At 36.3% G+C, this 144179-nt stretch overlaps 1 protein-coding gene and 1 non-coding gene across 2 annotated transcripts; both read right to left on the bottom strand.

Annotated features, from left to right (window-relative positions):
• Nucleotides 1-38243: 38243 nt before the first annotated feature.
• LOC131523985 (uncharacterized) lies at nt 38244-109428 on the bottom strand. Its single transcript, XM_058750673.1, has 4 exons — nt 109344-109428; nt 85618-85711; nt 73445-73546; nt 38244-41021 (listed from the first exon to the last, which is right to left on the bottom strand). Exons 1-4 carry the CDS (start codon nt 109391-109393, stop codon nt 40785-40787), a joined length of 483 nt encoding a protein of 160 aa, XP_058606656.1. The 5' UTR covers nt 109394-109428; the 3' UTR covers nt 38244-40784.
• On the bottom strand, nt 51603-51677 carry trnaa-agc (transfer RNA alanine (anticodon AGC)). The gene has a single exon. It is a non-coding gene; the product is annotated as a tRNA-Ala (tRNA).
• Nucleotides 109429-144179: the final 34751 nt, after the last annotated feature.

The raw sequence follows: 144179 nt of genomic DNA, 5'->3' as shown, positions 1-144179 counted from the left end.
GTTTTGAAACTTGCAATGTTTTTTTTTTTTTTTTTTGCAGAGTACCTCTTATATGAGTAAATATCAAGAACTTTTTGATTCTCCATTATTACCCTTTTGAAATATTCTCAAAATACTGCAGTCTCATCTTGAGTTAGAGGATTTTTCTCTTTTTTTTTCATATCAGGGATTTTCAGTCATCTACCACTAATGTTCAAAGTAGTTGCTTGAGCATTCAAATAATATGCAGATAGATTAATAAATGTTTGGCGCATGATTAATTATTGCATCTTTCAGCAGCTTTCATATTCAAGCTGTCGATGAATGCTAAGGAAGCACATGTACAATGATTTTACAAGCTCAGAATTTAGAAATCACACTTCACCTGCCGATGGCTTTGGAAACTCATATGACATCTGTTTCATTCAAAACTTTTGAAATATGCTAAATTCAATTTCAGTCAAACATTTTATCTGTTGCTATTCCTCCAAGAAAACATGGCAAAAGTCTGAGCATGAACCATGAATGCTTTCCACTGAGTGTACTGTATATGAAAATAGCTACGAGGTCAGGATTCTCAGAAAATACATACAATAAACCACTTAGACAATGCTAAATGAAAGCAGTCCAAGAGAGAGCGAGGAAAAAAAAAAAAAAAAAAAACTATAAAAGAAAAATGTTTGCAATTTACCAGCTCTGTTCCAAAACCAAGTTGGGCTGCTTACATCTGAAGGCATTACACCAAGGCTGTTGCAAAAGATAGACAGAATAATTATTCTGCTTTCTTAGATACTTTCTTGGCCAACATGTCAGCATGTATTTTTCATAAAGAAGGCAATCCCATAATGCACTGTTACAAGGTCAGCCAAAAAAAAAAAAAAAAGACCCTCCGTTGAGTTTATACTTGCTCTCAGTGATATGCTTCCATTTCATTGGGAGCATAGGATGCAACCTATGGCTGTAAGTTTCGGGATAGTCATATTTTGTACAAAAATGAATTAGTCCAATTAAATTTATTTGTAAAAATGAGTTGCTCTGCAGGGAACAGAAATGCTTAGGCACATTTATAAGTAGCCCACTTTTTGGCATTTCACTGAATGACGTGTTTTTGTAACCTGTTACCACAGCATGAAAAGGTGAAATTATTAAGTATTTAAGAGCAATAAACTCACTTTTCTGCAGCACCACACGGTCTTCCAGGTGCCATTTAATGATGTCACAGACTGCCGAATGACTATCAGTTTTTTATATGATTTCAGAATAACTTCTTATTCCTGTTGCACTGAATGATCTCAGATAAACTGCATTTTCAGGACAAAAGTCCCCTGTCCATTTAAATACTTAAAAAAAAAAAAATTATATAACACAGCCAATACTTGAAAATGCCAAGACAACAAATATATATTTTTTAACTTGGTATTTTATGTTTATTTAAATATGTATTGGTAAAATCAAAGTCCAGACCATTGTGCTGAATGACAATTTTACACTTTGGAACATTATTTCCCCCATATTTTGACATTTTATTGTCACAAAAGTTATTTGAAATATGAAAGTAGACAATTTAGTTGCATTTAAGATGTTTTTGTTGTTGTTGTTGTTTTTTTCTGCATTTAAAATGACTTTTGTAACTGCAATTTGATACGGACACCAAAATGGTGACATCTCGTCTTTGACCCATCCCACAATTCTGACATCTTTTCTTACAATTGTAAGAAAAAAAAGAATGAATGAATAAATAAATAAATAAAAAGTGAGATGTAAACTCACAATTGTGATAAAAAATAAATTAAAAAATCAGAACTGTGAGATAAAAAGTTGCAATTGTCTATATTATCATTATATTGTTCAGTGCCGGAAATGGGCTTTCATATGTAGCAATTACCAATTAAGATAAAGTTTGAAGTTATTTTCATTCATTCATTCTTGAGCTAACAACTAAATGTATATTACAACATCATTCACAAAAGTAGGTCTGTTGCATTTACAGAGCAAGACCTAATATCCAAATCCAATATTTATATTCCATTTTTGTCACAAAATTGCCAATTTGACCAAGTCTTTTCAAGCATACAGTATAGACTTAATTGGTATCAAAGTACTGATGCTATTGACATCCTGACTAACTGGCTTAAAGCAGTCTGCACTAGCATAGAATATGACACATACTCATCTAAGCTAGTCTTTTCAGGGTAAAAATGGTCTTTTGAAAGTCATTAGAGCTACTTTTCCAGAGGTTTCATACATCAGAAACTCTCTTTGAAGTTATGTTGAAATCCTCTCCATAGTCTCGATGCTATGCTATCTCAACGCAATTGCACCGCTTTCCCATTCTGTGTTGCACGTAGCATCTGTTCTCTTATTTTTCTCTCCAACGTTGCAGGGTATTTATCTGTCCTTTCTTCCTGTCGGCCCATTCATCAGGGGAAACTGGGCTCTCTCCACAGGAGCATCACCCTGGCTCGTCTCGGACGATGATGGACACAGGTGGCCGACAACAGCCAGCGAGGGAGTCGGTGGCTCTCGAATCACTCCGTTCATCCAGGGTTCTGGCAGGGATGAGGTAGGCTTATCATCAGTCCGCAGAAGTGCTCTGTCATGCCTCTGATTGGGTTTAATTTGCCTTCTTTCTCCTTTGCTTTGAGACTGCACCTCCCGTTTGCTTCACTGTCAAGAAAACTGCTTTGGAGGAAAAACACCAGTGATGCATCACATAATATAATTTGGTAATGAAACCCCCAAAAAAAAAACAAACAAACAAAAAAACAAATGTAGGAATCACTGTCCGGTCATGTTCAACCAACACACCTGCACAGGGTTGTGGCTGAAGATAAACAGTGGCTTTTACTGAATTGTGAGTAAGGAGTCATGGGTACAAACTGGTCTTGTATAGGTTTCACCAAATAGGATATGTTCCGGGATCAACATCCTTTGATTTTCAGAAATTGACAGTTACACTCTTTAAAAAAAAAAAAAAATGGTTCCAAAAAGGGGTTTTCGCACCAATGCTATAACCATTTTTGGTTCCTAATCTTTCAGTGAGCAGCTCTAAAATATTTTTTCTTACTTTAAAGAATAATCTTAAGAACATTTTTCACTATAAATAACTTTTTATTTAATTAAAAGGTTTTATGGATATTAAAGGTTCTTCACGTACCATACAGTACATTATATGTCAATGAAGAACCCAGACTGCAGGAATAAAACATTGCTAGGTTTTTGGCTGGGGAACCAGCAATTTCATTCTAAACCAGTCTACCTTTCAACTAAATTGAAAATTGAATGATGACGTCCAAAGTCAGTTGGGTCCTATGTCCTTTTGGAATTTAACTGTTATTGTGTGAAGAAAAACATTTCTTCTCTGTATTGTGTAGGAAATGTTTGGAACAGCATAAATTATAATTTCCATTTTTTGGGTGAACTATCCCTTTAAATATAAAATAAATCTAATTTAATGTAATTAAATAATGTATGGCACATTTGGTGGAAATGTACGAAGTGGTTCAATAAACTGTCTCCGGCACCAGCACCTCTTCTGGTGGAAAAGGAGTACTACAAAATCACTTTTACACCTGGAGGTACCAACCTATTGTCTCTCTTTATTTTAGGACTTAGAATCCTGAATCACCCTCATAAAATTCTCCTCTCTCATAGCAGTTTTATTAGAGCATAACATGGGTTATTTAAATTGACTGTCTTAAGAATTAATAAGGGCTTAACTCAGATCTCTCCAAATGTGAGAACTGCAGTCCTTTTGATCATTCTGGATAATCTAGGCAACATTGCAGGAGCCACATGAGGGCAGTGAAAGCTGGTGCAGTGGTTTAACAGAATGAGAATCATACTTAAACATCGATTGAATCTGCTCTGGGTTTGTTTTTGAGACAGAGGGAGAGAGAGCGAGAGAATAAGAGAAAACAGCTGCCATCATGAGTTGTTTCAAACAACATGAGAAATGTCTGTGCCAATAAAAAATTCATGAGCAAAGGTAAAATCACTGTGGCTCTGTTCCAGAACCCGGAGAGAGCTGCCTATTTAGGCTGTTTTTAGGGCAGAATAGGCACAATCCTTAAGTAAACACTGTTTCTGAGGCAGTGGTGTAATTTTACTGCCTTCTAAAATAACTTATTTAGACCAGATTTTAAAGACAGTAGGTCTACTGCGTGTACTCCTTTAATAATGTAAATATAGAAAGATTAGATGGGTGTACTCCTCCTGAAATTACATTAATAACTTCACTTCACGAGTTCGTGTGCCCATATAATCTTAGCATTAGTGGTAAACGGATTTCGCTTGATGTCTGCAATGGAGGGCTCAGAGAGACTGTTCTACTTGAGCTCCGATAGTCCCCCAAAACATGCATGCCAAACAGACAGCAAGTGAGTTACTGAAATAAAAGGAAATGTCATCTGAGGAATCTAAAGATTATTCGAACATTTAGAAGCCTCCCAAAAAGATGGCACTGTAGAGACAGTATCAGATTGAGTAGGGCACTGCGGCGGCAGCATCTAGTTAAGCAGGGAACTGCAGCGGCAGTATCAGATTGAGCAAGGCGCTGCGGCAGCAGCATCTAGTTAAGCAGGGAACTGCAGCAGCAGTATCAAATTAAGTGAGGCACTGCAGCGGCAGCATCTAGTTAAGCAGGGCACTGCAGTGGCAGTATCAAATTAAGCGAGGCACTGCAGCGGCAGCATCTAGTTAAGCAGGGCACTGCAGTGGCAGTATCAAATTAAGCGAGGCACTGCAGCGGCAGCATCTAGTTAAGCAGGGCACTGCAGCGGCTGTATCGAGTAAGCAGGGCACTGCATCGCCACGTACGAAGATGTAAACAGTATGCTTTGTGCAATGTTTTAGATTGAACATTGAAACATAAGTAAAGCATAGGAAATCGCATGTCGATATTTAAAGCAGATAATCTCAATTCAAACGAGCTTATGCACAATATAAAGCGATTTATAGTTCTTGTGAAAAAGTTAACCGAATGCTGAAACATGCTATTGTCTAGAGCTGTAACTTCTGGGATCCGGTCGCGTTGCAATGATGGTTGAAAACATCATTTGAGAAAAGAAAGAGTGAGAGGGAACGGTATGTAGGGACCAATCAGCAACTGTTTAACAGTTAGAGCGCATTTGGATTGGATCGTTCGCCCAGATTGATATCATTATTGTACACTGTAGAGTTAGGGTTAGCCTCATGAGCACACGGACGCTGAGGCATACACGTTTATGATGTTACATATTTAATAAGATTACACACAGGAATACCGCTTAGGCATCAGATCATTAAAATGCTTTCGGGATATGAAGGGGAATCGCTTGGAGCAGTGACTGGGCACAGAATGAGCGACAAATAAGCATTTGGTGAGCAATTTCTGTTTGTGGGAAAAAAAATTTGGCCGGCGAGCGCACCTCAAACAATTGACTGTCTGAAAATTATGAGTTTTCGTGACCATAGCGCCCACAACAACGTGACATGAGTGCACTAAATAGGCTAAAGCTAGCCACAAAGCCCCAGCAAAAGTTACAATGAATGTGTCTGGGGGAAATAGTAAGGAGATATTTGAATTATTTATCAATAAACTAGTGTTTTCTGAGTCAGTGTCACAAAGATGAAGTTAAAAATCCTGACTCGCCATCTCCTCATTGGACGCGCCTTTAGAAAGAAATGCATCTTTACGGATTACAATGAAAGAATTTTTGTTTTGTATATGAATTATTTCATTTTGTAGTAATTCAAAGCTTTCTATAGATATATTCATCATGTCTGTCAGGAAAATATTCACTGAGTTACGGTTCATTTTTGATGCAAAGCGCATCCTATTAGTTTTCTTTATTTTAGAAAAGCACGTTTTCTTGATATTGTGAGTGCACACAAATAAAAATATACCCTTTACAGTTCCAAACGATGTATTATTACCTTTATGAGCAACAATTACGGCGTATTTAATTAATTTCCACTGATGTCCTGAAGCGCGCTTCAGCTTCCACTCTCCGCACAAACGATTGGATATGCACCTAATAGCGCACATTTATCTAGGTTAAATGTTTAAACTAACATTTTGATATACTTTAAGTAGCCCATTTAATATCTATAGATTTTATTTTTGGCAAGTCGTAATTACAACATTGTATGACATTCTCTCATATGATGCTCATAAGTTTCTTCATATTGCGTTTTTATCTCATGACAGCAAATCAGTAAAAGAATAAAAATTGCACTATGAAAGATCTCCATGTTTTTTCGCCTGTTTTTCCCTGCTTAGGTAATCCGTTCATTGGACAGAAATTCTTAAGCACACGTGTGGTTTTGTTTACAATTTCTGGTTCACTTGCAAAAAGGGCAGTGCGAACCGCACCATACCAAAAAAATAAATAAAATAAAAAATAAAAATCAACATTGTGTTTGGTCTGGACCAAAGCAAGTGAAATAGCGGACTTTCCTGGTGTGAATACACCCCAAGAGTGTTTTTGTGGAGCATTGTTCATTGGAGGAGAAGTGCTGGAGTTCGTCGGGTTGGGACGCTGTTCATGGGACAGGGACAAATGCCAAAATAACTAAAAACGGAAATGGTAAGAGGCCATTTTTAAACTCTGATATTAACTGGAAGATTAGATGGTTGTACTCCTCCTGAAATTACAATAACTTCACAAATAATAATAATAATATATTAAAATATGTAATCCCCAAAAAAGTGTTGATTAAAAAGCCGTGGTCTAAAAAAATAAAAATCCTGCTTTGGCCAAGATTTGTGTTTGCAATCTAGGCTACTTTGCGATCATGACAGGGAATAGTGGTGTTAGCTTAGCAACATGCTAACATGCATCAATACGAGCTGATTCTCCTGTGTGTATTACAATTTATATACAGATAGAGCACTCCAAATGTTAGTTAGGATGTTGCATAGGAAGAATAGCAAGGCAGATAACTAATGTAACCCTGGGCACTAGTAGTTACTATAGATACTATGATCTCTCTCTCTATGTATCAACCTATATGAGAAGGCACACAAATTAGGTAAACCATAATAACAAAAACAGACAGACCAGGAAAATGACTTGAAGTTTGTCTTTTACTTTGAATAAAAGTTGAATTGCATGAAATTAAATGACAATGGAAAAAAACAATTGAAATAACACCAAGAAAATTCTCTTTTCTTTCTCCCCCTTTTTTTAGAAACTAAGTTTTGAGCTCTTTTGTAGTTATTTGATTTAAATATTTTATTGTGCTGTATTTGTTTCCCTTGATATTTAACTTCTATTTTTGAATTTATTTTTGGTTTGTTTCCTTCGTATTGATTGATTTTATTTTTTCCCTAACCTTTTTCTAGATTATTTGGGAGCGTTGCTTATTTGGTTACTGGTTTGAGTTAGAACCTCTAGGCCACAACAAAAAACAATTAACGTTACAATAAATCACTCCAGAAAAATAAACTAAAATAGTACAACAGTCAAATACAGTATATGAGAAGTTCTCAATCCATAGAATAAGTGTGAACGTGGGAAAAGAACTGTCCTTTGAATCCAAACGATGAATCCAATAAGCACAAGAGTTTCTTTGTGTAGTGCAAATTGTTCAATAGTGCAAAAAATCAGTTAGTACGATAATCAGTGTTGAGGTAACTTGGTGAGAAATACCACTAGGAACAGATGAATTCCACTTGTGATAATGGATAAGGCACTGATCACTTGATGAATCTCAGGATTTTCTTCTAGTTGTCTTTCTCAGGGTTCTCTAGCTGGGTGGCTCGCCATCTCAGGATCACAGCTTAACTCAGTCTCGAGAAAAAAAAAAAAAAACCTGACCTGTTTATACAAACAGCGTCGCAACATCAAAGACAATTAACATGACTGTTAAACTCAATATATATTTCATACATAAACTCAAAATGGTTGAAAATAAATACTATTTGAGCACTTTTGTTACTTAATACATATGAAATCAGTTACATAAATGATAATCGTCAGCTGATTAGCATTTTTAAGATATTCAGAAATACAATACACAGTTACAATACATTATACACGACATGTGAACACTGAATGCATATAAACTCGCATTAAACGCTTCAAAACATTAATACAACATATTAACACTTCATTTAGAGTTGAACGTTATTTTGAAACTCATCAAATCCGGGGGATTTCAACAATTAATCAACCGCATGGATCTCACAGGGTTTACAATGGCATATCATCTGCTTCATTACCATCGATCATCGCGCTTAAATGACCCAGATAAGATTTATATACAGTAAGTGTTAAAACATCATATAACATATTATTTATACATATCAAACAGAGGTGGGGGACTCGAGTCACATGACTTGACTCGAGTCGCAAATTTAAGGACTTGTGACTTGCTTGACTAAATAAAGAAAATGACTTGACTTGACTTGGACTTGAGATCCAGTGACTTGAGACTTGACTTGACTTGACCTTCATGACTCTGCAGGACTTGACTTTATAACAACTAATTATTATTATAAATCATTGCGAGTGCGACATAATTTGGTAAACAAAACGCAAGCCGCTGAATCAGCGGCAGAAGTGATCCGTATGGAGTCAATTTAATGCCGAATATATATGCAAAAGAAAATGAAGTTTTGCAAAGAAAAATAAAGAATTGCAAAAGAAAATGAAGTATTGCAAAAAGAAAATAAGTTTTGCAAAAAGAAAATAAGTTTTACAAATAAAAATAAAGAATTGCAAAATAGATAAATAAAACGGAGCAAAAGCAATGATTTTGCAATACATATTTTCCATGGCCATATCTACTAATTTATTTGCAATGCAGCTTTTATTTTGCGTTTCAGTCAAGTTTGAGCTTGCGATACCGTTTTCCCTTTGCGCTTCACGCTTTCTGCGCGTCTCGCTTTGTGGCGCTGTTTTGACATGGGGTGGAGTCAGGGACGGGGCGTGTCCAACAGGCCTGGGCATGCCTCCCTGGAAGTGACGTCATCGGCCCGAGACGCAGATCACAGCTGATCCAGGCACCGTCATTGAACAGAGGCATGCCGGGTGGATCGCTTCCTTTATTCACTAGCTTTAAAACATGCATGTTTTCATTTTATTAACAAATGTATATGTGTATTAGCAGCGTTTGCTCAAGTTAAAGAAGTTGTTAATATGAACATCTGCTGTTTATTTCTCTCAATGTGTGCACACTTTTATAGCATTAAAATGTGTATTGTTTCATCTGGTTAACTAAATGTGCATTAATAGTGCTTGTTTAAAATCTCTTAACCTGTGCACAGCGCTCTTTGTTTACATTAGTTCAGAGTTACTGCTAGTTTTAATGTAAAAGAATGCAATTAACTTCATAAACTATACATCATTAAAAAGGTCTAAGACTCAAGCTTCATATCCATCTCGACTTCGTTTTTCATTTACATAACTCCTGGCATAAATTAAGAAATGACACAAAGTGAGACGCGCAGAAACGTGAAGCGCAAAGGGAAAACGGTATCGCAAGCTCAAACTTGACTGAAACGCAAAATAAAAGCTGCATTGCAAATAAATTAGTAGATATGGCCATGGAAAATATGTATTGCAAAATCATTGCTTTTGCTCTGTTTTATTTATCTATTTTGCAATTCTTTATTTTTCTTTGCAAAACTTATTTTCTTTTGCAAAACTTTATTTTCTTTTGCATATACATGCGGCATTAAATTGACTCCATAGATCCGAGTCTGCGCAGTTCATGACACTGCACGAGCGCAGGAACACAGCGCGCCAAATACAGGGAGCAAGAGAATCTCGCGATGTTTGGATTAACACTCTTCCAAACTATATGCATTTGCAAAGCCAGGACCTCACCACTTCATAAAGGAAATGTATGTAAGCTTGTTCGTTAGTTGAAAACAGCATTGGTCTTAAATTCAGCTTAGGTCTGTCATTAAATTAAAGTGATTATAAATGATTAATCTCGTGTTTGTAATTAACGACGTCAAACTTTAATTTCGCTGGCGTTTCGCCTCTCAAAACAGTGCTTTAGTGTCAAGTATCCCTCTTTGTACATCAATATATGGAATTGTACCCCGGAAACCACAGTGTTTTCGATCAGTGATATTTCTCTTGAACCCAAAATCCAAGACATGTTGTCAAAATGGCCTTAGTATGAGTCTTTATATTTATAACGATATAGTAATATTTTCAGCGTGGCTGCCGACAGTTTCGTTGAGCCCACAGCTAGAGTTACGCGCGTCTCTAAGCAACACTGAATACTGAACGAATCCAGGGATTTGAACGAATCGGTTGAGTGATTCAGTGGCCCATTCTTGCTTGTTCATGAACGAATCAATTTTGAATGAATCAGTTCAATGAACGCTTCTGTGATAAAGCTGTGATTTGCCACCACTTACTGGTGGCATTAATGTCGTAGAGTAGGCCTATCATTTCATTTCATATTTCTATATTCAATTTTTTAAATTATTTTTTCCCCCAACAGAACAAACAGAAAACAAAAACGAAACAAAACAAAAAGCTTAGGCAGACCTTAAATGCACAGCTGTCAATTTAGTTCTTATTAAGATAAAATCAAAGAAATCGATAAGTTACAGGGGAAGATACATAAACATTAACAGTAATAGGTTTCTTGTTTTGAGCCATGATGACAATAGTTTTCAAGAACAATGTTTGGGTGTCTATATCCGATGAAAAATTTGGGTCCATTTTATTTCTGATATAAGGGGTGATTTGTAGTCAACATATTATTTTAAATTGAATAGCATGTTTTGTTACACACTGCAATTCTTTAGCGTGCTCCGAGACTGAATCCCAGGCTTCACTGGAGATATTTAGTGCAAAATCATCTCCTAGGATGGTCAAACTCAATATAACATAAATATGAGATACATATTTTTATCTTGTATTTGTATCAATATTTTCTCAATTACAGACTTATCAGTATACAAAGTAGTATTTTGCCTATTTTCAAAATGTTATATTTAAAACATTATTATTTAAAATGTGTAATTAAAAATGTTAATTTCTGAGGAAAAATGAATAAGGTCGTCTGGCAAAAATATATTTGTTCCTGTTTGATACTGTGACTTGACTTGACTTGACCCTTATCAGGACTCGACTTGACTTGCTTGAGGTGAGCCACTGACTTGACTTGACTTGACTTGCTTGATTTGTTTGTACTGTGACTTGAGACTTGCTTGAGACTTGAACATGTGTGACTTGCCCCCACCTCTGATATCAAACAAGGATGATTGTTATAATTGCCTTTTAATCGGCGTTGAAGACACTTGCGATCTGCGAAGCGCGTGCTCTCTCTTTGCGACTATGCGTCTCGCATTAGTGACGTTATACACAGTGAGTCTTATGACAACCGTCTTGTTTTAGCTATTTTAATTATTTTAAAGTTTACAACACAGCAGAACAACTTTGAATACCCATTTTATCAAGCGTTTCAAGTTTGTTTGTTTTTTCTTTGAAAATATAATTATTGCAAATTATATTTGTTACATTTATTATCATTATTTTTTAGTCAGCTCATTTCAGACCTGGGTTACACTAAGTTTTGGAACAAGAATTACCTTTTTTTTTTTTTTACACCAGAAACCAATGTTGGCAGAAACCTGAGGTCTGGGACAAACATTCATTTCATTTTATCTGTTACTACAGAATCTCTCTTTACGCCTGGGTCCTAGACAATGTTCTCCTGCAAACAACTCTTTCATGTGAACTGCACTCAGATATATGAGAAATACGACTGCCTGCCAAAATAAAGAAAGCATATATGGGTTAATATGAATGTTACCCTATAATCTACCTCATAAATACATGTGGTTTTCTGAGTGGTTTGAAAATGTAGATACAATGTTGACAATCTGGAGGATTCTATAGACCCTGAATATTTAAGAGTCTCACTGTCAAACCAAGGCCAAAATTTAGTTACAGCTCCTAGTTTTCATCACACGAAACTTCCTTGGGTGATTTTAAATGGATTAATTTTGCTGCTGGTGCGTGCAGCGAGGAAAATGTTATTCCCTTCACAGCAAGCTTGCAGTGATGTCATCAGACAAGAAGATAGAGAACAATCATTTCTGCTTGTTGACATGCTGGTGCCGTCTCTTCTAAATTGGCACAGAACCTCTTCTCTGCTTGCAGTTTTGTTTACACATCCACAGTCGAGCATGAAGACGACAACATGGGGAACGTCCATTACACACAACAACAAGATGACACTGTTTAAGCTGTGAACAGGGAGCGTGTGAACCCCTGTGGTCAATGAACTCAAACAGAAAAGGCAGAGAAAATGGAACACCTTTGCTATTTTTGATATTTTCAGTTAGTGGAAAACAAGGGCCATGTAAGTTATTGAATAACACCTCGTACAAAAACCCACCAGGGTCAAAAAGACTTCTGCCCACATACTGGCCAGTTTCCATTGGGGTTTCTTCTCTGATAAGACAAGTCCCATCAAGAAATGTTGATAAAAAAAACTAATATTATCAAAAAGTCACAGGAGTGAGGCCATTGCATTTGTTTTGTGGCTGATTGCACTACTGGTGAGATAACCACCTAAGATGATTGCAACTGGTTGCAAATCAACCTGAATGAGTCAAATGGACGGACTAATTAGAACTTAAACAAATTCACTTGAACATCATCATTGTTAGTCAGTGAAATTGAAATTACTTTACTAATGAAACAAAATGATCTGTGAGTGAGATGTATTTAGCCTCGTTAAGTTAAAGGTGAACTTCAATGCCTGCAACTGTCATGATACTTGAGTGTTTACTGATGATTTCTTGATTAACGACCTGAAAATAAATGTTTTTTTAAATAATAACAGCCAAACAACAGTTGAAATATTAATTGGAAAACCATGCATGTGGTGACATTTCTGGTAAATATTTTGTTTCTTCTTACACTCTTTGTGACACTTTCAAAATGAAATGTCTAGTCAGTAGGGCATTCAGTTTTATCCAAAACAGATGAGTGTGCATCTGACAATGTTTTATTACATCGGTTGTAGTATGCATTATGTTCAGAAATTAAACGACCGGTAAGTGGCAGTAAATGGGTAATGTTCTATTGCAGTTGAACTCAATATACCATCTATATTAAAACCCTGCACTAAAACAAACCAAGAGTGTTATCAAGAACAAACGTGAAAGCAATCATGCCATTTTAGTTTACTTCTACATGTCTTTGAGCTCATCTAATGTCACTGAATGTTGTACCAGGTGAGCAACCAAGCAAGTTTACTATATCAGAAAAGCCATACATATAGAGCTAGTTTCATGATGCAAACATCAAAATGTTTTTGTTTACAAATCATACATTTTTACTATTATTTTTTTTTTCTGAAAATATTTTTTTATAAATTAGTAATTTTCTCCTATAATCAATTTATGTAAATAGTAATTGATATTTTACTGACCCTACTGGTAATTGCAATAAATTTGTTTAGCAAAAAAAAAAAAAAAAAAAGATTTAAGAAATAATAAATTTGATGTCAATTGGTTGTAAAATGTCAGTAAAATGTATATTATATATATATATAGTATTAGTTTAAGTGTAAGATAAATAGTCTAGAAACAAGAAATGGATCTGGAACATGAATTTAAATTAGTCTAAACAAATCAAAAGCCAACCATATGCCACTGGTTTCCATTCAAAAAGTGCAGAAGGACACTCTATTTTTATATCTACAGTATGTAGTCCAACTAAAGGAATGGTGAATATCAACAAGAGAAACCATTTTTTTATTTCTTTTGGCTTGTGGCCTAAGAATGTCAATCCCTCCCTGTCCCCCCTCTGAAATGCGAAAAATCCAAAATGAATATTCTTGGCTCCAAAATCAGGCCACAAGGGGTCATGGTATTAGATTTACCCTATGAAACAGATCTGATCCTCTTGTTTTTTAAGCATAAGACACAAATGTGAACTTAATTGCTGAAATAATCTATATAAATATATATAAAAAAATGGAGTATTGGAGTATATTCAATAAACTTTTTGTTTATTTTTAAACCAGGCCAAGATTTTACTTAAACCAGTGGGGGAGAAGTCAGAGTGAATTATAAAATAAATACAGGGGGAAAAAAAGAAGCAGCTCAGAGGAAGCCAATAGCAGCAACATAGTGCAGAGGTTCACTAAGTTTCACTCAAAGGCTGGAACAAAACAACAAACTGATTTTTGGCTGCCAAACTAAACCTCAATATTCTTGTTCTGGATGCCTGCAAAATCTCCAGAATTGCTAGTTTACACCATGATTGCAGTTTTGCTATAGCAAATTAAACATGGTCATAAAAAACAACAACACATTCATTCAGGACATTCCAGCTGACTAATGTATAACTTGTAAATCAAATTGCTTATGAATTATGATCCATTTTTCCGTCGAGTCCAAATGCATGTTCTGTAAATCACATTCATGCTCTCGCCTCTAAGGAACAAACTACAGAGTCCTATGTTGGTTTTGAACACCATCTCATGGAAGAAAAGAAAAGAAAGCACAGAACATAAATTTTTAACAACTGCTCCTCAAAGTTGTTCCATTGCTATAAAAATATTCCTCACTGCAGTTTCTCAAAACTCCAAAGGAAGCCTGAGAGTAGTTAGATGAATAGTTACTCTATTTCAAAACATCCAATCATTTTTAACTTTTTATGCATGATCATTGAGTAGCTAATGCGATTAGTAATGCCACAGCACTTAACACTGGATGATGCAATTAAAACAGCCTGTGGATTTCTCATCTCCAGTGTTCTGCTCGTGTCCAGGTCAAGATGTTAATCAACTAATGTGAGGGTCATTAGCACATTGACATGGTTTCGTGCTCTGAATACTGCTGCAGCGCCTACATCAACACTTCATTTTACCACTTCAGCTCTCTTATTAACCCTTGAATTGAATTAGTCAGTGGCATAAACCTCCGCTCGTTGTGTTTATTGTAGTGCATTTTGCTCTTTCATAGAATTTCTTAATATAGGTGTTTTACAATTTACCACAGAAATACTTAAAAGTCCTGATTTATATATTGCGGAAATGATGTAAGCGAGTAGAAACCTCTCTCTTTCTCTCTCCCCGTAGTTCCATAGTCCACTGGGAGCTTTCGTCATTAGGATTCCTCGTGTCACTTGGAGTTTATTTCTATTTGTGCTAGGGAGCGAATCAGTCAATTTCATCTCCATTTCCTCCTTTCTCCACTATGCATCTCAATGAGTCAGGCACAATATTAAAATATGGCAGATAGGTTATGAGAAAAAATGGGCTTGATGCCCATCTCCTACAAGGCAGGCGAGCACGACCGCTTTTTACAGCAACTTAAACCTTCTCTGATGGGACGTGTCAAGGTCTGCACTCTCTTGCAAATTTGGGTGTAAATAAGCAGATGTAGCTGAAATACAAATAAATAAATTGCTGATACTTGCCAATAACCAGGCCCTTAAGACACACTCAGTAGAAAGTGCATTTGGATACTTTCAGATTGTCTAAACACATCCACAGCCTCATGATGTAACGGATTGCACTTATGTTGCCCTGTAGAGGCAAGAAGAAATTAGATAAAACAAATGTGCCTAACTTCATTTCTGAATTCATGCCATCAACTAAAATTGGAAGAAAGCCTCTATAACATAACAAGACATAAAAAAGACTTCTCAAGTCAAGCCAGACAGCAAAATGTTCAATATTGTAAAGGGGTCAGATGATGCTATTTTAAAGATCATTATTTCGTGTATGGTGTAAACAGAATATGTTGACATGCTTTAATGTTCAAAAAACACATTATTTTTCAAATAATTTACATTATTGTAGTTCCTCTATGCCCCACCTCTCTCAAACGCGTAGTTTTCTACAAAGCCCCTCCTTCCAACAAGTGCAGTCTGCTCTGAATGGCCAACTGACCCAGTGCATTGTGATTGGCCTATAAGACCACAAGCACGCGTCGGAAATGTAGCACCCCTTACCATAATCACGAACTTCAGCATTCAAGTTAGTTTTATCAGTTCTAGCCCGAAACAGGTACAGAGTCGCGTGACAGACACAGTGATGATGCTCATATGTATTTGCAGTACACAAGCCGCGGTTAAGACGATTTCTGACGGGCTGTACACTCCGCTGTGATGTGACCCTGTTTCCCTCACAGCCAAACACACACACACACATACACGCACACACACACACTCACGACGTGTTACGCGCAAAACTCCGCATTTGAACAGTCAATAGCAAATACTTGAATTAATAACAAAACATACTTACAGTCGCTGATCCTGTAGCGCCAGATTGTCATAGCAAAGTTGTAATTTAACCCTTTTTTTTTAGAAATATCCTTAGTGCATAGCCAGCCTTGTACTCTCCTAGGTTCACGAAACTGTCGTCCCTAATGCGTTGTACAAATTCGAACATTTGGGTTGTGCTGTTGTGTTGTAAACAAATCTTAACCAATGATTCCTAATTGCATCTACTTTCGGAAGGCCAAATAAAGTGCTTTTGCTTTCGCATAGAAACACACAGCGTATCCACCACATGGCTGCATAAACACTAACTGCGGTTACTGAAACCACACCTTCTTTCTTTGCATGCACATTTGGGCAGTGTTACGCAAATATTTACACATTGTGACGTAGACATGTGAGGGCGTGTTTGAATGAACCATTTTAGGGGGGCGTGGATGAGTCTTAACTTTTATAAAGAATATCTCTTTGGGTTTGAGACTTTAGTCTTTGCAACTTTATCTCATCTATGCACAAACAGCTTGTAACACTCCAAAGAGAAAGGACAACTTGAAATTGCATCATATGACCCCTTGAAAATATTTTAACACAATGAAATTAATAATTAATTCATTCATTTCATGCAATAGTATTTGTAATATTTATAGTATTTATAGTATTTTCTCCATTTAGAAGCAAAGCTAAATCAGTATTATGATTAATCAATATGTTGTATTTTGGGCTCAGAAGATTTAATTTATTTATTTATGTATGTATGTATGTGTGTGTGTGTGTGTGTGTATTTATTTATTTATTTATTTATTTATTTATTTATTTTCCTGAAAATGTACAATGACCTTTTAGTGCCATGTTAAAAAAAAAAAAAAGAAACTAAATAAAAAGTAAAATTACGAGATTAAAGTCGCAATATTTTGAGAATAAAGTCGAAATGTTTCGAGAATAAAGATTATACGGTAGTTATACTATTTTGAGATAGGCTATTCTAGCCTTTTGCTCATGCCGGATTGGGAGCACCGGGAGATATTCCAAATCTCAGTTTTCAAAATCTGTCAGTTTTATAGCGAAATACGAACAATATGTAGGCTATATTGCAATAATGTGTTTGTCAAGCGGCATGTGAGTCAATCACCTTTCCGATTACAATAATGAACGAACAAACTTTTTTTTTTTTTCATGCCTTTTGACGTTCCTTCACTTTATAGCTTGCAATAAACTTGAAATAAAGAGCAAAAACACATTTATAATTTGTATTTCATTATAAAACTAAGAGAATTTGAAAGCTGAGCTGCGTGTAAAAGCAACAAAGCACAAAATTGTTGTGATTACTGGTTGGCTGGCGCACTACAAATAATGAATGGAAGACGTTAAATATTATGTCCCCATTTACAGCAGTGGTTTTCAATCCTGGTCCTGGGGACCCACTGCTCTGTACATTTTGTATGTCTCCCTTATCTGACACATGCAGTTAAATTCATGGATCTCTCTCCTAACGAGCTGATGATCTGAATCAGGTGTGTTAAATAAGGGAGACATACAAGATGTGCAGAGAAGTGGGTCCCAAGGACCAGTATTGAAAACCACTGATTTACAGTATACCATGAATAAAACAGTTTGTGAGTAGTCACTTAAAGTTTACAGCAGAAAATACAACAATATAATGTATGTTAACAAATTTGAGTCCACTTCAACCTTTAGAATGTTTTATTGCTGTTAGACACGTAATTTGTGTTTCGCTATAAAACTGATTTTGAAAGCTGAGACTTTGTTTTATATTAAAAGCACTAAAAGCACAAAGCTTAAGCTATTGCTATTGGGTGGCTGGCGCACTACAAATAACGAATGCAATGGAAGACATGAACTATTATTTCCAAGCATACTGTCCCCGCGAGTATGACATATGGTATGATTTCTGCTAATAATCCCACATATATTTGTAGTGTATTAAAAAAGGGTTAAATAAGAGAGCTACAGCACCCCCCAAAGGAATGTCGATTGAGTGTGTGAGCTGATGTTAAGATAAACAGTTGTTCCTGTTCAGTCTGTTAATAAATATCATATTTTTGATATTAAGCTGTTTCCGCAAGTCCTTAAAATTGACATCCCAGTAAGATGATGCGGCCGCTCGGACACAACAATATTAAAATCAATTCCGGTGCCCTGGCAACTTCTCCCGGTGCTCTCAATGTGGGCCATTTGCATGCACAATATAGGCTATACTCTCAAAATATTATAACTTTAATTTCTATGATTTAAATTCTCGAAACATTTCGACTTTATTCTTGTAGTATTTTGACTTTATTCTCGAAACATTTCGACTTTATTCTCGTAATATTACGACTTTAATCTCGTAATCTTAGATTTTTTAATTTTTTTAACGTGACACTAAAACGCTGTCGTAAAAATGCTAGTTGACTAATGACAAAAAAAAAATTGATTTGATAATAAAGCATAATATGAGATTCACAAGCGATTTTTAAAAGACCGACCATTTTTAAAAGACCAGACAACAAATTAGGTTAGGACAGATTTTCAGCAAAGCACAAGGGTTAACTGAGCCTTGAGTTGACAATAATTAATACAACATTATAATTTGATTTGTTACCAGTTTCCAATATTATATATATATATATATATATATATATATATATATATATTATATTAGCCCTGAACAATAAAAAAATCTTTACTTGTGGAAAATTATTTTTAATAATAATGATAATAATAAACTCAATGTGCATATTATATATGATGGACTCTTTCTAAATATATGGTCGCGTCACAAAAAAACTATGCAATTTTTACTCCACACTCCCCCATTCAGTTGTAGTACATCAAAACATAATCAAATCTCTAAATTATACCTGTGGATTAAAAACAGAAAGACATTCTCATCTCCCTCACCTCACACACACACACACACACACATGCAAACACGCACACGCACACAAACACATTAACATTAATGCATTTAATATCCTCTTCTAAAAGGTCAAGTGTTGATGGGAAATAGCTTCCCTTAAATTATCGGGAAACATAATGAGACAAAATTGTTTACGGATCCAGAGACGCATTTTGTTGCAAATGACTGTTTGGCTGCGATCACGCTTAGCAGGAAATGGAAAATGATTGCGCTCTGTTGCTATTTTATTCTTTGATGCAGGTCTAAGGCCTTTGCTGTGATCCAGACCCCATTAAATGCTGGATCTCTATCCTCCACCAAAAAATGCTCAGTGAATTCATAGAGCAGCACCATTATGAGTTAGAAGCACTGATATTACACTGAGATAAGGTACAGGAAGACTGATAACACAACAACAGAGTGAGCTGGAGACAAAGAAAGAGAGTAGTCGCTTATATAAAAGTTACATGGAAGATTCGTTCCAGAAGAATTCACCCAATCCAATCAACATGGGCTTTTCCGGATGAGCTCTCAAGCAATCCTGATGTCTCCGAGGAACAAAAGCTATACTTAACCTATTCCTCAGCAATGACAGAGGGCACTCTCTGCTAAGTTTAAGGTGCCCCGTCTTTCCTTTTTTCCTCCCATGATTTCTGTGCAAGGATATGGAGGTGATGTAACTTCCTTGTTTATATAGATCTGAGCAGGTAGTTTGTTAGACCATTGTCTTGAATTAGCAGAACATAAACTTAGCTGCTTCCTGTTGTCTGCATATGTCTTTAATGTCTGACACACACTAACACACACAGCCAGAAACAAAAAGAAAAGCTGTCTGTAACATCTTTACTTGACACTAAATGCATGAAAGCAAGTGTTTATTGATGCAAATTACAATCTTGAAAGAGTCACAGCCCAATTAACTTTTTATTTTTTATTTATTTATTTAATTTTATTATTATTATTATTCTATTATTTTGTTTTATTTTATGTATTTATTTATATTTTTTTTAAGAGCTATAAAAAAAAAATGGAAAAGCAATAATGTAAACTTCACATTTTAGTCTTTAAATCTGAACACTCCTGTCTGAACACAGGCAATGTTTACTTCCTGTCAGCACGAGAACACTTTATACGAATTCTTCAAAAGAGGCTCATAAGAGAAGAGTTTTAGATGGACCAGGAACTGCGTCAGGTGCTTTCACAGTGCAGTTTAATGCAATCGAGAGATGCTTAACTTCAATTTTACTGTTTTGATATATATTCAGTAAATGTTATGAATTGAAAGCCCAGCACATATTTCCACTGTGTAAAATAGTTTGTTGCGAGTCACTGTCAAACAAAGAAAAGAGCAAAATCATTTTTACCAAAATATGCCTTTTCATCAAATATTTATTGTTGGATGTTAAATTTGCACAAAGCATTACAAATTTTGTTTTAAATTGTTCAAACTGTTTAAACCGTTTTTTTTTTTTTTTTTTGTAATCGCTGAGGATGCATTACATTTATCAATAGTAACTGTAAAGACAATTATATAATAATTATAATGTAATTACAATGTTACAAATAATTCCTCTTTTGAATTAATAGTGTTCATTTTAACTTTCTATTGATCAAAGAACCCTGCCAAAAAGTATCATGCTTTCCACAAAAGTACTATGCAACACAATGATTTCAACATTGACAATAAGAAATGTTTCTTAAGCAGCAAATCAGCATATTAGAATGATTTCTGAAGGATCACGTGACACTGAAGACTGGAGTAATGATGCAGAAAAGTCATCTTTGCCATCACTTGAATAAATCCTATTTTAAAACAAATTAAAATAGAAAATTGATATTTCACATTTCATATATTGCAATAATTTCAATATATCACTATTTTTTTCTCTTGTATATTTAAACAAATAAATAAGAGACACTCTTATGCTCAAGCAAGCTTTTGAATAGTGTGTGTGTGTGTGTGTGTGTGTGTGTGCAACAATAAATATTTGATAAAATGCATATTTTGGTTAACATTAGTTCGCTCCTTTCTTTGTCTAAAAGTGACTTACCACAAACTGTTTTAAGCAGTGCAAATATATGCTGGTTAGAAAATTGATATTTTAAATTGCAATAATTTCACAATATTACTATTTTTTTCAGATGCATATTTAAACAAATAAGCCTAGGTGACACTCCTAGATGATTAGAGACACTCTTATGCTCAAGCAAGCTTTTGAATAGTGTGCGTGTGTGTGCACACTGGCGTGTATTCATAGTATACATATTTGACCAGCAAGAAATCTGACTAGCTAAATGTTTCCATGTTTCGGTCACCTTGGCTGGTACGCTAAATGTTATTTCCAGAGCCTGCTTCCATTGTACAGTAACAACTTTTGACTAAACAAACAAACACACACACACTCGCACACACACACACACACACACACAACTAATCCACTTGATACAGCAATTACTGTCAGTTGAGCGTCTTGTTGCTTTTGACCTTTGGAACTTTCCTTTTCTTATTGATCAAGTCAAGCTCTGACACCTGTTCATAAAAAAAACCTCCATGACTTCCATCTTCATGACTCGAACTCGCCGCACCATGTGTGGAGTCCTGCAATCTGTCCTACTTTATTTCCCAAGTCAAACATCACATCAAATGATGCCCACTAGTGTCAGGAGATAAACTATCTGTCAAACTGAAGTTGACTTTCAACCAACAACCATTTCATCATCCGTCTGAGTGCATAAATAACACTTATTGAGTGGGAAAAGAGACAGCAGAGACTTCCACCCTGCTATCCTGTGATCTGTCATCAGAACCCTTAAAGGTCCCTGTCAGTCAAAGCCTGGATGAGAGCGGGGCCACTCCTCTTTCACCAGCCCGTTGACATCACTGCTCTGATGGGCCAATTAGAGGTGCAGTGACACCAATAGGCTGACACCAATGGGCTCAGTGTTTGCCGTTAACCTCCCAGATACTCACCGAAAGACACAATCTCATGGTCGGAAAATGTCACTCAAGAAGACTGACAAAATGGCAGATTGTGGAAGTGTTTTTTTTTTTCCCAACTCATTCCAACTATAACAGCACAAAGAGTAACGCGGTGGTGACTTTTTATTTTCTTTAAATCAACAAAACAACATCCATTCAAACAAACAACAGGGAGGGGGGAGCAACAGACACACCATCAACAATTTCACAATCTGAAAGAAAAAAAGGGAAGGAGAAAAAATAAATAAAATAAAAATAAACTTTATATGGTCATTCCTTTATATAGTCCAAAATGTTGGAAGAAAAACATTGTGATGCATCAATGGTACTAGGTTTACCCTTGTTAATTCGTGCTGTTGTACATTCACAAGTCACTATTTTAAGGAGACTATGAATTCAAAATATTTTTGCACACATGTGCGGAGTGAACCAGTTTTGTATTATTGCCTTCTTTGCAGCTGTAAAACCAGCTAACAACATTCTCTTCTTTAATTAACTTATACAGAAGTTAGAATCATCATTGAGAAGACTTAAACCTGGATTAGACACGTAATCAATTTGTAGTAAAAAGGACAAAACAGAATTCACATGAGTCCATAGATTGACAACAATTGGACAATCCCAAAACATGTGGAGAAAAGTACCTGCTGATACAGTGTTACAGATATGACAGTTATAGGTTGATTGCAGTTTCATTTTAAACCTCTTGTAAGGAGTTATGTATTCTCTATGGATGACTTTGAAATGGATAAGACGATGAGCCAAGTTTTTAGAAGTTAAGATTAGATTTGGTCATTCTTAACAATATGCTCATATTCCAGTTTTGTCCCTATAGTTCTGAAGTGAAGGACTTCCCATCTGTGCAGCATCAGTCAGCCATGCTTCAAAATCTAAAACAAAAAGTGGTGTCATGAGCAGAGCTGCTTGTTTTATTGCAGAATAAAAGCAGAAGTGTAAGACGTTTCTGTTCTGTCCAATGATGGCTACTTCTATGCTTTTAACTTTTATATGTTGGCTACAACCATCATTGCCCACAGTTCCACCAATGGAGAATGATTCAGCATTATTGCTCTGGCAATTTTTGAACTCAGTTTTTCTGAATGGTGTTGAAATAGCTGTCCCATAACTATTTTTGAACAACAATAAAGGTACAACAATAGTGTGGTCTGTTTTGAGTAGAAAGGGTGTTTTTATGTTCTAATATCTGGCCACTTTTTTAACTAATAATTAACACCCTTATAATGCATTATGCATAAAGGCCTTAAGTGTTACCAAAGGTTATTTAAAAAAAAGTTCAGACAGACAGATAGATAGATAGATAGATAGATAGATAGATAGATAGTTTCATATTGTGACGAGTCGGTTGCCCTCCCCCTTATTGTCATCACCACCCCGTCCCTTATTCACCGCCCTTCACCAGGCTCCCGACGGGAGTGGGTGTGTGAGAGAGGAGGGGCGTGGAAACAGCGAGGGCTGGCGGCGTGTGATGAGGCACAGCTGAACTGAATGAAGCCTCATCACCGCCGCTGTTTAAATGCCAAGCGCGCATCTCCTCGAGAGACCGGTCTCTTCCCCCGTGCATACACGCTGGTGTCCTCATGGGTCCAGGAAGGGAGCGTAGAGGGACTTCCGCGCCACCGGAGACGTGAGCCGCGAGCCGCCGAACCCCGGAAGAAGCCACACCCGTGGACGGTCGTCGGGCCAGGATGAAGCCGCCGCCCCTCGCGCCCCGGACCCGAGCGGGAGTGCGTGCGGCCGCCGGACTCCGCCCCTTACCTGGACCCGCCCTTCCAGAACACTGCCCTCCTTCACAAGCCCCGCAGCACGACGAGGACACCAGACCCCCTGTTTCTTTTGGACACTTTTTCCCTTTGGACACTTTATTTTATTGTCTTTGTTTAATAAAAGCCTCTCCGAGGCCTGACGCCACACCCACTGTGTCTGTCGTTGGCTCCTCCCGTCACAATGTACTTTTTTAAAATGAGCACACCGTGCTAATAACAATGATGTAGGGTTTGATACTTAAATATAATTTAATATTTAACTCAAAGGGAATCATTTATGATTGTATAGGGTATTTGAACAGAATCACTGTTTTGCGGCTGATCACTGAGTCGGCAGCGATTCACTGAACGAGCCGTATAACATTAATTCTGCACTGGATATTAAAATCCAAAATATAGTGAAAACACTATTAATAAGCACAGTAACAAGATCGGCAGATTAAGACATTAACTTAAGCACAAAACACATACTTCTCGTTTCAATATAAATAAGACTTTATTTATATAAACCTAAGCCATAAACTAATCTAACATGAACACACGCATTCACACATTCACACGTTGCAGAAAGAGAGAAAGGATGAGTTTAGAGAATGAGAACGTGAAATCCCAAGTTTATAGCAATATGTGCTATTGCATAGACCTGAACAAACCATCAATCACTTAATTAACCCTCGCTTTGAGTTTCTCAATGAGGCTAAAATTTATATCAAATGCACCAGCTCAGTTAGACCTGGAGGTTACTTGCTTGTGTTGCCTTTGTGTTACAGGGATTCCCTTTTGTTGTTGTCTTCATTGCAGGAAAAGGGGTTTCCCAAGTTGCTGATTGGCTGGAAGTTCAGTAGTCGTTGAAGGGATGTCTTGGGCGTTGGCTGAGGATGCGGAGTTGGTCTGGTTGAAGTTTTGAGGCGGTCACAGGCTCGAGTTGAACTTGGAGACAAGGCGTGGCGGCAAAACTTAAACTGAGAACACGAAACTCACAACGGAAAATAAACTAAAATAAAAGAAAGAAAGGGTGTAATGAGACTAGGTGGTTTTTCTTCTCATTGTGGTGTTAAGTAGCAACTGGCCTGTAGGCCAGAGCACGCTCAAAGAGCGCTAAACAGCAGCGTCAAAACGTGGTGGCGAGAAGAAGAAGGGAAGATTTGATGGTGTCCTGAGTTTTTAAACTCGGCTTTTGGACACATCCCATCTGGTGTCTTGATCAATTAGATAGGCTATTATCTTAGCTAGGGTTGTTCCTTCCATCATAAATCAGTATGTTATCAGTCACATGGTCTGAATTTTACACACTCTTGCAAAGTATACTTTTGGATGTGATTTCTATAACCAGAATATGATACATTTGACAAAGAATCAGTTGGAAGAAATGTTTCAAGCTAGAATTGTCAAACTCATACATACCAAACACGAATAACCCTTAAAATTGTTCAATAGACATACATAATATGTGCTTAAAACATGATAGTCTAATATGTGGGTTACATACATAATATAGTGTTATGCCTAGAAATGTCCTTTTAGGATGATTTTATATGCATATGAAAAATAAAGTCTCTGTGTAGTTCTGTGGAGAGCAAAAGACATGTTCTTTGGACAGAGGAATTTCAGTCTGGTTCTTTGTCTTCTATGTGTGGGGGAAAAGTCAATCTAAAGAAGCTTGTGATTTCTCTCGTGGAACACATGTGATGGCCATCTCTTTGACCATTAATCTTGATTATTTACCCCACATTTGACGATCTCCTTCCTGCGTTGGACTTATCAATAAGTGTTCTTTTGTCTTAATGTTGCAAACTGTTCTGGAAGAGGCTTGTTGGTTAGGCTTGCTCCAGAGGTCGGAGATAGGAATCTGATTTACGACGTTGTCCTGTTTTCTTGGGGCCTCTCAGGAATTTCGGCTCCTCATGTTTCGATGTTCTGATCGAATCTTAGTTTTGTCTGACTCGTTCTGATCCTACAATGACATTCATTCATTCGTTCATTAATTTTTATTTATTTAGAAGGACAAGAAAATTAAGGGTGACTGATTTTTTTGATGGACAACACATCTTACCACATATTTCTTGGTGCAGAATCTTACTCTAGTAGCTATAAGAGAAAAATAAAAACTGTCTAAAAGGAATACAAATTTGAAATTCATCAAGTGTTTACTCTGTCATATAGTACAGATGTTCATATTCTTATTTTTATCAGCTAGCCTAGACCTCTTGAGTCTTCATACACACACACTGCTGTCTCACATGAGCGATTGTGTTTGTTTGAGATTCATGTGTGAAAGACAGGGAAAATATGAGCATGATAAACATGCATGTATTCAAAAATTACTTTGCATGCTACTATAACAATCCTCTTCAGTGTGATTGGCATTCTGGTGAGGCAAAATTGGATTTGAATTACTGTATAGATGCTATACAGCACTGAGCTTCAACCCTCGCCTGTGTGTTAAATCAAGAAGAGGCAAAGCTAAGCTAGTATCTTGAACTGCAGTTGCTCTTTATCGCCTCTAAATGAACTCCTCCATCTCTGGAATGTAAATGAGCCGTCTTCATTGACTTATAAATTGCTTGGTTATATTTACTTAATCTGAAGATCTTTCGGCGCTATAAGCTATTTGATTGCCACTCAAGTGTGAGGCCACAGTTCAAACTTCTTTGCAATGATTTTAGGAGTAGGTTAAAAAAAAAAAAAGGCTTTGAAAGCAAATATTTATTTGATGCCAGGCATCCTCTAGGTTGCTCTATGATAACACCAGATTAGAAACAGTATTACTGAAGACTGAATCAATAAAGATGAACAAATATCTCTTGGCACCCCGTCTCTCTAACCGAACCTCCCCACTGTGGATTATCGACAGGAGTTCTTCCTGATAGACCAGATTTAGCATTTTCACACTCAATAGGGTGAACTAGACATAGCAGAGATGAAAAGTGAAGGACCAACGGACCAGTTGACAGGGTGTGAATTAGTAGCTGGTTTAACCCCTGTAATTAATGCTTGGGCCCTCTAAAGTAAGTCATTCACTTAATTTTTAATGAATAATATTTACACATCACAAGGAAGAAAAAAAAAACTTACATCTATCTATCTATAAATAAATAAATAAATAAATAAATGCCAGTAGATCTTAGTAGTGTTGTGCACTTGTAATTTAAGGAATAATTAAACCTAGTGGCAAATTTCTAAGGCCTCTAAATTGTCAACATGATGAAAACTTTGCTGAAAAAACAATTTACTTTGTTATTGTAACATGTCTGCCTGTCCTAGTCCTCGTTTTCCTTATTTGGTTTAGTTCCTGCCCTCATTAGTTAATTATCGTTTCATTGTCCCCACCTGAGTTTGATTATGTTGTTTGCTCTTTTGTTCCTGCTCCTTTATAAGTCCTGAGTTCTCCCTTTGTGTTGGTCCGTGATTAACGTTATGTTAAGGTTATGTGGTAATGTTTTGATGTTAATGTGATTATATTCCTGTATATACTTATCTTCATTAAAATAGCATATTTGTAATCGTCGCCTACTCGCAGTCCTTGAAGGAAACCACACACGTAACGTAATCATTTTTTTAGCAAGTAAAATATCTTTTTGTTACTTTTAACTTATTTTATAAAGGAAACATGGGAAAATGTTTATATTCATTAATATTTCAAGATGCACTTACCCTTTGATAATAATAATAATAATAATAATAGAAACATGAATATGAAATGTGAGACAGCAGGAATTGAGGAACATTTATTTGTTCATTTCTCAATCATCATGGTATTGCACTGCATATGCCCCCCACACACACAATGTAAACTAGAGCTTTGATCATAAAATTACGCATTTAATTATCACCTTACTAAGACATATTACTGGGAGATATAGAGAGACAACTGAGATATATGTGAGTATGTGAGTTTATGTGAGTAGTGAGCTATACTGTTAACACCTCATTGATTTATATTACAAGCTATCAGAGTTTCATCTCACTCATTTTTCATATAAATAACAGCAACTGTTTATAGCATGTTTTTAAAATTATTAATACATTTTACTTTTCTGTATGAATTACCGATGACCATAAAAAAAAAAAAAAAAAAAAAAAAAAATATATATATATATATATATATATATATATATATATATATATATATATATATATATATATATATATATATATATATATATGGTACAAAATAAACATATGGGACTTATGGGACATATGGGATTCCAGAAACACCTGAAATTCAGATGTATGTTAATACTGTTAAAAATAACCTACTCTAAAATTATGCCAAAAGAATGTATTTTTGTCCACTGCAAATTTGCGCAAAAATGAATTTTTAATGTTTCAAATGCTGAATGATCGACACATGTTGATCTGATTAGACGTCTAGCCCTCACTCCTTCATCTTAAATATTAAGTTCTGCAAATATGAAACCATTGCAACATCCATTTCAAAGCTTGTTTTAGACCTCCCTCTCCAATGACAGTGTCATATAATGCTGTATACAGGTATATACAGTTTTTATATTTGAAGAGATCTGAGGATCTGCACTGGTACCTCGGTTTCCTATTTTAAACAATAAAACTGAACAAAATGAGAACAAACTGAAACATCCTCTCTCTCTCTGTCTCTCTCTCTCTCCTTGCCCTTACCCCTGCCGATTGCCCTTGTCACAGATAGTGCCCTAGACAGCGATGTTTCGCCATGTCGATTCGTGTGACACGCTCCCACATCCATTAGTTTTTCCTTTCCGCTGACATTTAGACAACTGGTCCGTAGACTGCAGGCCTCACCCACAGTGAGATATTGAAAAGCAAATTAGGCTGAATGAGCGGACCTTGACTCACCCGACTGCTCTCAGCTCTGTGCTGCTGATGTATTGTGTATTTATTGATTGCTAAAGAAACTGATGCATTCAACTAGTGGGTCAGAGACAGGTTGAGTGCAAAGTCCTGAAAGGAGATTATGAAGACAAAAAGCTTTGGCTACCAGTTTTATATGCGCTTTACGGGATGATGTGTCTCTGATATTATTCTGTGTTATTAGTATTGAATATGGGAGGATTCGTTTTTGATGGAAAAGTTCACCTCAAGATGCCATTATTTACTCACCCTCAAGAAGATGGAGAAACATTGGACAAAAAAAGAGAAATTTAGAAAACTCTTGATGCAACTCTTTTCCATCTACAGTAACACCGGTTCAGGGGCCACCGCCAAAATCAAAAACACCATAAAAATCAGCATAAAGGTATCATGAAGGTGTCTTGTGGAGCCATAGGATAGTTTTGAGTCATTTAGGTGTCCAAGGAAAAGACAGGAATAAGATTCTCCTCAAATTAATATATTTTCCCTGAGCATTCTCTCTCTATTGTTCAGCTTTCACAGTGTTATTATCTGATGTTAATTTTATTTGAGACTGTGAGCAGTATTATCAATTTGGTAGGTGTAAGACTAATTAAAACGATCATCCAATATGATTTCATATTGAATGCTCAATTTTAGGTCTCAGCACAGCTAAATGTGTTTCTGGGGAAATGACTATTACTTTACAAGAAGTAATTCCTTGAGTTCAGACAAAAAGTTTGCTTTGTAGAATGGTATACTTGTTCATTTAATCATCTTGGCAATTTAAAAAAATACATTAAAAATAATTTCGTAATAATTTTGCATATTTAAATACATTAATAAAAAATAACTATGTTAAAATCAATCTTGATTAATTTTAATGTAAATGTTTGCCTGGTCTATATTATCCTAAAATGTAGTGTGTACAGTTTTGCATTCAGTTCGTTATTTTAAGAAAGGATATTTGTGAAAATTGTATCAAATTAGACTGCTTGATTAGACTAGATTAGACAAATTAGACTAGATTTCTTGATATACTGGCTTGCAGTGCTGCAACAGTGCTGAAAATAACTGATTTTAGCAACAATGGTATGCTATTTGTCATCCATATGACAATATATACATTTCTCATTTGTATTTATATGGGGCCCTTGGCTTCTGGAGGCCCGAGACGGCTGCCTGCTTTTGTCTAGCATGAAATTTGCATAGTGTTATGATACAACATAAAATACAAGTTATGTTGTTTGACTTCAATGACATCAGGAATTGTGTAACATATCAATGCCGCATTTTAAATCTGAACAGGAACGTGGATGAGATTTGGGAAAGAGTGCTACAGCGGAAGTTAAGATTATCAGTAAATAACTTATTAGTGAATAACAGACTGTCAGTCATATGGCTTCAGGAGACTTGGAATGTAGCATAAAAATCATGTTGACTACTTTTATGGTGATTTTTTTGCATGCAATGTCCTTTTTGAGCTTGACAAACATGGTCTCTATGAACTGTCACTGTATTGAAAAGAGCTGTGTGAATATTCTTGCAAATTTGATCTATGTGGAATGACACGAGAGTGAGTAAACAATTGTTATTTTTAGATGAACTCTCCCTTTAAGGCTCTAAATCGAGCTGAAGCTCAAGTATTTGATCGTGACTCAAGTAAATCTGTTTAATGGCTGTTCTTTTGCGGTTTGTTAGATGAAGCACAGGATGAATCACTGATCTAAATGGATTGGGTTTTTTAACTAATTGGAGTTGAAGCTTCCGGCACATTCTGATGGAATGAAGCTACTTGACTTTCAGTTTACTTTGGTTTAATGAGATTAACAGTGTTTAGTCAGTGCGTTCAGCTATTTACCTTTAGCTAGAGTTTAATGCTTTTCTTCCATCCACAGTCTCACCTACAACTGGTGAGACTAAAACAGACTCAACAAGGACAAATGTCCTTGAAATATTCACATTCTCACCTATTTCTTAAACTGGGGATAATTGTATTAAAACCTGTGCTGAACAAGGCCACAGATTTCACCTCACAGACAAGTAATTCATGAACTAATGTGATTATGTGTTTCTTTCCCCTTTTCCTTTCCCATGGTGGCAAATTAAACTCTTATCAGCAGGAGGATTTTCACATTACCTCTCTGGCTCAAACTGCGATGAACTCAGTGTTAATGCTGCAGATATGAACTTACTGAATAAAGAAAGCAGTGTGTGGGAATACCAATGTTTTAAATATTTGTTTCAGCAAAACTGTACTGACGATGACCCTGAGATAAATTCAGTCTAGAAAGAAATAAAGAAGTCTTCTGCACAAACACTTCAACCTAATCCCTGGACACTTCTACAGCAACAAACATACAGGAGTTAAATAATACAATCATAGTTTAAACATAATGAATAAAATCAATAACAATATAAATGTTTCAGCATTCACTGGACTCTTTCCACAAAAACAGGGCTTAAAAGTGTTTTTTTTTTGTTTGTTTTTTTTTTTTTTTTTACAAATGGTCAGTAAAAGAAGGCAATTATCCTCCAGAAAACGATGATCATCAACCTCATGAGGTGGAACTAAATATGATCTGAGCTGTTGAGCAGACTGAAAACATTATTCGCTTGACTGTAATTTTTTAGCAATAAACAGTAGATGAACATTAATGTTTAGCATGAGAAAATGGTCTGGAAACAAAACTTGCTTTGAAGCTAATGGAAAACTTTATATTTACATTTAATAAACTTTATACATCCATCAATCCATTTTCTAAACTGCTTGTCCTATGTTGGATCACAGGGAGCCCAGCGATTTGGATAATAAAACATCTAATGTTTCTCACTGTAAAACAAGATACATGTGCCTATAATGCTTTGAAAAAAAGTGACACCAGTGTAGGTCTACATATTTGTGGAAAGTGCCATGCGACTGATTTAGTAGCTGTAGCAGTTTAGTAACTGGCACTGCCTTTGACAGCAATGACTTCAACACAAAGTTTTCTGCAGATTATTTCACAAGTGTCAGATATTTTAATTATTTTGCAGGAAACCATGGTAGCGGTTCCCTTAGCTCGTGTGGAGGTGTCTTCATTGGGGACACGGGTGAGTGTCTGAATCAGTCCTTGGAGGTGGGCCTGATCTCTAAGGTGCCAAGATGGCTGAAACCTTCAACTAAATCTGCATTCAGATCCTCCTTCCCTGCTCCTGTAGCTGGTCTGTGTCACTGGCTGCCTAATGTCCTGCTAAATTGTAATGACTTTGGAAGTATGATATAATGAGGGTTGTGCTCCAGATTACTAATTACTGCAATTAATGCTTATTAAAAGGTGTCAAGATGACAAGTGAGCTAGAGGTGCACTGGATTGATACAGAAAAGATTTCTGGAACCAGTGCCACTTATCTGCTTAACATCAGCCAGATCTGTTTGGATTACAAAACAGGGCCAATACACAAAAATAATGGGCACAGTTTTTGAAGGACGCATTAACGTCACAATTAAGCAAAAGTTTTGTGAGATAAATCCAAGTGTAAAGCCTGGGACACACCAAGCCAACGGTTAACTGGGGTCTGTTGGGCTAATTTGTTTGGTGTGTTCCACACGTCAGCTCTCGTCGGGCTCAATAAGTGGAAGATTGCCCGATTCAACTAGTTTGTTGCCACTATAGTTCTTTGAAGTTGGCTTGGTGTGTCTCGGCCTTGATGTTTTCTTTTTTTGTTTTTTTTTAAAGACTGGATATTTAGTTGAGGGTTTAAATGCTTTAAGCAGACTAAATTGGAGAAGTCCTGCATACATCACCAGAGAAAAGACTGGAAGGTTGGAATTTTGATTAAACATTAAAGGTGTGATTTTTGATATTTGAAAGCACCAAAAGAAACACGCCCATAGCCCAACAGGACCTCGCCCCTATTTTTTAATCTCCGCCCCACATGTATGTACACAACCATGGCAATGACGATCACGGAAACAAGTGAACTCCTTGAGTCCTCTCCACCGCTGGAAAGCTGCTCCGATATTTACACGGGTCCTACTTCTTGCCTGATTGTAACCCTTCTTTCGTTTTGTTTCTCTGATATTTGCCATTTTTATTTTTTATCTGCCATCTCTCTCTATAGTCGATCTGCTAATATAAACTTCATGTGCACTCAAAATGAGCGCTCTCTTCTCTCTATCATAACAAGACGCTCCCCCTTACTGCTGATTGGCTACAAGTGTGTTTTGGGACTCGGTCCGACACTGTGGTCAAAAATATTTTTCAAATATTACTTGCAATAATCTATCAATCAATACAAAATAAAACATATACACAGATTAATTTTTTGACAATAAGATATATGCCTTTAGAAAACAATTGTTGTTAATGTGAGTCTATACAAATAAAAGTAGACCCTATAGTATTGATTGATATCTTATTAAATTGTAGATTAGTTCTTGGCAGGAATGTCTCAAAATAAGCACAACCAAACCCACAATGATCCACAAACATGGCAATTTGAAAATAAAGATTCAACAATCAATTTCTTAACATAAAACCATTTATATGCAAACATACTTGTGTTATGAATTGTGCAATACATTTGTGAATCTTAATCTTGTGAATATTAATTAGGTTATGATTTTTTTTTTTTTTTTTTTTGTGTGAATGTGAATTTGCTTGCTTTCATAAATACATCTTGTAAACACATTTATTTTGACCTCCATGCAGTAGGTTTCTGAATACAGAATCCCAAAGCATTATTTTCCAGTATTCTGTAAATGCCCAGACTAAAAAAATTCCGGATAATAAAACTTAATAGGACTTCTTCTGAGAATTTGGGGATCTAAGGATCACATCTTATTTAGGACGAGGGAAGTTATTCTCATCAGAATCTCTGAGGGAAACAATCCACAAAAAGTTTCAAATCTTCATTACGGTCCAACATTCTGTTATGAAACTGAGACCATTTTGCCATTTAAAGACATTTACTTAAAAAGGAAACAACAGTGAATTCACAAGATACATTATATGTAGTATATAAGCATTATAATGAACTTTTGGCACTCTGAGTAAACTTTTAGTGACCTGAGCCTGGTGGAAGAGGAGAAGGGATATAGAGGCTCAAGAGGATTAGGCAAATGGCTTTCTGTGCTTTTCCTGTGTGATCCTACTCCAGGTCTGTAGACTTGTTGTTTTATTGCTTGGTTTCTAGCTCAGTGTTCAGTCTTATTAGGAATTTTAGCCAGCCTTAAACAACATAACTAAAGTTGCAACTGTGACATTACAATTTTCTTCCTAAATGATTTCCTTCCTATTCCTATATGAAGGAATGTTTCATCCAAAAATTAAAATAAATAAATGTTATAATATGACATCAGAAGACTATTTCTATGATATTTTTTATGATAATATAGCTTTATATTCTGAATTGCAATCCACTGCCATTGTATGGGAACGCAAGTTTCACGGAATAAAGAAAATGATATGGGGTTAGGATGCAATCAGAATCAATAAACAGTGTCGAAATTTCAGTTTTTGGGTGAACTGTTCCTTTAATTTTTCTCAGGTTGTTTTGGCAATAACTTCATTATCAATTCAGTTACTTTTAGAAAGCAAGATTTTGCTAACCAACTTTGAATGTGTATATAAATGGACTGTATGAATAATTCTGAATAATACAATAAATGCAGTCAGTTGATAAATGTTAAACATAGAGCATTTATCACAGTTTCAGGCTTGCGTTGCAGTATAAGCTTTGACAGACTACATAGTTCATAATGTAGACCATCTATTCTAGAGTTCTGAAGTTTTGGTGTCATTCTCTGCCAAGACACCTCTGTGTCTCTCGAAGTCTGCAATGTTATTTTGTTGTTGTTCACGGTCAGATCGTTCTTATTGCATCACATTGTCAAACCACCACCTGTTCTCTGTATGCAGTTTTATTGTTGTTGATTAGCCAAATTAATGTGGTGTCATTACCAATTTTGTTGATGTGATTGTTGTTGTGCCGTACTGAGCAGTCACCATAATAACACCAAGGCTAAAACTCTAATATGCGAGATGTTTCAAAGAGATCCTGAATCTTTTTAAGAGGAGTTATCTTATTGATGTACAAACACTTTGGTTCAGGTTTATGTACTAGTGTATAAAGTGTTTTTTTGAGTATGTACTAGGGTTAATCCAGGGCATCCTTATCTTTGATATTCTAGAGTGGAACCCAAATGTTTCTAAATAATCGGCTACATCTGCTGAAATTTTTAGAAGTACAGCAGGGTTCTAAGTAGTGATGCACAAAAATAAATGTTTTACTGAAACACAGAAACTGTGTTTTAATAAAGTTAAAAAATGAAGTTTAATAATCAGTTATTCAAACTATATAATTATTATATAAACATTTGTTAATTAACAGTATATAAACATTTTAAATGCTCACAAGGCAGCTTTTATACTAACCATGATTCAGTTATGTAGGCATAGGGGAGACCGGGATGATAGTGACACTTTTTGTTTGAGCATCAGTAACTCAGTGGTTGTTTGTGCTAGATCTCTCAAACTTTGATATATCGTAGCCACATTTGTCTACTACAAATAAAACTCACTTGGACATGTACTGCATAATCACAGATTCATTGAGTTAATGTCAAATACAAAGAGTTCCATTGTTACAACCTACCCCACTACTGGGGTATTTCTAAGACAAGTGAGACACTATTTCAAAGACCCACACTGCCAATTTATGCAAGAACTTTATTGAGCTCTATCATTGGAGAAAACGTAACGGTTAACGTGTCAAGTGTGTCTTGAGAACCTGGACGGCACTGAATTTCTGTCAGAGTTGTGCAACAGTCAAATATTGCATGCGAATAGATCTTATGCTTCAGAGAAACATGTGTGCAGCCATCTTTAGAATTTTGTCTTTGATCTTCCATTATTGCGGTAACACTATATCTCACTCACTGTTAAAGAGTAGTCTAATTAGCAGGTGACATGGATTTAGGCTATTATTCAAACTGAATATTTACTTATTCAAATGAAATGTATCATGTGAATTGTAATGTCTGAAGTGGATGTCATAGCAAATGTCAGTAGATTTTAAAATGAGCGGTCCATTCATGAATTTGATTTGTACGAACTTATCCTAATGCTTTGGAAAAGGTGCGCTCACACCATATTGTAATTACCGTAATTAGGAGATACCAACTTGAAAAAAGCGTTCACGTCCTCGTAGATCTTGGAATTATAACTTGTGAACTGGGAGTTTTCTGAGAGCTATGGCTTGTACCAAGTGACTGCTGCGCCTCACGCGGAACCAGAGAAAAATGGCGGCGCTTCCAGTAGTAAAATGAAATTAATAATTATATTCATGTTTTAAAATTCATGTAATTGACTTTTTTTCCAATGTAGATGTATTCATACAAAAGTAATGTGAAAATAAATGAAATACATGCAGCACAGAGTTAGATATCTAGGTTATCCATGTAATAACAACCTAAAGAAATACTTATAAAGTGTAATAATAATGTATTTGCATAGCAACTGTTACTTGTATTGTGTTTTACAGCTGCCAGTAACATTCTTTCAAGCGGGTTCATTTTGTTGACTGTCACTATAGAAACGGATAATCCCCAGTATCAGCACCAAGTTGAACATCACTTGCTGTCATCTCGGAATTACGGTAATTACAACATGGCGTGAATACAGCAATATAGCCTACAAATGGAAGTGCCATGACTTCTTTTATAAAACAGCATTTTTAACTCTAAAAAAAATGATCAATTCAAAACAAATGTTAGAAGGGATGCTATCAGTTTACTAGATGATGTGTTCCCACACATTTCTGACAAAAGCAGATGTTACACTGCTGTTACACTCTTTTTGTTAACCTTGGAGGTTTACCTGCTTTGGACACACAGTCAAACATGCCATCAGAGAAGCAGTAATTAAATGTAACTGTTTAACTTCAATATTTTGAAGAATGTTTTAATTGTTGTTATCAATGAAGGTCTGTGGGATCAAAGACAACATCTGACCCCATTTGTGTCTAATTTTGTGTGTGTGTTCCACATTAGAAAGTCCTACTTTACATGTAAGTTATGGCAGAATATTCATTTTTGGGTTAACTGTCCCTTTAAAGCAAAAAATCTCCAAATTTGATTTTGTGGTCTTTTTTTGGAAGGATGTAAACACAGTCACATCCACTATTGTCTCCACTGAGGGAGGCACATCCCCTCCAATATATTTTGATTACTTTTGTTTTTCGGTGGTTGATTATTACAGCTGGTTCCCCCAATTCAGAACCTTCTAAAACTGACAATTGTGAATAAATATTTTGGCTCAGTATGCATACAACACAACTGTCAGCTGTCAAAAAGTCCCGTAACAGGACAGGCCATTTGGGACAGGAAACAATTTCAATGGCGTGGAATTTAGCACTACCACCAAATGCCCAATCAGACAGAGAAAATACCTGGCAATGCCTGCCGCTCTAGTGGACACTGGGGAAAAAACATCTCTGTGATGGATTTAATGGCATATCACAGTCATGGAGAAAATCATCCTGCCTTCCCAATCAAATGAAAATGAATGCCTTGCGAGCTATAAAATCTGAATGATGTTCTTCTGTCCAAAATATATTTTTTAGACATGTTGTTGCAAGTGTATCGACTACAGGTTACGACAAAGCAATGTTCACAGTCTATTTATACTGTAACAGTGTTGAGAGACTAAAGAACAACTCAAAGTAGCGATGCAGTGTGACTAGCTCAGCTGTTTTCAACATAATAGCATCATATTAAAATATAATTTTATAATTTTGATATTTTAGTAAGTATTGTCAACTTAATATTCAAATGATTAGTATTTTTATTTCAGGGAGACAAACTATTCAAGATACAGGCTTAGAACCAGGCTATTGGCAAACGTTTAAGCATTGTTCAGCTTATTTGGATATCACAGCTCTCTAATGATGCACTTAAGTTCCACTTAATCATGAGATCTATGTGCTGGTTTGGAAAACAAGCATTTCTTCAGTGTAGAATAACTGAAGATGCAAGTTAAAGCGATCTTAAAAACCTGACCCTAAAATGCTCTCTCTCAAATCTAATTTATTTTGGTAAATCAGTTTATTTAGACATCTCATTTCATTGTACCGTTTAAAAAAGTATTTCCAAGAGTCATTGTGCAGAAGTGTTCCCAGAAGTCCTTATGAGACATTCAAGCACGTTCAATAAATATTTAGTTTAATACTGCTGTTGTTTTCAGGTCAATATAAAGCATGGTATTTTTTTTATTTTTATAAAATGCTGTGAAAGTAAAAAAAAAAAAAAAAAAGCTCAGCTTTTAAACAGTTTTGTCGGGTTACATCGTTGTTTTCAAGGTCAGGTGAACCCAGAACCAACATAGTTTCAAGACAATTAGTCAACTAGCTGTTATGGCAACTAATTGATTTCAAAAATATGTAATTTAGCACATAAACCTTGCAATTTAGCAAAATACAGTTCAGTTTCAGAGATGCTCAACTGCAATAAATATATTTCAAAACAAACACTTTTTTTTTTTTTTCTTCTTTTCAGATTTTGTGAGGTTTAATGTTCATCTGCATGAGTTTTGTTTCACACATCTGGTACATAAAGTTAATTTTTACACCAAACATAATCCCCATGTAAAAAAAAGACAAAAAAGTCATAATACTTCACATATGGAAGAATAACTAGCAGTGACACATACAATGATTGAGTTCATGTGTTCACAATGACTCGGACGATGATTTTCCTTTACAAACATGAAGATATAATATATACATTGTATGTGTTAGAAAATATTAACAAAAACCTACAGCTCACGTGTAAAAAACAAACTCGGCAGGATTGCAAACATAGAAATTAAATAAAATAATATCACAATTTCAGAAGAAAAGAAAAACAATTTACAATTTCAAATTATACGAGGCAGTAGGAAAAAAAAAAAAAAAGAACTAGTGGCAAATGATCTTCAGTGTTGAAGAAAATAATAATAATAATACATGTGGAAGCAATAATCCAAAACATGTGACATGGGGACAGATATTTCTTTCCAGCAATGTGACCCAGGAACCACAGATGATTCTAACGCTACGCTAGTACACACATAAAAATCAATGCCAGACAGAAAGGTGTGCACAGTAGGTAGCTTCACATATTGTAACCTATCCCATAAACCACTGCAAAAATACATTTTTAAAACCAATCCTGAACAACTCTAAGGGTTTCTCTTTTATCACGTGTAACTTTCACATTGAGCACAAACATTGAGCACATTTTTTTTTTAATTTTTCTTTTCCAGCATGTACATTTGACATGGCTTAACAACATGAGCGTCATTCTTGTCAGACGATCTCATTCTTTAAAGAGGTCTGGTTGAGGTTGTAAAGAGGGCAGTGGTGATTTGTGTTGGCTCTTCGTAAGGGATCAGGACTGAATATGATGCTGAATATGTTCTAGACAGTAAGAGCATATTGAGGATCGTTCTCTAAAAAAATACATCAACATATGTTTTTCTTTTAAAAATAGCTTAATGAGGAAGAAAGTTGTGGATTGCCCCTGAAAAGGTTTTGTGTAGGTTAACCAGTGAAACAAAATAGGACATTAATAGTAGGTTTAACAAAAAGAGATGATGAAAATAAAACTGTATGGAAACGCATGCATTTTCAAGGAAAACCTACACTTATGAATACAGCAGCAACGGAAATAAAACACGTTATCTTTTAACAACAAGATTTCAAAGAAATAAACTGATACATGAGAGTTACGATTATCTGGATCGCTTGAAACGTGGATGAGTTTATTGATGAAAAGAATCCGTTCATCTCTCTAAATCTTTGATAATACCAAATGTAAACATTTGTGTTGAAGAAAATATGAAATGCTCTATTTCTTTGGTAACTACAAGCAAAACAAGATGAAAGTGTTTATGCCATCAAAAATGAAGTGTTTCATTTGTGACATTGTGTCGGATGATATCTTATGAGAGGAAGTGAAATAGAGCCCTTTAATTTTTTTCATGTAGAGCAGAGGGAACATTCACATTTTAGATTATAATGACTAAATATTTTATTGATATTTGGTACTATTTGGATATCTATTTGGATATATTTGGAAAAACGGGCACGTCCAATTTACCCATATAATGCTGTTTCAGCAGAGTCACTGTAGGGATGTTGTGCCATGTCATAATTTTGACAAAATGTCATTAAATAAATAAAATGTTACATTTTAACAGTCACTCAACTCAAGCATGTACAACAAGAAGCAAGCAAATATAATCTGAAGAATAAAATAGTAACACGCAAATGTGTAACAATCGATAAAACAAAACTCACTGAAAGAGAAAAAGAAAGAAAGAAAGAAAGCAAAAAGGTGATACAATGACAAAGAAACAGTTCTGTCATTACCTACTCGACCTCATGCAATTGGAAATCTTTTTCACTAAAAAGAAGCTTTTGTGGAATGGAAAGTTTCCATAGATGTTAAATTTTCACCATCTAACAACTGAGGCCAATAAAGAAACTTTATTCTTTAAAGTGTCCTTTTTGGAACCTGACATAATTAACTTGAACCATTTCTCCGAAAAGAGCTGATAGAAGGTTATTCAAAAAAAATCATCTTCTATGCTCTAGAAAAAAAATATCAGCATACGCTTTGAAATCACATGAGAGTGCATAAATAATGACCAAATGTTCCCTTTTGGGTGACAATTTCTTGAAACACTGTCAATGGTCAGACACTTGGCAGAATTAAAATAAAGGAGGGAAAGATCTAAGAGAGGTTTAGGCAGAGAGAAGGCTGATACCCTGTGTTCAGGAGAAGTGAGGTGTGCTGTTGTGAGGGGAGGGAGGGTGTAGAGTTGTGGTGAGGTGTTTCTATATTTACAGCACAAGACTAGGGGTCCTAACCACAGCCTCATAGTGAAACATGCAGTGCACAACACACACGGTTTCAGGTCCACAAACTACTGACACTTTTATTCATTGTTCCGAGAGACCGCCCGCATCCTGATGTGGCCAGCGCAGGACAACAGTAATGAGGAAGGAAGTGTTGCTCTCTCCAGGTGTGACGCTTAATGGCTATCCTGTATAGGGCGATGGGGCGTCTTCCAGCTCGGATGGCTGTGGGTCTAGACGGACTGCTCTTTGGGGTAGTTAAACGGGGGTCGGGGGGCGGGAGGGGCTGCGTTGGGCTGGAAGGTGTACATGGGGGTATTGGTAGGGCGGTGGGTGTAAGGATTCTGGGGCAGGAAGGTAACAGGGGGGTAGGCAGAAGGAGGTGGAGGTTCAATAAATTGTTCCTGTTTGCCCGGATGATGGCAGCTCACATATTCAGCTGGGTTCGGTAGCTCTTCGTTCCCAGAGTTCTGTGGAAACAAGAAAATTAGAGCAACCAGCGGAAGATACACTGATTCACGACATTGTAAAGGCCTTTCACATGATTCATACACAATGCACCGAACTCAAGTTGTATGACACAAATGAGATCATGCCATTCAGAGAATAATCATAGTATTTATAAACAAATAAATATTCAGTGCAAATGACTAAACAGTAGCATTATCTGCAACATTTTTTCTTCTGTAAATCAATGAGGCGTATGACACTGATATGTGTCATGTGAAATGACTTTAAAGGGCAATTAAACATTATACAGCAAGTTCTGTGCGATACAAATTCATATATGCTGTATATATATATATATATATATATATATATATATATATAATTATATATATATTAAAAATCAATAATGATATATATGCAATGATTTTGATTTTTTTAAGCAACACAGTGAATATCTTAAATATTTGAATGAACTTAAAGGGATAATTCACCCAAGAATAAAACTTTTATCAGCAATTACTTACTCTCATGTTGTTCCACATCCATAAGCAGTGTTGGGAAAAGTTACTTATAAAAGTAATGCATTACACTATTGCGTTACTCCCTAAAAAGTAACTAATTACATTACTTAGTTACTTTTTATGGATAGAAATGTGTTACATTACTTATGCATAACTTTTTAAATCAGGGCAGGGCTTGCTTGCTTCTTTGTTTTTAATATAAAAAGTTATATTTTTGGCAAATGTACAAGCCCTTTCACACCAAAAGCTTCAGGCTGAAGGAAAAGTAGATACACGTCTGTACAGTAGAACACAGAAGAGGAAATGTTAGTTTATCTTGAGTAATTTTTGCTTATTGGTATGGTTGAATTGGATCATTGAAGGTCAGCAACAAAGACACTGGTTAATAAAATGGTATTAAATACATAAAGGATATTTTTATTATTTAACATATTGAAAACATAATAAAAACAGTGAAATGCAACTCAGAAATATGTTATTTCAGAGTTGCATTTCACTGTTTTTATTCATTTTGAGGAATACTGAATCTGTTTTTTGTTTCGTTTTTTGTTAGTGAGATGAATTAATGCATGTTAATGATAGTTCCTTCTAAATTAAAAAGTAATGCGCTACTTTACTAATTACTAAAACAAGTTATCTGATTATGTAACTCACGTTACTTGTAATGCGTTACCCCCAACACTGCCCATAGGTCTTTCACTGATCTTTTAAACTCAAAAGAATATATTTTTATTGAAATCTAAAAGGTTTTATTGCAGGTCCAAATTTAATGCTTTAAAAAGTTAATAAAGACATTGTCAGAGTAATCCAAATTAATTGAGCAGTTTAATCCAAATCTTCACTTTTGTTTCAAAGATGAATGAAAGTCTTATGGTGTTGTGTAACTGATGCATGTCATTAGATTTGTTATATGATTCTTCCATGACTTCTGACTGTGTGAGTGCAAAGTCAAAAGCAAAATACTACTGAGTCTCAGAAAAAATACACAACAACATATTAAACTATATTAATATACCTGTAGGATACACACCAAAAGCTAGTTATATTTCCCACCACTATACTGCTTAATAGGTTTTACTGTATACAGTATGAAGTTTATTGGTTCACAGTTCCCGTGCCTGGTGCCACTAATGCTACAGTAAGTCCAGTATAGAGTGGAAACACACAATAGTCTGACACAAACAGCTTGCTCATATGTACAGTTAAACTGGAAATAAAACACATCTTCTTAGCTTGACGATCAGTCAGGCAGGTAGTCCATTATAAAACAACTTGACAACTCATCACAAAAGTCCATAATTGTTGAAAAATCCTGGAAAACACTCCAAAACATGTGTTGACCATGGCCATTCTAAACTTAGCTTCCTGCAAGAAGTACATTGATAACTGCTTGTTAAAGCCAGGGGTTACAGAGATGACAAGAATGAAAAAAAAAAAAAATGAAAAAAATATGACAATGTAAAGTGAAATGAGGAATGGAGTAATGAGAAAATGTAGTAAGGAGAAAGAGATTGAGACAGAGAGGAATAGAAAAAGAGGCCATATTTACACCTGGTATTGCAAACAGTGAAATCAAAATTGACTGTATTTGCATGGTGAGTGACTGGATCGCAAAATGTTTTGGACCGTGTTTATACCTATATTTAGTACAAATCAATTGTGATTTGCTAAATGTTAACACCAGGTGTAAATTGGGTCAGAGAGAAAGAGTACAATAAAAATGGAATGGAAAGATGACTTACGCAGAGTCCCCAAGCATCTTTACGTCTACGACAATGATGATTCCCACTCTGTGAGCAGTATAGTAACGGAAGGAGCAACAATTTCAAAATAAACACTGAATGATGTACCTCAGGGCTCACCCCTGGGCCATCTTCTTTTCTCAGAGCTGACAGTGAAAGATGCAAGCTGGACACACAAGGTTCAGATGACAGGTGGAACCAGAATTCAGAGTGAAAATGGACAGATGGATGTGTGAAGGAACCTGCTCACACATTCATCAGATGTCACAGACATCTTTGTGTGCACATAAAGACATCTATCAGATGAAACAGGATTGTGTCAGTGGCTATTTTATGTTGCAAGAATATCTAAGATTTAGTAACATGGAAAGCATATGATCTCCGCACAAAGAGCTCGGAAACTACATAAAAAATATCAAAGTAACTGACCCTTTAAATCACTAAGATGATATTTACTCACTCAAGATCTTCTTGATTAAATAAAACATGACTAAACATGGCTTAGTTTTCTGAAGAACAGAAAGCCATCAATACAGCTACTTCAGTTAGATGCACAAGGACTTCAAGTGATCTGGAGCATAAAGTTACAGACAGTTAAATATATTTATGTTTTCTCAGCAGTGACAAATATATTCACTGGCTTCAGAGAACAAAAAGTTACTTGGCCTCAGACTCTCCTATTATCATTTGTTTGATAATGCACAAGATGCACCCAGCAGGGGAGAACTGAACTTAAAAGAATAGTTCAATCAAGAATCTACACAGTGTTATTGCTTACCAACTCTCATGCCATTCCAGCGTTCCAAAGCCTTATTGCTTTTTTGCTTGCATGGAACATTAAAGGTATTTAATGCTGGGGACAAGGAAGAGCTGTGATCACCATTTACTTTCATTGTAAGGAAAAGAGCAGCTTGGACATTGTGTTTTTTTTTTCTTTTGTGTTCCATGCACAAAAAGACTGTTTCCCCTGGAGGTATATTAACCCTGAAGCTATTAGACAATTCCATTTGATTATGAACATCTGCATTGCTTGTTGAATCTGTAGGTTAAATATATATACATATACTGTACATATATATTACTGGAGGGAAAAGAGGAGAGGCTGGTTTAAATATACACACAACTTTTTTTTTGTTTGTTTGTGTGTGTGTCTTCATTTAACTGGTTATCAAGGAAACATACTTAGAAAGTATGATTAATGCTAAATGTTTAAACAATAGTTTGTTCATTGTGATGGTTTAGAAAGAGGTTTGCCTACTGATTGTAACAGAAGTTTGAATGTATATGATGCAAGGCACAGACCCCTTAAATATACATTAAACCACAATTAATAATCAAACTAGAACAAGCTAAGAAGTGTAACTCATTAATTAGCAATGTGTAGGTTTTATTTTTAGTTTTTATTATTATTATTATTTATTTTTATTTTTAATATCAAATGTAATTGGAATTAATTTAGGGGGAACTGATTCTATAGCCCCCCTGGTTACAATAAATAAATGAAATAAATCAATAAAACTAAAAAAAAAAAAAAAAACACAAATACATTAAAAAAAGGGGGGTTGAGGAATAAAAATGATGTTTATACCCATTTAGAGTGCAGAGATAAGAACTAAGGGGTTCATTTGCTGCCTCGGGGAAATTAAACCGAGAAAAATGTTGAAGCTTTAATGTTAGCTGAACTAATAAGCTACCAAACACCGCGTAACTAAACCTCGATTTGAAGTCTTTGTTTGAACTCTGAAATTAGAGGACTGCTATACATATGCACAAACACAAAAACAGCTGCTTCCTTTGGAGGAAAAATTGTGTTTTCTTAACAAGCGCAAGTAATAAAATATCTACAGATGGAGGAGGTGAACCATTTTGACAGCATCTTCCTCACAGACAGTGTGAGATTCAGAGAGACACTTCACTCCTGCATAAAATGCAGCACTAATCTAAATGAAAATCACTGGCCCAATAAGAAGTCCTTTTCTTTCTTTCTTTTTTCCAATACTTTCAACAGTGAGGTAGGCAAGTAGGGTTCTCTCTGATAGTCCACCTTGGGGAATTTGACCTAAATAGGCTTCTTTTATCTCCTTTGACAATGTAATGATTCCCTCATCGCGGCATTGCCGCGTTCCAGAACTTTGGAATTTGCCAAAGCAATTATTTCACTATCTTTAGACAAGGACGTTGACCTTCTGGCCTCTCTAGTGGCTCTACATAAAGCCAGTTACAATGCTGATTGAAAATGCTTTCTAGTAATATGTACTGATTGAAATGGACCTTTTTTGTACCCCATTTAAAAAAGGTGGAATCCAGAGTTTATCTGTCAGTCATTCTGAGTGCTCCTTTGACAATGTAAAACATGCCTCTATTTTTCCTTTGACTGGTTTGGAAAGAAGACTACGCTCTGACTATGCAATAGGATTGTATTGAATCCACTAAGACACTGTACAGCCAATTAGAAAACATGTTCAAGCCATAGTTTAATGTTGTACAGTATATCCTTTGCCTTACTCCGTGAGGACATTTCAGGAAAATACCTTTATGAAAACCAGGAGCTCATAGGGGGTTTTCTCAAAGACTTAAGGCCTTGGAAAGTGACTAAATGTGCACTGGGTTTAGTTCTCTGTGAGGATTTAAGAGGCAGAGGCAGCTGTGCATGCGTCTCTCCTCAACTTTAGGGGGCCATTTACGTGACACCATTTTCCACAAAAATGGAAAACTTTTTATGAGTTTCCACTGTTTATTTTTGCAAAAATGGCATGCATAGCTACTGGTCTGGCAAGCATAATAGAGTATATTTTTTCGTGAACAGGAATCAATTTGACAATATTTTTGGCTGTACTTCTAAACTTTTCAAAATTGCAAAGGAAAAACTTACCATGCATTCTTAACATGCATCACATCATCGCCACTTGCTCTTTCTCTGCCTCCCAATATTAGAATTGTTAACATGACAGAGGGTTTACTAATTTTAAATATAAAAAAGGTATGTTTTGACAATGAGAGATCTAGTTAACATAAGAGTAGCAAGTAGCAACATTATTTAATTAAAAATAACAAAGAAATATACAAAACAAAGTATGAATAAATTATTATAGTAAAAAAATATATATATATATATATATTTATTTATTTTTTTAATATAATCTCTTTTTATTTTCTTTCCATTTTAATGTGAAATATGACCCAGGCATTTCTTGGCTAATAACAATTTGGAGAGTAGGTAAATCTAACACATTAACATGAAACAAAACAACAACCACAAACATCCTTAATCCTAAGTATATAAGCAAAAATAATAGTGCCTTGGTAGTAACCACCAAAGGCAAGATATAGTTCTGGATATCTGCAAAATTAATCCTCACATCTGTTTTTAAAAAGCAAACATGATGGAAATATGTTGAAACATGTTGATAAATGATTCCGGCACTCTCAAATCTCTTTTGACTTATTGGGAAATCTTCTGAGAAATATTGTTTTGGGATATGATAATAGAGGAGCTAAAGTAAAATTAAATCCACGTGAATCGTCATAGTTCTTTACCAAGAAAACATGATTTTCTCATTAACTGAGGTGTGTGTGCATGACAAGCATTTCAGATCTTGTAGAAATTCCACTGCATAGTATGACACACGCACAGTTCCAAAACCATGACTTACATAACAAGAATGTGTGTGGATCATCATCTCCACAAATTCCAAAAGAAACTTCATCACTTTTTTCACAGTGCACTTTTACAGTATGCACCCACTATCTCACTGAACCACAGTATAACACCTCAGCAATTAACCTAGTGTTATCATTAGCTATCTTAACATCTCAGAACATCTGTTGTTCAGCTCAACAGCACGGACACATCACCACTCTGGATTACCCACTAGATCCTCTACATATTCACCCATATTCACATCTCTCCGCTGGCAGGTTAATTACTGGTTACCTCACTCACAGAGCCGCCCACTCTGCCTGGAAAGGTCACTGTGGTGCGAGTTTAAACAGGCAAAACCAAAACTCAGACAACTACACTCTCACAGGGAAGAGAAAATAAAGTTTACAGACAATAGATGACAATATGCTGGTCTATGTTGAAGTAAATTAAAATTACTTTTGAGAATTAAATTATACTAAAGTGCAAAAGACCAAGAAGTTAAGGAAGTATAACGACTAAATAAACATATAACGATCAGAAGGAACTAATTTATCATTTAAATTATAGGGAAGTATACAACTCTCTCTCCTTGCTATTTTTTATTTTATTTTTATGTATTATTTTTAAGTTGACAATCACCGCTAGCATTTTAAACATGTTCAATAATGTTCTATGATAAACTGTATTTTAACTGTGATCAGGATTTGCATGCTTCACTCAGTGTGTTAAGCATAATCATCTGCAAATTTTGCTCTCTGGTTCCCTATCAGTCAGTCACCTTCGACGTTATGTCAGAGTGACTGATGCAATAATCACCTTCGAGTGTTAACAAAACACCCCGCTCCGCAGCACGGGTATAAAAGGAGAGCACGTGCAAACGCACATCAGCGTTGCGGCGTCTTTTTAAATGTAGCATTCCGATTGTGTGTTTCTGGATGTAGTCGCTTCCTGGCTCCGTCTGACGGTCACGAGCGCTGTGTCTCGTGCTTGGGCTATCAGTACGCTGAAGCGGCACTCGTGGATGAGTCATGTTCTCATTGCGGGAATATGACCATCGCGATGTTGTGATCCAGACATCTCCTCATCAAACGAGGGGGTGTCCCCCTTGCCATGACCCGTTCTAGTTCCTCCATCTCTCAGCAGCAGAGGACTACCTCGGCTTGTGGTTAGGGCGATCTGAGGATAACAGTGAGAGCTTCCCCATCAAGTGCGTCTCCGTGGGCCTCTCACTCCTCTAACTCTTCACACCCTCTGGTGTTCCCGGATGAGGTGACTCGGTCCCCGAACAGGACGGGGCCCAGCATCTCGTTCGGAGCGCCAGCAGACGACAGGATGTCGATTGCTGCATCAGGGGATGAGCTCGGGTCTGAAGATGATGGTTTGGCTGCGCTGCCTCTGTCAGGAAGAGTGGCGTTGCCCGAGTCAGATATAGAGCTGACCGCTATGCTTTCCCGTACCGCCAAAAGCATCGGGCTGCACTGGAGACCTCCTCCTTCTCCCGAACGCTCGGGGTTAGATGTTTGGTTCCTGGGGGCGCAGGCCGATCGCTCCATTCTTCCTGGAAGTGCATGAAGAGGTGACTAGATCTTGGAAGGCTCCTTTTTCTGCCCGAAACAGAGCTAGCGCCTCCTCCGTCCTCACCACCCTCGATGGCGGGGCGGCTCAAGGGTATGCGGAGATCCCCCCGGTCGAGCCCTCTATTGTGATGCAGCTCTGCCCGCAAAGCACCGCCGCCTGAAAAACCACGCCTTCCGTCCAGGGCCTGTAAGTTCTTATCCGCTTTAACGGCCAAGACTAACAGAGCTGCTGGACAGGCCACTTCCGCCCTGCACACTATGGCCCTCCTGCAGGTCCACTAGGCCAAGGCGTTAAAGAAGCTACACAAGGGTGGTGCTAACCCAGGTGTGTTGCAGGAGCTGCGCACAGCGACGGACCTCGCCCTGAGGGCGATGAAAGTCACAGCGCGGTCCCTGGGTAAGACGATGTCCACTTTAGTGGTCCAGGAGCGCCATCTATGGCTGACCCTGGTGGATATGAGAGAGGCCGACAAGCATCGTTTCTTGGACTCCCCCATCTCCCAGTCCGGCCTATTCGGCAAAGCGGTGGCTGACGGAGGCGTTCCGCCACATCCTGCCTCAGCAGTCTGCTGCTGTCTCCACCCCACCGCCGACCGCAGTCCCTCTGCCTGCTCGTTGCTGAGGACACCCTCCTGCTGCCTCTACTTCCATTCCAGCTCGACCTCAGCAGCAGGCGTTCCTAAGACGGGCGACCCAGAGCTTCTGGATTCTTCTCTTCAGGAGATGGTGACCGTACCACTCCTTCCCCCAGAGGAAAGCCGGGCAGAGAATATTATGTTTCTTTTTTGTTCTGTTTGAGGTACCCAAAACCTCCAAAAAAAAGCAGTTTCCTTTTTCTCCGGGTCTCAAGAGAGCGAGGATGTTGATGCATGAGGCGCAGCCTCGACACCCCCGTCCCCCTCTCTTTTCGCCAGCGGGCAGCAGGGCCCAGCTTGTGGATGCTATGCCTTGTCACGCACCCCCTGCTCAACTCTGGAGCTAGGTAAATATTGCACAGTGCACTCAGACCCCACTCTGGAACGCACTGCCTTCCGGGGCGGGTCCTTGTGCTCCACCTCGCTGCCCCACTGAGGGTACGTCTGTGATTCCCCTAGTCCAGCTTGTTTGGTCTCTGGGGGCCTGGTTAGCGCTCCCCGGGCCATCTCGCTGGCTCACGAGAACCATCAGACTCGGCTATGCGATTCAGTTCGCCCGGCGCCTTCCCAAGTTCATGGGCCACTCCTTCCAGCCGAGATGAAGTCGGGGTTTTACAGCCCTTACTTCGTCGTACCCAAGAAAGGCGGTGGGTTACGTCCAATCTTGGACCTACGTGTTCTGAATCGGGCCCTTCAGAAGCTCTCGTTCAGGATGTTGATGCAGAGACGAATGCATCCGTCCTCTCTATTGGTTCGCAGTGATCGACCTGAAGGCCATTTCTCCACTTTGCGTTCGAAGCGTGAGCATATCAGTACAAGGTCCTCCCCTTCGGGCTGTCCCTGTCACCTTATGTCTTCACCAAGGTCGTGGAGGCAGCCCTTGTTCCATTGAGGGAAAGAGGTATTCTCATTCTCAACTACCTCGACGACTGGCTCATACTGGCCCAGTCTCGAGGGCAGTTATGCAAACACAGGGACACGGTGCTCAGTTTCCTCAGCCAGTTGGGGCTTCGGGTCAACTGGGAAAAGAGCAAACTCTAACCTGTGTAGAGGATCTCTTTTCTCTGTATGGAGTTGGACCCGGTCAACCTCACAGCACGTCTCTCAATAGAACGTGGTCAGTCGATGCTAAATTGCCTGGAGTCTTTCCAGCGCAAGAGGGCGGTTCCACTGAAACTAATTCAGAGGCTCCTGGGGCATATGGCATCCACAGCTGCTGTTCCGCAGCTCGGGTTGCTTCATATGAGACCACTTCGGAGTTGGCTTCACGATCGGGTCCCGAGATGGGCATGGCAATGCACCACTTACCGGGTCCCAGTCACTCCATCTTGCCGCCAGACCAAATCAGCGGGTGATCGGTGCTCCGCAATCTTTATGTGTGAACATTTCAGTGAAAAATACATCGCAGATCAAAGAGGAAACTGACAACACACCGACAGAGAAGACAGAGCAGGTTACTTCTGATATGAAACAAGATCTCAGGACTCTCTGCTTTTAAATTGAGTTATTTTTAAAGAAATTCAAACAATAAATACCGTTTTGTGGCTTTCAATGTGTCGTGACAGATAACTGTATTGCCTTAGTTCAAACACTTGAACCGATTGTCTTTTCATATTTACTTAATGCACAAAATGAATATGAATAAACATCAGAAAGTGTTTTATTTCAACCGCGAAACACACCATTTTTCAAATTGAAGTCCACCGAAGTTAATCTGCTCTTCTGTCTGATTTGTGGTTAAGGCTAGAAGGGATACAGCTGCGGCTACTGGGCATGCACATTTACATATTTTCCGAGCCAACAATATAACGTGAAACCTATAAAATGGTTTTAAAAAGCACATGGCGTCGTAGTTTCATCACTTTAGAGTGTCGCAGCAGTGACCGTCTTTTTGCAGTAAAGGACCTGTCATAGTTTAATGAGTGGGAAGATGACATTAACCTGCATTGAAAACAGATGAGCGCACATGTGCATATAAAGCTCCCATTCGGGGCGAAGTTCATGGGATTTTGTCCACAGAATGATAAGAGCACACGTTTAAACATATTATTTTATTATTTCTCACTCAGTATTTTAACTTAAGCGCTGCATCCATGCATACAGCGCCGGACATGACAGATTTTCTGGTGTGCAAAACAAGTACTTTAAAGGAATACCTTAGCTTATTGCCGTTACCATGGCAGCCAACAACAGCACAGCTTAACCCTCCGCACATATTTATATTTAGTTATATTGAAAAAGTTTCAATTCAATCTTTTTTACCCCGTTTTAACATGTATTTCTACGAAGACTGGGTGCAGAGGCTGCACATAATATACACCTTATGATTGGTCAGATCGCATGTCAATCAAGCTCTTTGCTAACGGTCAATTATTTTTTTTTTTTATTTATTTATGCATTTAGCAGACGCTTTTATCCAAAGCGACTTACATTGCATTCAAGTTACAGTTTTTTTTTTTTTTTTTTTACATTTTATCAGCTCTTGCTTTCCCTGGGAATCGAACCCATGATCTTGGCGTTGCTAGCGCCATGCTCTACTATTTGAGCTACAGGAAAGCATTGCAATTCTTGCGTGTTTAGGGACCGAATCGTTTGGTGACAGAGTTGTTGTCAGCTCGTGTAGTGTGTAACCCCTGGTTGCGGATCATTTACACAGAGTCAGGTAGTGTGAACACCACAACGACTTAAAGACAGACAATCAAGTCATGTAGTCTGAACAGCACAGCGATCTGCCGACGTGTAAAGTCGTTTAGTGTGAACTAGGCTTTAGTGGCGCCATACTGGCCCACTCGAACTTGGTTCCCAGAACTGATGCTCCTCACGACAACCCCTCCTTGGCAAATTCCTCTGAGGAGGGATCTCCTTTCTCAGAGAGGGGGCACCCTCTGGCGCCCGCGTCCAGACCTGTGGAATCTCCACACATGTGTATTCCTCCACGGTACGGCTCCCCTCACAGTGAGCCTGTGTCTTTCCCTGGCAGACCTTCTGCCGTCTCTGCTGTGTAGCATCTCACCCCAGGTTGGCTGAGTCTACTGCAGGGTATCCAGTATCCACTGTACAGAACAGCAGTGGCTGCATCTCTGCCTAAGCCCTGTTCCTTCTTTTATCCCAACTGGCGTGGGGGGACATGCCGGCTTCCGCAGGGCACTGGAGGAGGTCAGCTATAGTGGCATAAGGATCCCAATTGCGTCAGTCACTTTGACGTAAAGTCGAACGTGACTGACTGATAGGGAACGTCCCTGCACATGCTCTCCTTTTATACCCACGCTGCGGGGCGGGGTGCGCGATGCAAAGCACGCACGGCAATTGTTATTGGCTTGTTTTCTTAACACTCGAAGGTGATTGGGCTCGCGTCAGTCACTCTGACATAATGTCTCCGTTCCCTCCTTCAGGGAACGAGAGTTACATACGTAACTGAGACGTTATTTATCCTGAAAATGTTTCATTCTAATTTGGCATTTGCCTTATCTTGTGTTGGTAACAAGCCTGCACAAGCTTTCATGCTTACGGTTACCAGATGCCAACAGTTTAAATCCCTCAATCAAAGCTTTTTTCTTAAATCGATACATTTTCTGCCGAGTGGTTTATTTAATCCACTCAGTACATTACGGAAAAATCATCAATGAGTTGAAAACAATTGCAAACATGTAAGTTGGAGTTTAGCGAACTCTACTGAGCCAGTCTGTTTTCTTTCACATTTTGCTGTCTGAAGTGACTAAATTTGCAAAGTCCTTGATTTGTGCTTATTTTAAAGTGCAATAACTATGATGACATGTAAATAAATAAAGAATCACAATCATGATGATTAATAATCATGATTATATTTTGAAGTGGCGTGTAATAAATGATGGAAAATATTGTTAATGTTGGGGATAGAGTTTACAGTCACTTTAGATGAAATTCACGGGGGATTAATTCCCACTGATTAATAATAATAATAATAAATGTAATTGCAGATCATTTAATATTAATGGAAAAAGGAAATAATGTCAAATTAAAAGCTTTAAAGCACATTTTAAATAATCTTATATTTTAGTAGTCTTTTGTCATGCTTTAAAAAAGTTCACTCATCCTGATGTGCTGACTAACATACTAAAGACTTACAAAAGACATACTGTAAAGTACTTGTTTATAATTTTAACTGTAGTGTGTTCTTCAGATCACATTAGAGCTAATACATGTTAAATGTACCAAATTGCAACAAAATACAAATCAAACAAATAAAATATTTACTATTATACGATAAAATATATTTAGATTAAAAAAAGAGTATATGTTAGTTCATAATCATAAATGCTTGTCAGTATATTCTGCAGTATACATTAACTGCATTTCAAAGACGATTAAGTGGGTCAAAAAAAGTTCAACTAATTGCAATTAATATAAATTAAAATTATAGTACATTTTCATTTAATTGTGAATGACAAGCATTCAGTTCGACAAGTGTCCATTCAGTTTGCACTTAAGTGTATTCTTTTAAAATATATAATTTCCATATGTTTAAGGTATGCAAGGTACGTTGAAATGTACAGCATACATTCTCTTATTTCAGCAGTATTTTTTACAAGCATATTTCTGATAAGATCGTGTCAGAACAATGAGACATAAAGCTCAATGCACAATACTCAGAAGCCGCTGCAAGATATCCTGCAAGAAAATCTGGCATCTGAGACTTTAAATCCTCCAAATCATCACAACTCAGACGGGATGAGAGATAAAAACATGTTTGGTCTCTAATGACAGATATTGGAATGTCAGTCATTAATCATTATGGTAATGTGGGTCAAATGGCTAAAGCCACATTTGAGGAATAAGCTGAAGAGGTAATTATCATTTTTAAAGGCCACATTTGGGCTTGAATGACATTACAAATGATATTGAATCTCATTAATGTTAATAAGTACTAATGGAAAATAAAAACACTTGGAAATTGCAATTCAAAGCAAATGTAATTGCATCATTTAAGCAATTAGAGTAAATGCACCTCAGCAGACAAAGTAAAAGAGAAACTCCATGACTTCCTAATGTATTCTAAGAATCAAATTTATATTAAAAGCACATTGTTTATAGTGCACACGATCTGTGTTGTTTCAGAACTCAATTCACTAAAGAAATTATGCAAATTCAGTGCAAACGTGCCCCAAAAATAAGTGCTAAAAGCAATTTGCACGTCATAGCTCAGAGAGCAAGTTTTTAGAGAATACAGCAGACTATTGTGATCTGACACACTATGATGCTGTTCTCCATCATTCAATCATCATTTGATAAATTACTACCTCCATTATTAATATGCAAAGTACACAAACATTTCGTCTTCTAAACAAAATGTCATTTAGCACCCACTTTCCCTAACACAGGTAAAAACAGCTTTGTGGGTTTCGTGATTAGGTGCATTGCATAATAAGCCTAATTGCATAGAAAGAAAGCATGTTTCTGCTGAATAAAGGAAAATATTGAATTGTCAATTTGATGTATTATTCTATGTTATTTGAGATTATTTAGTGCCACAAATTTCCTGTATAAATCACTACAATTGTTCAAAATTTTATTATTAATATTATATATTAATAATATTAATAATATATATATTATATATATATATATATATATATATATATATATATATATATATATATATATAATATATCATCATGCTGTGTGAACCTGACATTTGGTTATAGTGCAATATTAAACTTTGACATTAATGTTTGGTTTAAAATACCATTTTCATAACACTGATGAATACTTTAAATGCAAGAGGAAGAAAATAACATGCTTCAAATTGTTTTGATCTGAAATACTTTTTAGCTTATAGAAAAACATACTTTGGCAGGATCATAATTTATTGATGGTGTTTGATATACTGTATATCATAAAATGATTTACCGTATAAATGTATAGATAATACTATTTGTTATACTTTTTGTTTTGATGATCCACAATGTGTCACTTCTTTCTATGTAGAAACACTTTGTAGCAGCTAACGTTGATTTTGCTCCCTTGCATTCAAACTTTACATTCTCGTCTAAGAAAGGCTGTCAGCGTTTTGAAAATAAAATGAAGTCTTTTGTTGAGTTATTTTATTCTTGTTTTACGATGTTCCTGCTCAGCACTGTTTGCAGTGGTGGCCCTCTGAGAACTCCACGCTGTGATATTAATTGCTTGTTTTAACAGTGAGGCTGACTCATTCAGACTTTACCCCTGAGAACTGCATTTTTTTTCCTTTCTTTCTTCTTCCTCTCGGCTGCTATTATCTAAAAGAAGAGATGAGTTTCTGAACTGATGGGAAATCTCTTGCACGCTGGGACAGTAACAGGCACAAGTTGGACCCTCTTGTGTGTTTATCTTATACAGTGGAGATAACATTAAATAACTTTATGAAACCTACTGAGTGAGCAAAATGGCAAAATGTTAAAGAATAAAACTACATACAACACCATTCAAATGTCTAGGGTCAGTAAGATTTTTTATGTTCTTAAAGGAATCTACTGCTGGATCAAAACTATAGTAAAAAATGGTAATACTGTGAAATATCATTACAGTTCTATTTAATATATTTTAATTATAATATAATTATATAATATATATATATATATATATATATATATATGCAGTGGGGCAAAAAAGTATTTAGTCAGCCACCAATTGTGCAAGTTCTCCCACTTAAAAAGATGAGAGAGGCCTGTAATTTTCATCATAGGTATACCTCAACTATGAGAGACAAAATGAGAAAAAAAAAAAATCCAGAAAATCACATTGTAGGATTTTTAAATAATTAATTGGTAAATTCCTCTGTAAAATAAGTATTTGGTCACCTACAAACAAGCAAGATTTCTGGCTCACAGACCTGTAACTTCTTCTTTAAGAGGCTCCTCTGTCCTCCACTCGTTACCTGTATTAATGGCATCTGTTTGAACTCGTTATCAGTATAAAAGACACCTGTCCACAACCTCAAACAGTCCAACTCCAAACTCCACCATGGCTAAGACCAAAGAGCTGTCAAAGGACACCAGAAACAAAATTGTAGACCTGCACCAGGCTGGGAAGACTGAATCTGCAATAGGTAAGCAGCTTGGTGTGAAGAAATCAACTGTGGAGCAATTATTAGAAAATGGAAGACATACAAGACCACTGATAATCTCCCTCGATCTGGGGCTCCACGCAAGATCTCACCCGTGGGGTCATAATGATCACAAGAACTGTGAGCAAAAATCCCAGAACCACACGGGGACCTAGTGAATGACCTGCAGAGAGCTGGGACCAAAGTAACAAAGCCCTCAAATCCTGCAGTGCCAGGCGTGTCCCCTGCTTAAGCCAGTACATGTCCGGGCCCGTCTGAAGTTTGCTAGAGAGCATTTGGATGATCCAGAAGAGGATTGGGAGAATGTCATATGGTCAGATGAAACCAAAATAGAACTTTTGGTAAAAACTCAACTTGTCGTGTTTGGAGGAGAAGAATGCTGAGTTGCATCCAAAGAACACCATACCTACTGTGAAGCATGGGGTGGAAACATCATGCTCTGGGGCTGTTTTTCTGCAAAGGGACCAGGACGACTGATCCGTGTAAGCGAAAGAATGAATGGGGCCATGTATCGTGAGATTTTGAGTGAAAACCTCCTTCCATCAGCAAGGGCATTGAAGATGAAACGTGGCTGGTTCTTTCAGCATGACAATGATCCCAAACACACCGCCCGGGCAACGAAGGAGTGGCTTCGTAAGAAGCATTTCAAGGTCCTGGAGTGGCCTAGCCAGTCTCAGATCTCAACCCCATCGAAAATCTTTGGAGGAGTTGAAAGTCCGTGTTTCCCAGCAACAGCCCCAAAACATTACTGCTCTAGAGGAGATCTGCATGGAGGAATGGGCCAAAATACCAGCAACAGTGTGTGAAGACTTACAGAAAACGTTTGACCTCTGTCATTGCCAACAAAGGATATATAACAAAGTACTGAGATTAAATTTTGTTATTGACCAAATACTTATTTTCCACCATAATTTGCAAATAAATTCTTTAAAAATCCTACAATGTGATTTTCTGGATTTTTTTTTCTTCTCATTTTGTCTCTCATAGTTGAGGTATACCTATGATGAAAATTACAGGCCTCTCTCATCTTTTTAAGTGGGAGAACTTGCGCAATTGGTGGCTGACTAAATACTTTTTTGCCCCACTGTATATATACAGTATATATGTTTCTCGAACACTCTCTTCATCTGCCATAGGCTGATAAATCAGATTTTCCCATCCCACACTCACACCATTGTTTAAGACAATGTTGCTATGTTGAGATGCTCAAACAAACAACGTACAATTTTTAAAATGTCAAAGAGCCACATATAACTGTCAAACAATGATATAATTATTTTTTTTGACACAGCAAATTACACGCATCATCTTTAGGTAGACTACCCATCAAACTGACATTAGTGACATGTTATCGTGTCACTATCACAGTAGCTCATTTATTATGATTAGAAGCTTTGGTATTTAGTCATATCTAACATATGGCCATCACAATCGCAATTAACCAAATGTCCACTCATATATCTCTTCCGAATCCTCATTAAACATAGTTTTCCTCACTTAATCAAGTTGTTGAATAATATATAAACCATTTGCAGCAATGTAATCAATCTCAGCTGTAAAACCACACTCTTCAGACCACACATGCCTGATTCAAGCCCTGATGCATGACAATGCAGACTATACCAGACTTCTTGTTTTGGAGACTGAAATATTAATAATAATAATAATAATAATTACAACATATTAATGTTGGTTTATTCTAAATTGACCAGAATAAACCAGTAATGAATGTAAAATTAATCTTTAAATTGATTAATTATTGGTTTATTCTGGTGGATAATTGATTGATCCGATTAATTAGTAATAAACAAACACACAAATAATAATAATAATACAAATATTGAAAAAAAAGTTTGTATTCAATGTTGTTGCATTAGATAAAAGATTTAAAAAAAATAAAAATAGTGGTTTTTGAATAGTGTATTTTTTGTTTATTATTTTCTGTTTAATATATAATGCAAATATATTTATTTGTTTGTTTTCTTTTTGATTGTGGAAATACTTCTTGGGCTCATAGTATGTAAGCCTTTTTTTTTTTTTTTCTCAATGTCGCTAATATATAGTACATTTTATAGTAATATAATATAATATAGAGTATAATATAATTAATTTGCTTAAAACAATCTAATGCAAACACATTAATATATGAGTTCATAGTGTGGTTATATGTTCAGTATTTTGTAATTGAATGTCATTGCATTAGATAAAAGATCAAAACATATTTATGTATGCATTCATTCATCACACATATTTCCTTTTTTACAGTTAGAGTAGTTTCTGTTGTTGTTTGTATGGGGTTTATTATCCAAAGCAATTTTTTATTTATTTTTTTGCTTTGGAAATACCTTTTGGCATTCTGTTTTTTAGTGTATGTGTGTATATATATATACACAGGTGCATCTCAAATTAGAATGTCGTGGAAAAGTTCATTTATTTCAGTAATTCAACTCAAATGGTAAAACTTGTGTATTTAATAAATGTGTATTAATTGTGTATTAAAGTCTTTGGTTCTTTTAATAGTGATGATTTTGGCTCGCATTTAACAAAAACCCACCAATTCACTATCTCAACAAACTAGAATACTCCATAAGACCAATAAAAAAAAAAAAAAAAATTTTGTGAATTGTTGGCCTTCTGAAAAGTATGTTCATTTACTGTATATGTACTCAATGCTTGGTAGGGGCTCCTTTTGCTTTAATTACTGCCTCAATTCGGCGTGGCATGGAGGTGATCAGTTTGTGGCACTGCTGAGGTGGTATGGAAGCCCAGGTTGCTTTGATAGCGGCCTTCAGCTCATCTGCATTTTTTGGTCTCTTGTTTCTCATTTTCCTCTTGACAATACCCCATAGATTCCCTATGGGGTTCAGGTCTGGTGAGTTTGCTGGCCAGTCAAGCACACCAACACCATGGTCATTTAACCAACTTTTGGTGCTTTTGGCAGTCTGGGCAGGTGCCAAATCCTGCTGGAAAATGAAATCAGCATCTTTAAAAAGCTAGTCAGCAGAAGGAAGCATGAAGTGCTCCAAAATTTCTTGGTGAACAGGTGCAGTGACTTTGGTTTTCAAAAAACACAATGGACCAACACCAGCAGATGACATTGCACCCCAAATCATCACAGACTGTGGAAACTTAACACTGGACTTCAAGCAACTTGGGCTATGAGCTTCTCCACCCTTCCTCCAGACTCTAGGACCTTGGTTTCCAAATGAAATACAAAACTTGCTCTCATCTGAAAAGAGGACTTTGGACCACTGGCCAACAGTCCAGTTCTTCTTCTCCTTAGCGCAGGTAAGACGCCTCTGACGTTGTCTGTGGTTCAGGAAAGGACAACTGTAGCCAAATTCCTTGACACGTCTGTGTGTGGTGGCTCTTGATGCCTTGACCCCAGCCTCAGTCCATTCCTTGTGAAGTTCACCCAAATTCTTGAATCGATTTTGCTTGACAATCCTCATAAGGCTGCGGTTCTCTCGGTTGGTTGTGCATCTTTTTCTTCCACACTTTTTCCTTCCACTCATCTTTCTGTTAACATGCTTGGATACAGCACTCTGTGAACAGCCAGCTTATTTGGCAATGAATGTTTGTGGCTTACCCTCCTTGTGAAGGGTGTCAATGATTGTCTTCTGGACAACTGTCAGATCAGCAGTCTTCCCCATGATTGTGTAGCCTAGTGAACCAAACTGAGAGACCATTTTGAAGGCTCAGGAAACCTTTGCAGGTGCTTTGAGTTGATTAGCTGATTGGCATGTCGCCATATTCTAATTTGTTGAGATAGTGAATTGGTGGGTTTTTGTTAAATGTGAGACAAAATCATCACAATTAAAAGAACCAACGTCTTAAACTACTTCAGTCTGTGTGCACTGAATTTATTTAATACACAAGTTTCACAATTTGAGTTGAATTACTGAAATAAATTAACTTTTCCACGACATTCCAATTTATTGAGATGCACCTGTATATATATATATATATATATATATACTCTCAGAAATAAAGGTACAAAAGCTGTCACTGGGGCGGTACCTTTTCAAAAGGTACATGTTTGTACCTAAAGGGTCTATTTTGGTACCTTAAAGGTACATAATAGTACTTAAAGTGTACATATTTGAACCTAATAGGTACAAAAGTGTACCTTTTGAAAAGGTACCGCCCCAGTGACAGCTTTTGTACCTTTATTTCTGGGTAATTTAAGCTTATTTCTGGGTAATTTATTATTTACTGTGATTTTTATTAAACAATAACAAAATGTATATCCAATTAGAGCTCAGTCTTGGACAGCAGATAGATACATAGACAAAGGCAAAAGCAAACAACAGAAGAAAGAAGACACAAACAGGAAACACAGAGGGAATTCAGTGATCAGTGAGAGAGAGTGAGGGACGAACAGAGGAAAATAAACATAGGAGTGCATCAGTCTGTGTACCTTGAGGCCAGAGTCATAGGGGGAAAGGCCTACAATGGCATGCGTTAGTGTGAGCTAGGCTGGATGGTTGCGTACTCGACAAGGTCCCCGCCAGTGTGCACAGAGCTTCGTGGGCTGGGAGAGGAAGCCAAAGCTGCAGTATCCAGTTCCGCATACTGGACATCACAGTCCTTGTGACCAGAGTTCTGGAGATAAGAGAGGTGGAGAGGATGTATGAGGAGTGGAGCTCAAAAAGAACGAGTGAGAGAGACAGAGTGTAGAGGAGAACAGAAAGAGAGAGAACAGAGCTGTCACTCCAATTAGTGAGCACAGACTCCGGGTTAGTGAAATGGGGAAAACACACACACACACACACACACACACAACACTTCCCTGAGGAGTCCAGTCTTTCTTTCTATCTATCTATCTATCTATCTATCTATCTATCTATCTATCTATCTATCTAAATGGATGAATGTCTAAGCCAATTTTGTATCATTAGGATTTGGTTTGCATCATGACATTTTTTATGAATTTTCTCCCCAATTTTTCATTAAATGAATGCATCTGGATTTACTTGCTTGTTTGATTGCTTACTTACTTTATTTATTTACTTACTTGCATTTTGGTTGTGATTAGTGGGAGGTGTTTATTTGTCATTTCTAAAAAAAAAAATATTTATAAATCGGCATAATTACTTTAATTGTTATAGTAGTAATTCTAAATAATATACATAATATGTACTGAATGTTTTTTTTTTTTTAATTAATATCTTGTTTAATACATTAACAAAACCAACCAGGTAGCACAAAACATACTGAAACACTGTAATAATGTGAGTTTTTACAATGTCATTTAATATCTTATCACATTTTTAAAGCTTTAATAATGTATTTATACTGACGGTGCAAGTGACAGATACTTTCATTGTTTCTGTGTTTGTATCACCATCTTGACTTTATGACTGCCTTCTGCCTCTGCAGCTGTTAAATCATGTAGCTCAGGCAATATGACGAGACTCCTCCAGTGAAGTGACGTGGAAGAGCAGAGATGAGATGAATGGACAGACATTATGGAGCATGATAATGATAACACAGAAAACAGACGTGGTGATGTTTTCACATGAAGACAGATGGCTTGGCGTGCAACCGATAAATCAATCAAGCTAGAACAAACAAACATGAGCCTGTGCTCAAAAGGGCCAAGGACTCAAATACAGCTCCTCAAGGTTGAACAAATGACAATCAATGATGTGAATATGTGAGCTGACATACAGCGGCCCCATATGTGAATGCATATGAACAATGTATAAACGCCATTGCAGTACACTTCAAAATATCAAAACAAGCATCTTTTTTAAAGTTTTGCTTGAGTTTGAAATCTCTTGGACTAAAATAAATTACACATGTTTTGAAATTATTTAAAAGAATGTTTAAAAACAATGAAATTCAGAAGTCTTAAAGGAATAGTTCGACCAAAAAAGAAAATGTACTTACCCTCAGGCTATTCAAGATATAAATGCGTTTGTTTCTTCATCAGAACAGATTTGGAGAAATGTAGCATTACATCACTTGTTCACAAATTGATCCTCTGCAGTGAATGGGTGCTGTCAGAATAAGAGTCCAAACAGCTGATAAAAACATCACAATAATCCATAAGTGATCCACACAACTTCAGTCCATCAATTAAAGTCTTATGAATTGAAAAGCTGCATGTTCGTAAGAAACAAATCCACCATTAAGATGTTCCATGTACCATTGCTTCTAGCCAAAATATGAGTCTTCTGTCTCCAGTAAAATAAATAATTAAAAAATAAATAAATAAATAAAAAGCTGTCTTGTCTGAACCAGAACAATCTGAAACAGTTCTAAATGGCCCTATATGTTGGTGGATGTTGATGTGAGAAGACAACAGGAGATGGACTTTTTCACATTATGGACTCATATTTTACCTGGAAACAACAGCTTGAATTTAAAACACCTTAATGACTGATTTGTTTCTAACAAATATGTGGCTTTTCAAGCTTCAGGTTAATTAATGGTCTGGGGTCGTATGGATTACCATGATGTTTTATCAGCTGTTTGGACTCTCATTCTGACGGCACCCATTCACTGCTGAGGATCTATTGGTCTATTGGATTGACGTAATGCGAAATTTCTCCAAACCTGTTCCAGTAAAGAAAAAACTCCTTAGATGGCCAGAGGGTGAGTACATTTTCATCAACTTTTCTTTTTTTTTTTTTTTTTGGTGAAGTATTCCTTTAAATACGTATTAAATGTCCGCATGCTCTTTGGGTCCACTGTACAAACATATATAACAAAATGAAGGAGAAGACAAGTAGTCTTAGACATGAGCAGGAAAAGACAGAAAGGTAGAAGATGCATGTCATAAATCAAGAACACATTGAAAAACAATAATAAAAGAGCACCACAGTCAAAAACAATCAACCATTCACACAGCATAAAATCTGATATAAAAGAAGACAAGCATAATATGAAAACAAAATAAACGGACACACTAAATGACAAATTTCAATGGAATCTGGGACCCAAAAACATTAGGATAAGATGAGATGGCAATGTTTTGAAATGATTTAGCCCATGAAATGTTTATGAGACAAGTTGAATCTCATAAAAAGGTCATTATCTGCTTTGTTCTGGCCACAAATCGTTGAATTGTAATAAAAGAATTCACAATTTCCGAGTAATGCGGCGGATTTCACCCGCAGGCCGCATTAATGTGGCGGCTCTACAGCCATTATCCAATCACTGCTGAGGAGCTAATGAACACTCTGGTGGAATTCTATAATCTCTCAGTGGTGGCACTTTATATTCAAACTAGGAGCATAAACTGTCATCTTCCTTTATCATTACTTTCCCTTCGTTTTCTGGCGCAGCAGGATTTTCGCTTCTGCTTTGACAGTTCCTATCCTCTTTATATCCCATAGTTCATGATAACATCTAGCAGATAATTGTTTTATTCAGATTCAAATGACAAACTCCCCATCGGAGCGATGCTGCAGCGGAAGAAGGGGCTTGTAATCTTCGGTAATTCACTAGGTTTGTAAGCTTGTGTCATTGTACGCGAACAGATGCTGTAGATATTGGTTGTGATGTCTGGGTGATAGTAATGCGTAGAGACGTTGAGTGTGAGGTATCTCCTGCAGGCGGTGCTCTTTGTGAATGGGAGATGAGATGAGCTCTGCGGTATTTGTGTGCTGTGCCTTTGGTGCAGTGCTGAGAGCTGGCGAGTTTGACTCTCTGGCCCTTTCTGCTTAAGATGACAAAGTGAACAGAGAGCCAGGTTGACGCTACACCTACCCCTGATTTTCCATCCCTGGAGTTCGAGACGCTTTAGGAAGACACGGGCTGCATCCCAATTCGCCTAGCTGCTATCCGTACTGTAGAGTTTGTGAGATGAGGATTAGGGAGTCCCCAAAAATCGGAGAGAATTCTGAATGTAATTTTTGCTAGTAAAGTGCACTGCTACTTGAAAGGTCACCCAAAACAAATGTGAGCAACTGAATCCCTTCAAGAATGTCCCTGCCATGAGGCTGTTAGAGTAGTGGACATGCAATTGTCAACTGGAAGATGTCATTTTGCCATTTATGAACACATGGATCTGGTTTGCACATCCTAAACAATGATTTTAAAAAGGAAGGTCATTTTGGTCTGTTTGAGATTTGGTTCTATGTAATCAAGGTAACATTTTGGTTCATAATAAAGTGTCAGTAATGTCCTTGTGTACGGTGTTTCTAACAGCTTTTGAAGAAAAGTAGTGATGCTCACTGTTAAATGGAATTCATAGTTTCATAATTTAAAAAAGTGTGCACCCGTGCATGTTCTTCGGGCTAATGTTACCCACAACCCATTGCACTATAGAAGAGGATGATTTTGCTCATGGCATGAGGTGATTGTTCAAATTGCAATTCTTCCACTTTGAAATGGTTCAACTGTAATAAATAAAATAAAAATGAACAAATAAACAAACAAACAAAACTCAAAACTAAAAAAAAAAAGTTTACAAATTCACACTGTTAAATTTAAAAATATGCATGCATAAAAATGACTGGAAATTAACTGGAAATTGAATCTAAACAAACAAACAAACAAAAGATTTATACTTTAAACAGAACCTTCTTGATTCTTTAATCCTCTTATAGTATTTATCATGAATAAAGATAAATATAGAAATATTTTAAAAATGAATAAAAAGGAAATACAAACTGTAACCAACAGTGCACCCAGTAATCTGGAAAGTCTATTTGCACTGGGAAAATAAAATAAACAAACAAATAAATAAATAATAAATACAGTATTGACCCAAATATAAGACGACCCTGATTATAAGATGATCCCCCCTTTTTCCAGATGTACCTTTTAGAAAAAGGCTTTTTGAAAACCAAATCTTGTGTTTTACTGAGGAAAAAAAATATATATATATTTATAATAATAATAATAATAATAATAATATATATATATATATTATTATTATTATTATTACTATTATTATTAAATGTTTTGAAAGTATGGTAAATATGAACCAAATGAACCAACAGTCACATTTAAAAATATACACTTTTTGATAAATCATAAAAATAACAGGTAGCCCATCTGAGTTATATAACAATTAGGCTATCCATCTCATAGTAGCCTATCAACATTTTATTAACAGTAGAAGTGAAATCTTATTGTAGTTTATCAAATCTGGGTACTGTCTTACGTTTTAAAATCACTTACTGAGGAAGTTTGGTGCCATCAGGCTACAGTAAGGACTCGTGCCGCTGTAAGCTTTTCTTTTTATTTTGTTTTCACTCGCGATCTTTACAACACACATTACATTACGTATTTCATGGCACACTCGTTTTATGCGTATTTGGCGCCACCTATTGTTTTGGGTGTATTATTGACATGTCAAAGTCTAGACCCTGAATATAAGACGACTGCGTTTTTTTCAGATGTATTTCCAAGAAAAAAAAAACATTGTCTTATATTCGGGTCAATACGGTAAACAATAAATATAAATTCACTGTGTAGCGCTACCTGGTCTTTATTTCTGGTGGAATATATATATATATATATATATATATATATATTTTTTTATTATTATTATTATTTTTTTCTCCTCTGTACTCATACTTCAGCTCACTGAAGCTGCCTATGTTGTAGGCAATGACATTCAGTCATAGTAGTTTTTGATATTTTTGCATGATGAGGAAAAATGAATTATGAGGTCGTTGATTTAACAAGATGCTAATCATATGCATCAAAGGCATATTGGCAGATTGTCTTACTACACACTAAAAACTAAGCAATTTCCCCAAACCAGTCCATATTTTTAGTGAGTAGAAGTATGGAAATTAGAATGCAGCCACAGTCTGTGAAAAGCAAACAGGAAGTGTTACATCAGCCTGACTGTAGGGCCCCTGATGGGAAGTGAGGTGTGTGGAAGAAAGAAATTTGACATTGATTACTTAAGACCCCATCTGAAATGGCTTTTCAGCCACACACCAATCACTTCTGCAATGCTTCTGCCCTTTTCAACAATTGAAGCGCAATCCAGCGAACACAATGGACATGCTAGTCAAGCTAATTACAGTCACGTCAGCTATTGGGGAGCAGTGCGTCCCCTCTGGGAGCGTGCGTTCTGGATCGGGAAAGCTCCTTCATTAGTCTCCGGCTCTTTTCATTACCAAAAACACTAAGAACTTAAGCACCCACACTGTCAATTTGACATCACAGACAATGTGTTTTTCATCGCAGAATGTATCCGAATTTAATGTATTGTTTTCATTCTCTGCATGTAGATAATATACATATGCAGTAATACAAATAGCTGTCATACAAATACTGATTTAGGTTAGATCTTTGCTAGCACAAGTGCTTTGAATCCTATATTACTGAAATTACACCACTTTATGCTCTCATATGAATACTTGTTAATCCACTGTTGTATAGTTATAGCGTACTTAGGATTTGACAGTTCAAGTTAAATACTACACAACAAATCCAGTGGATATTTTCTTAGACAAACATTGCTATAAGAGTGTCTCTACAGTCACATAGCTGTTTATTCATAGTACCACAAGAAATAGTTTCCCACTGTTTCATAGTATAATCATCTCCACAGTCCCTCTAGTACACACTCAAAATCATAAAGACGCACTGCAGTTGGTGGTATAGAGCACTGCATTCCCACTGTATGCTTTAAACAGGCAATTCACAACACTCTTTCTAGAATGTGAAAGTACTTCAGTACAAGGGTTTCCCTTGGCTTGTGTGTATCACATCAATATATCGCCTTTGCAGTTGGTGTACAAAAATATGTATTTTTAATTAAATGTTGGTTGATTTATTTTGTGCAGAGTCTTGAACATGTGCATGGATATTGCGTGAAGTACTTTATCAGACACCAAACAGAATTAAACCAAATTACACATTGTCGCAATGCTACATTACTTTTGCATGGTTGATAGGGAATTGCTAGTTAGTTGATTATTGGCTGAAGACTGAAATATTCAGCTCTTTAACCCTCTGGTATTCTTCAGTTGGGGGTAACACTTGTAATCTTCAGTGGTCAAAACAGAATAAAGACAATAAGCACAACATTTACATGTAAGGGTGATTCTTAGACTACAGGCACTTTTATGTTCTTTGGTCATATTTTTAAAAATACATATAATTTTGGACAAATTCCTCTTTCTTTGTCAAACTAACAATACAAACCACCTTAAAAACTTTTTACTACCTTTCTATTATGATTTTTTTCATACTTTTCAACCTCCTAATAGGTATCAAAATCACTTTTTTCTCCTTGTCGCACACACAGACTTTTAAACTTCAACAATGAAAATATGACTTATCTGGTAACTATTAGTGTACATGAATTAAGCACTAGTAAAATAATTAATATACATTATAGTATTTAATGTGAGACCACTATCAATATTACTTTTTATACAAAATATAGCTGTCGCACAGTATTGGTGTCATTTCCACCACAACACTAATGTCCCTTTAAAAAGTTTGTGTGAAAGATTGTTTAGGTGGTTTCTATGGAAATGTTCAGTAACATCAGATCACATGTTGGACATGGAGGGAATTTAAATTTTCATCAACAACAAATGAAGAAAAATCAAGGTAAATTGTGTTTGATCAGTTAATATATTTATTCTACGTCATTTCCAAACATGCTGTACCTTCAAGCGTGTTTTTAAAAAGCTAAACATTTAAGTTAAATAGGAGTATTTTGCATACATGAAATGCTAAGTATTATTTCAAAGCTAATCAGTGAAGCTATCTTCCATTTTTTCACAAAAAACTACAGAAATGTAATTTCCACTACACTGCCCTCTGTGGTGGAAATTACATTTATGGTTACAAAGCACAATTGATATGTTTAATGACTTTGTGAATTGAGTTTAATGAGTGTGATGAGTCTAAAACTTTTTCTAATAAATATCTCTACTGTTTCTCTACATTCACGTTAATTCATTGTCATTTCCACAACACCCTGTCATTTCCATCACCACACATATTTAAAAATATATATATTTAAAAAGTTCTCATCGCACATTAAAAATGTATCCACAATTTATGAGATCATGCTCTACTTAATATAAAAATTCAAGTTATTTAAGTTATATTTATTTTCTAATAAGCTCTTACCCAAACCAATTTTAAATTTCAGAGTGTGACAGGTGTACAGTTCAGCATTTGGTCCTTAGGGCAGTTAATTTATCTCATTTACAAATGTATAATTATTGTACATTGTGGAAAAACTGGTAAAACTAGTTACAAAAATGATCTTAGACAATTCTTGAGTGGCATAAGTTATTATATTTTTAAATAACAGCTGTATATTGAGATGTGGTGGAAATTACATTTGTTCATTGCAGGTTGGAAAAAAAAAGTAAAATATTAACAATTTCTCCTCTTACAGACCTTAAAACCAGACAAATTATTTAAATGTATGAGACTGTGTTACGTGACGTTTGAACAAGTTTTGAAAAAAAAAATTATTGAACTTCACAAGGCTAAAAGTGCCCCTAGTTGAAGAAACGCCCGTAAATGAAACTAATGTTTAATTTAATTGTATTTAATTGTATTTTATTTTAAGTAGATTTCATGCTACTAGACTATAAATGCACCTCTATTATGTACTATTTATTTCTATATTATATATTACAAACATGAGAAAACTGATCCGTGGAAGGCAGATTGGTGGCATCTGGGTGGAGAAATAAAAATAAACAAAAAAAATAATATAAATGTATGTTGGGCTGTATATTCCCTGTTTGATTATAAGAGCATTTTCAGACACAACTGCTTACTTAATAGGTTTTGAATTGAAATATATAGTTCAAAATGATTACAAATTACTTATCTATGGCTGATTTGTATATCACACCCTAAGGAGAAGAAAAATTTTCTTTTTGTGACAAAATGTCCCCACAAAGATGGAAATATCCAAAATACTTGGGACATTTTTTGAAAATTTTGTGTGAAGGGTAGGTTTAAGGTAGGGTTTACTACCTAGGGGTTTAGTGTGTGTGTGTGTGTGTGTGTGTGTGTGTGTGTGTGTGTGTGTGTTTGTATATCAAGTGCCACACAATTCATCAAGATTCATACTGTTCCAATGAAGTAAAATTTGTAAAAATGTTAAATATTGTAACATATTTTATTTAACATCAAATTTAGGGCTAGGGGTTTGTTCAAATGAAAACCCACAGAGGCCATGTATTTATTTATTTATTTTCTGTCTTGTTTTCATGTAATTATGAAATATTTTTACAGTTATCTGGAGAAAGTATTTTTTTTATTGACTTTCCTTAAGTTATATCAGGAAACGATAAGGCAGAAAACTAATAATACTGCATTGCCTCTGTGGGCTTCCATATGTTTGTATTAGTATTATTGCAGTTCTGTTTGGTGTTGCACACTTCAACTTTACACAAAAGTCAGCAGTACATTGCCCATTTTATTAAAGTGATCACGTTAAAAAAAAAAAAAGAGTCAAAATAATGTTTGTTTTAGTTTGCAGCATGTGCATCAAACTGCACTCTTTCTCTTTGGTAGCAAGAAACACATTTACAGCATGCTTTTCATTTCTACCAATAAAGAAATCCCAAACAACAAAAGACTGTCTAAACAAAAGCCACATCCTTCAAACACACTGCTAGCGCGTTGCTGTGTTTAACGAGAATGAGACTACGATCACTCCACAGCCATGTCAGGCCGTCAACACAAACCTGACAAATGTGACATTTTCACACACAATAAGCCCAACAAAGCTATAAAAGATGACAAACAATAAGCCTATAGCAGGCTGGAGATTGTGGCTCTTCAAGAGGCATGCAGCCTCAGAGTTATAGAGAAGCAAATGCATCAAATATAATATGGCCTGCAAATGAGGGTAGGGGGCAGAAAGACAATGCATTACAATGTAGAGCCATACAATCTATCCACACAGTGTTGCTGGGTAACTAGTGTCTTAATTGCCCTGGACTGTAGAACACACTTATACAAGAAAGAATGAGGTGTGGAGTGACCAGAAGAAATAAAACCTCACAGCAAGGACAACCAAGTTTCAGTGTAAAGAGCAGTTATATTATATTTCACCAAGTGTGTGTTTGGTTTGCTGTGGAGATATGACACTATTGTAATTCAGTGACATGAAGCAAGCGTGTGGATTCATGGTGTAAATTCATCTCAAGACTGCATTGCTTCATTCTTCTATGCTCAAATGATTGAAACAAAAGCTCTGTTTCAAAATCTAGTAAGCCTCTGATATAGACATGTTTGAAGGCATCATACTGTAGGTGGTTACAGTGGTTACAAAGGATCTTTAAAAGACATATTCAAAAATATTTGTTTTTGTTATATTTTAATAAGTGATTTTATTCCATGAATAAATAAATTAACACACACACACACACACACACACACACACACACATATATATATATATATCAGTGGCGGCTGCTGGTCTTTCAAAGAGGGGAAGCTCATTTTCGGGCCTACATCATAAAAATTGTCCTTTTATTTATACGTAAATTCTGCCCTACGTTCCTTTTCATGAAAATGCTCTGTGACCCTGTCGTACCAACTAGGTGTCTTTTCCAGTGAGGCTAGCCTAGCCTACTGTATGAATGAATGAATGAATGAATGAATGAATGAATGAACAATCTAAAAAAAAAAAGATATTAAACTCGACGGAGGAAATGTGGGAATTAGGTTAAACTGAAACAAGGAATGTGGTGTAGGCCTATAATAGGGTTGTCACGATACCATAAAAAATGTCTTACGATACTATACCAGCTTAATTTATAATTCAGTTCTACAAAATGAATCAAAATTTTATAAATAAATAGATTAATTAAGTATTCTCTGAATACTTAATTAATGTGAATGAATGACTGGCTATTGTTATCCATGAAATGATTTAAACAAAACTCATCTTAGCACTGCACAGAAGCTGCATGAAGTGACATTTAGATGTGGCATTTATTCATTTAGACTGTATTTATAATTGCATAAATAATGTTATGAGATTAATGTTTTAAATACTAAATTCTGTATATGGAAATATGTAGGAAAATAATGTAATATGCCTACTTTTAGACGGGAAACTTAAAAACGGCCAGCAGGTGGCAGAAGTTCCTGACTGAATCACTGAGTCATTCAAATGATTCTTTCAAAACGGCTGAATCCTTCAGGAGCGAATCAAATGATTGTTTTTATGAATGGCTCAATGAATCAGTGATTCGCCCAAATCAACGCGGATTTGGATTCGAACACAAACGAAACAAAAACAGCACTCTTGCTCGTGTCGTATTACCTAAGTGTCAGGAGCATTTTTTGCTCGCATATCTTGAAATTTCAGAGTTAGCAGCATGTATATTAAAACATAACATTATAAATGAATAAAAAATATATATAATGATTGATAAGAACCAAGTGCAAAGCCGCGATGGGACTGAGCTCGAATAGCTTCAGCGTCAGCGACTTTTTATAGTACAAAACCGCTGTCAATCAAAAGGAGATGCAGTCTTTCGACAGACCCTCCAATCATCACGCAGAAGCCCGGAGACCAGGCCAGCCCACTCCTCCATTCACTCCCAGAGACCCTGAGCGTCCGTGGGCGGGACATAATCGCAGCATTTATCCAATGAATGTCTAGTTTCGAAGCACTGAAAAAAACTGTTCAAAGCAGCCCCACTGAAGTCAATGGACGTTCGGCTTCAACAGAGAAATGCACTGACGCTACAGCAATGTATGAGAAGGAAATCGAGTCACACATTAATAACACACATTATTATTATTATTATTATTATTATTATTGTTATTATAATTATAATTATTATTATTATTCATTTCTTTATTTTTCAAGGTTTTTATTATTATTATTTTTTATTGACAGTAAAAGTAAAGTTACCAAGTTTAAATAATGAAAGTTATAGGACAAATAAATAAAACAGAACAAAGATACAAATCAAATAAAAAGTGGTTAAAGTTTATCAGGTAGGAACGTATCTGTCAGAAATGCTACAGAAATCAAATAAAGTATTCAAGTTAATAATAATAAGAAGAATAATAAAAATAGCAACAACAACAACAATAATATATTGTATAGTTCTGTATGACATAAATACAGATTTTTTATTAAAGTTACAAAAGTTGTCTCTTAGGACTTACCGAACTGAGTTTTCTTTTACAGGTTATTGCAATTGAACAAATAAAAAACAACTCCAAATAAAATAAACTTTCATGACAGAGCAGTGATGTTATGTGAGTGTAACCACGATAATCCATAATCTCTACCAAAATGTCTACCAGTTTATAATGTCTGTCGTATTTTTCACCCCACATTCTTTGGACAGAAGACAATCCTGCAATGCACTGATTATAAATATAATTTGGTCAGTACTGAAAAATAGTCCAATCTATTTAAAGGTGCAGTAGGAGATCTTGGAAAATGCTAACTTTAGCCTGATAGCACTGAAAGCGAACATCCCACCCTCCCTGCAATCGCCATCTAAAGCCACGCTCCCTGAACGCATGTATGCTCACAGACCAGAATACCAGAGAAAAATTTACTACAATAGGCTATATCAGTGGTTCTCGTGCCCCCCGCTCTGCACATTTCACATGTGTCTTATTAAACACCACTTTAAATAATATTTGTGCTAAGTATACATTTTGAGTGTTGCACTGTTAGCTTAGCAACATGCTAATAAAAAACTCAACTAAAATGTGTCCCTGCTAAATAAAAAGAAACAAACATCTTAAACCAGTCTAAGCTGGGTTGCACCTCTTAGATCTGGAATAACATTTGAAATCAGCAAACTGACTTTTTTTTTCAGTGGAGTGAGTTCAGTCTTCTGTGGACTTCACGTAATGAAAGCTGTGTATATGATGCATAGAGTTGCTGTCTATGCAAATTGTTCCTATTCTGTCACCGTGAGGTTTCATTTCAGCTAGGATGCCACCTTTGAAGGCAGCAAGTAAGAAGGCAGCTCACAAGGTTTTGGAACTGAGCCAGGATGTCAATGCTATATACCTGCAATAGGTTCCCTCAAACATATGAGAAACCTCAAACCTTCTGCAGAGCCACCTGAATTACAGACCCTTGTCATCTGTTCCCAGCTGACACAGTACAAGCCGGAAAATAAGTCCCCTTGGATTCCTCTTTTAATCTAAACATCTTCCTGAAGGCAATTCATCTTGTGCAGCATGCATAAGAAGATATGCTCCCTAACAACCCGACTGCAGACACCTGTTTTCAACGTTACCACCAAAGCAAGAGAATGGACAAACAGCAATGAGTTTAGCAGCGCTACTCACCGGCTTATCGGTGAACGCGGTGGACTCAGACTGTGCCATGTCATAGTATGGAGGTTGGAGAGGAATCTTCTGTATCTCATCCTCCTTGTCCAGATGAACAACCTTCAAAGGCAACAGAACCTGAGATGAAGACGTCATTCACAGCCGCCTGGGAATTGTGCTAACCTGTCTGTCTACATGCACGTTTAATCTGTACAAAGACCTAAACATTTAAACAGTACAGTTTCAGGGAAAATAATAATAATAATAACTCTAAGGTAGTGGGTAGATTACTTACAAATTGTAGTCTGTTACTGATTCATAATTGCATGACGAAAGTTGTATTTAGTAACAAAATCCATTACCTGCATGTCATGTGACCATTAACCAACACCAGAGAACCGTGAATATGCAAATGTGTTACTAAATTATTAACTTATCTCAATATCTCAGAGAGTATTTCAAGTAAATGTATTAAGTGAAAGACTTTGGCTGATATTGGGGAATCACTGGAATACATTTAAATAATGTGAATTTGTGTATTTTAAAATGTTTGAATGCCAAAGATATAGTAATACGTAGAAAAAAAAAATAATAATTGTATTTGTTGAAATGTTGAGAATCCACAAAACTGGAAGATTTTCTGAATGTATATAAGCTGTAGGCTATTTTCAAAAGGTCAATTTCAAACATGAACATATGAATTTAAAGAGAACCAATAAATTCTGAATAACTTATAGCTATTGGGTGAATAATATGTAATCAATATAAAATAACTGTAGTCTTATTATGAGTATTTTAAAATGTATATACTCTAATTGCAAGTAATTCATTTTTGGAATCTGATTACGTAATCCAGATTGCATGTAATCAGTTACTACCCAGCGCTGGGTACTAGACAGGAATAGCACAGATGAATGATATAATCATGATCGTCAATCATCGTCGTTATCAGGATACTCGCAGTAAGTTGTCTTGATTTAGTCCAATCACAGGACATGGTTATCAGTTACAGTCTTCAATTAGATCATATTTGCTTCGATTAGTTCATATTTTCCCCCCAGCACATAGAGTGTACAGTACTAAATTTACTGTATCTGATAATAACCAATGCTATTTTACAAGCACGCTGTCAATCACTGCACTGTCAACTTTAGCAATGTAACGTTAAGCCTTTTTACCATGCTTTTTCTGTTAATGAAAAAAATAGTCACTTCAGATGAACATTTCGGGGGGAAAAACAAACAAACTTTGACAAATAATGCCTAAATATATATCCAAATGCAAAACCTAATACATGCAAATAATTATGACTGAAAACAGTTTCCAGCAACTAGGGTATACACAGTCATGATTATATAGGCCTATACAGAGCCATCTAATGGTTACACAGCGGTATTACAGATGATTAATGGTATATAACTTTCAGGTATTTTAGTACCAAGTTAATACTAATATATATTAAATAATTATATTGTGTATTATATTTGTTTGAAATATTTTAACTTTGAAATGTGCCATGGGAGTTCAAAGCAGTTTGTATTGTTAGACTATGATACATGTCCTTTCTCTGTTTCCAGGGAGCAGAGCAACTTTTCCATAAACTTCTGATGCTGACCCAGAGGATGTAGTGATGTACCAGAGATCCTCATCAGACAAGAATCTTATTGTGTTCAGACACATCACCTTTGAATGACTGGGATCTTGATCTTCAGGCACCTGATATTATGCAAATATTTGTACTTCTTTGGAGCTCTAGATAAAACAAACACTGTTCACAAGTACACAAGAGGTTGCACTTTATTCTTATTAGTCTATGCTGATCTTGAATTGGCATACCAACAGCATATGATTGTTAAGGGGATAGTTCAAAAATAAAAATATATATATTTTTAATTTTACTCACCCTCATGCTGTCTCAAATGCATATTACTGTACGTTCTTTCTACTGGACAGGTAAACACAAGTTAAGATTTTTAGGCAAATAATTAATCTCTGTGAGTCCTAAAGATGCTTTAAAAACCACACACAGCGACCGTGACCGTAATCCATCTGACCTTAGTTTTTAAATCAGTATCTTTTGAAGTGAAACAACAGATAAGAAAAACACTAATAATATAAACTTTTGACTATTAATAATCGCTTCCACTCAACTGTCAAATGTGCATGGGTTACAGATCACATGTGTTATGTGGATTCTCAGAGATGGATTATTTTCTTAAAAATCTTTGTGTCAAGAAAGAAAGTTATATACATCTGGAATAGCATGAAGGTGAGTAAATGAAATAATTTTATTTTTTTGGCGTGGACTATCCCGTAAAGACTGATATTGCACTCCAGTACATTACATACTCATTCACTGTTTTGCAACTTATACTGTAACAGGAACTGTTGAAATGATCATTGCAGTGTTTAAAACATATGAATTTTAAACATTCTGTATGTTATGTTCTTGTGCATTTTGTGTGGTAATGTAAATTATAATAATACTGTGCATTATGTATACTATGCAGTTAGTGTTTTGTGGATTCTGGTCTTTCCTGTCACAACATAATTGCATCCAAGACTTTCACTTTGATACTTGTGTATATGCTATAGTGACAATAAAGAATGTCAATTCATTTACATTCATTCAACTGGTTTATAAAAGTCACACTTGAAAGAGTTGATGATTGTTAAAAATGTATTTCCAATTTTAAATGTTAGATGATGATGTTAACTAAATAAAATAACTAAACAAAATGATCAGCATGATAAAAACAATTGGCAGCAAGAATATTCTTTGTGTGGAATATGTAATAAAATAAGCTTGATTGCCTGGTTGGAGTGAGACTTTCTTGACGTCTGAATATCACAGGATAGTATTATATTTCAAATGTAACAGCTCAACCTAATTAGACCCTATAATGCAAAAGAATCAAGAGCAATAAACACATATAATAAGAGAACACTGGACATTATACAATATTTCCAGTATTACAGAACTTTAATAATTAAACCTCAATATGACCTTCTTTTTCTCGCTTGTTTTCTCGTGCTCCTAAAAGCTTATGTTGCCAGAGTAGTAGCAACAGATAAATACAGATTGAATTCAAAAACAAAACTCCTAACTTTATATCATTAAAATGAAATAGGAAGCCGCTAACAGATGCTTCCAGGTCAAGAAGCTGTCAATCAAAAACTCAGTAGCCAATGAGAACACACCGCTGTTAGCCCCGCCCCCACGAGAGATTTGTGCCAGAATGGCAAAAGAAAACTTCAGAAGCGTAAATTAAATCTTCAGAATCATAAACGAAAACTTTAGAAGCGTAAATTAAAACTCTGGAAGTGCATTTGTAAGTACAGATCAACGAACGAAAGATGAGAAAACAGTTGCAAAACCTGCAGTGTATTAAAAACGAGGTCAAAGATTTTGCCTGTAATTTATTTATTTTTTAGTTTCAAAGACATTTTAATCAGTTTCAACTGATATTTTCATAAGTTTCTTGAAAAATTACATTCATTTTATTTGGCACAAATCTAATTCCATAATATACCCCTAAAGGCACAATTTTTTGCACATTTTTTTTCTGGCAGAGTATAATTTTGTTAGGCCTATTCACAAAACTAATTCAACAAAATGGCGCAATTTGCAAATTATTTTTTGAAAAGATTTCGTGTACTTGAGTCAAAGTGAAATGCAAATCCAGTCTGCCATTCATTGAATTGCACGTCTCTCTGGGAAATCCAATAATTTTTTGTATAAGAATGTTGATGCTGTTAAACCGTATAATTGACCACTATTCCATGTAGTTATTCTAGCATGTATCATGTATCAATCTTTTTTCTTTTCTTTTCTTTTTTTTATTTCTTACACAGTGCAACTTTTGATTGTTCGTGTCCATTTATTTATATTTTTAGGCAAGTCCTCATGTAAAGCATCATTATATCAACCGTATCGTGATTTATTTTAGGATAATGATTAGCTGCCTGTATTATGCCTTGCTTGATAGAAATATGACCCATGACAAAACAGATTACAGAGAAAACAATCCAAAATTTATTGCATATTTTTTTTATTCTCTTGGATTTAGCCACTTTTCTGTGACTATTTTATGTTCCTTGTATCTGGAGATCAATGATATAAACAGATGGATGTCTCTCTAGAATGCTGGTTCTGGATAAATAAGCCAAACGTTTATTTTATTGGTTTTTGAACCACAACAACAAAATAAAACTCCTATGTTGTGAAATACTGTTTGATCACAGTTTAGATTTTCACCCTTAGCGTGAAGAAGCCCATAGGGATCTATGACTTTGTTTTGAAATGTTGTCGCACCAAAAATACACTTTTGGCGAGAATAGGCCAATTTTGTAAATGGTACGGCAGAGTCACTGTGTATTTCAAGTTCTTGTTATAGCAGTGGTTCTCGACAAAGGGGCCAGGACCCACTAGGGGGCCTCAGTTAAATAAATAAACAAACAAACAAACACATACACATTTTATTGAATCTCTTTACAGCCATCAGGTACTACTTTCTTTCTTTCTTTCTTTCTTCCTTCCTTAGCTAGAAATGCTAATGCAACTTTTGAATAAGCTGTTTCCATTGGATCAAAGAGAATTAGTTCTACATGCTGTTAATGCTGTGCATGTACGCCTGTGAATTCACAGCGTCGTTTATAACAGCAGTCTGTTTCTCTGAAACTGATGAGTTTCATTCAAAGGGTTCTTGGCCACCTGCTGATCTCTTTGCATCACATGCAAAAGAAAACTGGGGATAAAAGAGCTTTGACAGAAAGTGTCTCAAACATGCACACAAACATGTTTTTCTGACTAAAATTAAGTTTTGTAATATTTTGCACCAGAAGTTCCTCTAGGGGCTCAGAGGAAAAGAAACCATCGACTGCAAAAACACTAAAATGGGTTACGCAGTGATATACAAGATGCGTAGGGTGGCAAAAATAACGACGGGCTCATTTTTCGCCCACAGCACAACAGAACAACCACCTTAAAACTGCCGTAGAGACAACATACGCTCTCTTGCCTATGAAAATGAACAGCAGAATAGTGCTTTCATTCCGTCATGTTTAATGGGGTGTGCAAAACCTCTTCCAACTAACTGCTAGATGGAAAAACGATGCCCGAGCCTATCCAAAGAGCTCGGTGAAGGCATTGGCCTCATTGTTTTCAGAGCAATTTTCATTAGGCTTACAGTGTGCTCCTTATGAAGCCCTTCCCGCTTCACTGGCGGCAAGCGCAATGTGTTTAGAAGTTTGGGATGGGATAGTTTCTCAACCCTTAAGTACTAAAGCGGAAAGTCTTTTCCAACCCTAAATAAAACGTCTGGGGCTGCTTGAAATTGTGACTGTCATCGAATGAAAGAAAACCGAGAACAATCAAGCGATAGCAGCCAGACTTTTTGTATTTTCTCACAAATCAAAGACGAGAGAAGACAACAACAACAAAAAAAACAAAACAAAAGACGGAGCCGCTTACATGTGCAGCGGGGTGGTTGTTTGGCTTGGAGGGCTGTTTTAGTGGTTTGATGTGACTGAATCGAAATGCCTAAATGTGGGATAATCCTCCAGCAAAGATGGCCTTTGAGTAAAGATTCCCAACAATCACCGCCTGCCTATGTCACATTTCTGAGGGATATCTATTCACTGTAAAGAGGACTTTAGCTTTACGGAAGATTTCTGAGACAGTGGAAAAAATTCAATTTAAAGAAAGAATAAAAGGCTTTGCTGCCTCTTTGTTATGGCAGCCAACTATTTTGTTTCTTGTTATCTCTTCCCTGGGGCCTTGCTGAGAGGAACGGGGAGGGAGGAAAACGTTACGGAGGGTCTCGCAGGTTCCCTCATTACCTAAAAGTAACACGAGGACGGTGTCAGTCAGGCTTATAGTGGCCTTTCATGTACATGCTGCTTATCGTTTTGGTGCAGGTACAGTATCCTCTGGGTCAGCTTTGGGTGATTCTATAACAGGTCTCGCCTTTTGAGCTAAATTTAACTGTACAAGAGACTTTTGCATAATTATTCAGGGTCATGTGTGTCATGTTGCCCAATAAAGTCACTTTCAAAGACATACAGAAACAAACAGAAGTATAATGACTTTACGTTACAACAATCGGCTGCTCATTTCAACGCAAGATGCAGTTCCCAAGTCATTTTACTTCCGTAATGTGAGGTGTTTCCAAGTGCAATAAGATATTCATTAACAACAAAAAAACATTTAGGGCAGAACATGATTTACCGAGAGCTGAATGGAACGTGAAATGTGTTGAATGAAATGAAATGAATCCAGGTGATTAGAGGGGAGAGGCTGTGAAACAAAAAGGGATTTGTGCTGTCAGTCAAAAACAAAAGTCATTTCAGAGGTGGAGAAAGACAAACACTATTTTTCTATGGAAAATAACGTGCAGCGATAAATAATCCCTGTCTCAAAAGTTAGTTAAACTGTTGATTTCAAGTTGACAAAGCCAATTAAAATCCAGTTCAGATCAAGTTTGGCAGACTCACAATAGAAAGTCAACTCAGGGTTCGATGCTGAGTTTATGATGAACTCTGAAACGTGCATATGACACTAATAGTAAATGGCCTATGTGAAATACAATGAATAAATAAATACAGTTAGTAAGCTCTGTCATTTAAAAAGCTTTTTTTTAAATTGTATTTATTTTTTTTATGTATTAATTATAAAACTTTTACATTATATTGCACAATACCTTTCAAAAAATTTGGGGTCAGTATTTATTTAATTGTTTGATGCTTTACATTTTTCAAAGGGTGAAAACTTTTGAACAGGATGAAGATGTCCAAATGTTTCTTATTTTGTATATATATGTATATATATATATATATATAATTTAATTTCCCCATTTAGTACTGCCCTTCGGAAGCAGCAGAAGATACTTGCATGTTTCCCGGAAGAGAAATTACCTTGATCTTCAAATTCAAAACTTTCAAGCAGCACTGTATATATATATATATATATATATATATGAAGAGTTCAGATGCAAAAGCCTCTAAGTGCCATCTTAAAATTTTCTTCTAAAATTAGTATTTTTCTCAAGCTCCATGTTTATGTTAAGTTATTTCACTTCAATGGCAATGAAAATAACTTATTCATTGCCATTAAAAGTGAAATTACTGAACCTACACATAGGAGCCTGATAAAAATGTTCATTTTAGAAGAAAATTTCAAATGGCACTTAGAGGCTTTTGCATCTGAACTCTTCATATATAAACACACACAGTGGTGTGAAAAAGCTTTTGCCCTCTTCCTGTTTTTTTTTTTGCATTTTTGTCACACTTGAATGATTCAGATCAAACTAATTTTAATATTACACAAAGATAACCCAAGTAAATAAAAAATGCAGTTTTGAAATAATCATTTCATTTATTAAGGGAAAAAGCTATCCAAACCTGCTTGGCACTACATGAAAAAGTAATTGCCCCCTAAATCTAATTACTGGTTGTGCCACCCTTTGCATCAACAACTGCAATCAAGCGTTTGCGAAAACTGGCAATGAGTTTTTCAAATCGCTGTGGAGGAATTTTGGCCCACTCTTCTTTGCGGAATTGTTTTAATTCAGCCACATTGGAGGGTTTGAGTATGAATGGACATGCCAAAAGTCATGCCAAAGCATCTCAATTGGATTTATGTCCGGACTTTGATTTGGCCACTCCAAAACCTTAATTTTGTTTTTATTGAGCCATTCAGAGGTGGACTTGCTGGTGTGTTTGAGATCATTGTCCTGCTGCATAACCCAAGTGCACTTGGGCTTGAGGTCACAAACTGATGGCCAGTCATTCTCCTTCAGGATTTTCTGATAGAGTGCATAATTCATGGTTCCATCAGTTATGGCAAGTCGTCCAGGTCCTGAAGCTGCAAAGCAGCCTCAGACCATCACACTACCACCACCACCATGTTTGACTGTTGGTATGATGTTCCTTTTATGAAATGTGGTGTTGGTTTTATGCTATAACGGGACACACACTTTCCAAAAAAAGTTCAACTTTTGTCGCATCAGTCCACAGAATATTTGCCCAAAAGTCTTGGGGATAATCAAGATATTTTTTGGCAAATGTGAGAGGAGCCTTTGTGTTCTTTTTGGTCAGCAATGGCTTTTGCCTTGGAACTCTCCCATGGATGCCATTTTTGCCCAGTCTCTTACTTTAATTGAGGCAAGTGAGGCCTGCAGTTCTTTAGATGTTGTTCTGCGTTCTTTTATGACCTCCTGGATGAGTCGTCATTGCACTCTTGGAGTAATTTTGGTAGGCCGGCCACTCCTGGGAAGGTTCACCACTGTTCCAAGTTTTCTCCATTTGTGGATAATGACTCTGACCGTGGTTCGCTGGAGTCTCAAAGCCTTAGAAATGGCTTCATAACCCTTCTCTTCTCATCTGTTTTTGAATTTATTTAGATCGCGGTATGATGTGTTGTTCTTTAAGCATGCTTCACTTTGTCAGACAGGTTCTATTTAAGTGATTTCTTGATTCAACAGGTCTGGCAGTAATCAGGCCTGGGTGTGTCTAGTGAAATTTAACTCAGCTTTATAAAATAATGTGGTTAATCACTGATCTTTCATGATTTAAAAGAAGGGGCAATTATTTTTTCAAGTAGGGTCAGGTAGCTTTTTTTTCCCCCCTTAATAAATTAAATCATCATTTAAAAACTGCATTTTGTATTTACTTGTATTATCTTCGTGTAATATCAACATTTGTTTCATGATCTGAATCTTTTAAGTGTGACATATATGCAAAAAAAAAAAAAAAACAGGAAGGGGGTAAAAACCTTTTCAAGACACTGTGTGTATATATGTATATATATATATACATACATATACACACACATGTAAATATGAAACTGAACTACTGAACTGAACTAAGCTAGACTCAACCCGGACAGACAGTTAAATCTGCTTTGTGAGACAGGCCTCAAGGATGTGTATTACAATATAAACTGGGTCTACTTTGATTTCATGTTGACTTTAAAGCAGCCCCTTTGAATGTCTCTGAAGCATTTTGAAAGTTCAAGGACACACGTGTGCTTGAATGAGATTCATTCATGATGTGTCTGCGGTGTAATTGAGGCACACAGTGGTGAAGATAACAAGGAAAGTGGTTTAGTACAGTGGTATGTATGTGCACACTCAGCTTTCTATAGATCTTTCTGTTGTAAACAGTTTCCTAGCAACACCAACTGTGAGGGCAACTGTCCTTTGTTTATACCAACAACAGGTCTTCCCTTCATCGGCACACCCTGCCATCCGCCTGATCTTATTGAAACTTACATGAAACAAACATTTATGGGATCTGAGCAGGGCACCGGATGAAACGCACACACACAGATTCATGCAGGTCAGATATCTGAGCCGGCATGACTCAAGCAAATCAAAGACCCCTTCACTGCTTAAAAAAGCACAACAAAGACATAAACAAACTCAAACGCAGTTGTTTTCTGCCTAAGATGGATATTTGTATGGGAAGAAAGAGGAAGGCAAGACACCTGCAGTTTATAAATGCTACTCGCTTGTGATCTCCTCTATCCTGTGTGCTTTAAGATCAGGGAGACACAATCACAGCCTGAACATGTTTACTGTCAGGTTTTTACAATTCAGTGCTCCGCACGGATTCTTCATTTTCAAAACGGCACAGCTAGAGCCAAATGTCGCTGAATACTGAAGGAAATTCAGTTTCCAGATGCGTTCAGAAAGATTTAGCAGAACCACGTTGACCTTCAAAACACGCTATCGATTTAGGGAAGTTGATTTTGCGCGGCTTCCTTCGAAATTAGCATTGTCCACCAAGGACAACGTACCTCATTTCGAGTACATCGCCGAAGACAAATGCAAATGTGAATGCTGGTGTGTCATGAATTCTAATTACAGTATTGGACATCTGCATGAAACCTCACATGGACTGAGAAATGTCAACATAGTGTAATCTCGTAAATTAAAACGGATCTGTGTGGTGCTAATTAACGTCATTTACATCATTGGCAAACATTCTGCACAGCAAAGTTATAGAAAAATGAGCTAAGCTACTTGGTAGATGATAAAATTAATATTGTAGCAGCATATTTTGCATATTTCAGCATATTTCAGCAATATTTTGAGCAAATTCTCACTTTTTAGACCAGAAGCGTGGAAAAGGAAACAGTGATATAAGTGACAGATCATCAAAGAATTTAGCTAAAATACAAGTAATGCAGGAAACTAGATAGAATCCATTACTACAAACTGGAAAATTTTAAATAGCTTCCCTGGACTCCCGACTTACATCTCACAAAGCCTTTGGACTGTATGACAGCATGAGATCATCTTGGCATAATGGCCATCGTTCGTTCAAGTTCCTCTGTCTTGATCCATCATAGATTCACAATTGCTTCGGCATGTTCACTGCTTTTGCTGGGGCTTTCACGCAACAATTCTTAGAGTTATTCCTGATTTTTTTTACTTTTTCCCTCGATGCAGTCGTGCAAGCTCTGTTTTGTTTTGTTGAAGGTGATTAAATCAACAGTTTTTCAGTAGCTGTTGAAGAGATTAAATTAGTATTTACAAGCAAACGCTCTGCGATGGCACTTCTTGGTTCCTCAGGCGGAATTGGAAATAAGCTGTTTTAAATTAGCGCTTCATTAAAATGGAGCTAAAAATGACCAGAAACTAATGCGTGGTGTAGAAACACTACATTTATAAAAGATTGTGGTTTCTTTTGATAATCATCGGAACTGGTGGATCAGGAGAAACCAATTGACCTGCGGCTGGTGTTAGTAGATCTGTACTGAAGGCAAATCTGAAAATCACAGCATTTTACCTTTTAAAGCACAGCTGCAGCTTGGCATCAGTAAAAGGTTTTTTTTTTTGTTTTTGTTTTTTTTCTCCTTTAAGATATTAATTATTTTATTCAGCAAAGATGCTTTAAAGGGTTAGTTCACCCAAAAATGAACATTCTGTCATTAATCTCTCACCCTCATGTCATTCCAATCTCATAGCTTCATAATATCAAGGTTGAACCATTGATGTCACATGGACCATTTTAACAATGTCCTTACTTGCTATCTGGGCCTTGAATGTGGTAGTTGCTTTGCTGTCTATGGAGAGTCAGAAAGCGCTCGGATTTCATCAAAAATATCTCAATTTGTGTTCCAAAGACAAGTGCAGGTTTTATCGGTTTGCAGTGACATGAGGGTGGGTAATTAATGACAGAATTTTCTTTTTCTTTTTTGATGAACTATCCATATAAATTTATCAATATTGACAGTAAAGCATTTCTAATGTCACCAGAAATATTATACATATACAAAATAATTATTGAGCACCACATCAGCATATCAAAATGATTTCTGAAGGATCACGTGACACTGAAAATGAGTAATGATGCTGAAAATTTAGATTTGCATCACAGGGGGAAAAAAATAAAAAATTTAAATAAAAAAAAAGATTTCAATTAATATGAATATGAATATTTGACAATATTAGTTTTTATTGCATTTTTAATCAAATAAATCCAGGCTTAGTAAGTATATACGACTTATACATACATATACATATATATATATATATGTAAATCATATAGATTTATGTTTAAATAGAAGTGTATAAAGCTAACTTTTCTTTATTATTATTATTATTATTTTTTTTAACTAACGATGGTTACTTTAATGCACAAATTTAATGTCTGACCACACCAAATATGTATCTTATCAAAATTATTGTACCCCCCTTACTTTGGTTGACATGCATGTCAGTGAAGTTAAACAGACGACACATTTAATCTGATTGTATCAATTAATTGATCAATTAAATTATTATGTCAAGGCTGTTTTTCAGAATGAAAACTAATGTAAAAGAAATGTGTCTATGTACATAGTAAATATGTGGGTAATAGATCTTTACATATGTTCAATTGTAAAATATCTGTATATTGTAAAATGTGTATGCATGCATTAGAAAGTAATTACAGGGAATGCAGAAAAATAACGGACATGGTTGGGTGTTTCTGTATAAAGTGAGGCCTGACATCATCACAAACACCTAGACAACAAAACACAAGGTTTACGTCTAAAAAAACCTCAAATTTTAACTGAAAAGTGCAACTTTATGAAGTTAAGTATGTGAAAGTAATGATTCAGAGGCAGACTGAAGATCATGGGTGGTGGTGTAAGTGTTTCCTGAGACATGCCGTGTGTGGAAAAGAGGAAGACGCCCTACCTGGATCTCGTCAGACGTCAGGCCGCCTTTCATGTCGCTGCTCTTTTTCTTGGGTGGCGGAGGGGCCGGCTTATGAGCAGGGGGGAGGTCAGTCCTGTTGGAAGAAAAGAAAACAGACTGACACCCGGTACCCTGAGAGAGCTTTCATGCGGCCGTGGCTTAAGCCTTGTGTGAGCACACGTAATGAGGAGTCGTGCCCACGTCTGCCTCTCCCGCCTGCCGGGGGTTTGATAGGCATCTCCTTACACTGCCTTTGTTGTAGCCAGTGCCATTTCAGCCGTGCCCTTTCAATGGCTCTCACTAGCCACGGAGAGAGAGATAATGAAACCAGATTGTAATGGGCAAAATGGAGAGGAAAGAATGGGAGCGCTAGGACAAGGGAGGTTCGAATTATAGCCCACCAATGTTCCCATCAATCCCTTAAAGTGTCAGACAGACAGCAAACAGAGCACACAGGTCTGATCCATGATGTGAGACGCAGTAGGGCAGAGTTGCACCAGCCATTCGTTACTTCAATTCAGGGTCGCCTTCAAACTGGGAGACAACGGGGAACGCTGTAAAAATGTCATACCACGCCTCATGAATTTTATTATAATATGCAGACGTAGAATAAATTGAGACATAAAGTTCACACTAGGTCACAAATAACTAGCATCGGGTTAACTTGGCTTGTAAATAACTCTGTAATTTGGTTGTACCATTAACTAGTGCTGTTCAATTCCAAAATTTGTGGAATCAACTCTGAAATCCTCAGTTGTTTTATATTTATTTATTTGTTAGGTTGTTCGTTTGTTCCTTGATTTATTTATTTATGGATGAATATGTTCACCTAATCATCTGTAACGCAATACAAGTAACAGAGTTACAAGTAATCAGATTACTTTTTCTCAAGTAACTAGTAAAGTAATGCATTACTTTTTAATTTGCGCAAACATTTCTGAGTAACTTTTTCAAATAAGTAATGACAGTTTTTTTTTTTTTTACCAGTTATTGACTGACAGCTCCGATGATCCAATTCAACCAAGCAAAAATGGCTTTAATAAACATCACATTTGTGTTTACTTTTTTTTAAATTACTGAATTTGCCAAAAATAGAACATTTTTTATATTAAAAACAAACAAACATGCCCAGCCCAGTTGAGGAAATAAATAAATAACACACAATTACTAACACAATTAGATATTTTTTTAGGGAGTAACGCAATATTGCAATGCATTACTTTTAAAAGTAACCCTCCAACACTGCGAGTAACCAAAAGGTGAATTAATTATTAGCTCTGTTGAACTGAAAAAAAAAAAAGAAAGAAAAAAGAAAAAAGCTATTAAAGAGGACTTGATTTGAATTGATTCTAACCCTTAGAATCGATTTCGAGCCCTATCATTAATACAAAACCTAACTAGTATGCTGTAGGCTTGCTGCAAACCAAGCAGGTCTGTAAATCACGTGCATTTACATTAACATGAAGAGTCCAGTCGTTTCAGCAGTCCAATTAATATTATTTTGCATACAGCAGGTCAACTCACGAGGGCTCATCTCGTCATCTGCCAATCATATGACCAGCCAAATACAACTCCCTTTATGTTGGTGACTATTATGGAACAATTTTGCCAATGGAATAAATTAATCATGGCTTAAGTCGTTTTGTCATTTTTAATAATCATCTGTAATAATCTCTTATCATTTTTGTCCATCTATTGGTCCACACAACCAAAATGCTCAAGCTTCAAAAAGTACATAACGACATCAACATAAGAGTGAGTAAATTATTATACACTGGACTGTTAAATGGTTCATTTTGGTAACATTAGATAACTTCATTAGTTAACATGAAAAATAATTATAAAGCATTTATTAATCTTACTTAATTTATTAATAATAATAAAAAAAAAATATATATATATATATATTAATGAATTATTAAAATCAAAAGTTATATTATCATTTAATGGACCTAAACTAGTTAATGCATTAACTAACAATAAGTAATGAGATTTGTAACACATTAAATTAGGGAACATTACTAACTATTAACTAGTTGCTTACTAGTATGCATACTATTGGCATACTGGCTGATTATTAGTACTTATATAGCACATATGTGACCCTGGACCACAAAACCAGTCTTAAGTCGCTGGGGTATATTTGTAGCAATAGCCAAAAATACACTGTATGGGTCAAAATGATAGATGTTTCTTTTATGCCAAAAATCATTAGTATATTAAGTAAAGATCATATTCCATGAATATATTTTGTAAATGTACTACTGTAAATATATCAAAACGTCGTTTTTGATTAGTAATATGCATTGCTAAGAATTCATTTGGACAACTTTAAAGGCGATTTTCTCAATATTTAGATTTTTTGCACCCTCAGATTCCAGATTTTCTAATAGTTGTATTTTGGCCAAATATTGTCCGATCCTAACAACCCATACATCAATGGAAAGCATATTTATTCAGCTTTCAGGTGATGTATAAATTTCAATTTCCAAAAATTTACACTTAAGACTGGTTTTGTTGTCCAGGGTCACATATTAATGCCTTATTCTGCTTGACCATATTCTATCCCTTATCCCTTATCCCTTAACACTACTCAATACTTAAACAGAGCTACTACAACAGCTACCTTACTTACTATCAATAAGCAGCAAATTAGGAGTATATTGAGGAAAAACACTTAGTTAATAGTGAATATGTGTTCCCTAATCTTAAATGTTACCTTTACATTTGTGCAATGCACAAATATTGAGTAGTACGTTTAGCTAAACTCTAACTTCTGCATTGCAGTGGGTACACTGCAGAAAGCATTCAATCACCTGCTGTCTAACCCATCCCATGACCTCACACATAACACTTCAGCACACCTGGGCCTCGGCACACACCTGATGTGGTTCTGGAGAGTTCCATGCAAACACCCGATATTCAATTTTACTTCAAATAAGTCACCAGTCACTGAGTTTAGCAAAAACTGTATAACGACATCTGGTGAGTCATAAACTCTCCAATTTTCTGCACTGTAATTTCATTCATAAAGCCTGAAAATTCAAATAAAAGCCAGTTCCCAGAGGAGAACTCAGACAAAACTCAAAAGCAGATGTCAAACTGCCACACACACATACACAGAAGCTCGCGCACGCAAGCACACATGCTCCCACGCAAGATGTGGGTGCATACACAAACGCACATCTGCGCGCACGCATACATACACAGACGCTGCTCTAATAAGTTTTTGGGTGTCGTTATTTGCATCGCTTGAAGGAGACCCAAATAATTCTCTGTGACAGGTGAGCTGCGCAGGAGTTGCCATCTAATTTCCAGAAAGAGGAAAGCTCTTTCCTCAAACATGTTAGCAGTCAGACATCATCCTGCTCATTCTGACAAGATGTCTGTGCTGATAGATAATGAAGCACGGTCTCTCTCTGTGTGTGTGTGTGTGTGTGTGTGTGCGTGCGTGTGTGTGTCAAAAATAGAGCAAGGGTAAGACAGGCTGTATAACACTTCTACATTTTACACAAATGCACTAAAACATGTACATTTCTAGAGACAAACACACCGCCTCATGTCGCTGTTGAGTTGCATGACCTTTCCACGAGGCCAAATGGGCTCTGTAAAGTCAGGGCTGCTTTGCGCATGAGTGCCTCTCTCCATTTCCTCTTTTATACACATCACTTCCACTTCACATCACCTTATATCACACCAGAACAGAGGCGTGGCACTGGCACACGGCAAAACACACGACCTGTATAAACTATCACTGCAGATAAACACACATTCATAGTCAGAATAAAAAGATAAAAATAAAAAAAAATGACATTTGCATTGAGAAAAATCAAGCATATTTTTGAACCATTAAGATTTTTCCAATATAACATTATTATGCAAATTTCTAAATACACATTCTCATTATTGTAATGTATGGAACCCTGTTTCTGCAACGGAATTAAAACAAACAAACATAAATAAATAGCAACATTTTTCTCACAATTTGAACTGAACTGTGATGAATTATGATTTTTTTTTTTTTTTCAGAGAATTGCAAGATATAAACTCACAATGCTCAGGGGGGAAAAACAGAATTACAAGAATTTGCTTTTTCTCGATATTTGCATTTCACAATTCAAAATTTTCTATTTTACAGTTTATATATATATATATATATATATATAAATATGCTATATATAAGCATATATATATATATATATATATATTTATTTTTATAATAAGTATATATCCCCAGAAATGGAAGAAAAAAAGTCATAATTATGAGGTATAACGTCTTTGTTTGTGAGGAATAAAAATCTAAATTGTGAAATGAAAAGTCATTTTAATTAATTTATTTTATTTTATTATATTTTTTTATTTTTACTTTTATTCAGTGGCAGAAATGGGCTTCCATAGTAATACAACGTTTTTTTATTTTTTTTTATTTCCCCTATTTTTAAACGTTACATTATGATTATGTGAAGGGACTGCGTGATTAATTGCCATTACAATAATAGCTTTTTGAGCCGGAAATCATGCCTACATTTTCTTTAAACTTTGCACTTTTTTTTTTTTCTTTCTTTTAGAAGTTGTCCTGAAAAAGGTTTGACACGTGTTCTTGACAGGTTTCTTGACATTCACCCAGACAGAATCATGCACACATGGTGTTGAAAGCCTAATGGTCCAGTCTGTGGGCTGCCAATACAAAGGTTGTATGTTTCACTACCAAAAGGATCTGAGTCAGTAACTAAAGAGTTCCTGCGCTCACTGTGGCCTCGAGCAAAGCACTCAACCCAGAGTCACTTTTAAAGGACTGTGCCTCAAATGAGTGAGCAGTAATTTGCTTAAAAGGGGTCATACCATAATTTGAAGTATTATTTAATATTTCTTTCCTAAGGTTCACTCATAAGTCATGATTTCTTGCATCCAACAGAGTCATAATTTAGCTGTTCCATGACCATTTTCCACCTTCACCTTCCCATACTGTTAAATGGATTTATTTTTGCTGCTGTGCCTTTAAGAATTCCTTGTAAATAGAGTGCTCCAGGTATATCATACTTTTGTAGGCTTGGAAATTTGTTAGAATTTTAGCACTTCCGATGTCATCCTGAACTCATTTTTTTTTTTTTTTTTTTTTAATGGGTTTTTGGTTAAATGCCCGAAAGAAGGTCTGAGGTCAACACAAGCTCAAGATATTTTCACTTTTTAGGTGCTACATACAGCCAGCTTCCCAAATGTTACTCTTATTATTAGTTTTACTGGTGTTTAGGAACAGTATCCACTCCCTCTTAAATATCTCACTGATTAGATGAACTATGTTTCTGAACACTTAATAGGCAGCACTAATATGTAAATAATGTGTGTAGCCATGTACTGCTACATCAATCCACAAAACTATGGAATGAGTTGCTCAGCTTTATTGTACCGGAGAAAATGTTTTGAATTTTACATTAAAATATTTTTTAAATTAGCTGATTGACTCTAATGTGAATGGCTCGTAAGCAAAAATGGCCCATATTTCAAAAAAATATTCCATGGGGGTCATTGCAACTTTCATTGCGATGGATGGCGATGCTAACCTGAATGCTTTCTCCAGGTATTGCTTCCTAGTTACAGACACACTCATCCATAAATAAAAGATGAAAGTGAAAAAGAAAAAGAGCTCTAAAAAGATAAATAGTTGAAGAAATGGAACACGTACGTACACACTTTTCACACAGACAACAATTACACAGGATAATGATGATGCATTATAATTAACATAAAAGCTGCCAAGAGTCCATAATTCTACCAAATCACAAATCTGCATATGCATGCAAATGACTGAAGTTGTTCTTAACTGCTCTAAATATGAGTAATGTAACACTTCTTACAGGTTGTGATAAAATAATCAGTGAATAGTGCAGAGCTTCTAGAATGTGCAGTTTATTTTACTACCACGCTTTGAGGTGCTATCATCTTGTGCACCTCTCATTCACTGTCTGCTTTTAAACAAATGAATATGCAAAATTTCAGTATAATTGTGTGTAATTAGTTGCAAGAAAACAATCTTCTGTTATTGTTTGGTCTATTGCTTTTTTCACTAAATGTCTAGTGCAGAATCAACTAATTTTCTACTGTAACGTCACTACTGCACAGCAAAAATGACCTCATGTGTGTCCAGCCTGCTTCTATTTAAATTTAAGACAGACACACTGTGCAATTAGAGCAGACTGGGTCTTCTTGACCCATGTCCTCAGAAGCTGTTCTCAACTGGCCACAGCTGGAGACAGATGTACTGCAGCGATGCAGCTTCCATTCAGCAGCTGCCTGCAGTCCTACTGACATGTTCCTCTATCCAGAAGCTGTCAGTATCTGGATTCACCAATGCTAAAATGCAATTTGATGCTCTGAAAAACCTCTGCTAAAAGAATAAATGTAAATATAAATTGAAATGTAAATGTAGCAAATTATAAAATAATTTAACATGAAATAAACATGAAACATGAAAATAAACATGATGGTCTAATAGGTATATGCATATATAAATACATATCACACACAAATACTGGGTATAAATACCTTTAGATTTAACCATTTTTAATCAGCATTTTTGGTAAGAACATTCCTACATTTTAAAGCCTTCACATTGGCCAGTGTTGGGAAGGAAGTAGTAACCTCTTTTTCAGTAGTTCAGCTGTTTACATAATAGTGGAGCTTTTCCATTCTTAAGCTACTTTCCCAAAAAGTTGGTGTAGTGTGACAAAACATAACTGCTTTAATGTCACATTGTATAAAGCAGGTACTTTTATAGCTGAGCAAGCTGAGGCAATAATCAAAGATAATCCTCCTTAAACTCTCTCTAGTAGTTTTCAGAATCAGAATAATTTTAGCAAATTGGTTTGTTGCAGGGTGCATGTACACTGACTCACTGAATTACTGAGAAACATGAAGAAAAAAAAAAGTTAGTAGTTAATTGCTGCTATTCTTTTTTCTTTTTTCCTTTTTCTTTTTTTCTGTTCAAGTTTTCAAGCACCTGTTCAAGTTTAATGATGTAATCTTTACTGAAATAGCCTATTAATTAGTAAAAAAAATCACTACTTTTTCCAAAAAAAAAGTAGCATGATTGTAGTTTAACTACATTAAATTATTAGTATATTTAATGTAACTTCCCCAGAATGTGCCTAAAAACACTTAAGGGAATAGTTCATGTCAAAAAAAAAAAAAAAATCACACAAAGCCTTTGGAAGCCTTGATATATAGTGTATACCCCTTAGAGTCATCTGGACCACATTTATGGTACTTTCATGGTGCTTTATAGTCGTGTTGGAGTTTTCACTGCCCCAGTTCTTATTCACTTTCATTATTTTGAAAGGAATAACCAGAATATTCCTCAAAAATTCTCCTTTTGTGTTCCACAGAAGAAGAAAAAAAGTCATACGGATATGACTGATTTTTTTTCCGTTTTTTAGTCAACAGTTCATTTAAAATGCTGTCTAGGTAGGTAGCTCACTAGGTTTTGGAACAGATAGAAAGTATGTTTTTGTGAGTGAGAGAGAGAAACACAGACTTACAGAGAGATAAGCCTTGACAGACAGCGTCACTTCCAGATGCACCATTATCTTTCTTCAAAGGGATCAAATAATGAAAGGCAGCTAAATAATTCAGAAACTTCCTCCTTTCCAGCTTCTCTTTTCATGAAAAAAAAAAAAATCACTCCCTCTTTGATCCCATTTTGAATTCAATGCGCTTGCTCTATAGAGAAAATTGATGTAATTATTGATCCAATTAGACTTATGAGGTACCACAGTGGTTTACCTTCCCCCTTATTGGGTATCAAGCAGAGACACAGAATAGTGCTTTAATTCAAATGTGTACCAGGTATGAATCACAGCGCTGAACAATTGATTTGACTACTAAAATCCACCAGGAGAGAAAGACCCCCAGACACAGCGAGTGGAAAATAAACCACGTTTCCGCCCAATTAAATCAGGTCTGTTGGATTTCAACTGCATTGGTTTAAATGGCACACCATACTCTAACAATCTTATATCTGATGAATGAAGACAATGACACAAAAGTGTAAAGAACAGTCAACAGATTAGTTGGTTTGCCATCACCTAAAAGAAAAATCATTATAGGCTTTATGACACTTCGAAGTAATTAAGCCACACATATAACAAACAAACAAACACACGCACACACACACACACACAAACGTTTGTTTTTGTGTGAAAAGTGGGGACATCTCATAGGCGTAATGGTTTTTATACTGTATAAACTGTATGTGCTATTGCCCTACACCAACCCTACACCTAAACCTACTCCTTCCAGGAAACTTTGTGCTATTTCAGATTTTCAATACACTCCATTCTCTGTGATTTATAAGCATTTTGAAAAGTGGGGACATGGGGTAATGTCCTGAAAAGTCACCTTCTCCTTGTAATACCTATGTCATACCCTTGTCATTATACAAATTTATGTCCTCATTTGTCACAAAAACGTGCACACACACACACACACACACACACAGAATCTATTAAAAAAAAAAAAAAAAAAAAAAACACTGCACACTTCACACCATGGTAAAGGCGTAAACAAGCCAAATTACGCCTTTTAGCATCATTTCTAATGAACAAATAAATAAATAAAGCATTAAAAAATCTCCTGCCAGGCGAAGACTTAATTTCTTCACTTTATTTAAGTCTTATTGACCTTGCTTATTTACATGTATTTATCAAGCTTCAGCATTGCAATCAAATTCCTGAACTTGAAATATGAATTCAAGGAAGCAGAATTAAAAATGAAAATGAAACTGAAAGTAGTTCATACACCACATATAATATTTCCAGAAATGTAACACTTGTATGATTTCAATACATATTTAAAATGCCACATATGTAAGCAATAGCTATCATACACACACATTTGCACACAATATTTCTATCCAAATGCCACTGGAGGTAAGACATCTGCACTGAAATTTGGAAAGACAGCCAGACTAAGAGTGTGATAGCTTTTTTAACAATTCAATAACAATTTAAGAAATTAAAATTTAAAAAAATAAAAAATCAGTAAACAAGAAGGTAAGGTTAAGTAACTCCAATTTTAGACGCAGTATGACCAGTTACTCTGCCAAGGAAAATTGTTCCAAATAAAGCCACACACATATGTGTATACATATATATGTGTGTGTGTGTGTGTGTGTATATAGACCAAATTCCAACACCAAAACTCCAGAAACTCATAACCTCGATGCCCAGACATCTTCAAACTGTTTTGAAAAGAAGAGGAGATGCTACACCATGGTAAACATGCCCCCGTCCCAACTATGTTGAGACGTGTAGCAGGCATCAAATTTGAAATGAGCTCATTTTGTGCATAACATTGTAAAATTTATCAGTTTAAACATTTGTTATGTTATCTATGTTCTTTGTGAATAAAATATTGGCTCATGTGATTTGAAATTATTTTAGTTTTAATTTTATTCAAATAAAAAAAAAAAAAAAAATGTGCCAACATTTCCGGAATTCAGGTTGTAGATGGATATCGTAAAAATTGGGCCCATTTTGAACTGAAATGACAAGTGGTGTCTAGCTGACTAAATATATATATATATATATATATATATATATATATATATATATATATATATATATATATATATATATATATATATATATATTTATATTATACTGTATATATTTATATATTTTCTTTATTTTTTCTTTATTTTTTTTCTAGCAAATTCTTGGATGTTAACAACTATAAATCCTTAGACTGTGTCTAATGCAAATGTGAATCCAGTCTTCCATTAGGTAGGATTTAAAGTATTCTGACATGAACAGGACTACAGGTTAACTGGTGCATCCAAATACTTGAACCCGCATGAACGATGATGTAGCCATTATTGGCAGGAAACATAAAAGTGCAGGTTTTCACGAGGATGTCTGGCCACCTTCACGACCTGCCCTTCTCCTTGGTCTGTCGGCCACGAAAGGCTCAGGGCAGCTTAAGAGGGGAGATTTGACAGGGATAGAGAGAAAAACATAGCTAATCCTTGCTCTGAAAAGAGTAATCTATGAGAAAGAGTTAGGAAGAAGGGGAAGAGACAGAAAAAAAAAGGGAAATTACTTTCTGGAATCCTTTGACAAAGGAAGTGAGGCTATCAGTGGAGAGATGCCGTCTAAATCCGTAGAGAAGAAGAGAAGGTTTAAATATGATGTCTTTCTTTTTTTTTTTTTTTTAACAATCAGAGCTGCAACCTGGCCTGTCACTGAATCCAAGTTTATCTTGTGTTTCTTTATGACTTCAGGTCCAGATCTCCATGGGCAGGATGTGAAGTGAGGCCAGTCTCTGGCACCTTCATTGATTTCTGTTGATCACAATCTTATTTGTTATTTAAATGCTAATGACACTTGTAATTGTGCAACAGGGGAAACACAATCTGATATGGAGGAGAATGATTTGTCTCAGATAGGATCCTCTCTGATTCAGAATTACTGTTAAAAGAGTGCAGAAAACACATTTGGGATTTTATTATGTGTCTCCTTCATCAGACCATGTCTGTCTGTCTATCTATTAGCCTGTCTATCTATTTATCTGTCCATCTGTCTCTCTCTCTGCCTCTATATCTGTCCATCAATCTACCTTAACATCTGTCCATCTATCTGTCTGTCTATCTGTCCATCTATCTGTCCATGCATCTGTCTGTTTATCTGTGTATTTCTATCTGTTTGTCCGTCCATCCGTCTGTCTATCCCGACCATATGTCTGTCTATCCGTCCATCTGTCCATGTATCTGTCTATCTGTCCATGCGTCCATCTGTCTGTCTAACAGTCTGTCTATCTATCTATCTATCCATCTGTATATTTGTCTGTCTGTCTATCCATCCATCTGTCCATGTATCTGTTTATCTGTTTGTCTGTGTATATCTGTCTGTCTGTCTATCTGTCTGTTTATCTATCTGTCCGTCTGTCTATCCATCTGTCCATCCATGTATCTGTCTGTCTATCTGTTTGTCCATGTATTTTTCTGTTTTGTCCTTCCTCGTACAGTTAGGTCCATATAGATTTGAACACTGACACAATTTTCAAAATGTTGGCTCTGTATGCCACCAGAATATAATTAAAATGAAACAATCAAGATGAAACTGAAGTGCAGACTTTAAGCTTTAATTCAAGGGGTTGAACAAAAATATAACATAAAATGTTTAGGAATTACAACCATTTTTATACAAATGTTCTCCTCCTTTGTGATGCTTTGCCAGGCCTCTACTGCAGCTGACTTAAGTTGTTGTTTGTTTGTGGGTCTTTCTGCCTTCAGTTTTGTCTTCAGCAAGTGAAATGCATGCTCAATCGAGTTGAGATCAGGAGATTGGACATTACAGAACATATGTATGTATGTATATATATATATATATATATATATGAAGAGTTCAGATGCAAAAGCCTGTATGTGCCGTCTGAAATTTTCATCTAAAATGAGCATTTTTATCAGGTTCCTATGTTTAGGTTCAGTAATTTTACTCTAATGGCAATGTATAGGTCCTTTTCTATGCAATGAAAGTGAAACAACTGAACATAAATATAGGAGCCTGATAAAAAATGCTCATTCTAGAAGAAAATTTCAGATGACACTTAAAGGCTTTGCATCAACTCTTCATAAATAAATATATATATATATATATATATATATATATATATATATATATATATATAAAGGGTGTCAACGTTAACGCATGCGATTAATCAAAAAAATTTAACCCGTTAATATTTTTTTTTAACGCAAATGAATCGTTTCATAAGGTTTGATCGCAACTTCTTACCATCATCGCAGCTCAGAAGGTTATCTATCATTGTGTGATCAGGGTACAGCGAAACAGTGTTGCCATGGCAGCGGCACAAGTGGGCTATTTTGAAAATACAGTCGCGGGAAAAATTACAGAGTCGTGGGTTGCGGTTTTTTGGGCTACTTTTATAATGTACCATGGCTGCTTAAGGTGTATATAGACAAATAAAAATTAAAATAGATCCTTTTACTAATGTGTATTATAATTGGAATGTATACCTGGCAACTTAAGAATGGAGAGGCGGTTGTAACATCACAAACAATGTGAGTTTCAGCCAGTGGATACATGTTAAGGCTTTTACACAGCAGAAATAAACATGACAACAGCCACTAGATTATATAAGATAATAAACACACGATTACGATAGGATATTTGTATTTTAACATCAGTAAACGACCAAATTCCACATGTGACCGTAAAAGGACATTATTACAAACACTTGATGGTGGTTTGAAGTGAGTTCTGAGTAAAAGTGTACTATTAATCTCATAAATTGTCTTATGAAGCATGATGCTAATATTAGCTCTAATGCACCTGCAGAACAGGTCCAATTCTTCTTCATAATGCATTTTGTCATAATACTTCATGTAAGGTCGCAAGAACATTTTTTGTTGTATTTATTTAGAAATACTTTTGATAATAGTTGGGTAAATGTATACTGGGATTGAATGTGGCTTGGCAAACATTTTATTGCCAGTAAAAGGCTGATAATGGCATTAATCATGCATGATCATACCTGGCAGAATTGTGAAAGGTTCTGTTTCCTTAAACTAGTTTGTCATGCATTTCTTTATTTCAACACATTTACAGGTACATCCTAGTATTTTAAATCTGTGATTAATCATGATTAATATATATATATATATATATATATATATATATATATATATATATATATATATATATATATATATATATATATATATATATATATATATATATATATATATATATATATATATATATATATATATATATATATATATATATATATGTATATATATATATATATATATATATTTACCTTCAAAAACTCCTAGGTTGCTTTTGCTGTATGTTTTGGGTCATTGTCCATTTGTACTATGAAGCGCCGTCCAGTCAACTTCGCTCCATTTGACTGAATCTGCAGAGAGTATATCCCTATACACTTTGAATTTGTCCAACTGCTTCTGTCCTCTGTCATGCCATCAATAAACACCAGTAACCCAGTGCCACTGGAAGCCATGCATGCTCATGCCATCACACTGCCTCCATCATGTTTCACAGATGATGTTGTATGCTTTGGATCATGAGCTGTTCCAAGCCTTCTCCATACTTTTTTCTTCCCATCTAATCAGGCCTTGTTTGCACCTTGTGGTGAACCCTCTGTATTTCCTCTCTATAGTCTTCTCTTAATTGTAGACTTTGTCAGTGACACGTCTACCTCATGGAGTGTTCTTCACTTGGCTGGATGTTTTGAAAGGGTTTTTATTTACCATGGAGAGGATTCTCCAATCATCCACCACTGTTGTCCTCTGTGGACGTCCAGGCCTTTTTATGTTGCTGAGCTCACCAGTGCATTCTTTTTTTTTTTTTCCTCTAAATGTACCAAACTGTTGATTTGGCCACTCCAAATGTTCCTGCTATCTCTCTGATCAATTTTTGTTTTTGAAGCTTAATAATTGTCTGTTTCACTTGTATGGAGAGATCCTTTAACCGCATGATGTGGGTTCACAGCAACAGCTTCCAAATGCAAATGGCACACTTAGAATCAACTCAGAACTTTTACCTGATTAATTGATGTAGAAATAATGAAAGAATAGCCCACATCTCTCCATGAAATGGCTTTTGAGTCAATTGTCCAATTACTTATGATCCCTTGAAAAAGTGGGGAGGAACATATTAAAGAGCTGTAATTCCTTAACCTTTCCTCCAATTTTGATGAGAACACCCTCAAATTAAAGCCCAGAATGTGCACTTTAAGCTCATATTCATTATATAACTGTAATTTGAATATGTTTTGGTCAACAGCTAAAATAATAAAAATTGTGCCTGTATCCAAATATACTGGACCTAAATGTATGTGTCTGGCTATTTGTCTTTTTATCTGTCAGTCCATCTATCTGTCTGTTTATCTACCTGTCCCTCCATGCATCTGTCTGTCTAACCTTTTGCTTATGATCCATTTGGATGGATGGATGGATGGATGGATGGATGGATGGATGGATGGATGGATGGATGGATGGATGGATAGATAGATAGATAGATAGATAGATAGATAGATAGATAGATAGATAGATAGATAGATAGATAGATAGATAGATAGATAGATAGATAGATAGATAGATAGATAGATAGATAGATAGATAGATTATTTCAGGTGCTGTGAAATCTCTTCAAGAAAACCTGAAGTTGATCCATATTGTTGTATTTGGCTTATAATCAACCCTGTCATTGCACTGTCACTGTAGCATGCTTTCTGCTAGTGCACAGAAGTTAAATTATTGCAGCACAGCCTTTAATATCACTTCAGCTCTGGTTGTCAGAAGTCAATACTAGCCCACTTATAGGCCAAACTGCTCTCAAAAATCAAATAGTGCCACATTATTATCGTACACAGGAACACATTTGGAATCAAGGAAATAGATTGCATCGATTATATACTCCTGTGTCAACATAAAATGAATTATTATCACAAACTCATCCCTAGGGATAGAAATGATGCTTTATTGCATTGTGCCTTTATCTGTTTTCACAGACTGCCCATCCATTGAGAATTGAATCACAGTGATTGACTCCTTGAACTGCCAGCAGCGTTCTTCATGATCAGCGACCAAACGTTATGCGTCATTTAGGCCTCCATGAGAACTGAGAATTATGGGAATCGACTATTTCTGACACACATCATATTAAAGCCATCAAGAGGCACTGAGTTCACATACTCTTCCATGTCCCTGTTACCAGACTCTTTGTCGTGACTCTGAAAAGCTTTGATTTCTACTTCACTTTGATTTCAAAACTACTCCATTGTGACATAAAACACAGCATAAACATCACAAAGAATGACACAGTCCTCTCCAAAGAAAAAAACTAAAAATAAATAAATTTCAAAATAAGGAATATTATATTATATCATATTATATTACATTATATCATTAATCTATTTAGTGTGTACAGCTTTCTCTATATTGTCCCCAAACTGTTTTTACACCATTACACCAAAATGACAAAATCTACTTCAGCAATCAATGTTTAAAAAACTAATTTGAGGAAGTTTCATTTTTTAAATTCGCATGTAGTCAAAATGGTTCCTAATAGAATTATAAACATAGACAAGTACAGATACGACAGCTCTACTTTCACTGAAACGTCAACAACAAGCAGCAGTAGATGTTCACCAGGGACTCATATTCTGGACATGCAGACAGAAACATGCTTGCAGGCAACACAGGGAGAGAAAAGAGACCAACGGAGGTTAGGGAGTTTTAGCATATTGAGCAGAGTTTGCAGTGTGAGTCAGTGTAAAGTAGTTTTAGTTTTATAAGTAAAGCTAGATGAGAATCCTCTTGAGGAATGATTGTTACACAAATAACTTTTCATCAAAAGAGTGCATGATGAAAGCGCACACTTCAAAAAGCTCAACTTTGTAGCTTGCACACATCATTTAGGCCTTTCTTCATCTCTGGCTACTGCAAAGTCATCCAAAAACTGTACTGCGTTTGTGTTCTGGTCAAAACTATTAAAACCTTGGCTGGGCAGTACAAGGAATTCAAAGTTGTTGTTTTTTTTCTTCCTGAGACTTATCTACGATTATTGGAGAGACAGGGGAGTGTTCTACTTATTTTAGTTCAATATATCACTTTTTCCTTATTTTATTTTATTTTATTACATTTTTGTAATATATATAATTCCTTGATTTATCTGATACAAACTAAACTAGTTTATAAATATTTTTTAAATATATATACAGTATAAATATGTGTATATATATATATATATATATATATATATATATATATATATATACATATATATATACAGTGGGGCAAAAAGTATTTAGTCAGCCACCAATTGTGTAAGTTCTCCCACTTAAAAAGATGAGAGAGGCCTGTAATTTTCATCATAGGTATACCTCAACTATGAGAGACAAAATGAGGGGAAAACAATCCAGAAAATCACATTGTAGGATTTTTAAAGAATTAATTGGTAAATTCATCTGTAAAATAAGTATTTGGTCACCTAAAAACAAGCAAGATTTCTGGCTCTCACAGACCTGTAACTTCTTCTTTAAGAGGCTCCTCTGTCCTCCACTCGTTACCTGTATTAATGGCATCTGTTTGAACTCGTTATCAGTATAAAAGACACCTGTCCACAACCTCAAACAGTCCAACTCCAAACTCCAAACACCATGGCCAAGACCAAAGAGCTGTCAAAGGACCTAGTGAATGACCTGCAGAGAGCTGGGACCAAAGTAACAAAGCCCTCAAATCCTGCAGTGCCAGACGTGTCCCCCTGCTTAAGCCAGTACATGTCCGGCCCGTCTGAAGTTTGCTAGAGAGCATTTGGATGATCCAGAAGAGGATTGGGAGAATGTCATATGGTCAGATGAAACCAAAATAGAACTTTTTGGTAAAAACTCAACTTGTCGTGTTTGGAGGAGAAAGAATGCTGAGTTGCATACAAAGAACACCATACCTACTGTGAAGCATGGGGGTGGAAACATCATGCTTTGGGGCTGTTTTTCTGCAAAGGGACCAGGACGACTGATCCGTGTAAACGAAAGAATGATTGGGGCCATGTATCGTGAGATTTTGAGTGAAAACCTCCTTCCATCAGCAAGGGCATTGAAGATGAAACGTGGCTGGGTGTTTCAGCATGACAATGATCCCAAACACACCGCCTGGCAACGAAGGAGTGGCTTCAAGAAGCATTTCAAGGTCCTGGAGTGGCCTAGCCAGTCTCCAGATCTCAACCCCATCGAAAATCTTTGGAGGGAGTTGAAAGTCCGTGTTGCCCAGCGACAGCCCCAAAACATTACTGCTCTAGAGGAGATCTGCATGGAGGAATGGGCCAAAATACCAGCAACAGTGTGTGAAGACTTACAGAAAACGTTTGACCTCTGTCATTGCCAACAAAGGGTATATAACAAAGTATTGAGATGAAATTTTGTTATTGACCAAATACTTATTTTCCACCATAATTTGCAAATAAATTCTTTAAAAATCCTACAATGTGATTTTCTGGATTTTTTTTTTTTCTCATTTTGTCTCTCATAGTTGAGGTATACCCAGAGGCGAACCAAGATGAAGTGGGGGCCCCAGGCAAAATTAATAGATGAGGCCCTTCTAAAAGATTATTTTGTTAATATACCTTTGTTACCTAGATATATATTTATACAACATACAAAAAGTAGTCAAAACACATAATATAACATAAATAGTTTAGCACATCCAGCGTAACGCGAGAGGGAGCCCCCTAGGGGGGATGCAGATATATTGCTCCATGTTACGTGTATATTATTAATAATGACATTTCCGATTGTTCAAATGGTCAGCTGTCGGGGGCCCCCTCAAAATGCGGGGGCCCCAGGCAATTGCCTGCCTTGCCTGCCCTATTGCTACGCCTCTGGGTATACCTATGATGAAAATTACAGGCCTCTCTCATCTTTTTAAGTGGGAGAACTTGCACAATTGGTGGCTGACTAAATACTTTTTTGCCCCACTGTATATATGTATATATCGTTTTTGTTACTTTTCTGTTCTGATCCTAATGTTTAGATTTGTAATATGCTTTGTGTGCTACCCACTGGTTGCTGACTAATTAATTAAAAAATAAAAATAAATAAATCTACAATTTATCCTTTAACATGAACATTGGGTTATAATTTATGGTGGTGATTAAATGTATTTCAAATAATCATTATGTCACCCCACATCAAATTAAACAGGAGGATTTGTAGATTCAGATGATTCTGTCATTTTACTACAGTAATTCCATTACAAATCACAAATCAATGGAAGCCCAATGTAACACAAAGCAAGTAAATAAGCAAGTGAATGAATGAATTAATTAATTAATTTCTTATAATTGCGATTTTGGGTTCCCAATTATGCACTGCGAAAATAATAAAGACAAAAAAAATAATAATAATAATAATCTTTAGTATTTTTGACTTCTTTTCCAGTACACATATCTAAACATTCTTAATTCATAATATATACTTTAGAAGCAAAATGACTTAAGATATTAAGTGTTGTTTTCTGAAAAACAGTGCTAGTGGGGTGTGAAAATAAATGGTAAAACAAGATTAATGATTTTGGTATGATTTTTTCCCATTCTTTTAAGCATAAATATTTTAATACAACATTTTATACTCAAATACTCTTAATATCTTAAATCATTTTGTTCTAACATGACAGAAATTCTGATTGATTGATTGTTTGTTTGTTTGTTTGTTTGTTTGATGATGATGATGATAATAATAATAATAATCTATTATTAATAATAATCTCATATTCATCTTTTTTTTCTCCCTTATTAATGCTCAAATGCTGCTCACTCAGAGCTCAAAACAGACAGAACTGGAGGCCATCATGCCACACAGAGACTCTATGAGGGGAAATTCAGAAAGGGGGTTGACTAGGAGGCCGTGGCCTTTACTTTCCTGGTGGGGGATTCGGGTTTCTCTGGGGCCTCAGTCCCAGGGGCCTCTGGCTTTGTCACACAGCTATCAGCCACAGCGATGCTGGGATCCAGGGAGAGAGAGAAAGAGTGGTTACTGAAGCAAAGCAGCAGAGAAAGACAGCAAGCGAGAGAGGAGAGCCTCATTTGTTCCTAATTCATTCCTGTGAGACGAAATCAGCGTGCTTTATTTGTCTCTTTAGGCCTGTCGATTGATTGCGAGAGAGAACGTGGGCAGATGCCAGGTCTTTAGCAGGCTACTCCATCTTAGGTGCCGTTTCACAGGGTCGACTGAAGCATATTGACTCATGACACAGATAAAAGGTGCGACTGGATGCGTGTTAGAGCTACAGCTGAACGCTACGCTTTGACACTTATTGCAGCTGCACGGGGTGATTTACATTTACCAACAAACACAAGTGCTCCATTTATTGCTGGGTGGTAAATTTTGAATTCTTGTGGGAAAACAACAGCACTACGTTAAATTATGATGATTTGAAAACCCCCTCATTTTTCCCTTCATAAATAATGACAGTCATGACAAACAAAAGAAATTACATTTAGGCAGGAAAAATAAGGCATCCTGAGTAAATCACAGTGGGACAGAAAGAGAAAGCAAACAAGCAGCTAAGAGGCCTACTACAGTACACACTGATTTAAAAAATATATATATACAAGTATTGAAGCCCTACTAGGCCATGCATTATTTTTTACATATTTTTTTATTTTTCTTGATCCCAACTTACTTTTTCTCGTGATCTCGAGATAACAAAAGTTGTTTTCTCTACATAAAAAAAGCAGTTTTTTAATTACACAAATTACGAGAAATCTTGCGCCTTGAAAGTGAGACTGGTGTTTCATTCACGCTGGCTCGGCAATAAAGTTGCATACCTTACAGCTTCTTTCTCAAGTGCCAAAACAGCTTTAGTTTTGTCGAGATCACAAGAAAATTAAGATGTGATCACAAGAAAACAAGAAAGAAAAAAATAATGCATGGCCTTTTTGGGCTTCCTTGGGGCTACAAGAAAATACTATTTCAGTCCTTTTACTTCAAAATTTCTTACTAAATAATAATTAAGTAAATGTATTACTTGCTGTTTCTTCGCACGTAACTGCAACATTTATTAGCAATTTCTAAGTAAAAAAAAAAAAAAAAAGTTTCTACACCATTTTAGTGCATTTGCTATTAAAGCGAATGTTATGAATATCATGAATTATTAAATCATAAATGCGTATGCATTTGTTAAAATGTGTTTGTTAAAATATTGTTTAATAATAATAATACAGACCACCGTTCCAAGTGATGCTTAGACCTGCTTCCAAACTCAAATATCAAGCTTTCAAATCATAAAACGAAATGGCGTGGATTTTGTGAGAGTCTCTCAAATGAGCATCATAATTTAATCTCTGAGGTAATTAAGAACTCAGGTGGAGCCTGCGCCAGATTTCATGCACCCTCACACTGGTTTGCCAGGGCGATATTCCCATGAAGGACAGAAGCCAACACTCTCCAGTGAGGGATTAATTACCCTCTCAGAAGGACAGATTGCCACTAACTTTAAATATCACAAGTTAAATGGGGATAAACGGCAATATGCTGATTTACTGATCCAAGTCACTCAATGTGGGTTGAAAGTGATATTAATACCTACTTTTCAGTGTTTTTGAATTGAAGTTGCTAATAGGACCCATTCGTGAAGCAGGCAGGGTGACTCCACATCTACCCATGGCAGAGAAAGAAAGCCATGTGTCCGCACATTTATCTCCCAGCGTTTATAATTTTATGAGGGCAGTGGCCACACTGAATTTTGGCCTGCTCACTGAGCATTCTGGGAAGGATCTCAGAGGGAATAGTTAGCTGGAAACTGGTTGCAAGTCCTGTGCAATATGTTTCAGCAGTCTTGGCTTCACAAATTAGAGAAATATTGTCAGGACTGAGTTACCCAGGACCACATCAGGTCAGAAGTCAGTGTTACATGATGCACATATTGCTGATCAACTATCACTCACTATCTGCTATCATAACATTGATATCTTACATACTGTAAGAATGTGAAATATTGCATATTTACCTATGAAAGACAAGAGTGATACATCTAATACAATTATTTACCACAAACATGGTAAATTTATCTTGATGATTGGTAATTTTAAGATTAACTTACACAATTACACAAAACGATTAAGCCATATATCTTGATTTCTTTTTTTTCTTTTTTTTCCTTTTTTTCTTGTCATATTTCCCAAAGGATCCAAAATGAAAGTTTGCACTGGAGAAAACAATATTATGGATGGAGGACTCATATTTTAGCCAGAAGCAATGGTTTGAAAATTAAAAACATCTGAATGATGGATTTGTTTCTTACAAATGCATAGCTTTTCACTTCAAAAGGTGCTAATTGATGGCCTTGAGTCATGTGGATTATTTATGGATTATTGTGATGTTTTTATCAGCTGTTTGGATTCTGACGGCACCCATTCACTGCAGAAGATCCATTGGTGAGCAAGTGATGTAATTATATATTTCTACAAATCTGCTGAGAGGAAGAAACAAACATCTATATATTTTCAGCTGATTTTTTTTTTTTGGTTTTTGCTTTTATAACCGCTGTCAGGAAATGCTGAAATGTCAATTACCCTGCTTATAGCTCTTGCCTTTTTGTGTAAAAGTATGTAAATATTTTCAATTTACTTGCTTGGAAAGATTTAAAGTGATAAATGATCAAAGAGATTTTATATTTGACTATTTTTTTCTTTCTTTTATTTTCTTTTATTATATATATATATATATATTTTGTTATTGTTCAGATTATGGTCACATCAGTGCAGTGTAGACAAAAGCACCCTCAGGTGTCAGAGAGGAAGAAAAAGTGGCTGTTGAAGAGAAGCAAGATGTCATGGGAAGATGTTTTTGTAGTTTTCATGCATGTCAGCAAGTCACTGACATGTTCCCCCTATTTTTTATAAGCCACTTATTTTAAAACATCTCCACTCTCACTGAATTTCACTTATAAAGTTATATGCCACAGACAACATCCACACAAATCAATATACTTCCTTTGTAACTTATCTTTATATTATGCATTAGTGTAATAATTGCATTCATCATTTCTGTAATTCATTCATTCATTTTTATTTATTTAAATAATCCAATTTAGACTTCTAACTATAACTACATAACTATAAGTAACTCTGCAACTACATGTCAGCTAAATTTCATTAGAGTAATAAATATTAATAAAAGCAATATTACGGTCTTTAAAGTTTCAATGTAATTTTTACGATTACTGCACAATGATTTTTAAGTGCTTTTTCAGTTGCAATTGCAATTTGGGAAACAGTCTGTAATTCCAAGATAATTTGTACAATTGTTTCACGACCTACTTAGGCTTATAATGCTTCTAGAAAATGTGGACCAGAATGGTATAGCTTATCATTATTCATTTCTAACAAATAGCCTTCTCAACTATAGATACTCTCAATCACCGTAGATCATCAGGGCCAAAGTTTCGGTCTTTTCTGAGTTCCCATGTAGCCCTGAGTTTTGTGAAGTGTGCGCTTCAAACCGTTGACTGTCAAGTGTTCTGTTTATTTGCCATGCTTTGGGATTTGACAGGCTCTGGTGCTAATCTGATGTGCCTCCTGCAATCAGCCCTGATTGAAACACCTGTCTCTCAAACGGAGAAATGGACAAATCAGGTCTACATAGCAATCAGGAAACCTCTTTAACAAATAGGTAACATGCTCTTAAGCAATCAAGTGCATCCACTAACAGCAAAATGAGAGATGCATTCATAAATGCTTCTTTTCTGGATATTTTAACTGCGATGACCCCAAAGTATTGAAGGTTTTTCTTTCATTAAAGTACCTAGAAGCCCAGCATTATGATGGGGTGATGGAGAGTAATACTTTCAGAAACAGCCGCTGAAGTCTTAAATGCTCCAGTTGGGTCGCTGGAGTTTCTGAAGTGTAATTCTTCTTAATGATAATGACAGGCTCTGCATTAACGTTTCAATCACCTCATTCTGCAACCTTCAAAAGGTTAATAAAAACTCATCTTTATGGTTATCCACAAATAATTCAAAATGCATTTTTATTTATTTATTTTTTATCCCTTTTACTTTCGTTGTTGTTGTTTAAAACCATTTTATTTTACAATGAAATATCACAATATTAATATTTATTATTTTGTATTTATTTAGTGATTTTTATAATGTTATTTATTAACAATACTACTACTACTACTAATAATAATAATAATAATAATAATAATTATTATTATTATTATTATTATTATTATTTTATTTATTTATTTATTTTAATTAAATGTTCCCTCCTGGTGGAATGAAAATGGAACTCAATCCGAGTCCTTTTCCATCTTCAAGAATCGGCTAAAAACATATCTCTTCCATCTTTTTTGACCTTCTAACTCTAGCATTCTCTATTCTAAGTCTATTCTTTAAAAAAACAAAACAAAACAAAAACTTGTCCCTTTCAGACTTGCAGTCTATTCATTTACTGCTTGTCCTCTTAAAAAAAAAACCCAAAAACAAACTAACACTAGCTTTTCTAATCTTTTTGTATTCTATCTGTTTCTTTTATTTATTATACAATTAACAAAAACAAAAAAAGGCCTCTAACACTAGCTTGCTCTATTCTTTTTCCATTATATCTGTTTTCTTTTTATTTATTATATAATAAAAAAATAATAATAATAAAAAAAAAAAGAAAAATTGCTACGTGTACTGCGTTAAGCTAACTGAGACTTGTTATAGCACTTGCATATCATCGCTCTTTTGTTGATTTTGATTGCTTCCATTGTCCTCATTTGTAAGTCGCTTTGGATAAATGTAATATAATTACATTTTTATTATAAATGTAATTAAGTAAATTGCAATATTAGTTACTTATTGTAATTCATATTTTTATTGTGTAACTGTATTGGTATTCAATCACAAAACATGCACAATAAACCTGCATCTTTAAAATTGCAATCATAATTTTTTACTTTTTTACTTTTTACTACTTAGCAGCAAGGTTTGCTTGCATTGTTTTGGAGCAAGACATTTGTTTGCATCTTGCTTTATAATTTGACTGAAATCTCATAAACAAGATGAAACTTCTGTTCGGTGCTTCCGCTGTGTTACTGTAGATTGATCCCTGCTGTAAGCGATTTCATAAAGTGGTGGGGACAAAATTGGCCATGGAAAAAAGAGCCCACAGTCATTTGTCACCTGTGAGTGAAGTACTTACAGATCGTTGTCTGTTTCTGTACGAGGCTTCTGTCCTCTCCTGTACACCATACATATCGTGGCCACCACTCCTACAATCAGACCGGCCACCACCACAACTCCCAAGATGCCAAAAATACCGCCAGGAGGTCCCTGTGGCATCGGCTTTTCTGCAGGAGAAGAGAAAGAAAGAGCATTACGAATTGTGCCTGATTCATCCCACCACCATTAAACAATTAACGATTCTGATTCACAAATATAAGAGTTTGCAGGCTGAAACAGCACCAGCTGACCACAGATAATCAAAACATCACTGTGTTTACACTCCTTCATTCCTGCATGTTAAGTCAGCATGAAGAAAACGCAGTGTGGGATCAAGCATTCTTTTCTATTTAATTGTTTGCATCTTTTCCTCAGAGACATTATTTAATCAACAATTAGGCCTAATATTGACAACAGGTTTTACTTTGGAAGTAGAATTCCAGCCAGTGTTTTTTAAGAGACATGATGGTTGAGGTCAGAGCTTAAAGGGACAGTTCACCTAAAATGAACATTCTGGCATTATATACCCTTAAGTTGTTCCAAACCTGTATGGGTTTCTTTCTTCGTTTGAGAAAGAAAGACAGAAAGAAATAAACTAATATCTTCTTTGGTGTGCAGCAGAAGAAAGACATTCATACAGGTTTGGAACGACATGAGGGTTAGTAAATGGTGAAGAAATTTTACATTTGGTGGTAGACTATCCCTTTAAAAAGGATGATAGCAGTGTTAGAAGCACAACAATGAAAAATGAAAGTAGCGACAGACCTTTTCTTCCATTATTTGACATATATCTGAGTGTAATTACTTATTGAAAAAGAAAATTGGATTTGGCACTCCAAAAATTACATGATTAAAAGAAAAAAAATAAAAGAAAAATGCATGGACGAATTGTTAACAGAAGGGTCTATATCTGTTTGGAAAATAGAATACAGTGAATAGGGTGAATTTTCATTTATGCAAAAAAACAACCAAAACAAATTCATACTGTATCAAACACACATCTTATAATAAACTTATAGGCATAGATCATAATAACATAAAATTATGTCATCATTTTTTCACCAACACATCATCTTGAATGCATATTAATTGCAAGGCTTGTGCAAATTCAGAATTTGAGCAAACTAAAAAAAAAAAAAAAGAAAAGTGTCATTACCCACTGGAACTGAAATAAGAAATTGAGGCCTGTCAAGCCAACATTGACATTTTATCTCGACTTGCTTTTTTTTTTGTTAAATTGCAGTTGAATGAATCTGAAATTCAAAGTGTAATATGAATTTCTTATAATTTTAATTTATTTTAATTCAGGTTTGAATTTCAGTTCTAGTTCCTGTTTTCTATATCAATTCATATTCAGGAACTGAACTAAAATTTACAAAGCATCATGGGAAAAATGCTTCAAAAGGTCAGTAATAACCATTTCTTTCTTTGGACTATTCTGATTTTAATCTGGTCTGTTTCTAATCTTTTTAACTGGTTATCCATACAAACTAACACAGGCAGCAACAAAACACAACAACAACTTAAGTCTTTATTGACGTTACTCTTAAAAAATAAATAAATAATAATAATAATAATATATATATATATATATATATATATATATATATATATGTCAGTTTTACCTGTGCATTACAACGCAAGGTCAACACAACACTTTAATTCTCTCTCAAAGTTTGCGAGAGGTTACATTCTCACAACCTTTGAGACTGAGAGCAAATATATGTGTGAATTTCAGTCGATACTGTTGAGGTGTGAAGGTAAAGAGGTTTCTTCTGTAATCCTTGCATCAGGGCTGAAAGCAGCAGTTTCCTTTGTATTTCAGCAGATAAAACTCAGCCTGGAAACACAAAAGCCACAGTGCAGTGATCTCCACAGGCTAATAATATTAGCTTCTTGCTAGATTGAACCGTTAACCTTTACCTAAGTAACTAAGGTTGTTTTAGGACTGCAGTCAACCAACCACCAATATTGTTTATGTTTTTTTTTTTTTTTATATGATTTTATTATTTTATTTTTTAGCATGTGGGCTCAGCAAAATTGCATGAACTTAGGTGCTCCCTGTGAGAGCACTATAATTTTAGATGTTAATATTTATGCAAAAATGCCAGAAAAAACAATCAGACATAATGCATTCCACCAAAAGCATTCTCACATGTAACCCAAGTGAGCAGCTGCTCGTGGGTGTTAAGCCACTGGGTTTTTTGGCAGACTATTGGGGCAAATATGTTCTGAAGACTGCGGCAGCTGTTGCTGACTTTATGATTGGCCTATGGTTTGTGTCAAAAACAGTCAATGTTGGCAGCAAATGTCAACATGGCAACCGATTCCACTGTCAGGGGTATCTCATAAAACTGGTGCAGTGTGACTGATGGCCAGCAGGGGGTGAGAGCGTTCACGGTGGCACCATATGTGCTACAATCAGTCACATGTCATAACTCGTCTGCATAGACTAGACTACGCATCCAAATTATGCTCAGACGTGCAACACTTAGATTTAATCACTAAATACAGCAGATGACAGAATTATTGTCGACAGGAACCAGGCCAAGAAATGTAATATACTGTAAGTGAAGACAATAGGCAAGAGCTCTTTGTGGCTTCGGTGCTATTTTTCTAATGCTCATGTCATAAATAACATTTAATTCTGCTGTTTGATGGTGTCCTGGCTTGTTTTGCAATATTTTTTTTTTGTGCTTCCATGGCTTTCTAGGAGATTGTGCTGTCATATACTGAGTGCCGAGTTTGATCGATTTGCTTGTTTGATTGATTTACATACAAGTGCTTTTACAGCCAGGAATGTTTTATTGCTCAGTGGTTGATCTTTCATAGTTTGAAAGACTTTATGGAGGTCTCAGCTGTTTCACTGAAATATCAACTCTGTCTGCTTTTGATCAAATTCATTAAGATAAATAAAAAACTTACGCAAATGAGAGACGTTTGGACAGAGAACGAGTATAGAGAGCTATACAATTTAAATGGTTACACTGGAAGAATTTGACAAGAAATACTGGAGTATTTCAACATCTGAGCACAGTTTGAGACATAATTTTGAAACTCTAGAAGAGAAAAATGTGGGATTAATGAGGTGTTTTATGTTTTTGTTTTTTTTTCTGAAAAAAAAAAAACTGAGAAGTAGGACACTTGTGTCTCTCTATTTAATCACATTGCTGTCTAGAAGAAACAACTCAGATATCGAAGAGATCTCATTTGTAATTGCTATTTCCTGTGGGAGTTCTAACTCTACTGGTTTGAAATATAAGACTGCAGTAGAAGTTAATTTCTCTTTGCAAGACTAGTTATTAACTCAAGCTAAGAGCTACATTTTGGCATAGCTATACAATTAAAATGGATAGCAAAGTATTAATTTGATGAGAGTTCATATTGGTATCTTTGACTTTTGATTGCAGAACTTGGTATCTGTCACGAATCCGGTCTATGAACTTTCGTTCACTCACCACCAGAGGTCACCCGCTCTCCATATGGACTTTCACACTGTTACACTATACCCTGGACTACATTTCCCATCATCCATTGCACTGATTTCACCAACAGCTGTAACCAATCACACACCATACATAAGCCATGGACTTCCTCTCTCTCACTGTCGAGTATTGTTTAGCGTATATAACTCTCTTAGCGATAGCTACTCTACAGAGCCAGTTCTAGTTACCATAGTTTAGTCATAGTCTTGCCTTGCCTGTTTCCCTGTTTTCTGATTCTCGCCTGTGTGTTTCGGATTACCCTTGTCTTGCCGTTTCGGACTCTGTTTGCCCTCGTTTGGACTCTAGCTCGCCTTGTGGATTGCCCGTTTGCCGTTGTTCGACCCTGTTTTTTTTGTTGGACTGCTCTTGTGTCTTGCCCACAATATACCTGTTTGCCATTGTTTGACCCTTGCTTGTTTTGTGACCACGCTTTTAAATAAAAAGCCTTGCACATGGATCTGCACGTCTCACGTCTCGTTCGCCCCGTAACAGTATCTGTGCAAATCTGAGCACAGTTTGAGACATATTGAAATCTATTCTAAAACTTTAGAATAAAAACATTATTGGGGTGTTTTTTTTTTTTTCTCAAGTAGAAAAATAAAAACAAACAAACAAACAAACAAAAAAAAACTTGGAAGCAAAACACTTGGATCTCCTTTTGTGCTCTATTTAATCTCTAAACACTCAAAAAAATGCTGGGTTAAATACAACCCAGTGCTGGCTAAATATTGGACAGAACACATGCTGGGTTGTTTTCAACCAACAGTTGGGTTAAATGTTTAACCCGACCTTCTGGGCAGTAACCCAACCACTGGGTTTGTCCATATTTTACCCAGCGCTGGGTTGTATTTAACCCAGCACTTTTTAGAGTGTAGAAGAAGTAATTGAAATATTAAAGATATCTCATTTGTAACTTGTATATCCTATGGGAGTTCAAACTCTACTGGTTTGAAATGTAAGACTGCAGTTGAAGTGAATTTCTCTTGGCAAGTCTAGTTACTAACTCAAGCTAAACGAGACATTTTGACATGGCTATGAAATGGATAACACAGTATTAATTTGATGAGAAATTCTGGAGTTCATATTGATGTCTTTGACTTTTGATTTTCTAGAATTTCTTATCGTGGAAAATTTGAGCACAGTTTGAGATACTATTTATATCTATTCTGAAACTCTAGAGGAGAAATGTGGGATAATCGGGGTGTAGAAAAAAAATTTGGAAGCAAGACACTTGAGTCTCTGTTTGCTTTCTGTTTAATCTCATTGATGTCTAGAAAAAAAAAATGAAATATTAAAGAGGTCTCATTTGTAACTTGCATTTGCTCTGAGAGTTTAAACTCTATTGGTTTTAAATGTAAGACTGCAGTTGAAGTGTATTTCTCTTTGTAAGTCTAAGTCTGGGGTAGAAGCCAAGAAAGACATTTGAATCTGATATTAAGTGTCCAGAAAATGGTTTTTACTCCATTTTTTTAACAAGTAATTGCTATGTCCAAATAATGTGATATGAAAAAAAAAAATTATATGTGATATACTTATGACTATCATTGTTGAAAGGGTGGATCTGGCCTTGCATGAATCAGTATTTTCCATTAAACTCTAATCCTCAATCACTGGCTGATCCAAGGTTATGAACACGGATTTATAAAGTTTCATCCATGCCAAAAAAAGTGGATGCATTCTTGCTGATTCAATAGTACTAGAAAGACGGGCAGAAAATAGAATAATGCATTCCCATGAATCTTTAACTGCTGAGTACTCCATCAAACATCAAGGCACAATGGCTCAAACTCACTTCCCGAGATCCCGAATTGAATGGCAGAGCAGCATTAGGATTCCGTCCTCAAACAGAGTCTGCCAACCTCAATAAGCAAAACCTAGCAAACCTATGGCAGAATCAATGGGTGCTCCCCAAGTGCTGAGAATCTCTAAACACTTTCAAGACTCTACTGAGTAAGATGCCTTTCTATAGCCCCCATGATGTCTTCATTATTATCTGACCATGACTGTCTCTCCTGAAAGGAAGAAGCTTCTGTCCCATGGGTGTTTTTTTTTTCCCCAACAGCCTCTGATCGCTTGGCTGACTCTCTCTAGAGCACAATGACGGACATTCAGAGCACCACTTCACATAATGGCTAACAATGGCTGCGCAAGCCTTCACAACGGTAAACCGCCCCACACCGCTCTTACTTTGTGCTTGACACTCAGCGTGGACAGTGTAAGCGATTACATATCACTTCGGGACAACTGCTTTTGGGGCCCTCGCTGACCTGAGATGCTGTGCTTTCTGCAGTCTACTTGGAAGTCATGGTGTTTGAAACCTCCAAATGGCAGGAAAAATACTTGCACTTTCCACAAGTATACTACACATTGGTATTTTCAAAAGACACAGACCAAAAATGACCATTACATATAAAGACATTTGATAACGCTCTATATTTTATGCATGGTTGATATTATATATAGTAACACAACAAAAACAACAAGGTCTCACAACAAAAACTTGCAGCGCTTATAAAAATGTGTAAACCATTTGTGGAAGCCTCAGATAGCTACACTGCAGAGAAAAGGACTGTGATTTTTTATCTTTCTCTGCTAAAATATTGGGCATGTCCCACCGAGTAGTCAATCAGAACTTCTGAAATCAAAAGCCGTTTGGAATGATGAAATTAATTAATGTTGAATTATCGATATAATACAAAATAACATGCAGAAATACTTGCCACTTTTCACGAGTATGGTGCACATTGGTGTTCCTTGGATATTTTTAAAAACGTTAGAGGCAGAAAGCAAGTTTTTGTTGAGAGACCTTTTAGATATGTTAGATAAACGATTACATAACATTAACCAAGCATGGAAAGTAGAATTTTAAACACATCAAAAGTCTGTATCCCCTCTTAAAATGGTCATTTTTGGTCTGTCCTACTGTTGCTGAAGTTTTTGAGAAAAAAAGCAATCAAAGATTGATTGATTGATTGATTGATTGATTGATTGATTCATTCATTCATTTAAATACATTTCCAAATGTTTGATTTTTTTATTCTTTATTCAAATTGTCACTAATCTGCAGATCATTTTAAGACAACATTTTGAGAAAAGGGGCATAAAAGATGAGAAATGTGTGTGGCAATAAGGAGAAAGATGTTGCATGTCAGAGAGAAAAGCCGAAAGGGCTTTCTGCTATGAGTTTTATTCTCATAACTGTTGTTGCCCTTTGGGCCTGCTTTCCATTGCCTTAATGCAGCAGTCAGATACAATTTTGTGTTACATAACACAAACACACAATGAGGACAAGAAAAGGTTCAAAATGCAATTTTCCTTTTATGGATCAGAACCTCAGACACACTGCAGAGAAAAGGAATGGTCATTTTTGGTCTTTCTCTGCTAAAATACATGGGAGTGTCTCACCAAGTAGCCAACCAGAACCTCCTTTTTCTTAAGAAAAAAATAAAATAAAATTTGATTATTTTCATATTTTAATTGTAGTAATATATATATATATATATATATATACACACACACACACACACACTCTTGTTTTAATAGTAAATTGCACTTGATTTTGTTGGATTAGTCGTAAACTCTTTACTGTTAAACATACCTGCAAACTGTTCCTCCCTTCACAAAATAAACTTCTCTTTCTTTCACTTAAAGAGGGAGAAAAAGGATAAAATCACTAAAGTTCAGTTACATAGTTGTACAGCCGTGGCCCAGAAGGCTGAAATGACTCTGTCATCATGGCGAAAGTTGGAGCAAAGCTTTGTTACAGCAATTCTTATTAATCACCTTGTTCAAGTCCTAGCTCCATGAGGGATGGAAAAATCGATCCAGTTCTCAAAATGTATAGCTAAGCATACAGAAGGAAATTCAATTAGCCCCTGCAGGACAGTGTTACAGTAGTAAAGCCATGCATGCTGGAAGATTCAATTAAACTTGGAAATGTATTGCTGCGAGAGGGAACGTAGGATATATTGAAACGTCTTCTAGACTCAACTTTTTCCATTTAAACTTTAAGGTATGATCCTTTCTTTGATTAAATTGCTGATGATCATGCCCAAGGAACTGGATTATGGAACACCTGTGCTTCAGGTTTGAAGACGTGAGATATTAAAGATATTCTTTTTTATGAGATGTCCTGTTTTATAAGCCAGATAATCCCACAAGGGTCACTGACATGATATTAATTTCTTATCTCTTATTTAACCATGCATTAAAGACACATACAATGACCTCTTCTATAATAAGCATGATCATCATATGGTGCAACAACATGCATAGTTATATACTGTACATATATAGTATAGTTATATACAATATATACAGTATACAGTTGTGCTCACAAATTTACATACCCCTTGCAGAATGTGCAAAATGTTAACAACTGAAACAAAAAAAAAGAGGGATCATGAAAATTACGTTATTTTTTTAATTTAGTACTGTCCTGAATAAGCTATTTCACATACCAGATGTTTACGTATACTCCACAAGACAAAATAATAATTGAATTTATAAAAATTACCCCATTCAAAAGTTTACATATCCTTGAATCTTAATACTTTGTGTAATTTTTATATTTTTTATATTTTGTGATAGTTGTTCATGACTCCCTTTGTTGGTCCTAAACAGTTCAACTGGCTGCTGTTCTTCAGAAAAATCCTCCAGCTCCTGCAAATTATTTGGTTTTCCAGCATTTTCTGCATATTTAAACCCTTTCCAAAAGTGACTGTATGATTTTGACATCCATATTTTCACACTGATGACAATTTAGAGACTCATACACAACTATTACAAAAGGTGAAAACATTTACTGATGCTCAAGAAGGCAACACAATGCATTAAGAGCTGGGGGATGTAAACTTTTGAGCAGGATGATAATGTGTCAATTCTTCTCATTTTTTTTTTCTTTTTCATTTAGTACTGCACTTCAGAAGCTACTTACATGTTTCCCAGAAGACAAAATAAGTATAATTAATTTACCCTGATCATCCAATTTAAAAAGTTTACACCCCCCCTCTTTAATATCTCTAGTCTTTTTCTAGACAGAAATGAGATGCATGTAGAGCAAATTGAGGCTTTTGCGTAGACTTTACTAGTTACCAGAGTAAAAATTCATACAACAAAGTTTGAAAGCCTTTAGATTTCTGTATGAACTGCGTGTCAGCAGTAGTTTCAATCAGTCGCCGTTTATTTCTTTAATGCATTTTAGGAGAAACATCTGAGATGCTTAAATAAAACATAACAGAGAACTCCATCAAGTCTTCTCAGCCATGAAAGAGCAATAAAACTTTCCTCTGGGAAGGCACATCGGACTTAACTTTTCTAATCAGCGCATAATCTGAATCTTTAGTGTCAGCCACTGAGAGAGAGATACATAAAGTTCACGGCAGCAGGAATGACACCGCAATCACTTTGCTAGCTGATCCTTTTAAGGCCAAAGCCCAGGGACTCGATATTATTCTTTAGTTGTTGTGATAGTGTGCGGTAAAGGCCATTGAATTATGTTGGAGTTAAATAATGGCCTATCAGTGCAACTGCATTACAGACAACAGGCTTTTTTTTCTGCTGTAAGAGCAGCAGGCCTGCCCAGAGCTGTGATCAATAGGTTTGTAATGCACTATAAACCTTCAACAGGCGGCCGAGCTGGCAGGCCAGAGCAGCGGTCCCCCACCCGTCTCTAAAAGCATGACAGCCTGTTTGTGGATCATAAAAGAAGAATCACAGGGGCAGCATTTGACAGCCTTTCTGCTATGATTGCTCAGTTAAGGTGCTCTGTGAGCAAACTAATTGAAAATTCTATTTGTTTTGACATTTGTGGCCACGAGACAACAATAGAAAGTCCATTTAGGGGGATCACAGTTGAATTGCATGAGAGGATCTGATGAACTTTAATAGCATTTCGGGAAAACACATTGTAATTCTTCCACGGTTTTGAAAGTTCAATAAAACTTTTATGGTTTGATGTGAATAAATAGTATTTTGTAGTTTTGTATATAGTAGGGCCCTATAAAATCTTATGTATTTATTTGTTTGTTTGGCCCCAAAATTCATTACTGAATTTCATTACCAAAATTTCATTAACTGAAAATTGAGTGTTTAATCTTTTCATTTTACATTATTGACACACTATTTTCCTATTTTGATATTGGAAAGTTGCTTTGACACAATCTGTATTGTTAAAAGTGCTATATAAATAAAGGTGACTTGACTTGAAAGAAAGAAAGAAAGACAGGAGAAGAAAAAGAAGAATGTTTAAATGAACTGTATTGTTATTACTTTGAGAAGGATATTTTACTGTAGTTATTTCAGTCATAATTATTCAAGTTAAACCAAATTTTTATTTTGGCAGCTTGTAATGAAAACTTTTGAGTTTCTGTGTATCTGACAATACTTTCATCAAATGAAATGGTGAGATGCTCATAAAATGACTCTCAGAGCAGCTCTGGAGATGACATGATGATTGAGAATTTATTTATTTTAGGTTAATATTCACAGTATTAAGTTAATATTGCAGTATTAAGTGTATAGCTCTACTTCTGATTTATTTGTCTAAATTATACAACTCTGTCCATGTTTCCATGATTCCATTTGCATTTCCCATGTGGCAGAAATCATAGGGCCACAGACTTTAACAATATTCTGCTTTCAAGCCAAGTTTAAGCCCCCCAAAATCTTTCTAAATAAGCTAAAATATTTGAAACCCACCTAAGTAACCAAATATTTGTTTTCTTATAAATCACTGCATTTAAGAAAAATATAGAAATGCCACTTCTGTCCTGTCTCAGAAAGTGAAAAATTGTCATTGATTTTCAATGAGAGCAGAGAATCCACCCACATATAGACCTGTAGCATCCCTGTCAGCAGAGTGATGTCTCTGCCCCTCCTGGATACGACCTTGATGATTAGTGATGCAGCCTCCTTCTGGGTGGCAGACACCTACATCACCTGTCAAAGGCACTAATGCAGCCCCCCCGAGCAGCTCCATGGCCTCAGATCCTTAACATTTTGTCATGTAAGGTCCTTTGTAAGTTAACATTCAAAGGTATATACATCATATACATATGTTCCTGGTTACATTCTTGTTATATTCTAGTGTATGCCATGTGACAAAATGATATGAATGTTTACAGAAACCACAATATCTTTGCTCAGGATGATCTGAGCTGCTCGGAACAAAACTGATCTCTAGTGCATATATAGTAAGTCATAATTGTGATATACAAGTTGCAGTTACTTTTAGTATTTTATTGTATTTTATTTATTTAGTGGCAGAAACATGCTTTCATACTATATAGTTTATGTTTACATTGAAACATTATTTTAAAATAACAATGGCACCTTAGGGTCATGTAAATACCATGGAATACTATTCATAAAGCACATGTACTGTAAAAAATTACTGTTTGATACCACCATGGTACTGGATTAGTGCTTGTATGTTACTGCTAGTGAATGTTAGACTGGTTGCACTTTATTTTACAGTACATGTACTTAAAGTGTAAGAAAGTTCTGGTAATGCCTAATAACTACATGGGGTAGGGTTAGGTTTAGGGGTAGGTTCAGTGTTAGTACCTAGTTATTACCTACACTCTTAAAAATAAAGGTGCTTCACAATGCCATAGAATAACCTTTTTGTCTAAATGATTTAGACTTTTAACATCTGAAGAACCTTTCTGTTTCACAAAAGGCTCTTTGTAGCGAAAGAAAGTTCTTCAGATTATAAAAAAGGTAAGCAAGAGATGGTTCTTTAAAGAACCTTTGACTGAATGGTTCTTTGTGGAACCAAAAATGGTTCTTCTATGGCATCGCTTGAAGAACCTTTTGAAGCACCTTTATTTTTAAGAGTGCAGTTTTTGTAATTACTATAATATGTACATAATATGTACATGAGGAACAGGACTGTAAAATAGAGTGCTACCGTTAGACTCATACTTTGTCTTGTGCCACAGATGTCGTTTCTGTATACAAGTATAAGCAACCCAGGGAACTTCAGTACAATACGAACAGTTTATTAAAAGATAAACATTCCTCTAACGGCACTTTCATGTACCACACACAGTGTGCCAGACGTGAATGTGAGATCCAGCTTCCAGACACCACATGACATATCAGTTTCTCACTCTGCAGATGTGAACTTGTGCTCTGTATCTTATATCATGCTGAGAAGAATCAGATTTCATCGTGGTTGGATCAAGGGAGGAAGGCTGGTATATTAATGCATGATAGTCACAGCAGGCTCCTTCCCCTTCAGAGTGATACAGGCCTCAGTGCTGGTCACAGTTCTCTGAGGGGAGCAAGGGCTGGGCCATGCAGATTTATATTTGTTTATCATTTGAACTTTCTGCGTTATTAATTCTGCAGTCATTCTCCAGCCCAACTCGTTGCATGGAATTCACCACTGGTTAGCAATGTGTTCCTGTTTGTGACCACTTCAAGTTGTAATTGATTATTGATGATATCATATGGTTTGACATAAACAGTATTTCCTGTTTAGTAATATATCTGTTATTATGAGCGTAATGAGATAATTAGGGGCAACCAGTTTTTTTTTTTTTTTACATTGGGTCGCTAATGAATAACATATTCGCCCTTTTCCACAACCTAGTGAGTGGCCTTGCTTGATACTGTCTACATAGGCAGCTGCCTTCTAATTATCCTTACAGAAATGGCAACATTCTCATTATTCATATACATTTTTAGCAAACATACATTTGCCTAAAGAGACATTTCAAATAAATAAAAAATTAAAGAAACAAAACAAAAAAAAATATGTCAACAAAATCAGATAGTTTGAAGAATGTTAATAACCAAACAGCTGTGCAAAAATGATCAATTTGGTTACGTATTGGTTGATTTTATTGTATGTATAAGAAATTAGATTATATTTTCAATAGCATTCATTAAAAACAGTTGACTCATTTATTTAATTTTAAATTATACATTTAATTTTGTTCTGTGTGACTTCTGGTGTCAGCATGCTTCAAAGGATTACATAGTCTTAAACAAGACTACACTTTAATATCTTTCATATGAGGGCACGCACAGAGGGGAGTTTTTTTTTTTGTTTTTTTTTTTAAATTCAACATATGTTCATGTATTAAAAATAAAATAAAAAACTCACTTATTTAAGATATGAGACTCTTCAGACCAAACAATTCATGAGAGCAAAGGTTGAGCAGAATGAAGATGTGTCTAGACAGCTTTTAAAACTGACACAAAAACAAATATGAATTGATTCAGACTGTGCAAACCTGTTTGCCCAGTTCTTTGAAAAGAAAGAATTTACCCAAAATAATGATTATTTCATAATTAATGATATGGCTGGTTCAGTCGACATAAATATGGGACACACATAATAACTCCTGAATTTTTTTTGCAGGGAAGTTGGAGTGCTTATGGAGTGGATCAGGTTAATATCGTTTTATAGTGATGAGCAATTAACAAATACAATTTTACTCCACCCCACACTAAACTGTTGTATGCTGCCAGTGAGCATGTCTCTTAAATGTAGTACTTTGGTACTATGTTTAGCCATTTTGTAATAAATGATCATGATTAAACTTTTGTATCTTTTACGTTTTTCATTATATCCTCATACATTATATGTACACATCCATGATCCATGTTACAGATCCACGTAGTTCGCTCACACCTGAACTGTGTACAATGCCTGCATGCTACTGGTCAAAAATTTCATTTTTGCATCTATGAATGTTACATGCAAATACCTATTTATAAACAATGAGGCTGATGGAAGTTTATGTCTGATTCAGAAAATTCTCTGTGAATGACACAAAAAGGTTTGGGAGACTACCAACAATTAATTTCAATAGAGTTTGATGTTAGCTAAAGTTATTTCTTTCACCTTGTCAGCCATCTTAAATTGTATACTGACCTCATCACAATACATTCTGAGATTGACATTAACACAAAGCATACATGCTAAGATGCCTAAAAATGGGACCAAAAGATGGCATAGTTATGTTTACATCTTTATCCCATCTAGTGTGCCTTAAAAAGCTGTCTAGTGTGGCAGCTCACAAGGTTATGGAATGCTATTGTACATCTTAAGACTCTCTGTCAGTTCATGTTAAGAATTGGCGCTACATGCATGCAAACATTTTGAATTATCAGGCATGCTTCCTTGTCAGTACATCTCATGCAGAGCATGTACCTTTGGTGTGAAAATGAGAGGGGAAAGGCATTTAAATTGCTATGTGAAGAGCTCTGTCACCCTACAGCTGGGTATTTTCCATCTTGGCCTTTTACCCTTGTGTTAAGATCTTTCAAAAGTTCAAAGTGGCAAGACTCCGCTGTAACATGTTAGTCACACATTGCAGTATGAGTCGCGCATTAAAATGAGAGGCCCTGAAATCAGCTTGGCCCACCTGGACCAGACCTCTAACCAACTGACTAACAGTCTGTCACCATGACTGGCATTCTCGTGTTCTCATTTTTTGTCCAAATTTTCTTGAAAATTAAAAAATGACTCTCTGGTCATTCAAGATGTAGATGAGTTTGTTTCTTCATTGAAACAGATTTGGAGAAATGTAGCATTACATCAATTGCTCACCAATGGATCCTCACAGTGAATGGGTGCCATCAGAATGAGAGTCCAAACAGCTGATAAAATCATCTCAATAATTCACAAGTAATCCACACAACTCCAGTCCATCAATTAACGTCTTTTGAAGTAAAAAGCTGTGTGTTTGCATTGCATTTGTATTTGTATCATGAAACATTGCTTTTAGCTAAAATATGAGTCCTCTATCCATATCAGGGAAAATATCTAGCATAGAAAACTATAGGCCTATTGCCTTAGCCAGCGTGATGTCTAAGGTATTAGAGATAATATTACTGGATCGATTTCAGCAATATGTTATTACCAATGATGAGCAGTTTGGTTTTAAAAGTAAGCATGGGACTGATATGTGTATCTATGCTCTGTAAGAGGCTGTGAGTAAGTACAGGAGGCAAAACTCCACTATGTGTCTGTGCTTCTTAGATGCCTCCAAAGCCTTTGACCATATTAACCATGGAAAGTTATTTGTAAAATTACAGCAGCGAGAGGTTCCCCCATACCTAGTCCGGGTTCTGCATTTTTGGTACACACACCAAACAATGCAGGTTAGATGGGGCACGACAATATCAGAGCCTTTTCTAGTGACAAACGGGGTCAGACAGGGTGGAATATTATCACCTATGCTCTTTAACCTTTATATGGACGATCTTACTCAAAGACTTAAAAACTGTAAGACTGGCTGCATGGTGGGAGAAAGACTTTTGAACCATCTACTGTATGCGGATGACCTAGTTGTAATGTCAACTCTGCTGGACTGCAACAGTTGCTTAGTGTCTGTTCCGACTATGGTGAGCAATATGATTTAAAGTTTAATACCAAAAAGAGTGTGGCTATATTGGTGAGGGCAAAGGAGGACCGTAAGGCCATGTTCCCCTCTTTTTATCTGGCTGGACAGGAGTTATCTGTGGTGAATAAGGTCAACTATCTCGGTCACATCATTAGAAGTGACCTCTGTGACGATGATGACATTCAGAGACAGTATTGTAAATTGTATGCACAAGCTAACATGCTTGCTCGTAAATTTAGCACGTGTACTGATGATGTTAAAATAGCTTTGTTTAAAGCCTATTGCACTCCACTTTATACTGCCCACTTGTGGTGCAGTTACAGTAAAGCTAATTTTAACAAGTTGCATACAATGATGCATTGCGACTCTTATTAAAAGTCCCTCGGTGGACAAGTGCCAGTCAACTTTTTGTTCAGAATCATGTGGCCATGTTATATACTGTTATCAGAAATTTTGTGTATAAATTTATAAAGTGGCTTGAGGTCTCTAAAAATGAAATTATTGTGATCTTAGAGAAGAGCACTGTTAGGTATACCTCTGCACTTTGGAGGCACTGGAGAAAGTGCTTATATGGACATTAGATGTAAATTATTTTCTTGTTGTTTGTTGTTGTTGTTCTTATTCATGTTGTATGCTGTTTTTATTTTTATTTTATTTTATTTTTTATGGACCTTTTTGAGTCTGAAATAAAGATATATCATATCATATCATATCAAATCAATCATACCATATGTGGCTTTCTCTAGTGAAAAAGTCATCTAATGTAAATCAGACGAGAAATATGCCCAGACAAAGCACTGTTTACAAGCAAAAACAGTCCAAAACATTTGTAAATATGTCTTGGTGGATTGTGATGTGAGAGGACAACAGGAGGATGCCTTATTATGGATTATGGCCAGATGCAATGGTTTAAAGTTAAAATGCCTTATCAATCAGCTTTTCACTTCACAAGTCATTAAATGATGGATTGGAGTCGTGTGGATATTTGTGATCTTTTTAGTAGCCATTTGGATTCTCATTCTACCCATCCACTGCAGAGAATCCACTGATGAGCAAGTGATGTAATGCTAAATTTCTTTAAATCTGTTCCAAAGAAAGAACAAAGTCATCTACATCTTGGATGGCAATGAGGGTGAGTAGATTTAAAGCAAATTTTCATTTTTGAATAAACTATTATAAGCAGCACTTCTGCTATACTAGGGTTAGGCACTTTTAACTTTTATAACATTTTCAAGAGTCCACACACACACACACACACACACACATATACAACCCGAATTCCGGAAATGGTTGGACTTTTATTTTATTTTTTTTAATAAAATGAAAACTTAAAGACTTTCAAATCACATGAGCCAATATTTTATTTCGCAATAGAGCATAGAGAACATAACAGATGTTTAAACAGAGAAATTTTACACTTTTATCCATAAAATGAGCTCATTTCAAATTTGATGCTTGCTAGAGGTCTCAAAAAAGTTAGCATGGGGGCAACTAAGGGCTAAAAAAACAATACATTTGGAAAATATTCAGCTGGGAGAACATCTAGAAACTAATTATGTTAATTGACATCAGGTCTGTAACATGATTAGCTATAAAAGGGATGTCTTAGGAAGTAAAGATGGGCAGAGGCTCTCCAATCTGTGAAAGAGTGCGTAAAAAGATTGTGGAATACTTTAAAAACAACGTTCATCAACGTCAAATTGCAAAGGCTTTGCAAATCTCATCATATACAGTGCATAACATCATCAAAAGATTCAGAGAACCTGGAGAAATCTCTGTGCGTAAGGGACAAGGCTGAAGACCTTTGTTGGATGCCCCGTGGTCTTCGGACCCTCAGGCGACACTGCATCACTCATCGGTATGATTCTGTCATTGACATTACTAAATGGGCCCAGGAATACTTCCAGAAACCACTGTTAGTAAACACAATCCGCCGTGCCATCTGCAGATGGCAACTACAGCTCTATCATGCAAAAAGGAAGACATATGTAAATATGGTCCAGAAGCGTTGTCGTGTCCTGTGGGCCAGGGCTCATTTAAAATGGACTATTTCAAAGTGGAAAAGTGTTCTATGGTCAGAGGAGTCCAAATTTTACATTCTTGTTGGAAATCAAGGATGCCGTGTCCTCCGGGCTAAAGAGGAGGAAGACTTTCCAGCATGTTATCAGCGTTCAGTTCAAAAGCCAGCATCTCTGATGGTACGGGAGTGCATATGTGCATACGGTATGGGCAGCTTGCATGTTTTGGAAGGCACTATGAATGCTGAAAGGTTTTAGAGCAACATATGCTCCCCTCCAGACGACGTCTATTTCAGGGAAGGCCTTGTGTATTTCAGCAGGACAATACAAAACCACATACTGCAGCTATTACAACAGCGTGGCTTCGTAGTAGAAGAATCCGGGTGCTGAATTGGCCTGCCTGCAGTCCAGATCTTTCACCTATAGAGAACATTTGGTGCATCATTAAACAAAAAATATGTCAAAGATGACCACGATCTCTTCAGAAGCTGGAAACTTATATCAGGCAAGAATGGGACCAAATTCCAACACCAAAACCCCAGAAACTCATAACCTCGATGCCCAGATATCTTCAACCTGTTTTGAAAAGAAGAGATGCTACACCATGGTAAACATGCCCCGTCCCAAATATTTTGAGACCTGTAGCAGGCATCAAATTTGAGATAAGCTCATTTTGTGCATAAAATTGTAAAATGTCTCAGTTTAAACATTTGTTATGTTATCTATGTTCTATTATGAATAATATATTGGCTCATGTGATTTGAAATTCTTTTAGTTTTCATTTTATTCAAATTAAAAAAAAAAAATGTCCCATAATTTCTGGAATTCAGGTTGTATATAGTTTCTATCCTCTGTTATATGACCTTCATTTTTCAGATGCATAAGTACAAATGCAAAATAAGAACAGACTGCACTCCTTTTCTGGCTCTCTTCAATTGATGCACCATCAAATAGAAGGATGCATCTGAAAATTTACTAAATGTGTAGAGACACACACTCCCATCTGCATTAATGCGGTGCACATTAGACAAAACAGCTTTTTTGAAGCTTTTAATACTGCACTATGCACATCTCAGACGGAAAATGCTCCCGCTGGCCCGAATTGTTTTCCGAAGGCTGAACCTGGTGTTCGTCTCCAATGCTTACCGCAAAACACTGAACCAATGGCTTCTCCATACCTCACTCCAGAGTTTCTGGGCACCTTTCAAGAGAACAGACTGAAAGTTTAGTAACTGACTCATGCCATCATGGCAATGAAAAAAGAATACGTCTGCCAATGATATCCACCTGTTCCTTCCAAAGACTACAGTGATGGGTATGTTATTACAACCTCACACTCCTGGTGCCAAGACACTGAGACAACTCCATCAAAAACAGAACTGTCTCAAGAGAGAGAAAAAAACAACAAAAAAACATGGGTGAGGAATCATGTGGGTACGGAGAAGATCTGCAAGCAATTTATGCAGAGTTGCATTGCTGCTTTTTTTTTTTTATTTCCCCTTGTTTTTTTCCATGTGGGCCAAATACCACAGGCCCCAATAAAGAAACAGAAATGTGGTTTAATGAAGTTCATAAATCTGTGTTATTTGCTGCCAACTCGGAGCACCACTTAATGCGTCTGCAGATCCTTCCCTCCTCATTCACCCCGCTCCCGCCCACCCCATGCTAAATCCACACTCTCATTAAAGTTACACGTTTTCAAGCCTGTCTACTTCAGAACCACAAGATCTTGATGTCATCCTGTTTTCCACTGCCGTTTTCCCACTAACGCTCCATGGAGGAAGACATTTTGCCTCGTCCTGACTGTGTCATCCATCCGGCCCTTTCTGTCTCAGCCCTACGTGCTGCCTTCTGGGAAAGCGACTGTGATTGTTTCTGATAGTTGTTCTTCACTACTCTGCAGAGGGCAACACTTTATTAAGGACAAATTGCTAACACCTGGTTTGTGTTTATTAAGACAAATCCGGGCACATTATTGGCTTCTGAATCCTCTGGTACGAGGGGAGAAGCACCTGAGGCCATTCAGCCTCTTTGCGGCCCATAAACAAATAAATCGCAATAAAAGAACCACCCAGCTGTTATACCTTGTTACGAGATGGTAGGGCTTCTAATAATGTCGGAATTTTTTCTTTTACAAGTGTTTTAATATGAAGGCATTCATACACCATTTGTTTTGTTCCAGTCACACACTGTACAAAGACCCACAATTGCAGCTTGTTTCCGACTGTGCTTTGGGGCTTTCTGTTCACAATGAGTAACTTTTTTTGTAATTAAAGCTGTACTTTAACCTCAAATGCTAATGAAAATCCCATTCCTTCCCATAAAACAGAGATGGATAAATAAATAGCAGTTGTATGACCACTATAATGTGGGCACACAATCAAAAATAGATCATTATGTCCATTGTTTTCTGTCAGTCCGGTAAGGTCCAGCAGGAGATCTCTGTCTTCAGGTAATCATCCTTCAAATATAATAGATCATTAAAATACCACAAACTGGGCAACCCAAGGCTTTCCAACAGGCTGGGTGCAACTAACTAGCTCAAGATGAGTGTACCATTCAAGCCTGATGTCCAGCAGAGGAATACCATGAATGGTTGTACTCTTTTTAAAACCGAGCGTACACAATTGTTTTGGTCCTTTACAATCGTTGCTTGACAGATTGTACCTCCGAGTCGGATGTCCGTCATTATGACATGTCATACATTCAAGTGGGGCTTGCCGTTAGTGAGTGACCGAGAGGATAATTAATGATCAGCTCTAGTGAATTGAAAATAGCTATTAAAGAGGAGTGGATTCCCTTTGATGAACTCGATTCCAGATTCTTGATTTCCAATGCCTTGGAATCAAGAAATTTTTTTTTTTTTTTTTTTTTGGAATCGATTCCCAGCCCTAATGGTTCACTTTACACCATTCACTACCGTCTTGCTTTCCACTCACAAAATGTCTATTTGGATTGTAGATACATTACATTATATTTTCCCCTTTCAACGTCACAACTCAGCATCTAGAAATCTGAGTTTCCGATTTGTAAATATGACTTTGCTTGGTCATTCAAATGCTCCAACTCCATCTGAGGGGCACATATAACCCAAAGAGACTGTTGATTGTGTTTTTGAACTCTGTAGTGACATGAAATTTTAAAAGTATTGTAAAAAGCAAGCTCTTTCGATAATGTTGTTAATGTTTTGCCTTTGAAAAAAATATTTCTTACACTGTCAAAACATGCCAAAATTCATTGCATAGGAGATTAAATGGCTGGTGTTGATAATGTCACATTAAACAGTCAAAACTGTGGCAAACTTCATATGCAGTGTGCACACGAAGACCTGTGTGTCTGGTCATGAGGATATAAGCAAACCCTGCATTTGTCAGCACATCTGAATTATCACTCTGTCAGAATGGCAATGGCTGGTTAGATGTCCCTTCTGTGACAGCTGAAATCACACGTACATTTCGCTCTAATTAAACTGCCAGAGAACATAAGGAACTGTCATGCAGTCAGCTGGAATAAATTTAAAGCAATGCATTAAGATGAAACTTTGAGCTTTGAGTTGATGGGGCACAAGAATATTGTCATGAGTTAGTAAAATATCTACTGGCATGCTACTCCTCATCGTCTATAGAAGGTGTATTAAAGCAATATCACACTTATTGTTTTGTAGGACTTTTTTGTTGCTGTTGTTGCTTTTGCTGAAAATACCTACCTGGTCTCATGGCATTTACGTACCTGGGTGCACTTTTTAGCATGACATGAAATACGTACCAATAAGTACATATCACTGCAGTTTCCAAAATAAATTAACACTTTCACACAAATTTACAGAGTTACGATTAATAAAGCGTAATTTTCGCACAATTACTTGAAGAATATCATGCTATGACTTCAAAACAATATTAATATGCTGGGAGATTTGAAAACTGATGCTTTTGAACGTTAACATATCTATGGGTTTTCATAGACGATAAGTTTGTTCGGTAGCTCACGGAGTACGGAGATGGACTTAGGAGACGAGATCACACCGGTTTGAATCCCGTGTAACTACGGTTCGACAAAGCAGTTAAAATCTGCTAAAAGGAAGTTCAGATGGTACAGTTGCATCAGCTAATACGTTTTTATATCAGTTTTGCATTTGTTAGCACTATTGGGTAGGTTTAGGGCTGGATTTGGTGTAGGGCATATTTCCAACACGATAGAACATTAACCTTTAGCGACAGTCCCCGGATATTTGAATTCAGAACCGCTGCAATACGTATCTGAAGCAATGTAATAAAAAAACAGCAATACATACCAATATTTACGTAATAAAAACGTGCCAGAGGTTCACATATTGAACCTGTGTTTTAGCGCCACTCAGTGGACATTTCTATTTGAAACTGCGGCGAAACGTGCAGCAAGGTACATAAAACGGTGTCGCACAAAAAGTGCGCAGGTTGGAAAATACGGAACATCCCAGCTAATGCATAACAGTTGACAACCCAGTGGATAATGAAAATATTTCCAAACAAAGTCAAAGTACTTCAGCAATGCATTGTAGTGGTGTTTTAATCCTGAACAATTTAGTGTTTTTTGAACAGATTGCTTGGTCCCACTTTATATTAGGTGGCCTTAACTACTATGTACTTACATTTAAATTAATCATTTAGTACAATGCAATGATTGTGTACATACATGTTTTTACATTGTACTTATATTTTTAAAAATACCTATATGTAATTACATCTGTAATTCATTTCTGTAATTACATTTATAATTACACTGTTGACCCATCCCTTACACCTTAACCCACCCTTAAACCTACCCATACCACCAAACCTGTCCCTAACCTTACCCGTATCCCACCTCAATAGCAGCAAAAGTGTTTTGCAATACAATATGAACACAATAAGTACACTGTACTTATTTTTTGATGTAAGTACATAGTAGTTAAGGCCACCTAATATAAAGTGTGACCAATTGGTTAAATGAATGACTCGGTGCTTTGATGAAATTAATGGAGCTTTCCAATGCTACTTATGAGTAGGGTTGGGTATTTATTTATTTATTTTTTTCGATACCGGTGCCAAATCGATACTTTTAAAATGCTACCGATGCCTAAATGGTGCCTGAACCGGTGCCTAAAAATAATTAAAAAAATAAATAAAAATGACCAATTAATAATTGGATTGGCCATTAGCACTAAACACATGATGTCTTTTTTATTCATACTGGATGTCAGAGGGCGCCCTCGCACAAAAAATCCACATATCCAGTCACAGAAGTAGCAGAACTCATGAAGCTCCAGGAAATCCCCAATATGGACTAATGCATTACTGTGGATGTAACTGAGTAAATAAGATATAAATGTTTTGAATGATAAAACAAATACAATAAACACTTGACTACGACAATGTATAGTTTATTTGTGTTATTCAAGCCATCTCTGGTATTTTCATAATAATTAAGTATATTTATAATCCATTGCCAATCGATGTATTAGTAGCCTATGGAACATATTTTCTGCCTCATTCTGTGACAAGAAGCTACATCAGATCACAAAAGGAAGCATTTAACTGGTGTTGTGGACTAAAAAGGTTATAATGTTCTCTTTTGTTGGACAACAGGTTTAAAAAACGTGAATACAAGATAATTTTAGCTTTAGGCATTTTAATTTAAGAATGTTTAGCTTAGCTAGTTAATGGAGGGCTACCTGCTGCCGTCAGAGCAAGTGTAATTTCTGCATTCACACGTTCCTCGGATGCTCTCATTTCCCGAGTTGTGCTTTTAAGTCGGAATGTGAAAACAGCACACTCGCGTTACTACAAAGATTTTTTGGACTTGTATTAGAGCTTTCCGACTTGAGTTCAAGTGCATTTTCTCAATCGGGAAATTATTTTTCACGTGAGATGATGCTTCTTACGTTCGTTTTGGAGAAACAAAGGACAAATATTTAAATCAATCTCTCAGGCATGGCACCGAAATGAGGCACTGAAATCTGTGTTCTGATTCGGTTCTAGTACATACCGGTTACATAGGTATTGGTGCCATATTGGTATCAAGTTTCGGTACCCAACCCTACTTATGAGACAGATAACAATCTAGGACAAATCGATTTACAATAATAAAAATAATATTCTAATTCCGGAGACCTCCATTTAGGATGAAACCACTCCCAAGAATGATTTGGGTTTGCTACTGTAACATTACAGTACGTGTGAGAGAGGAGCATTTATAATGAGCCAATTCACTACAACAAATCAGATTTGGAAGTTTGATAATTCCCTCATTTTAATTGGCAATTCTTCAGGCTATTATTCTATAAGTCCTGGTGGAAATAGAGTGCAATTAAAAGAGTGTTTTGTTTTTAAAGTGAAATTAAACACTACCACACCAATAAGCTAGTTATTTTCTCCTCAATAGTGCACTGTATTTAGCTCCATATGTTGCTGTCACACCAGTCTCGGCTCTTCTAGTCCAATTTCGATACAATATGAATGACCTGCACACATGTGGTGAGGGTGTAGCTTTTGAATTGTTAGAGGCATATGCACAGCATATAAAGCACATTGGCAGCATGTACAAGCACCATAAATGAATTTAGCCAATGAAATGCAGTGAACACAAGCTTACTATGACTTAAAGGAATGTAAGGAAAGGAATCTTTCGACACTACTTGACTTCACCTTACACATAAAAAAAAAAAAAAAATGTCTGCAAAATGACTAAATGTAAATGTAAATGTATGAAAATATTACAGGCAGAATGTTACCTTCATGCACTGAACAATAATAAAAGCATGTTATTATAAAGTGTTGTCATAGTAACACCATTCACAAAGCAATGAGAAAATATTACAACATCATGTGATATTCAAGTTGTTCCAAGGTGAGACTCATTTCCTGTTCGTGAGAGGCTTTGATGTCCTCTTAATGCTTTCCTGGTCCAAGGTCAGGTGTTAGCTTTTATACGATTGAGGAAAATTCGATTAATTCAGTACCATTTGCTTTAGTACTACTTTCATGAGCAGCCCCACCAAAGCCCTTTCTATAGCAATGCCATTTCCCTCAATGTGCCAGGCCACCTTTTAATTTCAGGGCATCTATAGTATCAGCTCAAAACAGGAAACCCACAGTACTTAGGTAGATTCTGATTCTCTCTCCTTTTTTATTAGCAAAATGCTGCTTCTGGCGAGCCAAGTGTCTCCACGGTTAGCATCAAGAGGTCAGCACTTTAATTTCTGACTCCACTTAACAAGATCCAGGTGCCATGTGTATATATATATATATATATATATACTGTATATATTAGTGCTGTCAAAATTAGCGCATTAACGCAGGCGATTCATTTCTTAATAAATAAAGTTTTCTAAATAAAGTTTAACGCCTTACAATTATTTAACGCCGTTAACGCAGTGGTGGAGCTTAGGGTTGGCCACCCCACTCATAACTGAGTAGAAATCTGACCAAAATCAGCCCAATTATCTTGTGGTGTGTACCCAGCATTAGTGTGTACCCAGCATAACACACCTGATTCAACTCCTCAGCTCATTAGTAGAGACTGAAATGGGTCAGAAAAGGTAGAGATGAGAGAAAATGCAATGCGTGTCAGACCCACCAGAAGATGCCATTAAACAAATACAAAAAATGTTGTTTGTACATTAATTTGAAGATTGAATGTGACATTTTTTTGTGATCAACTTTTTATTTATTTATTTTTTTAATCAACAAAACAACATCCATACAAACAAACAACAGGGAAGGGGGGAACTAACAGACACACCATAACAATTTCAATTTGCAGCAAAAAGGACAAAACTGAAGACACATGAGTCCACAGACCGACAGCAATTGAACATTCTCAAAACACATGGAGAAAAGTACCTGCTGATAGAGTATTACAGATATGACAGTTATAGGTCAATTGCAGTTTCATTTTAAACCTCTTGTAAGGAGTTATGTATAAAAGTATATTTAAAGTATATTTAAAAATTGTAATATTAGGTGGGATTAATTGCGATTCATAGTGATTTATTTCAGAAAAATGTGCGATTAATTATTATTATTTTTAATCGATTGACAGCACATATATATATATATATACACATATCCAGTGTGTGGGTTTTCAATTCTATAAGCTAGGTAATGCAGGCTGTCTTTCTGCACAGTGCCCATAGAGTTATGGCACTCAATTCCAACAGCAAGCTCAGACCTCTAAATTTCTCCAAATCCTCGCCTGTAGCTGGAATGTATTTATTTGATCTTTTCCTTTTCATACAATTCACTGCAGCAGCATTTTCCAGCTGAAACTAACTGTAGTGGTGTCATGCCCGGTTGCCTGGACCATTGTGAGGCATTAGAAGGCATTCCTGTGTTTTGTGTTCCTGCCTGTTGTTCTGGTCATGGACTCCATTTCCCATCATGCTGTGTTCCATTTCCTGTTTGGTCCTGTGTTTGTGTATATTAAGCCCCGGTTTGCTATTGTCTGTGTGAGTTGTTGATAAGTGTTACCTCCTGTTTTTCTAGTTACCCTTTCTTGGTTCCGTCGTGTATTTCAGATCTATTTATCATTGGATTATCATTAAAGCAGCTATCATTTGGAGAGATGATAAACGCAGAACAGTACTGGAGACAAGACCGAAAACAAACTCGGAATGGCTTGGTACAGTAGCTAACACTAGGAGAGTGCTAAACACAGAACCATGTCCAGTCCATGACCAGAACAACAGGCAGGAACACAAAACACAGGAGCGTGTTCTAATGCCTCATAATGGTGCAGGCAACCGGCATGACAAGTGGCAATAAAACAGCAACAAATTTTATTCCAAGAATGTTACTATAAATTATGAATATATGGGCAAATTACTTTTTTATTTATTTTATTTTTTTTGCATGGTTCCTTGCACAATACTTACACCATGGTACATACAGTAATTTGTGAACTAATGCACTTCTAGCTCCTTATGTAGGGCATTTCTGATGTAGTAAACTTGCTCGGAAGCTCACCTGGTACAGTGTTAAACATGCAATGAAACTTGCATTGGTACAAGGCCTATGGAACACGTCACAACACTCAATAAAAGAGGTCAAAGACTGGCAGAAGCAAGATAAAATGGCATGGTTACATCAGCAAATGTATTTTTATCTCACATTTGCTTTTGTTGACAGTATGTTTAAAGTAAGGTTTAATAGGTGGTAGGCCTATGTTATTTAACTCGAGAGCATTTACCTTATATTGTCATTGACTGGACATTTAATTTCTGATCTGCGTGATCAACGTAATAAAACACTGTTTCAGATAAAACTGAACGTGCTTTGAGTGCAACTCACTGGAAATTCCACTTCAAAACTGCGGCCAAATGTGTAAGAAGCAATGCAATATAATTTAGCAGAAATGTCTCCACAGGCACATTCAGTCATCATTCAATACAATCACTGGTGGAAAATCCAGCTAAAGCGCAGTAGCTGGTTTCTAGTTTGGTCCTTGTAAATCCTGGTAGACAACCAATAAAGCAGCTATCAGGGAGTCAAAATGGCACAAAAACACCATAAATGTGCTCCATAAAAATATATTCCAAGACATCTGAAGCCATATGATAGCTTTAGAAACAGAGCCTTGACTCCCACAGTCCACTTTCATTTTCATCATATAAAAAATAAATAAATAAATAAATACATAATAAAATAAATAAATAAAATAAAAATCCTTTATTTATTTTATTTTAGAACAACATTGGTTGAGTTAATGATGACAGAATGTTTATTTTTGGGTGAAATATCCCCTTAATGGTCAAGATGGTTTTTGGAACATGGTAGATAGTCCAAGCATGGTTTTCCAGTCCAGCCAGATCCCCAACAGCTGGTAGTCTAGCTAATGACCAGCTTTGACTGGCTAATGACCAGTTAGCATGTTTCAAAACACAGCTACTAACTTTAGGAAGTTTTGGCCAGATTTTCAAGCAGGGACTATGTATGAAAATACAATGGTTTTACAATCTGATACAACCACTGTACCATGGTACCACCATAGTATTTTTGAAAAGGACAGTAAAAAGAAACCTCAACATTTTCCAGAACAGTTTTTTTATTTGTTGTTTTGTTTTTGTTTTTTTCTGTGAAATATAGCTAACAGCCAATAAAAATGTGCATGTGTGGATCCAGCAGATGTCAAAGATGGAAACATAAATAAACATGTCATCACAGGAAGGGATTTTCAGCATATGTGGAAATATATAGCAAACTCACGCAGGTTAAGCAGGTACTCATGTGCACACATCAGTTCTTCAGTTTGCATTCTTTCGTACAATCCATGATGGGAATTAAATGATGTGATGTATATTTTCCATGTTTTCCCAGTATTTTCTTAAAGCGCTAAAGTGATCGTGTACACAGCTTTGCCAAAGTTTGAGGCACATGACTACTCCATGTGTCTGAGAAGAATATAGATGCCTTAATCATCAAGAAAGTGCAGACTGAGGTTTATGAAGCAATTTGTTCACAGGGTTCATAACTGGCAAACCTCAGAGAATGCCTGCCATGAATTCTATTCATAGTAGGAATGTGGGGTCTTTCATCCCCTCCAAAAACACAAGTGAGACAGATAACACACTCTAGACGTCTCATTGATGGTGTGAAACACTAGCGCACCCTCGTTCCCTTTCTCTCAGCGGCCCTCCCCCAGGCCTAAGAACACTATGCTTGATCCACACCTTCTGTTATTGTTAAGGAAACACTGGAGCGTGCTCTCCAATCTAGAATGCATTTCCCCTTGAGCCCTGGCTCTGTCCACAGCCAAAGACTGCAACCTGAGTGAGTGCAGGGAGACATTGAAAATATAGAAGGATGGATCTAAAAGCCAAGGCAGGAGAGAGAATGTGAGAAATTGTTTGGCTCCATGGCAAGAAGAAAAAACAACATTATGAGCCGAAAGCTGGTGTGGAGCACAAAAGACAAAAGAGCAATTGTGCAGCACAGAACACATGGCCAACAAAGTTAAGCAAATGTTCAGCACAGCTGTAACACCAATAATAGGCACCAGCTATGTTATAATATGCATGTCATCCACATTTGTCGATTAAAGGGATAGTTCACCCAACAATGAAAGTTCAGTCAAAATGTCTTGATCCCCATGTCATTACAAACCTGTATGTCTACAAACCTATCCTTTTCACTGGAAATCGACCACTTGGGAACCAATAGTGTTTGAGATCATTGACAGCACTTGGCATTTCTCTAAATATGGATAAATGACATGATGCTATATTTTGTGTTGTTTTATGATGAACATGATTTTAATTTTTTAATATAAAATATATATATATTGGGTAACACTTTAGTATAGGGACCATTTCCCATTATTAACTGGTTGCTTATTACAACCCGAATTCCAGAAATGTTGGGACGTTTATTTAAAATTTAAATAAAATGAAAACTAAAAGACTTTCAAATCACATGAACCAATATTTTATTCACAGTAGAACATAGAGAACATAACAAGAAATGTTACACTTTTATCCACTAAATGAGCTCATTTCAAATGTGATGCCTGCTACGGTCTCAAAAAAGTTGGCACGGGGGCAACAAAGGGCTAAAAAAGCAAGACATTTTGAAAAGACTCAGCTGGGAGAACATCAGGTTCTGTAACATGATTAGCTATAAAAAGGATGTCTTAGAGAGACAGAGTATCTCAGAAGTAGAGATGGGAAGAGGCTCTCCAATATGTGAAAGAGTGCGTAAAAAGATTGTGGAATACTTTAAAAACAACATTCCTCAACGTCAAATTGCAAAGGCTTTGCAAATCTCATCATATACAATGCATAACATCATCAAAAGATTCAGAGAATCTGGAGAAATCTCTGTGCATAAGGGACAAGGCCGAAGACCTCTGTTGGATGCCCGTGGTCTTCGGGCCCTCAGACGACACTGCATCACTCATCAGCATGATTCTGTCATTGACATTACTAAATGGGCCCAGGAATACTTCCAGAAACCACTGTCGGTAAATACAATCCGTCATGCCATCTGCAGATACCAACTAAATCTCTCTCATGCAAAAAGGAAGCCATATGTGAACATGAACCAGAAGCGCTGTCGTGTCCTGTGGGCCAAGGCTCATTTAAAATGGACTGTTTCAAAGTGGAAAAGTGTTCTATGGTCAGACGAGTCCAAATTTGACATTCTTGTTGGAAATCACAGACACCGTGTCCTCCGGGCTAAAGAGGAGGAAGACCTTCCAGAGTATTATCAGCGTTCAGTTCAAAAGCCAACAAGTATGGGCAGCTTGCATGTTTTGGAGGGCACTATGAATGCTGGAAGGTATATAAAAGTTTTAGAACAACATATGCTCCCCTCCAGATGACGTGTATTTCAGCAGGACATTGCAAAACTACATACCGCAGCTATTACAACAGCATGGCTTCGTAGTAGAAGAGTCCAGGTGCTGAATTGGCCTGCCTGCAGTCCAGATCTTTCACCTATAGAGAACATTTGGTGCATCATTAAACGAAAAATACATCATAGCCGACAACGAATTCTTCAGCAGCTGGAAACCTATATCAGGCAAGAATGGGACCAAATTCCAAGAGTGCGCCCCTCAACGTGCTTCATTCGACAGAACTGCTGCACAGGACTCGCTCTGGAAGAATGTCTCCAAAGAAGTGTGTTTTTGGTTGTAAGGGAAAGTTAACCTTGTTCAGCTTCCCGAAGAACACAGCGTTATGTAAACAGTGGATGCATTTTGTTTTTTCCGGGGCAGCAATGGAGTTTCACAAGTGTGTTTGTTGATGAATGTTTAATAAACAAGGCCCAGTTCGACGCTAGATTTGCACATCATGTGATACTGAAAGATGGAGCGGTCCCAGCTATAAAAAATCCCGGTCATGATTCGGAACTGCAGATGGTAAGTGAAACGGCATCAAATGTCTGTGTTTTGTTGGCAATCGGTGCTCAAGTGCTCGTCAATCTTTAGCTCCGCCCACAGCGTGCCTCCAGGAGCTCGGCTGTTTTCGGAGAGAATCGTAAAACTGTATCTTTCTTTTATAAATATGATAAAACTAAAGACTTTTTGGAGATATGAACACTACTCCATAGGTACTCAAGATTAACACGAGATTGGGTGAAACTGTGTGTGTTATGCCCCCTTTAATGCTCTATCACATTTTAAATAACATACCACCAATACTATACCCTACCTGTAGTCAACGAGACGTGAGACATGCGGATCCATGTGCAAAGCTTTTATTATACAATGACGTGGTCAAAACACAGGCAGGGTCAAACAACACCAAACAGGTATGGCACGGGCAAGACACAAAGCAATCCTAGGACAAGCGTGGGTCGACGATTGGCAAACAGTATCCAACAGGGTAAGGCAGAGAGATAATCCAGGTACAAGAGCAATAGTCCAGGTGAGGCATAAACAGAGTCCGAATGGTGAGACAAGGGTAAATACAGGGAACACAGACTAGAAAACAAGAAACAGGTTCCGTATCGCAGCTAACACTAGGGGAGTGATAAACGCAGGACAATACTGGAACTGAACAAGAAACAGGTACCGTATCGCAGCTAACACTAGGGGAGTGCTATACGCAGAACAATACTGGAACTGAACAAGAAACAGGTACCGTATCGCATCTAACACTAGGAGAGTGCTATATGCAGAACAATACTCAGTGATTTGTCTAAGGAAGTCCATGGCTTAAGTAAGCTGTGTGATCAGTGCAATCAGCTGTGTGTGTGTGTGTGTGTGTGTGTCGTCAGTGCAATGGATGATGGGTATTGTAGTCCGTGGGTGACGTGCAACAGTAGTGTAGTGCAAGAGGCAATGTGGTCAGTGAGTGACCTCTGGTGGTGGGAGAACAGACGTTCATAGGCCGAATTCGTGACACTACCCTAAAAAAAACGGATAGTGTCAAAAAAGGTAAACATTACATAAAAACTAATTTTCTAAATCAACTTGATTTTTTAGCTATTATCGTGTCCAACTGAACGTAAACAGTGTAAGCTGTTCTTTGTCAGCTGCGCCACACGGATACTGTTTACGTTCATTGGATACTCTCCGAAATGGCGCTAGGGTGATGCGGAGGAGACAAATTGTTGAATAAAGTCAATATTTTAGTTTTATTTGCGTAAAGAAATTAATCTCGTAGCTTTTCGTAAAATTACAGTTGAACCCCTGATGTCACATGAATTATTTTACCGATCTCCTTGCTACGTTTCTAGACCTTGATCGTGGTAATTACATTGCTGTCAATGGCAGGGTCAGAGTGCTTTCAGGATTCATCACAAATATCTTAATTTGTGTTCCGAAGATAAACAGAGGTTTTATGGGTTTAGAACGACATGAGGGTGAGTAATTAATGACAGGATTTTTGGATTTTAATTAATTAATTAATTAATTGTATTTTATTTTAATTTTTGGGGGTGAACTATCCATTTAAAAGTGTTTTGAGGTCATAACATAGTAATATGCAAGAAACAATGGGTGGGGGTAACTGAAAATCTGCACTTGTAATGAAAAGTTTGGTCACAAGGAATGAATATGTTGGTGTATCCTGCCACTAGTGGTTATTTCAGCTGGAAACGGCAGTGAATTGTATGTGTATGTATATGTATATGTTTTTTTAATTTTTTTATTTAGTTTGGAAGTACATTTTTCCAGTGAGCCAGTGAATTTATTTCCTGATAGCTGACAGGGCTTAACTCTCATTTTAAGACAGAACACAAAATGATAAACATGCTAATTTTCACAGGGAACAAAGAACTACTACCATATGATCATACAGTCCCAGTGCTCAGGGAGTAAATACAATAAAGGAAGGCACAGCCCACACGAAGACAGGTAATCTAACCATCCCAGGCCAAAGATCAGCCTCAAGCGATTACATGTGATAGTCAGGGTAATAGACTATCAATTCCAGGACATCCTTGGTAAATTGACCAGTTGATTTGAGAGAAATCAGACACTTCATGGTAGAGGGCCACAAATTTCCTACCAGGTCAGATGATGAGAGAGCTTAGGTCCACTCAGAAGGAGAAAATGCCAACTTATACTAGGATAAATGAGTTAGCAAAGTCAAATACAAAGTGTCTTTCATTGCTCAATGTCTACCTACACCCATCGTTTATGATGTCTCCTGTTGGGAATTCTGTTCCCACCTGATGCTTTTTGGGCAGGTGAAATGAGGCTATTTAATGCACAGCCTAATTTCACTTCACAGCTTGCTGTCAGTGCACTGACTTTAAAGATGGGGAGGTGAAGAAGGTCATCCTCAAACAATGAGGAGGGGAATCTGCTGTCAGGCTGGGAGGGAGGCTAAGCTTAGATCTGCCTCTGGTCTCTTTAATAAGGATGACAATCGCAATTCCACATGCATACCATCTCACCCAGTGCCCAGACCACAGATTGTCCATTCCCTATCTACACACTGCTAAAGAACACATGGAAATGTCAAAAATCTTGCCATGGTAGCTGCTCAGTTTCAACACACACACACACACACACACACATGAATATACACTACAGTATATTTTGGGTACTAGTTGTACTTTCACAGTAGCTTTTACTGTAGTACTTTTACAATGTAATACAATGACAGTAAATGTAAATGTGTCCTACAGCAGTCAACAGGAAAATATGTTGATATTTTATGAAATTACTGTTAAATCTTGTAATATCATTCATTTCACCATGGCATCTGAAAACTCTCACAGTCAAGAGTCATCTTAATGCAGACTGAAATGCCCACAGAGAGGTCGGCCTGAATGAATGACCCTTACATAAAAGCGTAGCTATTCAGATGTTCTCATGTGAAAACTGAGGTGTCTGGGATATGCAGGCATTTTTCATCAGTGCTTACATTTTTATTACAGTGCTGAAATATGGAAATCCCATTCATTACAGTTTAAAATAGACTAATAATTCCAGAGCTGGACCCAACATTAACAATAAGAGCTACTTCATGTGTAAATGGCAAAAACACATGAGAAAAACACCCTTTTCACCAGGCGTTCATTTAAATTTGCAGAGAAAGTTATGGCAAATCTTTCAGGATGCCAGGCCTACAGCCATTCTTTAAACACAAAGTGCTGTGACCTGGCTTATGGGTTTGAGAAACCAATACAGGCCATCATGAACACACACACACACACACACACACACATTATGCAAATAAACATAGACAAATTACTGGCTTTCATCCTAGAAGTAAGGATGCTTTTTAAAAAAACAATCTTTTTTTGGACAAATTGGTCATGTAGAGAAAACAGCTGAAAATGTTACTTATGATATTTATCTTTTTTTTTTCTTCTTTTTTTTTTCTTTGCTCATTAAAGAGACCACCATGGAAGAATAATATACTTTCTCAGTTTATTTTACAGTGACAGCCGGACAATATTTACAAAATGTTTTGACATCTTGCTATCAAATCCATTTTAGACACACAGGACATAATGCATAAGCTACCATGAAAGCTACTTGAGTTGAATGAAGTCGAGTGAATTCACATCCTGATATTTCAGCATGGAATCTGCACTGTGCAAACAAATCCAGCTTTCCTACAGGAACTAGACAGATGTACTAAAGTACACTAATACACACACACACACATGCAAAAATGGCACTGGGGAGTATATGGTCATTCAAACACAAATACACATACACACACACTTAGGTAAAGGAAAACTGTGTCTTCTCATGCCTGGATGAAAGTGCCACACTGGAATCCAATCGTGCGGTTTAGCCTTGTCTTCGGTGATATGGAAAGGACGGCCAAACAAAATAGCACTCTATGCACCTCACATTCTCCTCGTGTCTGTAAACGCTTAATGTGACCGTGGAAACTCTCTGTGCATCCAACCTTTGAGAACTGATCATCATATATTTCGCTTTTAATAATTCATTTCTCAGCGTGCTCTGATTTTCATATTAAAGTAAATTGGTCCAGGTATAATAGTCAATGTAAAATGCCATGACATCAGCAGTGATTCAGAGTTTCATTTTCCGGCACTTGAATTCAGAGACATGTGATTCATCTGGAAAGATTCTAATAAGGGAACAAAGTGAGGCGAGCGTCGCTATTACTATTGCTCATAGTTAGTGTTAGCGAACTGAACAAGTCCCTAACCCTGAGTCTTAAACTTTCATGAGTAATTTTTTTTTTGTGCAACAGACATGAATGGTTGCTTAAATCATGTAGCTTGTTGAGGAAGGGTGTACTTTTACTCTTCTGAATAAAAAAATACAGCTGTTACAGTAAGACGTAAAAAATAAATGAATAAATAAAAAGTTAATTGTAAAATATAAAGCCACACTGTCAAAATTGTAGTACTAGAAACTGTCACACTTGCAAGAAATATAGTCACATTGTGTAATACAGGTGCATCTCAATAAATTAGAATGTCATGGAAAAGTTCATTTATTTCAGTAATTCAACTCAAATTGTGAAACTCGTGTACTAAATAAATTCAATGCACACAGACTGAAGTAGTTTAAGTCTTTGGTTTTTTTAATTGTGATGATTTTATCTCACATTTAACAAAAACCCACCAATTCACTACCTCAACAAATTAGAATACTTCATAAGACCAATAAAAAAAAACATTTTTAGTGAATTGTTGGCCTTCTGGAAAGTATGTCCATTTAGTGTATATGTACTCAATACTTGGTAGGGGTTCCTTTTGCTTTAATTACTGCCTCAGTTCGGCATGGCATGGAGGTGATCAGTTTGTGGCACTGCTGAGGTGGTATGGAAGCCCAGGTTTCTTTGACAGTGGTCTTCAGCTCATCTGCATTTTTTGGTCTCTTGATTCTCATTTTCCTCTTGACAATACCCCATAGATTCTCTATAGGGTTCAGGTCTGGTGAGTTTGCTGGCCAGTCAAGCACACCAACACCATGGTCATTTAACCAACTTTTGGTGCTTTTGACAGTGTGGGCATGTACCAAATCCTGCTGTAAAATGAAATCAGCATCTTTA

This window comes from Onychostoma macrolepis, chromosome 18, assembly GCF_012432095.1.
Source record: "Onychostoma macrolepis isolate SWU-2019 chromosome 18, ASM1243209v1, whole genome shotgun sequence".
In the NCBI taxonomy this organism is placed as follows: domain Eukaryota; kingdom Metazoa; phylum Chordata; class Actinopteri; order Cypriniformes; family Cyprinidae; genus Onychostoma; species Onychostoma macrolepis.
Note: the sequence above shows the minus strand (reverse complement) of the source record. Positions and strands in the feature narration are given on the sequence as shown.

Coding starts and splice junctions, on each gene's coding strand:
- LOC131523985 (XM_058750673.1), bottom strand. CDS start 109,393: ATGGTGTACAGGAGAGGACAGAAGCCTCGTACAGAAACAGACAACGAT. Junction 85,712..109,343: donor ACAGAAACAGACAACGATCT/GTAAGTACTTCA, acceptor TTCTTCCAACAG/GACTGACCTCCCCCCTGCTC. Junction 41,022..73,444: donor CCGCGTTCACCGATAAGCCG/GTGAGTAGCGCT, acceptor TTGTTTCCACAG/AACTCTGGGAACGAAGAGCT.